General features: G+C 44.9%; 1 protein-coding gene across 2 annotated transcripts; it reads right to left on the reverse strand.

Annotated features, from left to right (window-relative positions):
* Positions 1 to 22695: 22695 nt before the first annotated feature.
* Positions 22696 to 84855, reverse strand: ST3GAL5 (ST3 beta-galactoside alpha-2,3-sialyltransferase 5). 2 transcript variants are annotated; one of them, XM_068977103.1, is made up of 7 exons: positions 84732 to 84855; positions 56364 to 56487; positions 53421 to 53535; positions 33901 to 34244; positions 30023 to 30209; positions 28668 to 28826; positions 22696 to 23969 (listed from the first exon to the last, which is right to left on the reverse strand). In XM_068977103.1, exons 1-7 carry the CDS (start codon positions 84814 to 84816, stop codon positions 23721 to 23723), a joined length of 1263 nt encoding a protein of 420 aa, XP_068833204.1. In that variant the 5' UTR covers positions 84817 to 84855; the 3' UTR covers positions 22696 to 23720. The 2 variants fall into 2 exon arrangements, with proteins under 2 accessions (XP_068833204.1, XP_068833212.1); XM_068977111.1 differs by lacking the exon at positions 28668 to 28826.
* Between the last annotated feature and the right edge of the window lie 59324 nt (positions 84856 to 144179).

Below are 144179 nucleotides of genomic sequence, written 5' to 3' on the forward strand. Positions count from 1 at the left end.
GTGAGTGAGTTGTATAGACACACACAGCCAGTGAGGGAAAGAGACTGAATGATTTCAGACTAAGGTGGAGGTGCTTGGGGGCAGGTTTAAAAGCAGGGATTGGACAAGGCTCCCCGCCCAGGTACAGCCTGGACCAGCCCCTCAGTAACGGGGAGCCCTCCCCACCCCCATGAAATGAGAGAGGTTTCCAGCTCATAATTTCTTCCTCCAGGCAACGTGGGAGGGGTGGGGGGCGGTGAAGCAGTGGATCACGCAGGCAGTCCGGCCCTCACCTCCCGCCATCAGAGCCCCACACCAGGGCGGGGGCGGGGGCGGGGGCTGGGGGCGAGGGGCGGGGGAGGGGGCTGGGGGCGAGGGGCGGGGGAGGGGGCTGGGGGCGAGGGGCGGGGGAGGGGGCTGGGGGCGAGGGGCGGGGGAAGGGGCTGGGGGGAGGCTCGGCGGCCCCACATGGGCGCCCTCTGCCCCCCAGGGACCCCCGCGGGCGCCCCAGCCCTGTGTGGGCTGCTTTGACTCTGCGCCGGGAGCCGAGCTTAGGCAAACCACGCCGCGCTGGACGCCATTCAAGCTTTTACAGGCCCTCAAATTGGGGCTGGAGCCGGAGAGGAAATACTAAAATCCTGTGTACACAACTTCTGTCTGTGCGCGCCGGGCCCAGGCGCGGGACACATTTGCACTGTTTTAAGGGTTCCACGCCTTTCCCCCTGCTTTGAACAGGGAGCGGCTGGTGTGTAGCCGAAAACCGAGACTGCTAGGCGTGGACCTGGGGAGGGGTCTGCAGGGTGGAGGTGGGGGCGGGGCGGGGGCGGAGAGGGGCGGAAGGGAATGGGGAACCGAGCTTTTTCTCCTACTCTTGCATTCAGGCCCACAAAGCTGGGCTCAGAGTCCCGGGATCTATGAGCCACAGAGACCATGGTCCAGGACCCTTCTCTGGCAGCGGAAAGAGACGGTGGCTTAGAAGGTCCTTGGAATCAGGCGGGTGGGGGAGGGAGGAGGAGATAGGGGCCGAGTGTTCTGGGCAGGAGTGTGGAGCCACGCTCATTACTTTGCTGCTCTGTGACTGTGACCACCTTTCCCCATCTGTAAAATGGGTGCAGTCATGGTACGGTGATAGTACCTCTGAGATTTCCCGTGAAGGTTAAAGCGACGATGTAGAAGATAGGGAAACAGCTCAGAGTCTGGAGCATCGTATGTGCGGCCCAAATAGCTGTTGCTATTATTTATATGCTGTAACAGTCAGGCACTTGCTAAGTGCTGCACACAGTTGAATTTATTTCATGCTCACAGTAGCTGTCATACTTGAACAGCATTTTAGGTGAGAAACTAGAACACCAAGGAACCCGATGACTCACCCAAGGTCACACAGCTAGTGATTGGCTGGGTTGGGACTTGAACCCAGGCAGTCTGGTTCAGAGTCTTAGGTGCTATGCTGCCCTCCTGATGTGCTGGTCAGCTGTATGTGCCCATGGCATCCTCAGCCTGACACGTAGCTCCCCACGCTTGCCCCCTGCCCGCCTTCCCTGTTTCATCCCTGACAAACGCCTTCGAACATTCCCCACCACCACACATTCTCCTGATTCTGAACCCGGCCCCCTCCTCCCACCTGTCCGCCTGGGCTCAGCCCCTCTCCTAGCCCAAGGCTCTGTCTGCTGACCATCAGTCAGTGTGTTAGGTCCTCCCGGGCCCTCCCCACCAGACAGAGTACCCCAACACTCTCCTCACCTTCAGGTCTCCCATCGCCTTGGCCTTGGGTCACCTTGAGCTGTGGATGTGTTCATCTCCCCCATTCTGGTCCCTCATCAAAACCCCTGCAGGTCTGACCCAGTCTCTTGTGCAGACAGGGTTCCCCATTTGGGGGAATTGAATTTTCACTGATGGTAAATCTGGGCTGCTGGGAGATGTCACATTGGTGACCTCCGAGAGGGAAACAGAAAAGGGCCCCGAGCCAGCTTGCTTGGAGGAGATGGAGGACAAGGTGGGCGCCAACTCCCTGTAGCTGCCATCGGTCGCCAACCCAGGAAACAGGACAGTGAGAGTGTGGCCTGGGCTCCCCTGCCCATCCCTGCCTTTAATTTCCCTAATTGTCCTGTCATCAGGGCCTCCCAGGAGCCCTGCTCAGCCTCAGTGAAGGACAGACACCTCACAGGGTCTGAGCTTCTTCTGACGGGGCTGCCCCAAACAAGCCGCATACAGTGGGCATCTGATCTCCAGGCCCATCCGTGCTCCACGTGATGCCAACCTCAGCTTGAGCTATGCCAGCCTGTACCTGCACAGTGCACCTTCTAGACCTCTGCTAGGCGACTAGAACCCCCGCCATCCTGCTTCCCCCAAGCAGCCCAAACCCCCAGGCCCACGTTCAAGAGACTCAACTCTGTTGTGGAAATCACGTGGCCTTTGGAATCCGAAGCGGTCTGGGTTTCAGTGCAGTTCCGTGAGGTCTTGGCAAGTCACTTTGTCTCTCCTGTGTCAATTTCCCCACAGGGCGATGGTCTCTATCTCATTTCTTTGAGATTAAGTGACATGAGGGGTCTGAGCGGGCCTGGCATACTATGGGAGTGGAATTGATGGTGGGGTTAAGAGGAGTCACACGGTTGTGGTGACCTGGATCCTCCAGAGAGTCTGGAAGCTGGCCTGAGTGGAGACCCAGTGACCCGATCCAGGGGATGAGACAGCTTCTCTGAAAGGGGGATGGATGCTGGATAGCACATCTCCTCCATACAGCTGTGAGGACGGGGGGCCTCCTTGAGGTGAGCTGCCAGTCCTGCAGGCTGAGGCAGGAACAATCTGCACAGCATGGCAGTGCCCTCTGCTGGCCAGGCTGGGCTGGCACCGGCTGCTCCTCTGTACAGAGAGTGACTGTAACACTTGCCACCTGCACGGCCTCCAAACCCTGGACTGGACAGGCGGGCCAGACCCTGGCTTGGAAGGGACCCTGGTAGGTGTGAAACCCATTTCCACTTTACAAATGAGAAAACAGGGTCGGCGAAGTGAGGTAGATTGCTGTTGAATGGCTGAGCCAGACCTGCCCTGCAGTGGTCTTGTTCTGTTGGTGGTTCAGTAATAGAATTCTCATCTCCCACCCTGCAGTGCTCTTCCACCTACTCCAGGAACAATCATTTTATGTAAATATCACAGGACTCAAACGCTGGAAATAGTGCCCTTCCCTATTTCGTTAAAATCAAATTAGACCTTGGGTGGGGGAAGGATGAGATTAACATATACACATTACTGTATATAAAACAGATAGCCAACAAGGACTTGCTGTATAGCGCAAGGAACTATACTCAATATTTTGTAATTACCTATAAGCAAAAAGAGGGACTCCCCAGGTGGCCCAGTGGTAAAGATCCGGCTGCAGTGCAGGAGGCTCAGGTTTGATCCCTGGGTCGGGAAGATCCCTTGGAGAAGGAAATGGCAACCCGCCCCAGTATTCTTGCATGGTGAATTCCAGGCACAGAGGAGCCTGGTGGGCTACAATCTATCTGATCGCAAAGAGTTGGACACGACCTAGTGACTGGACACACATGCGCACATAAGCCAAAGGTCTCGGAGAAAGAATATATACATAAGAATATATATATATATATATTGCGACCCCATGGACTGTAGCCCCTCAGGCTCCTCTGTCCGTGGGATTCTCCAAGCAAGAGTCCTGGAGTCGGTGGCCATTTCCTCCTCCAGGGGATCTTCCCAAACCTAGGGACTGAACTTGGGTCTCCTCCACTGCAGGCAGATTCTTTACCACCAGAGACACCAGACTGTAAATCAGCTATACTTCAATTAAAAAAGAAAATTTAAGTTAGACCTGACTTCACCTTGCCAGGGCTGAAGAAGCATTCACTGTTACTTGGCTTTGGAGGTGGGGTTCCTCCTCCCTAGGCCCTTGCAAGCACCCAGGAGCCTAACGGGATGCAAAAAAAAAGGGGAGGGGGAGGCAAGGGAAATATTGTGTCGGGGCGACTGTGAGAGCTTCACATCTAAGCCTTCAGGAGTTTCTGCTGCTTCCTCACCAAGTTCAGCAGCCCCAGGGCTTGGACCCACACCCACGTGTGCCCCGGACGTCCCACACAGCTTAGCCTTGCCACCTGAGGCTTTGTCCCTTCTGGTGGGCACTGCTACTCTGGACCACCACTCTCCCCAAACCACCTCTTTCTCCTCTCCCCAAACCCCTAGACCACTTCCCTTAAATTGTTCAAGATCCTGAAAATAAAAGCAGGAAAGGTAGGCTGAATACGGGGAGGAAAACAGATTAAGAACAAAGGGTAAATGATTATCTCGGGAAAAGCTCCTGCCCCTCTAAACTCTGCCGAGCAGCAACTTGTGCCTGTGGGAAAATGCTATGTACTTGGAGCGACCTTTTTGCTGCAGCTGAAGCCAACAAGATGTGGCTCCATGGACTGTAGCCCACCAGGGGCCTAGGTCCATGGGATTCTCCAGGCAAGAATACTGGAGTGGGTTGCCATTTCCTTCTCCAGGGGATCTTTCTGACCCAGGGTTGAACCCGGGTCTTCTGGACGGCAGAAGAAGATTTTTGAGAGTCCCTTAGACTGCAAGGAAATCAAACCAGTCAATCCTAAAGGAAATCGGTCCTGAATATTCACTGGAAGGACTAATGCTGAAGCTGAAGCTCCAATACCTGGGCCACCTGATGCGAAGAACTGACTCATTGGAAAAGACTGATGCTGGTGAAGATTGAAGGCGGGAGGAGAAGGGGACGACAGAGGATGAGATGGTTGGATGGCATCACCAACACTATGGACACGAGTTTGAGCAAGCTCCAGGAGTTGGTGAACTACAGGGAAGACTGGCATGCTGCAGTTCATGGGGTCGCAGAGTCAGACACGATTGAGGGACTGAACTGAACTTCTGCACTGCAAAACTTTTCCATTTGCACCACCAGGGAAGTGGGTGATCAGGTTGATTCAATCCAACTGAAGAAGCCTGGGGGAGGGAAGGACTTCCCTGGTGGACCAGTGGGTAAGACTCCATGCTCCCAATGTAGGGGACCTGGGTTCTATCCCTGGTTAGGGAACCACATGCTGCAACTAAAGAGCCCACATGCTACAACTAAGACCTGGCAGAGCCAAATAAATACTAAAAAAGAAGAAGAAGCAGCTTGATGGAGGGGTCATGAGGAATGGAACATGTTAACTCATGTTCCAACTAAGCCAATAAAAGTGAAAAAAGAGGTTATGGAAAACTGGGTAAAGGGTTAAATGCCTAGGGAGCTGAGGTTGCAAAGCCATTTCTATCTGAAAGGGATGAACTTGAGGGCCTCTACTTGTCATCTCAGGGCTTCCCTTGTGGCTCAGGAGGTAAAGAAGCCACCTGCAATGTCGGTTCGATCCCTAGGTCAGAAAGATCCCCTGGAGAAGGAAGGGGCAACCCACTCCAGTTTTCTTGCCTAGAGAATTCCATAGACAGAGGAGCCTGGCGGGCTACAGTGCCTGGGGTCACAAAGAATTGGACACGACTGAGTGACTAACACTTGTCATCTCAAAATATACAAAGAGCCTGGAGGATCCAAACTGCAGCCGTTTGGACTCTGTAGCTTCTAGATCCACAATTCTGTCTTGAAGTTCTGACCAAAAAACATCCACCACTTGGCCATACACTATCAGCCATGTAACCAGTCCCCTGAGGGTGGTGCCCCTGGCCTGCTGGAAACAGTGCATTCGATTCTTCAAGGGCCCTTTTCCAACCCGGGAAAGTTTAGGTTTAAACATGAAGATGATAAGATAAAGTAAACCCTAAGGATCAAACTATTAAGTTTAGGAGTAACCCTTGTATTTATTGTAGTCCATGAGACTCCACTGTCCATGGGATTTCCTAGGCAAGAATACTGGCGTAGGTTGCTGTTTCCTTCTCCAGGGGATCTTCCCAACATAGGGTTAAAATCCGTGTCTCCTGCATTGCAGATTCCTAACCACTGAGCCACCAGGGAAGCCCAACCCTTGTATCATGGTTTCTTTAGAGTATTATAATAGTTAAGCGATTCTTGCACATTGAAGACTGATAGATTAGCCTGTTGCATTTTAAATATGTAATGGTATCTAGACTTTTGAGTTTCAGTTGGAAAGGGAAAGAAAATTTGATTCCATTTTTGTGAATATTATGAGATTTTAAAGAAAGCTGGTGCTTCACTGTATTAATACATCTTATTTCTTAGGCTTATAAGAATTTGTTACTTGGAGATGTTTTGCTTTGTTAGAGAACCAAAGCAGAACTGATTTCTCAGGCAAGAATAATGGAGCAAGTAGCCCTTCTCTTCTCCATGGGATCTTCCAGACCCAGGGATCGAATCCGGGTCTCCCACACTTCAAGCAGATTCTTTGTCATCTGAGCCACTAGGGAAGCACCATGATAACTTATTACTTGGAGATATTTTGCTTTGTTAGGCCACCAAAGTGTTTACAAAGAAAATACAATATATTAGATTTATGAATGCAGTTCAAAGTGTTTAGGGGAATTTAATTAAGTTTGCAAATGAATTTTCAAAAGAGCTTAGTGTCCTCAAGTTAACAGATCATTAGTCAAATAGAATTGAAAGACACTAGACTCATGTTGCCATATTTATAAACAGAGTAACAAGATTTGTAAACTGAACATAACAGCTTGAGGATAACTAGGTGATTTCTATGTTATGAAGGGAATATTAATTTAAAATCTAAGTAGTCCTTTGTGGTCTACTGTCAGACTTAAAAAAATAATTCACAGAGATGGCTATTAATGCTAATAGCTAATATTTATGGAGCACTTTACGCAGATGATCTCATTCCATCTTCTCTTCCAGATGCTGCTGTTAAGTCACTCAGTCCTGTCCAACTCTTCACGATCCTAAGGACTGCAGCACTCCAGGCTTCCCTGTCCTTCACCGTCTCCCAGAGTTTACTCAAACTCATGTCTATTGAGTTGGTGACACTATTTGTCATCCCCTTCTCCTCCTGCCCTCAATCTTTCCTAGCATCAGGGTCTTTTCTGTTGAGTTGGCTCTTCACATTGGGTGGCCTAAGTATTGGAGCTTCAGTTATAGCATCAGTCCTTCCAATGAATATTCAGGATTGATTTCCTTTAGGATAGACTGGTTTGATCTCCTTGCTGTCCAAGGGACTCTCTAGAGTCTTTTCCAGCATCACAGTTCAAAAGCACGAGACCGTGGGAGGTCAGGAACTTGCTCAAAGCCACACATCTAGGAGGTTGTACAGGTTGGACCTGAGTTGCTTCTTCCAGAGGCTACACTGTTAAGCACAGTGCTGGATGATCTCTGGGGCCTGGGTTTCCAGGGTCTGCACTGGGGTTCCTGGGGAATGGCTCACATTTCACTAACTTTTATACCAGTGAATGAGCGCTTGTCTGCACCCCCACCTGCCCCACTGCCTTGGTGCTCAGCACAAATAGGGAAGGGGTTTCTTTTTTTTTTTAACATCTATTAATTTTTTTATACGTTTACTTCAAGTCCAATTTTCCCTTCAAATGTATGTCTTCAGGATTCTTTTTTAAAGATATTGAGATATAGTTGATGAACAGCATTCTTGCCTTGAGAACCCAGTAACAGTATGAAAAGGCAAAAGATATGACATGGAAAGATGAATCCCCAGGTCAGTAGGTGTCCAGTATGCTACTGGAGAAGAGCAGAGAAATAGCTCCAGAAGGAATGAAGAGGCTGAACCAAAGCCTAAATGATACCCAGTTGTAGATGTGTCTGGTGGTGAAAGTAAAGTCCAGTGTTGTAAAGAACAATATTGCATAGGAACCTGGAATATTAGGTCCATGAATCAAGGCAAACTGAACAGGAGATGGCAAGAGTAAACATCAACATTTTCCAAATTAGTGAGCTAAAATGGATAGGAATGGGTGAATTTAATTCAGGTGATCATTGTGTCTACTACTGTGGGCAAGAATCCCTTAGAAGAAATGGAGTAGCCACCGTAGTCAACATAAGAGTACAAAATGCAGTACTTGGGTGCAGCCTTACATGTGACAGAATGATCTCAGTTCATTCCCAAGGCAAAACATTCAATATCAGAGTAATCCAAGTCTATGCCCCAACCACTGATGCTGAAGAAACTGAAGTTGAATGGTTCTACGAAGACCTACAAGACCTTCTAGAACTAACACCAAAAAAAAAAAAAAAGATATCATTTTCATCATAGGAAACTGGAATGCAAAAGTAGCAAGTCAAGAGATACCTGGAGTAATAGGAAAATTTGGCCTTCAAGTACAAAATAAGCAGGGCAAAGTCTAATAGGGTTTTGGGAAGAGAATACACGGGTCACAGCAAACACCCTCCTCCAACAACACAAGAGAAGATTCTACACATGGACATCACCAGATGGTCAATACTGAAATCAGATTGATTATATTCTTTGCAGCCAAAGATGTAGAAGCTCTATACAGTCAGCAAAAACAAGACAGGAAGCTGACTGTGGCTCAGATCTTGAATTTCTTATTGCAAAATTCAGACTTAAATTGAAGAAAGTAGGGAAAACTTCTTGGCAATTCAGGTATGACCTAAATCAAATTCCTTATGATTATACAGTGGAAGTGACAAATAAATTCAAGGGATGAGACCTGATAGAGTGCCAGAAGAACTAGGGATGGAAGTTTGTAACTTTGTATAGGAGGCTGTGATCAAAACCATCCCAAAGAAAAAGAAAGGCAAAATGGTTGTCTGAGGAGCCCTTTCAAATAGCTGAGAAAAAAAGAGAAGTGAAAGGCAAAGGAAAAAAGGAAAGATAGACCCATCTGAACACAGAGTTCCAAAGAATAGCAAAGAGAGGTAAGAAAGCCTTAAGTGATCAATGCAAAGAAATAGAGGAAAACAATAGAATGGGAAAGACTAGAGATCACTTCAAGAAAATTAGAGATACCAAGGGAATATTTTATGCAAAGAGGGGCACAATAAAGGACAGAAATGGTATGGACCTAACAGAAGCAGAAGATATTAAGAAGTGGCAAGAATACACAGAAGAACTATATAAAAAAGGTCCTAATGACCCAGATAACCATGGTGGTGTGATCACTCACCTAAAGACAGACATCCTAGAGTGTCAAGTCAAGTGGGCCTTAGGAAGCATTACTACGAACAAAGCTAGTGGAGGTGATGGAATTCCAGTTATTTCAAATCCTAAAAGATGATGCTGTGAAATTGCTGCACTCAATATGCCAACAAATTTGGAAAACTCACTAGCGGCCACAGGACTGGAAAATGCCAGTTTTCATTCCAATCCAAAAGATGAGTAATGCCAAAGAATGTTCAGATTACTGTACAATTGCACTCATTTCACATGCTAGAAGGTTAATGCTCAAAATCCTTCAAGCTAGGCTTCAACAGTATGTGAACTGAGAACTTTCAGATGTTCAAGCGGGTTTTAGAAAAGGCAGAGGAACCAGAGATCAAACTGCCAACATCCATTGGGTCACAGAAAAAGCAAGAGAACTCCAGAAAAACATCTACTTCTGCTTCATTGACTATGTTAAAGACTTCGACTGTGTAGATCACAAGACACTATGGAAAATTCTTAAGTAGACAGGAATACCAGACCACTTTATCTGTCTCCTGAGAAACCAGGACAAGAAGCAACAGTTAGAACCAGACATGGAACAATGGACTGGTTCAAAATTGGGAAAGGAGTATGTCAAGGCTGTATATTGTCACCCTGCTTATTTAAATTATATGCAGAGTACATCATGGGAAATGCCAGGCTGGATGAAACTCAGCTGGAATCAAGATTGCTGGGAGAAATATCAACAATCTCAGATATGCAGATGACACCATCCATATGGCAGAAAGTGAAGAGGAACTGAAGAGCCTCTTGATGAAGGCGAAAGAGGAGAGTGAAAAAGCTGGCTTAAAACTCAACATTCAGAAAACTAAGATCATGGCATCCAGTCCCATCGCTTCACCGCAAATAGATGGGAAAACGATGGAAATAGTGACAGACTTTATTTTCTTGGGTTCCAAATTCACTGTGGATGGTGACTGCAGCCATGAAATTAAAAGATACTTGCTCCTTGGAAAAAAGCGATGACAAAACTTGACAGCGTATTAAAAAACAGAGACATCACTTGGCTGACAAAGGTCTGTATAGTCAAAGCTATGGTTTTTCCAGTAGTCATGTACAGATGTGAGAATTGGACCATAAAGAGGGCTGAGCGCCGAAGAACTGATGCTTTTGAACTGTGGTGCTGGAGAAGACTCTGGAGAGTCCCTTGGACTGCAAGGAGATTAAACCAGTCAATCCTAAAGGAAATCAACCCTGAATATCAATTTGAAAGATTGATGCTGAAGCTGAAGTTTAAATACTTTGGCCACCTGATGCAAAGAGGGACTCGTTGGAAAAGACCCTGATGCTGGGAAAGATTGAAGGCAGGAGGAGAAAAGGAAGACAGAGGATGAGATGGTTGGATGGCATCACTGATTCGGTGGACCAGAGTTTGCGCAAACTCCAGGAGATGGTGAAGGACAGGGAAACCTGGTGTGCTGCAGTCCATAGGATCGCAGAGTCGGACAGGACTGACTGAACAACAACCACAGCATTGAACCCACGCGCCCATGCTGTGCTCTGCAGCAGGAAGCCTGTACAGCACAACTGGAGAGGAGCCCACACACAGCAACGAAGACCCAGGGCAACCAAACACAAAATTTTTTTAACAAACACATTAATTAATTTAAAAATTTTGCCTAAAATAAGAAATGCTGATATTAACATAACAGTATTGTTTCTTTTTTTCTTTTAATACGAGCATCCATGTACTTTAAATTTTTTTAAATTAATTAATGTATTTGACTGTGCTAGGTCTTAGCTGGGGCATGCCAGATATTCTATCTTCCTTGTGGCATGCTAGATCTTTAGTTGCAGCCTGCAAACTCAGTTGTGACATGCGGGATCTAGTTTCCCAACCAGGGATTGAACCCAGGCCCCCTGCATGGGGAGTTAGCTGCTAGACCACCAGGGAAGTCCCTCCAGGATTGTTTCTAGGTAACAGAAAATTCAGGTGGGATTGGTGATTGAATTAGAAGAGAAATTAACGTTGCCCGGAGATGGAGGCAGTGACTAGTGGAACCTGGTTTCTAATATTTTTTGGACAGAGTGAGTGTGTCCATGAAAGTATGGTGATGGTTGCCTCCTGCTGTCAGGGTGTCATGATCACTGTCACTCAGAAGTTTAAATATGGGTTGTATTGGGCTTCCCTCATAGCTCAGTTGGTAAAGAATCTGCCTGCAATGCAGGAGATCCAGGTTTGATTTCTGGGTCGGGAAGATCCCCTGGAGAAGGAAATGGCAACCAACTCCAGTATTCTTGCCTGGGAAATCCCATGGATAGAGGAGCCTGGCAGGCTAAAGTCCATGAAGTCACAAGAGTCGGACATGACTTAGCAACTAAATCAATCAATCACGGATGCTGAGGTGCAAAGAGGTGGGCTATGCTGGGTCACGTGCATTGGCTCCTGATTGCTTGTCTAGACCGTCATCTCCACTGCAGGGTCTGGAAATCCAAAAACCGTAGCCCCTGACTCTCCTGCCTTTCTGCCTGTGAGGTTCTGGTGATGATGGGAGGCAATGGAGGGAAACTGGAGGGGGAAGATGGGAAAAGCCTTTTGTGGGGTGGGGGAGGGGGCTACTGGGAGCAGCTCTGCAGGGAGCAGTGGTGGTGGTTCTTGTAACACTGTTGCTCTTTGCTTCCTGCAGGCATGAATCTGTAAGTAGCTTTAACCTCCACTTTGTTCCTATAGCAATCCAACCCCTTTATCACTAACGCTTTGTGTTCAAGCCTCTCTGTTTAAAATATTTCCAGTGCTTTCCATTTTGCCCATTGGACTGACAAGGTCTCATTCTGTTTTTTGCTTTTTGTGCTCATCTCTTTGATTTGAAGTTAGATCCATCTTGTCGCATCTACAGCAGGTCCGGTTGCCTCTAACTGCTATGTGGTACTTCGTGGGGTGTACATGGGCCACGCTGGACCCATCTGCTCCTCCAGGGTGGACACCTAGATTGCATCCACCAACATGCTATGATACATATTTTTATACGTTTCCTTTTTAGACCTGTGTGAGAATTTATCAGCAATTAAATTATGTACCCAGGATTGAAATTGCTTTGTCATAGGTCAAAGGTCTCTGCTACTTTTGACAAAGCATTATAAGGTCATGATCTTGAGTAGCACACTTCCCTATTAGACAATATTAGATAATGCTACAAATGTTGCTGTTTAGTTGCTAAGTCGTGTCTGACTCTTTTGTGACCCCATGGACTATAGCCCACAAGGCTCCTCTGTCCATGGAATTTCCCAGGCAAGAATACTGGAATGGGTTGCTGTTCCCTTCTCCAGGGGATCGTCCCGATCCAGGGATTGAACCCAGGTTTCTTGCATTGGAGGCAGATTCTTTACCATCGGAGCCACCAGGAATTTGTTACCTGCGAGATGTTGCCTATCAGTTGCCCGAACTGAGTCGTTTAGTGGAAGAGCCCTAGAATTTTCTGCATCTGGAGTCTGAGATCCAGGCTAGCTGGGGAGAAGGCAATGTCCTGCAGGAGACGGACAGGCGAGGCTGTGGCTCTGAAGACTTGAGGGGGAGGCCCCACTGCAGACCTGGGTGTGGGAGAAAAGAGAGCCAGGGTGGCCTGTGAGAGTGGATGATTTCTCAGGAAGAGATTACAATCGAAGGGGACAAGAAGAGAAGATCAAGAGCAGAGACTTGGAGGGGGGAAGGTGAACCCAAGGAGACGTGGTCAGAGATAGAGCAGGAAGGAGGGAAGTAACTTCAGCTGAAGAGGAGGCCTGACCTGCACAGGAAAGGGGCCAACCAGGAAGGAGACAAGTAACCCCAGCTGAAGAAGAGGCCTGACTTGCACAGGGAAGGGGCCAACCAGAAAGGAGGGAAGTAACCTCAGCTGAAGAGGAGGCCTGACCTGCACAGGAAAGGGGCGGACTCCGTGCTCTGGAAGCCCTGTGCTCTGAGAGCTGCCATACACCATATAGACACAAGGTGGCGAGGTGGCGCTGTGGTCCATTCTAACAGCCACTCCTTTTAGTGTCGGGATTTTCTCCCTATTGGGCTTCCAAGGTGGTACAGTGGTAAAGAATCCGCCTGCCAAGGCAGGAGACACAGGTTCAAGCCCTGGATTGAGAAGATCCCCTGGAGAAGGAAAATGGAAACCCATTCCAGTATTCTTACCTGAAAAATTCCATGGACAGAGGAGCCTGGGAGGCTACCATCCATGGTGTCACAAAGAGTCAGACGCAACTGAGCAAGCACCCACAATTTTTTCCAGGCTACAGTCCGTGGAGTCACAAAGCATTGGACGTGACTGAGCGACTAACACTTTCAAAGGGAAATTGATTTGTGTTGCCCTCCCCACAACCCTCCCTCCCCATGCCCTCTTTTTTGTTGTTCAGTTGCTCAGTTATGTCCAACTGCAGTACGCCAGGCTTCCCTGTCCATCACCAGTTCCTGGAGCTTGCTCAAACTCGTGTCCATCAAGTCAGTGATGCCATCCAAACATCTCATCCTCTGTTGTCCCCTTCTCCTGCCTTCAGTCATTCCCAGCATCAGGGTCTTTTCCAGTGAGTCAGTTCTTCGCATCAGGTGGCCAAAGTATTGGAGCTTCAGATTCAGCATCAGTCCTTCCAGTGAATATTCAGGACTGATTTCCTTTAGGATTGACTGGTTGGATCTCCTTGCAGGACAAGGAACTCTCAAGAGTCTTCTCCAACACCACCGTTCAAAAGCATCCATTCTTCGGTGCTCAGCCTTCTTTATGGTCCAATTCTCACATCCATACATGATGACTGGAAAAACCATAGCTTTGACTAGACAGACCTTTGCCATCAATGTTTCTGCTTTTTAATATGTTGTCTAGGTTGGTCATAGCTTTTCTTCTAAGGAGCATGTGTCTTTTAATTTCATGACTGCAGTCACCATCTGCAGGGATTTTGGAGCCCAAGAAAATAAAGTCTGTCAGTGTTTCCGTTGTTTCCCCATCTATTTGCCATGAAATGATGGGACCAGTTTCCATGATTTTAGTTTTTTGAGTGTTGAGTTTTAAGCCAGATTTTTTACTCTCCTCTTTCACTCTTATCAAGAGACTCTTCAGTTTCTCTTCACATTCTGCCATTGGGGTGGTGTCATCTGCATATCTGAAGTTATTGATATTTCTCCCAGCAATCTTGATTCCAGCTTATGCTTCATCCAGACTGACATTTCGCATGATGTACTCTGCATAGAAGTTAAATAAGCAGGGTGACAATATGCAGCCTTGACATACTCCTTTTCCAATTTGGAACCAGTCCATTGTTCCACGTCCGGTTCTAATTGTTGGTTCTTGACCTGCACACAGGTTTCTCAGGAGGCAGGTAAAGTGGTCTGGTATTCCCATCTATTTAAGAATTTTCCACAGTGTGTTGTGATCCACACAGTCTAAAGTCTTTAGCATAATCAATGAAGCAGAGCTAGATGTTTTTCTGAAGTTCTCTTGCTTTTTCTATGATCCAATGGATGTTGGCAATTTGATCTCTGGCTCCTCTGCCTTTTCTAAATCCAGGCTGAACATCTTTAACAGATGAGAAACCCAGAAAAGGATGTAGTTTGTCCCAAAGCATACAGGGGTGTCATGTATGTCATGTACAAGGGGTACAGCAGGGCCGAGTTACTCACCAGGCCCAGCTCTCCAGCACCACCTACTTTTCAGTCTTATCAGCAGTGAAATCACCTTTCTTGGTTTTTCTCATCCTTTTTGTTTCAGGGTTCCCCACCCAACCCACCTCCATTATCCTTCCACCTGCAGCCAGCCTCTAAGATAATGTTTCAGTATAAACTGAAGGAGGTTGAACACACCACGAATACCCTCTGGTGGTTCCATCTTATCCTGATATTCATCTTACCCTGGCCTACAGGGCTTCCTGCCTCTGCAAGCTTGACCCTGAGTCCATCTATGCTTGCCTTTTGGGTTTGCCCTGATAAAGCTGGTCGTGCGGTGCCACCTCCATCAGTCCGTTTGCTCTATTTCCCGGCTCTTCCCCTCTCCCCCACCAAGCCTTTGGTCTCAGGCTGACTCCCTGAGCATCCCCTACATTCTCCACAATGCCCTCTCCTCTGCTCTATGCCTGTGTTGTCATGCTCAGGTCTTTAACATTTTCTTCCCCTCTAACAGTGGGGTGGGAGGCCAGGGTCCATTCTGTCCGCAGCCTGTCCATCAGGGTCCAGTCATGGTTCTAGGAAGGCTGTTGCACTAACAGTGACTGTGCTGGCAAGGCAGAGATAACTGGCACCAGGTTTCACAGGACAGGATCGTCGGAGGCTAGCCAAGTACTAAGTACTAAGTAGTGAGTACTAAGATACAGCCAAGAGCATCTGTTTGGAACGGATGAGCAGAGCATCAGCTGTTTTCAGCATTTGACCAAATGGTGTTCAGTACAGAACAGTCTGCCAGAATGGTTAGCCAGAGCCACAGAATCAAGTCGGCAGCAGGACCCCTCACTGTTGGTCTCACTTTTGTATTCTAGGAGCTGATATAGTTCAGTGTGTGTGTAAAAAAAGAAAAACAAAAACCTGAAACTTTGTTTCAATTCCAAGTTTCGGAGAATTTGGGGCTGCATCTGGAGCAGGTAGGAGTCAACATGGCCTTTGTTCTGACTTGGTCAGACCCTCTCCCAGAGATGGAGACAACAGACCCTTGACCCAGATGATGACAATAATGTGAAAGCATGCCATTGCTTGTGGACATACCGACTTTGGTCTGTTGGCCCATAGGATCAACACTTCAAAATATTTCCCTCTCCTTTCTCTCATACAGCAAGGCTGGGAACTTTCCTGGTGGTCCAGTGGTTAAGAATCTGGCTTCCAATGCAGGGGACGCAGGTTTGATCCCTGGTCAGGGAACTAAGATCCCACGTGCCTCCGCACAATTAAGCCACAATGCCACAACTAGAGAAATCCCACACACTGCAACCAAGACCCAGTGCAGCATCACCCCTCCCTCTGCCACCAAAAAAAAAAAAAAAAAGCTGTATCAATGGGTGTTAATAGAGGTTTTAGATTTCCTCAGTGCATAAGCCAGACAGATGCAGGGTTACTGCAACACAAGTTTGTTATGCAAAGGTCATACACAGAGACTTCAAAAAGGCTAAGGAAATAAAAAATGATCTAAATTAGCTTTCCTTCTATTTCATATCTTAATGCTATATGATATTTAACATTTTCTATTTTTCCAGAAGTATCTAAAATTGGACAACAGAAATCAGATAGTCCTTTGTTTCTACAGGAAGTTTTGACATTTGAAAAACAGAAACAAGTCTGTGGTTTTTAAATCTGGCTCCCTGCTCCAGGCCAGAAACTCCTCAGTTGTCAGCTCAATTCTGCCAACATCCTGAAGAGAAAGGATTCTTTCTAGTTGGAGAGATGCTAAATCAATGTTCAGTATAGGATGTGAACAGGGGGTGGGGTGGGCAGAGGAAAGGGAAGACAGGAAGAAAATCAGGACTAGCTCTTTATAGAGAGAGGTTTGGGGAAAATTCTGGAAAGACTTTAAAGCAGCTGCAGGCTGAGGTGCAAGGGTCAGGAGAACCCTTTCTGAAAGTTACTCCGAATGTCTTGGCATCAATACTTTGTTTGTGTGTGTGTATGCTTAGTCACTCAGTTGTATCCAACTCTTTGCAAGCCCATGGACTCTTGCCCGCCAGGCTCCTCTGTCCATGGAATTTTCCAGGTAAGCTACTGGAGCCAGTTGCCATTTCCTATTCCAGGGGATCTTCCCAACCCAGGGATCGAACCCAAATCTCTTGCATCTTCTACACTGGCAGGCAGACTCTTAATCACTGCACCACCTGGGAAGCCCCATAAATACTTTTTAAAAAACAGAAAATAGGTCACTAGGAATAAGTATATAAAACAATGAGTATGGTGATTATACTGTTTAAAGTCAAAATCAGGATATTTGACCTGCTAATTGGACAGTGTAATTTGAACTGAGACTGACCACCCCTTCCAGATGCGGGGCTCCAGGCTGGCATGCATGCATGAACTGGAAATGCTTGGCTGTAGAGCAAAAGGTCGACCAGATGGTTTCCTGTTCCTGATTAGGCTTCCAGATCATGCATGGTGGTGGTGTTGAGAGAGCAGGAGACGTTAGTAAGAGGACAGAGGTCTGTCCTTCTGACTTCTCCTCAGCTCACCCCTCAGGACCACAGTGCACACTGTGTCCCTAAATTTAGGTCAAATTTGCTAAGAAAAGTGACATAAATGAGCCATAGGCAAGACAGGGAGGAAAAGACTACTGCTGGGACATTCCTCTCAATCTTTTGTTTTGGGACAAGACTTTTGGTTTACACTGGAATCTACAGTTTTGCTTGTTTGGAGTATGTGTATGTGTGTATGATCTGAATCTCACTCACTCTTTATCCTGGAGGAGGAAGCAGCTCCAGAACAAGACCTGAATCAGAAGGCAGGTGTTTTTTTTTTTTTTTTTTGGCCACCCCTCATGACTTGTGGGATTTTAGTTCCCTGATCAGGGATTGAGCCTGGGCCCCAGCAGTAAAAGCGCTGAGTCCTAACCACTGGACAAACAGGGAATTCCTGTGTCCACCGTTATTTTAAAGACTGCCCAGTTCAAAATGCGTCGCATCTTTTGCAATTTTCTTTTTTGTATGTATTTATTCATCTGCCTCCAGTCTTACTTGGGACATGCCGGATCATCACGATGTCATGAAGGACCTTTCACTGCAGTGCAGGGACTCTCTAGTTGTGGTGTGCGGACTCAGTAATTGTTGCTTGCTGGTTTAGTTGCCCCGTGGCATGTGGGATCTTAGTTCCCCAACCAGGAATCAAACCCAAGTCCCCTGCCTTCCAAGGCAGATTCTTAACCACTGGACCACTGGAAGTCCTTATCATCTTTTAAAAATTATCTTTATCGAGTAAACCATGTATAGTTTTTTTTTAAGAGAAATGTGTAGGTAAAATAGAGATGTATTATCTTGGTTTCCAATTTCCATACAATAAACTCACTAAGACTGCCTTGACTGCAAATCATAGAATCTTTGATTCAGGAATTCCTGTTAAGAGTCAGAAACCCCAACCCACATTGCAATACATACCTCTCGGCGGTTCTTTGAAAAGGTACACAGATTAAACTTCTATTTTAGAAACTTCTGCAATAAATTGGTTTTCAAAAACATATGGACATGATACAGCCATTAAACAGACTTAATAAGCTTTTACACATTCTTCAAAATATCATTTAAATTGTTAGGATAATTATATAAAGAAAAAGTGATATTATAGAACTCATGTCCAGCTGTTTGATGCTCAAAAATCAACATATGAGGACTTCCCTGGTGGTCCAGTGGAAAAGAATCTGCTTACCAATGCAGGGGACACGGGTTCAATTCCTGATCTGGGAAGATTCCACATGCCACAGGACAGCTGACCTTGGCTCCACAACTACCGAGCGCGTGCTCCAAAACAAGAGCAGCCACCACAGTGAGAAGTCTGAGCATCACAACAAAGAGCAGCCCTTGCTCACCGCAGCTAGAGAAAGTTTGAGAACAGCAACAAAGACCCAGCATAGCCAAAAATAGATATTTTAAAAAATCAATAGGCAAGACAGAGACAACTGTTGGTAGAAAGGAAAGCTACTTTTAGTTAGAGTGTCAGCCGTCTGGGGTGAGGTTGGATTCAATGCCACCCTCCAAACCATCTCCAAAGGTTATGCTCAGCCCTGAAAGTTTTTAAAGGGAAAAAGGGAAAGTAATCTCAGTTAATCACTGAGACGGGGGTCAGAGACCTCGCCATCCCCCACGGTGTGACTTCTGATTTTTCTTTAGGTGCTCTCTTGTTCACACAGTCTGTTCTCAAGATTTCTGCTTCTTTGATCAACAGAAAGAACCAACATGTTATGCAAGGTATCATGTGATCAAAAGATCTGAAAGATGTGTGAGGGCTTGAGGTGAGAAGAGCATGGGTGGAGCCTGGTTTAAAGTTAGTGCCAAGGAATCTCCTGCAGAGAGCTCTTTCCTGCCCAAAGTGCTTACTGTGACTGCATTTATTGCATTAATCACCTGGATTTCCCTTCTTCTTAGCATAAAAGACTTCCTTAACCCAGCTTATAGACCCAAGAGTTCACCGATAACAATCTTAAACCATCTGCTGACTGTCTTCAAATTCCATCAAAGCTATCAAATAAAATCAAACATATTTGGACTTCTCTGTGGCCACCTGACAGAGCAGGGGACATCGGTTCAATTCCTGGTCTGGGAAGATTCCACGTGCCTCAGAACAACTAAGCCCGTGCCCAGCAATTACTGAGCCTGTGCTCTAGAGCCCTCATGTTGCAACTGCTGAAGCCCATGTGCCTAGAACTCCACAAGACAAGCCACCGTAATGAAAAGCCTCAGCATCACAACAAGGAGTAGCCCTCGCTAGCTGTAGCTAGAGAAAGCCCATGTGCAGCCATGAAGATCCAGTGCAGCCATAAGAAAGAAAGAAAAATCTTAAAACATCAAACATGTTTATTTAATGCCTACAATAGGCAAGGTCTTCTTGTGGGTGCTATGGTTTAGTTGCTGTCATGTCCGACTCTTGCAACCCCATGGACTGTAACTTGCCAGGCTCTTCCGTCCACGGGATTCTCCAGGCAAGAATACTGGAGTGGGTTGCCATTTCCTTCTCCAGGGAATCTTCCCAACCCAGGAATCGAACCTGGGTCTCTTGTATTGCAGGCAGATTCTTTACTGACTGAGCTATGAGGGAAGCCCATTGAGCTTATGTGGGTGCTATAGACGGAATAAAGTATAAAATTCTGTCACTAAAGAGTTTATAACTTAGTTCCAGATGTACTCTCAAATTCTCATTGCTTTAGGACTGATAGTCAATTTCTTCCCACCCCAAATGAGTCATCCTGAGAGGATATCTGGATATGTTATAGGTAACAAAATGAAACTACTTTTGACTTTAGTCATTAATTGCTCTTATCTGCACATTCTATCTCTGCTAATTTGTTACCATCTGGTAGTTTAGAGAGGTATTTCATATCAAGGACCTAACCAACATTTTACAGGCTTCCCAGATGGCTCAGTGGTAAAAATAATCTGCCTTCAAATGCAGGAGACTTGGGTTCCATCCCTGGGTTGGGAAGATCCCCTGGAGAAGGAAATGACAAGCCACTCCAGTATTCTTGCCTGAGAAATTCCATGGACAGAGGAACCTGGCAGGCTACAGTCCATGGGGTTGCAAAAAGAGTCAGACAGGACTTAGCAGACTAAACAACAACAAACCAATATTTTAAATGAACTCATTGTCTTTACTGTTTGTTTTGGCCATGCCTCAAGGCTTCCAGGATCTTAGTTTCCGACCAAGGATTGAACTACCACCCTTGGCAGTGAAAGTTCCGAGTCCTAATCACTGGACTGCCGGGGAATTCCCTCTTTGTCTTTAAAACCGATTTTCTTGAAACTGATTTTCTTTGCTAAATATATATATTTATAAATTATATAATATATATATGTGTATGTGTGTTGGTTGTAGGCAAATACAAATAAATTCCCTGTTCTGTGAACACAAAAACAGGCTAGAATGGCCTTGGGATGTAGGAAAGAAGAGAAACAGACTGAGAAATTTGTTTTGGGTCAGGGTGTCTGGCCCTCCAGGGACGAGCAAGAAGTGCATTGTGTCCTCAGTCCCTTCCCCTGGTGGTCTGTGCTTTAGTTCAAGAGCTGAGCATGTGGTCCGTCTTGAGGGTCACCACCTGGGAAGCAGGTGTTGGTCCCACAGGCAGCTATCCAGGGACCTTCATTTGTTGTTGTTTGGTCACTAAGTTGTGTCTGACTCTGCGATCCCATATACTGCAGCTTGCCAGGCTTCTCTGTCCTTTACCATCACCCAGAGTTTGCTCAAACTTATGTCCATTGAGTCGGTGATGCCATCCAACAATCTCATTCTCTGTTGCCCCCTTCTCCTCCTGCCTTCAGTCTTTCCCAGCATCAGGGTCTTTTCCAATGAGTTGGCTCTTTTCATCAAGTGGTCAAAGTATTGGAGCTTCAGCTTCAGCATTAGTCCTTCCAATGACTATTCAGGGCTGATTTCCTTTAGGATTGACTGGTTTGATCTCCTAGTAGTCCAAAGGACTCTTAAGAAGTCCATGGCTTGTCAGGAACCGGGCTGCACGCAGGAGGTGAGCGGAGGGCAACTGGGCGAAGCTTCGCCTGTATTTATGGCTGCTTCCCATCTCTTGCATGCCCCAGATCCGTAGAAAACTTGCCTTCCACAGAATCAGCCCCTGGTGCCTAAAGGGTTGGGGACCACTGATTTAGAGCACGTACTGCCTGCTAGAAATAAAAAGTTGAGAGGCATAGGCCCAGGGCTGACATTCGCTGAAATGAAAGCTGGAAAGTGCTGGACAGACTGCTTCCCAACACTTGTGCGAGGCAGGGGCACAGGAGACCACACACACCCATGAGGTGGTGCACACAACCCTGAGAAAGCTGTCCAAGTGTTAGGCCCTGGCTGCTTTTTGTCTTCTTAAATAAACATCTGGGCTGCTTTAGTTTCCCAGGTGGCTCAGTGGTAAAGAATCCACTCGCCATTGAAGGAGACACAGGAGATGCAGGTTCAATCCCTGGGTTGGGAAGATTCCCTGGAGAAATGGCAACCCACTCTAGTATTCTTGCCTGGAGAATTCCATGGATAGAGGAGCCTGGTGGCTACAGTCCATGGGGTCTTCTCTAAGTAGCCCCTGACGATGAGAGGGTGGAGATGTGTGGTGCAGGCCTGGACTGATCTGAATCACAGGACAGATGCTGACCATCTTCCTGAGTCTCAATATTCAAAGCTAAGTCTCACCATTAAATATATACATACATATATTTTGTGTGCGTTTGTGGCTGTTGCTGGGTCTTTGCAGTATCGCAGGCTTTTCTCTGGCTGAGGTGAGTTGGGGCTACCCCACAGTTGCAGTGCTCAGGCTTCTCATTGCAGTAGCTTTGCTTATGGGCTCTAGGCGTGTGGGTTTCAGTAGTTGCAGTGCCCTGGGCTCTAGAGTGCAGACTCAATAGTTGTGGCACACGGGCTTAGTTGCTCCAAGGCATGTGGCATCTTCCCGGACCCAGGATCAAGCCTATGTCTCTTTCATTGGCAGGTGCATTCTTAACCATGGAGCCACCAGGGAAGCCCTTGAGTCTCACCATTTAACAGGTGAGATGTGTCTTAAAGAGTAGAAAGCAAAATCCATAGAAAAGTTTTAAGACAAGACATAAAATCAGAGAAATGCTATTTTGCTACTTGGGCCCTTCTGAGCTTGGCCGCAGGACCCTGGAGATCTCAGGGACTTGTTCAGGGCTATGATCCAGCTCTTTGCCCTGCCCAGGCTGAGGAGCTGGCAAATGTGGGAGCCACTGGACTTGGCTGGGGGTCAGAGCTGCACCACGGCTATGGGTGACATAAGAATTGCAGGGGGAGGGGGCAGCAGTACCTAGGGAGCTGGAGAAGAGAGAGACACAGGGGTAGCAGGAGGTCCCTTCATTCCCTCTCTACTGTCCCTACAGTGAGGTCCTGAGGGGCAGCAGCATCCAAGAAGGACATTTTACTACACTTATAAACTTCTTTCCTTAAAAAAAAAAAACACTCAAATTAACTAGCTCATAAGAGTTCCTCAAAAGCTTTTATTCTTTTTTTTTGACCGGCACACTGCCTGGTACATTCAAAACAAAAAAAAAATTTTTTTTAAATAGGCAATTTATAACACTGGGAAGACTTCATTTCAGTGTTTCTGAAAACATTCCTAGAAAGAGTTTACTCCTCTATGACTCCAGAGAACAGAGGTTTTGTCCTAATTTTTATAAGCCACCTCAGAAAAGACAGTGGAAAGTGTTTGGAAGGACAAGTTAGAAACTCCTGGAAATCTAAGAGTTGTCCTAATTGCAGGGAAGATTGTTGCTTCTGCCACCCAGGGCAGCTTTGCAGTACTCAGAGGACACAGAGAGTGTCTCAGTGTCCCTCCCTAACCAGCGACCTCCAGGATATTTCTCCTGCTTGCTTTCTCTAAGACCTCTGGCGGAAGGCAGATCAAGAGAAAGGGACCATGAATTCTCCAAGTGGCCCAGGCCTCACGCAATAGCTTGGCCCAACCAGTGGTTTAACTACCGAGCATGTCACCCTGAAAGTGCGTCCAACATTCGTCCCACCAAACAGACTAACAGAGAACCAGAATCAGGCATTCGAGACTGTCATCAAAGGAGTCACCTCCCTTCTTTCACTTAATGACCTGGGATTCTGTGTGCAGTAGACAGGAACAGAGCTTTTACAAATTAAATAACTTCCTTACTATACAATAAAATATCATGACATACAATTCTCTTTGGAAAGTCTTTCCCATTCTCAAAATTAACTTACAAAATTTTGTGCAAAAACACTGGCCTCAAATAAATAGGGGGAGAAAGTGGGAAAAGCAGAAGTTTTGTGGTTGCTTTTGTTTTTTAAATTAAAAATTAAAAAACACTGGCTGCACTTCAAAGTACTTGCAGGATGAGATTCATCAAGAAGGCTGTGAAAAACAGCCCTCTGGGTCACAGCTGCATTTTTTTCTTTTTTGGCTGTGCCTCACAGTATGCGGGATCTTAGTTCCCAGAATGGGGACTGAACCTGGGCCCCCAGCATTGGAAGCACGGAGTCTTAACCACTGGATGGCCAGGGAAGTCCCCCGGAGCTGCATTTTCAAGTGAGGTTTTTTGGGTTCAAAATTCACTATGGATGCCTCCGCTGAGATCTCTCACCACGCCCTCTCGGACCAGCTTCAGAAGGAAACTGGTCTCTGTGGTCACATTGTGCATGGTCTGAAAGTTCATGGCAGCCATGCAGAGATTGTCGAAGTAGTGCAAAGGGGTTCTGGGTTGGTTGAGGGCGTAGCTAAAGCCCGCCAAGCTGACTTCATCGCACAGATGTGTGGCTAAGACGACGGCAATGACACCAATCGTGGGGACATTCTGCAAAGGAGAAGAGACAAAGGAAAAAGGTCTTAGCATAGGTCACTGCTTTCCAGGTTCGCTACATGCTATGCAAAGTAATGCAAATATGTACTCGGGACTGCGACTTTATATATCACACCATTTTACATATCACCCAATTCTAAAGTCTGACCTGCCCTCAAAGTCAGGAATCTGGACTCTAAAACATGGTCTGTGATGTGAATTCTTTTTTCTTTTCTAAAGTATTTGTTTATTTATTTGGCTGCACTAGGTCCTAGTTGCAGCATGTAGGATCTAGTTCCCTGACCAGGGATTGAACCTGGGTCCCCTGCATTAGGAGCATGGAGTCTTAAACACTGGACCCCCAAGGAAGTCCCGATGTAAATTCTTTGAACATATCTGTGAAAGGCAGTCTGGCGGGTCCTTTAAGCACCAAGCTAAAAGGTATTCTTTCTAAAACCTTCACCCACCAGCCGTACACAGGATGACCATAATGGCGAATCAAACTCATGTCCTCTCTCACATGCAAAAGTCCACACGGGCCGCTCTGAGATAAGCAGCCACAGCCCTTCTTGGGACATGGATTTTGGAGCCCACCCTGTCCTGACTGGCTCCTGGCTCCATACAGCCTCTGCCTGGGAACACAGGGGACTCAGAACCTGCCCTGTGAAGACTGTGTTCACCCCTTACCTGCAGGTTAAGGCCCCCACCTGTTTTCCTGGCAAATAATGTCCCTAAGTCATTTTCACATGTCCTGTTGTGCAGTCAATTTCTGCTTACTCTCTGATCAAGCAAGTACATTTTTAACCTCAAATTATGGGCTTTCACATTTGAGTTTTTTTCCCCCTCAAATGTACCCTTACTGGCTTTGGGCTAGAATGCCAAATGTCCAGTTCTGAATTCTGACTGTATCGCAGTTCCCTCTTCACGTCCGACATCTTGCCGCTAGTACACCTGGAAGCGTCCTCTCTGAATTTCCAATGCAGTTTGTAGATAAAGACAACACACAGGGTGGCAGACAGGAATACAGAGAGCCCTCCTGGAGGCTACTGCCCATCTACCACTTGATATTCTTTTGCATCTACTAACATATTCATCTGAGCTGAGTCTGTGGCTTCTACAAGCAACTGTCCTTTTCTGTCAACTAGGACAACAGGGAACCCTTCAGAGTTCATAGATGAAGGTGGGATCAGGAAACATCCAGGGAGCCCACCATTCGGTAACAACTGCTTCCTGATCCCCAGTGTGCCGTGTCTACCTCTCAAGTCAGCCTCCCTTACTATGAAGGAATTCAACAGTCATTTTGCAGGGTTGCAAACAGAAACCAAGGGAAATTGATCCATAGAAAGCCTGCCTCTTGGGTTTAGGACTCTCAGGTGGTGTCCTGTCTTCTCCAACTCCAGCCAGCTCGCACCCAGCAGGTCAAGAATTTGTTGCTGTTCAGTCACAGTCGCTAAGTTGTGTCCAACTGTTTTCAACTCCATGGACTGCAGCACACCAGGCTCCTCTGTTCTCCACTCTCTCTTGGAGTTTGCCAAATTCATGTCCATTGAGTCAGTGATGCTATCTTAACTACCTCATTCTCTGCTGTCCCCTTCTCCTCCTGCCTTCAATCTTTCCCAGCATCAGTATCTTTTCCAATGAGTCAGCTCTTTGCCATCAGGTGGCAAAAGTATTGGAACTTCAGCATTAGTCCTTCCAATGAATATTCAGTGTTGATTTCCTTTAGGATTGACTAGTTAGATCTCCTTGCAGTCCAAGGGACTCTCGAGAGTCCTCTCTAGCACTACAATTTGAAAGCATCAATTTCAATAGGCTATTTTAATCCTTGGCTATTTGACCTTGCCTACGATGAACCTAGAATAGCCTGGCAGATTATCTCTAATTTCCTTATAATAAAAATTTTAGAGTCCTTCCCAATTTCCCTATTCATATTTTAAATTGATACATACATTGCCAAACTACCCTCCAGAAAAAGTGCCAACTTAAATTCTACATCATTCCTGCCAAACAAGGACATTATCAAGCTTTTAAATCTCTGCCAAGAAAACATGCAAAAAATGTCATTGTAGGTTTAATTCCCTTTTATTTGATTACTGGTGGAACTGAACATTTTATCATCTATTCCTTGGCTAAATTAATTTCTTTTGTGAATGTCTGTTCAAATTATTTTCCCATTTCTTTTTTGGCTCATTGTTTTCTTTTTGATTTAATAAGATCTTCCCTGGTGGCTCAGACAGTAAAGCGTCTGTCTGTAATGTGGGAGACCCAGGTTTGATTGCTGGGTGGGTAAGATCCCCTGGAGAAGGAAATGGCAACCCACTCCAGTACTCTTGCCTGGAAAATTCCACGGCCGGAGGAGCCTGGTAGGCTACAGCCAATGGGGTCGCAAAGAGTCAGACATGACTGAGCAACTTCACTTCCACTTAATGTTTTGAGAGTATTTACTCCGTTGTTTCTATGATAAATTTCCCCCCACTAACTTTGCTTCTGATACCCTTTTCTATTTAGCAATTTCATATTTTATGTAACTAAATTTTTAAAGGTTATTTTAAAAATAAAATTGACCTGCAAACCAACAAATGAGCATTTGCCTATGCTTAAAACATACTATGGAGTAAAATAAAGTAAAAATACTCTATTAATACTATCTAATAAAGAAACCAGGCCATTTAAAAGATATAGAAATCTAGGTATATTTATAGTGAAATCTCTTATAACTTAGTTTAAGAGTCTTGCTGTAGTATGTTATCTTTTTTTTAGAAAAATTGTTTTGTTAAAAGTGATGCCGACAGGTTAAAAATTGTAAGCCCACATTCTGGGGCACTGCACGTGCTCTGAGTAGGGGAGGCCAGCTAGAGCCAGGCAAAGACCTGACCGTCACTGGTAGGGGATAGGGCCGCTTTCCTCCGAGAGGGAAAAGGCACCACGGATCCCGACCATGTTCTAGCAATGGCAGGAATCACATGGCCCTCCTGGGCTCCCCATGGATGGAGGGCAGAGCCCCTGAGAAAAATGGCGGCCTGTGAAGGGAACCACTTCCACCATGTGAACTGTTTCACCTGAGCTGGGTATCCAAGCCCGAGGCTGGAGCCAGAGTTAGATTCAGCTCTTACTGAAGATCCCCCAGAGAAGGAAATGGCTACCCACTCCAGTATTCTCTCCTGGGAAATCCCATGGACAGAGGGAGGCTGTCAGGCTACAGTCCATGAGATGACAAAGAGTCAAACACAACTTAGCAACTAAACAACAACATTCAGATACTTACTTTCCGTAACAACCACAGAATTCTTAATTTAAAAGTTACACAGTTGTGTTAAATCATCTTTTTATTTAGAATTTGCTTCAAAGGGCCAACAGAAGAAGCTGCTCATCTGTCTATTGGATGAGGACAGCCCCCCCCCCCCCCCCCGAGTCCAGTTCAGTGTTGCAAATTCCCTCCTAGATCAGTCCCACCTCCTAGTATCTCAGGCCTCTGGTGTGGGTAGCAGAACCTCACATTTAAAAATCCCTTGCTCTCCCTTATATATAAATGCTTTGCTTAAAATCCTGTTTAAAAATGATTTCCACTGCTTTTACAAAAGTTTCACGTAGAGACACAGGAGGTGGCCCTAGTGGTAAGGAACCCACCCGCCAGTACAGGAAACCTAAGAGATGCAGGTTTGATCCCTGGGTCGGGAAGATCCCTTAGACAAGGAAATGGCAACCCATGCCAGTATTCTTGCCTGGAGAATCCCATGGACAGAGGGTCCTTGTGGGCTACAGTCCCTGGGGTCGCAAAGAGTGGGACACGACTGAGGCGACTTAGGACAGACAGTTCTTTAGATTATGAAGAAACAGTTGATACAGGCATCTCCGACCAGAGCCACACAAGCTGCCTGCAGGTAAAGAATCCATTGCAGTGAACCATCTACAGCACAAAGGTTCTCAGAGTAGGCTGCAAAACAAAACTACCCAGGCAACTTTGAAAATCCCAGTGTACAGACCACAGCACAGACAGATGAAATCGGAATGTTTGGGGTGTGGGACTCAGGCATCAACGGAAAAGCACTGCTCGAGAGCAGGGCTCCCCAAGCTTTTTGGCATCAGGGACCGGTTTTGTGGAAGACAATTTTTCTACGAACCTGGGGGCTGGGGATGATTTCGGATGATTCAAGCATGTTACATTTACTGAGCATTTTATTTCTATTATTATTATATTGGCTCTACCTCAGATCATCAGGCATTAGATTCTGGAGGTTGTGGACCCCTGATCTACAGAAATTGCCTATTTGCCATCACCTATGTATGCGTGCACGTGCGTGCTCAGTCGTGTCCAACTCTTTGTGACCCTACAGACTGCAGCCCATGAGGGTTCTCGGGAGTGATGATAAATGTCAATTTTCTCTTAAGTGTCCTGTAGTGCTAAAATGTAGACAACTTTTCCGGAGTCTTGGAGTAACTTCCTATGGATTCCGGAGTAAGAATACCTTAAATAATACCTCAGTGATCGAAGTGCTAACTATACTAAAGAGATGAACCACTGGGGGTGAAAGGATTAAACAATGAGGAGCCTCTAAGGTCAAGATGTTGAGGGGTAAACACACATGGAACATGATGAGGTGTCATCTCTGGAAGATGCTCCTGGGTCTACAGCTGAGCCTAACTGAAAGGCATAGAGACGGCTCCTTTCCAACACAGAGAGGAACAGTTACATAGCAGCAGTGACAAAAATACCTTATCTCGGCCCCAGAACCTTGATTGTGGCTCAGAGTATTGAAGGATATCAAAGGCAGTCTCTTTGATAATAACTGGATTCAAAATCCTGAACTGTTTCGGCTGTAGTGGGATTTTTTCCGCCACCTGCTTCCAAAAGAAGAGCCGCACCCAAAATGGCTAAGGAAAGAGAGCAAGCAATCGTTAGGGAGAGTTAATAAAGATATCAGAGGAGGGGAAGAATGTGGCCCCTGCTAATGAGGGCAAAGCTGTGGGTGTGGCCCCACATGGGTTTGTGTTCTGCATTCTGTGGCAAAGTCACAGAGCCATGCAACGGTAAGGATCTGATCAGGAAGCTGGCACTGGGCAAGGAAAGGAACTGCAGAAGCAACTTTCATCAGTTTGGGGAGAGACGTTCTTAAGGTAATGGCCTCAGATGGTAGGTCTTTTCAGGATCCAAAGCCATCATTTTGTCCAGGGAAGATCAAGCAAATAGATTCAGTTTGAGGCCCACCCGTGCTCAGGCCCCACCACGCCCCGGCCCCCAGCCACTTACTCCACTTCCTGTCTGGTGATATCTCTTGTCTGACTGTAAATCATTTCATATGTGCTTCATCTTTCAACTAGAAAAACTACCCAGAGGAAATCCAGAGGACCCCAATAAATTTTGGAGACACAAATTCTCCATCATGTGAAGCTTCTCTAAAGAGTTTGATATGTCCTATTAATTTTACAGTCAGCCAGTTTGTGCAAGTGCATATAAACGCACACACACTTCCTTAAAAGTTGACCTCTAAAATTTATTTCAGCATAATGGAGGGGGCCTCATAAAGTAGGGTGATAAATTACTGTAAAGGAAAACAAAAGGAATCCCGAGTCAGGGCCGTCTCATCCACATCTGCCCTTCTGGAACGCTGTGGACTGACTCCAACAAGAGCACCACCAATCAAAGCATTTTTGGAGACTCTCTTTGAAAGGACCCCTCAGAGAATTTACGGATATTCTTCTGAGCAGCCTTGATAATAATTTATACTCATGCAGATAAGTCTAATTTCTGACAGCAGCCAGAAGCCATGTAAATTCAAGTCTGGTAAATCAGCTGGGTGGTCAACCTCAATCATAGCAATTTTGGCCCCATGCTTTTTATATCCACTAAGTAATGATACCGGTTTCCATGTGTGACTTGGGTTCTGAAAGCAATTTCCCAAGGGGAGTTCTGAGGGGCTTCGACAAAACGAGTGGCTATTTGAAAGACAACACAAAAGCATGAATGTTAACTTAAAAATGAAAAAAAAAAAAAAAACCCTATAATTCCAGTTAGAAAGTCCTTCACTTTTTACAAAGGCACATCCAATGGGTGAATTTCTACTGCTTACCAGGGTTTCATTTTTGACCATTGCCTGAAGCCAGTTGAAGTCAACACTCTTAAATAAAACAGCAACAAACAAGTCACTGGAATAATATTCAAGGTCAGACAGAGGTGCACCTTCTGGATAAGTCATCCTTATAGTAGTCTTATTGCCAACATGCTCCGAATATCCTTCAACTGGTGCGTTGTTTAACCTATTTAAATAAAAAGGACAAAGATAAACTGACATTAACCACTTAATCACGTGCAAAATTCCTGCAGCGTGTTTTCCACATTTTTTAAGGACTGGGAATGAGGGTATGGCTGGGGGTAGGGTGCCTCCCCTCCAGCAGCTCCATCATCCCTCAGCTCTGCCCTTTCCAGGTGCTGATGAGCGAAGTCTTCAGTCTGCGAACTAGCAACATCCGCCCAGATCCAATCTATGAATGACAAGCAATTCCATCTAGTCCTGCCATGTTAAGCCAAACTAAACACATTATACTGTGTGTGTTCTCTGGGCACTAGTAATGTTTCCTTGAAAGCTTTCCATTGTGCTTGGATATTAGTGGTCCTTGCCAGAATTTCAAAAAGATAATCAGAAAAGAAAACCTAGAAACCGCGGCAAAGCAGACACAAACCATAGTTTCACAGACAGAGTTGGGCCCGAGGAGGGCACTGGGCCCAAGTGCAAAGTGAAGTGAAAGTCGTTCAGTTTTGTCCAACTCTTTGCAACCCCATGGATTGTAGCCTATCAGGCTCCTCTGTCCAGGGTATTCTCCAAGCAAGAATACCGGAGTGGGTCGCCATTCCCTTCTCCAGGGGATCTTCCTGACCGAGGGATTGAACTAGGGTCTCCTGCATGACAGGCAGATTCTTTACCGACTGTTACCAGGGTGCAACCTGGTCTTAAATTAAAGCAGGAATTTGGGGTACTGACCATTGTTAGATTGATGGAGGCTTTGCCAGTGTGGATGGTCTGGGGGAAACATTAAGAATTCTTCTTAAAGCAGTATCACTCACCCAGGTACATAGTTTTGAAATCTCAAGAAAAGTCTGTTTGGTCTTTTCCCTGTATTATCACATCTGTATAAACCTTTCTTTTCCATTCTACTTTCACTTCCTCGTCTAGATCTCAGATACCTAAGTCCTGGGTTATTAAAAGATATTATTAGACATGACAACTAAATGCAGAGTATGATCCTGGACCAGTTATATTCTTTTTCTTTTCCTTTATTTATTTAAAAAAATTTTTTGGCCATAATGTGAGGCATGTGGGATCCCAGTCCCCCAACCTGGGATTGAACCCGTGTCCCCTGCAGTGCAGTGTAGAGTCTTAACCACTGGACTGCCAGGGAAGCCCCTTCTTTCTTTTTAAATAATGGACACTACTGGAATAACTGGTGAAATTTGAATAAGGATTGTAAATAAGTCTCTACTGCATCAGTGTTAATCTCCTTATTCTGAATATCATCCTGTAGTTCTATAACAGAATATCCTTGTTCTTAGGAAATGCACACTGAAGTATTTAGGTGAAAAGAAGGAGCTTGAAATTTGCAACTAACTCTCAAAGGATTCAGAAAAGAATAATAAAATATAAAGAGAAAATTATAAAGCCAGTGTGATCAAGTGTTATCAGCTGGGGAATCTGGGAAAAGAGGAGCTCTTTGTACGACTCTGGCAACTTTTCTGTTAATTGTAGAACTGCTTTAAACCTAAAAGTTACCCACCAAACATTTTTCAGCTGATTTCTATTACCATCTGGCTAAGTCTCCCTCCTTAGTCCCCAGCGCTCCCTGGTGCCCAGTGCCTATGCATGACGTGCATGCCTCCCAGGCTGGCCCCACCATCAGTGGTCATCGAGCCAGCCCCTGTCCCCTCTTTCACTCTCCTCCAGCCAGACAGGGCTCCTCACCCAGATTTCCCTGCCCGCTTTCTTCAAGGTCAAATCCTACCTTTCTTTTAGGGACTGTGAACAATATTGGGATGAGGGACGATGAAACCGCTGTTTCTGGGTGCTTCCTGTGGGCCAGACACTGTCGCATGCTCTGAATATTCTCATTTTTTGTTTTTTAAAATTTTAAATTAATTAATTTTTACTTATTTATTGGGCTGTGCCACGTCTTAGCTGTGGCATGCAGGATCTAGTTCCCTGACCAGGGACCGCCTGATAGGAAGTGCAGAGTCTCAGCCGCTGGACCACCAGGGAGGTCCCTGAAGAGTCTCATTCTTTGCTGAAGCCGTCTCATTAGCCAAATCCCACCTTTCCTCAAGGTCAGCTCAAGGCCGCCCTTCTCTTCCACAGTCTCTCTCCTCTGGCCAGTGTGCACCCCAGTTTCTCACCTTGTCTCCTCCCGTATCCCACTTGTGTGCCGTTAGGATGGGCACAGGGTCCCGTCTGCCTCTTCAAGTCCTGCCTGTGGATATCGCTCAGTGCTCACACAGAGCTGGGGCTGAGGTTCTGGAAGCCTCAGCACTCTGCGTTTGGAGTGTCAGGGTCTGGTCGGAACTCCACGCCCTGTGGTACCTCTGTGTCCTCATCTCTGACACTGGCTAAGAGGATGGCTTCACCAAGGCATGAGACCCACCAGAGCCAGGACAGCGTCTGGCACACAGGAAGCCCCCACAGGAAGGAAGCAGTTATACCCTCCCTCACCTCAACAACTTCCACACCCCTGAAGCCCTGACCCTATTCCCATACTTCAGACCTTTTGCCTCAAAACTTGGTCCCTGTTTCTTCTCTCTCGGCCCTTAAGAAAAAGTCTGGTTCTTTCCTAGAAACCTCTTACACCCCCTCCCCTTTCTTCCATAGCTCCTCCTCCTTCCTATACATTTTCCAAACATAGCTCCTAACAGCACTCTAGTGTTCTTGTTTGGAGAATTCCATGGACAGAACAGCCTGGCGGGCTACCATCCATGCGGTCACAACGAGTCGGACGTGACTGTGTAACTAACACTTTCATTTTTCACTGAGCATCTACCATAAGTCTGACACTGTTCCACACGCTTTACACCTATTAACTCATTTTGTCTTCACAGTAACCCTATGAGCTCTGTGTCATCATGGCCTCCATTTACAGATGAGGAAATCAAGGCACAGGACAGCAAGGAAACTTGCCCAAAATCACAGCGACTGGTGACAAAGGCATTATGTGCACATACTGCCACTTTCAGGCTCAAGATGTCTGAGATGGATCTTGTCATCCTTCGTCACTAGCCAGAGATTTTCCTCAACTATCCCAGTGGTTCCACTAATACCTCAGACCTCAGACTGGAAATCCTGGTGTTTCCTAACATGACTGTCAAACTATCAGCAAATCCTGTAATTCAGGATAACTGCCTACTGCCTGTAGTGAGTGTGATTAGTCCCTTCAGCCATGGTTGACTCTTTGCAACCCTGTGGATTGTTGTCCACCAGGCTCCTCTGTCCATAGGATTCTCCAGGCAAGAATACTGGAGTGGGCTGCCAGGCCCTCCTCCAGGGGATCTGGTGTTTAAATGCTTCTGTGTGTTTTCTGGTCCCAGCCAGGGCCACCTTCCAGGTTCACCCACCCCAAGCCCCACTCCTAGAAGCCAGGTGTCCCACTGACTCAAGTATGTCCCCCTTCCCCACATCCTCCTCCGGGCCCTGCCTAGCACAGCCTTCCTCCTTCGCTGGCTTATCTGAATCTACCCATCCTTCCAACCCTCAACTCCACTGAAAAGGTTTTTACCAAAATGAGGGTCAGTACTGCACAGTTTGGAGCATCCAATCATTTCATGTCTTTGTTTCAACTTCTCAAAACGTGAGTCCCCAGAAGGCAGGGACATGTGGGGTTGTTCTGGGTGCTTCCTGTTTGTGGTGCTGCCCTGACCCACGGCAGTGAGCTACAGCCTAGAGGACAGAGGCTGCTCTTCAAGCCACCGTACCGTATCACGACATCAAACTGGTTCAGGGCATGGCCCAGCTCCAGTCCGTGGAGGATCCCGCCGCTTCCGATGACTACACAACGCTTGCAGCTCTTGGCTCTCAAGTGTTCAGGAAAGTCATGCTCTGGCAAGAGTTCCAAGAGAGTCTGGACTTTCCCAGAGAACTTGCGGAATCCAAAAGGAGGGTCGTACTTGTACTCAGCCTCACTCTCCGCAGGGACCTTCGTCACAAATGGTGGCAGGTCCAAGCTGTACCTGCTCCTGAAGAGCTGTGCCATCGACCTCTTGGCAAACTGGGGCCGGCACTCCTTCTGCAGGACTTGCTGGGCATACTGCTGGGCTCTCTGGAAAGAAGCACACAGACCTGCATGTCAAAGGCTTGGAGGCATTGGAAGTACACTCTGACAGGAGACACTTGGCCCTGTGGTGTTTGACATAGCTCCCTTGTGGATGACTGACTTGTAACACAAAACACCTGCATTTAAGAGTTAATTTATGGGTCTTTCCTGGTGGCCCAGTGGTTAAGAATCCTCCTGCCAGTGCAGGGGATGAGGGTTCAATCCCTGGTCCAGAGATTTCACTTGTCATGGGGCAATGCGGCATGTGAGCCACGACTAGCCCACGCTCTAGAGCCCATGAGCTACAGCTACTGAGCCTACGCCATGTAACTACTGAAGCCTGGGTGCCTAGAGTCTGTGCTCTGTAATGAGAGAAACCAGCATGATGAGAAGCTCTCGCACGGCAACTAGAGAGAAGTCCCCACTCTCTGTGGCTAGAGAAAGCCCATGTGCAGCAACAAAGATCCAGCACAGCCAAAAATAAATAAGCTTTAAAAGATAGTTTAAAAGGAGTCAATTTATGCTTGACGTTTGAGAGGAAAATCTAGGAGAAGCACATGAAGAGGAGATAAAACTCGATTAAGATGTCTCATTGCATGAGTGAAACAGGAAGGCCCCCACCTCCCACCCTTCCGGCCTAGCTCGTTCAAATAAATCCGGGGTTCAAAAGGTGTTTAAGATTTCATTTTTTAAAAATCTTCTCAGAAGATTTCATGGTTCATAAAATCCTGATACATGTTATAACACAGATGAACCGCAAAGATAGATTCATATTGTTAGGACCAAACTGAAGCCAGGACAGGCTCTAAGGGGCAGGCTAGGCCTGAGGTTTAGTCTCTAGGAAAGCTGAGGCACTGAGAACTCCCGCAGGCAGTGTAGCTCGACCAATCAGAAAAAAATCCCTGTAGCCCCCCGCCCGCGCCAGACCTGAGCCAATCCGGATAGGGATGCGAGGTTTAAAAGTGCCACGCGTGCATACGGTTTAACCAATCAGCTATGCTGTTACAGGAACAAAAAACCATCTGTATAAAAGTAGATGTGATTCAGAGCTCGGGGCTCTCGTCAAGACTCCACTGCTCTGGATGAGACTTGAGCCCTAGCTCGAGTTAGCAATAAACCCCTTCATGCTTTTGCATTGCTGTGGATGTCTTATTCTCTCAGTTTTGGGGACTCGGACACTGTGCATAACATTTGGGGGCTCACCCGGGATCCCTTCAACTGGGAAGAACAACACTCTCCCGGCAGAAGGGGTTTCCTCACTAGGAGGAGAGATCTCTGAACACCGGTGTTAATTCTGGTAAAGTCCAGCGTAAGGCCGAGGCTCAGCATCGTGCTGGGGAGGCGGCTGGCTCTGTTTTCTGGTAAAGTCCAGCGTAAAGCCAAGGCCTGGCATCGTGCCGGGGAGGCGGCTTGCTCTGTGGACGTTCTGCCTGTAAGATACTCTCAAGGGGGAAAAGTGTTGAAAAGGGGGGCCCAGGAAGACCTAGTGCTGTGTTCTCGGCCGATGTGTATCTGTTATCTGTTTGTCGTGTCTGTGTGAGTGCCAGCATTGTCTCTGCTCTTTGTGTGTTCATTTTGTCTCCTGTGTTCTTCTCTGTAATCATGGAGCAAGCGACTTCTACTCCTTTGTCCCTTATGACTGACCATTTTTCTGACTTCAAATCTAGGGCGCAAATTCTATCGTTATTGGTGAAAAAGCCGAGACTGACATCCTGACCACTCGGGGTACTCAGGGGCCAGCTTGCCTGCCAATGGACCAGACCCGGCGGCTGCAACCGGGACCCTTTTGTCCCTGGTCGCCTCCTGACGAGGACAACTGGCCAGAGTGCCCCGACTGGTAAGGAACAAGAGACTTTATTGACCTCTCTCCCCTCCCCTCTCTCTTTCCTCTCCTTAACCCCTCCTATCCTTCCCTGTTTTTCTAGTCCCTCCCCCGGTCCTGGACACAAAAATCTGGTCGAAGGGCCCTCAGCCTGAGCTGAGAATTGGAGACTGATCACCTCCTCTTGGCAGAGAACTCGAATTCTGGTTCTGATTTCTGGTAGGGCCGAGTTCCAGTCCTCCCTTCTCTGGAGGCCAAGGGAAAAGTCCCGTAACGCCTGGGTGTCTGTAGGTGGCAGGAGACGTCTGTAAGGCCACCGCTTTTGCCTTCCTCTCCTGCCTCCTCCTTCTTCTTTCAACCTGGCTTCCTTTCCTCCCTTGAAATCTTTGATGTTAGTACTTAGATCTGAAGTTCTGTGTCTCTATAGGAGGTTTCCTGAGAGACTATATTTTTGCATTTAAGGGCTTACGTGGTGGAGCCAAGGTTAAAGCGTCTGCCTGCAATATGGGAGACCTGCGTTCGATCCCTGGGTCGAGAAGATCCTCTGGAGAAAGAAATTTTGCTTTGTCCGGCCACCATGTGGTTTAGACCTGCCGCCATTTTATTAAAACTTGATTTTCTTTCCCTGTGCCTTGAGACCAGGGCTCTCAGGAACACTTATCTAGACCATCTCTAACTCCTGACACTGAAAAAAAAAAAAAAAAAAAAAAGGCTTAAAGCTAGATCGTGCACTGTGTCTGTCTAAATATGTCTTGGTAATATTTTTGTGGTTAATATGTATATGAGTTCTATTTATTTGGCTTAAAAAAAAGGGGGGGGGTAAGCACTTACAAATCAAGTAATTCTAAATTAAACAATAAATTCCAGGTTCATGTAAACTGGAAAATATTCAATGTTAAATACCTGATATTAATGTTTGTTTGTTGACCTATCTAATATAGACATGTCTTAAAATAATTAATGTTAAGTAAAATATTTTCATTGTACCTAGGATTAATATAAGTTAAATATTATATCTGTTACAAGTTTGTCAACAAGGAAATTACCTCAAGTGAAAAATCTTCTAAAAATGTAAATGAGATATGAGCTTTTATATCTCTAGCTAACTTTGGGGTGCTTCAGAAGGCCCCTGGAGCATCCCAAGGAGAGATATTAAACTGTGTTTATTTGGTTGGTTAAATTACATGGAAAAGATTATCAAATGAATAATAAATCCACTCATGTTATAATGTATGGTAAATTAACTAATACAGATATCCTAAAAATTATATGGAGTTTTTAACATTCTGATATGTCCTGGTATTTTAATGGAAAACCTGATGACTTCACAAAAGTTAACAAAAGGACTAAATGAACCAGTAAATATGCTTATAACTTTTATGGTTTCTATCTAAAAAATTATGGGTTTAAATCTTATGTTTTCAGGGAGTAGGGAAAATCTTTCTCTCAAACTAATTATGACAATACTTTGATAAAATTAAACATTATAAACAAAACAATTATATTTTCTGACTCCTCTAAAAATTGGGAGTTCTTAGGTTTCCAATAAGTTTATCAAATGAGTTAGGAAGATTATCTCATGGGTATAAAAAAATCTCAAGAAATTTTTGAGACCTTAAAAGGAAAAGATTCACCTAGATTTGTTAGGCAGAATCTGTGATAAGCCTTTGGTGTGAGTTTCCCAGCCCTGTTTTACTTTAAAAGTTCAGTCTGAGACTCTATAAATATTTCAGCAAAATAAAAAGCCTATAGTCAATTATGGTTATAAAAATCATCAGACCAAAATCAGTAAAAACAGACCTATTTTTCAAATAAACTAGCCTTAATTTGGTTATATTTAATAAAAATAAGGGTAACTATAAAAAAAATATTTCAAAATGCTAAATCCCAGTTTGTTAATGGAGGTCTGCATCTAGTAAGACTCATCTCTTAGATGGTTCTTTGCCGTTATGTGATATTGATGTAAAATTTAATTAAATTCTTAAAAAACACCCTAAGTTTGTTTCTGAAGCTTATCTCAGTAATCTAGCTTTGGATGAAGATCAGATGCCTCATGACCTGCAACCAGGACTGGAAAAAGACATAATTTAAGGGACTGTCTCCAACATGGATGGAAGGACTTTTTTATCAGGAGAAACTACACTACACCAGGATGAGAAGACGACGACATCAGAGGGAGACAGCTTCCCCGAGATGCTGGACCTGATTCGTATGATCATTTATGTTTTCTTGACTCCTTAGACCTTTGCATATAAGTCAAATGCTTTTCTATCACAGGCCTGATCCTATGCTAGTTTTAAAAATCAATCCAATTGTTGGGTTTGTGGCCAATTACCTGTGTCTAGTTCTGGGTTACCTTGGTAAATTTCTCTACTACCAGACTCTAACTGGTTGGCCCTGAGAAAATTTACTTAAAAATTATAGTCATATTCAGGTCACTATGGTATTATTAGATAGGATCCCCTCACTGGGCCAATTAATAATGCCTGCTCTGACTCTGGCTATAAATTTGAGCTTTTTTCTACTACCCAAGCTCAATCAGAACAAAAAAAGTTTCCACAAAGAAGGGAAAAATCTCCCACAATTATGAGATGGATTTATATAAATAATACCAGGCTACAATAATTTAGGTTTAAAGTCTCCTCTGTTAAAAAAAATAAATAAATAAGTAAATCATACTAAAGATAATCAGTCTAGTAACACTAAAAAACTGGGCTATGTGCCTTATAGATGGTGCCAATATATAATTTCCCTGGAAGATAAAGATTCTACAGAACAGACTAAGTCAGATGACCTGAAGATATACTGGGCTACATCTAATGAAAGTTCTTAACATAAGTCTTACTTGTGACTTTACTAATACTGCTGGCTATGTTATTTGTATTTCCCCTGTCTTACAAAATTGCTGTTTCTTACACTGTCAAATGTGTGTATGAGGCCTCTAATAAAATAATATATAGTCCCATATAAAATCGATGATGGTAACAGTGTAACTCTAGATATGGCAAAAAGCAACAAGAGGGAATATTTTCCTGAACCAAGAAGCTAATAAGACAGGTGGTCCAGAAAATTTTAGATACTGTTTTATGGCCTAATCCAGTAACAGCACATTGAGTGGCCTGTCAACAGAATTTTTGCCAAACCTGAGAATAGACATTCTCAGCACCATGAGATAAAATGGTCATGAAGTGCCCGCCCCTCATAATCATGGTCAAGTTTATGAGCAAAAAGGGGCTCTGCCAACTGAAGACTGACACTCGCCATCTGTATCTACAAAGATTAAATCATGGCCGCTGCAACTGCTGACTTTCAACGCCCCTGAAAAGAGTTCAGGGTAAAAATCAAGAATGAGGCACTCTGTGCTCTGGGAAAAACTGGCAGAACAGGCCTTCAGATAGTTAAATCTTTTCAGGAGAAGATTTTATGAGTCCCAATTCTTGCATCTTCTCATATCTAGAGAAACACTGACGTCATTAACGGTAAAATCTGCTTTGGCTATTAAAAAATAGTTTACAATTTAAAGTCAAAATAGAATATCTACGGTTCAGATATCCTAGAAAATAACTAGGTGATGCTATGGGTGTACTTTCAGATTAGAGCTTGTATTGCTCCAAGCTGGGGCGGTCCTATGCCCCATTTTGACAGGAAGTTATCATAGTCATTGTTGCCTAGTTCCCTAAAATTAAAACTGAGCGAGACTCTGCGGGGCTCTGGAGTATAGATCTGCTCTGTGTTCTCCATTTCTTATCTGTAGGATATAGACTTTGTTCAGCCTCCTTGGCCTTCCCTGAATTCCAAAGTGTAGATTCAAACAATTGCTAATCAGGGAAGGAAGGAGATACAAAAACAAAACAATCAAAGGTCGGTACAGCCTCCAGACAGAGTCCTGGTTCCTGCTCAAAAAAATATGCATAACAATGTCTTTGAGCCCCCACCCAGGTGGAAGATGGTAACTTCAGACTGAACACAAGATTCTTGGAGCACTGCTCTGTTGCCTCACCACCAACCAATCAGAAGGGGTCACAAACCCTGTAACCCTCACCCCAAATGTTGCCTTCTGTTTCCAGGGACCGGAGATGACCATCCTGTTAAGTCTCTTGTTTGGCCCTTGTCTATTTCATCTCTGAGAGGGGCCAACTAAATTGCTGCAACTACAAGGGTAGAAGCTGGTTTCAGATGTAGAAAACTCCAACTTAGATCAGGTAGAGAGACTTCTGCTCTGCTAGGCAGGCCTACGCCCATGCACAGCAGGAAGAAGTTACAGAAAAAAGAGACCTCCGCCCCAATTCCCAAAAAGTATCGAGTATGAAGTCTCTCAGGGGGCCTATGTGCTGTGTTAGGGGAAAAACGTTGTTTTTATGTAAATCACTCAGGGGTAATCAGGGAGTCCCTGGCCAAGATAAGAGAAGGGCTAAAAAAAAAAAAAAAAAGTCTCAAAATTGATTTGAGTCCTGGTTCCAACAGTCCCTGTGGTTAACAACACTAATTTCCACCCTGGTGGGCCCTCTAATAGTGCTACTATTAATACTTACTTTTGGTCCATGCATAATAACTAAGCTTGTTGCCTTTGTAAAAGACCGCGGCCCCAAAATAAAGAGGAAGATTCCTCTATGTAGCTGAAGACAGGGGGGAATGTTAGGATCAAACTGAAGCCAGGACAGGCTCTAAGGGGCAGGCTAGGCCTGAGGTTTAGTCTCTAGGAAAGCTGAGGCACTGGGAACTCCCGCAGGCAGTGTAGCTCGACCAATCAGAAAAAATCCCCGTAGCCCCCCGCCCACGCCAGACCTGAGCCAATCCGGATAGGGATGCGAGGTTTAAAAGTCCTGCGTGCGTACAGTTTAACCAATCAGCTATGCTGTTATAGGAACAAAAAACCGTCTGTATAAAAGTAGATGTGATTCAGAGCTCGGGGCTCTTGTCAAAACTCCACTGTGCTGGGTGAGACTTGAGCCCTAGCTCGAGCTAGCAATAAACCCCTTTATGCTTTTGCATTGCTGTGGATGTCTTATTCTCTCAGTTTTGGGGACTCAGACACTGGGCATAACAATATAAATAAGCCAGTCACAAAAAGACAAGTACTGTAGAACTCCACTTATAGAGATTATCTAATGTAGTCAAATTCACAGAAATAGAAAGAATGGTGGTTTCTATTCTATTCTAGAATAGACTGGTGATTAATAGGGGCTGGGGGGAGGGGACAGTTTCAGTTTAGTAAGATGGAAATGTTCCAGTGTGAATATATTTAACAGGACTAAACTACATTTAAAGATAATAAATATGGTAAATTTTAAATTAAATTTAAATTTTATGGTATTTTTTAAAACCATAGTTTAAAAGAAAAAAGATTCCTAGGGACTTCTCTGGAGGTCCAGTGGTTGAGACTCCACGCTCCCAGTGCAGGGGGCCCAGGTTTAGTCCCTGGTTGGGGAACTAAGATCCCACATGCTGTATAGCATAGCCAAAAGAGAGAGAGAGAGGAAAAAAAAACAGGTTTCCTGTTTCAGGTTCCTATCTAGTGGGATGAAAAACAGGATTATTTATCAGTTAGGGTAATGAGCTTCACAGCCTGGAATGGAAACTAGATGTAACCTGCAACTTTGTCCTGTCAACAAAAAATTCCCTTGGTTTTGTATACAATTTTCCCTGCAACATTAATGTTTTGCATCAACAAGAAATGCCTGCTGAAGGCCAAGTACACTAGCCTGGCTGAAGGACAAACATGGAATAAACGGCCACTCACCCCGCCATCTGCCCTTTGGCTCAGTCTGGCCAAATGCTGCCTTGGGACCGTCTGTCAGGAAGTTCTCCTTCATCGCTGTGCTCTACGTCCTCATCACTACATGCTGCAGCCTTGGCCTTGCCTTATCCCTCCTTCCATCAAACTGCATGTGTGAGCACGTGTGTGTGTGAGCACGTGTGTGTGTGTGTGTGTGGGTGGGTGGGTGTGTGGCCCTCTATTTGCTGGGATATTTATTTTTAGTATTAAACATGTCTTTTGAACCGTGTCAGTACTATTATGAGGATTATTATTGCTGTATACAGTTCTAAATGTTTGCCTCAACTATGTTTTTTTCTCAAAGTCCTGTCTGATTTTTGCATGATAAAATTTTTGTAGAAACAACAATTCTCTGAATATAGCAGAACCCCCTCCCTATTTTTAAAATCACAGCTTCAGAAAGTTATTAGTACCGGAAAGAGCACATCGTTTATGTCTTTTATGTCTTGAGGATCTGGCCCCACGCCTGGAGAAGGGAAGTGATGTTCCTGGAGCCTTGGACAGTGCTGCAGACATGTCACGGTCTCAGGCCACCAGCATGACGCCTAGGACACCTGGCAAGACGCTCCTATCTTCACTTTGTGGGCTCAGTGTGGCTCACCCAGAAGGACACAGCTGAGCTGGCAGGTCACCTAGTCTGATCGCCTCCTAGGCTCCTATGATCCTAGCCTCTGCCCACAGAGAGCAGCTGACAATCACCACTGAGAACAAGAGTTTGAACTGGCATCTTTGCAAGGAATCAGTGAGAAAGCCAAGCAAGAAGCCAGCTGTGACCCCAGAAGACCCTGAATGGAGGCCTCACCGTGACCATGCCTCCAAGTTCAGCGACGCTCTGCAACCACTGGCACTTAACGCCAGACTGAGTGGGCACGGCAAGCAGAGGTACCACATGTACTATGCACACTTGTCTCTAGACCCCAGGCCTGAGGCTTATTAACAACAGTTTTTAGAGAACGAAAGGTCTAATTCTTCACTATGGAAGCATATCCCAAGCATCTTGTTTTACAAATCTCCTGGGATAAAAAAGAACATCAGAAAAGTACCAGGAGACAGAAGCCTCATGACTGACACAGGACCGGAAAGAGAGGTTAGGTGATGGAGTCGGAGACCGGAGCATGTCTCTTCTGGCCGCCAAGTTTTCTCTCTAATTTGAAAGGAGTGAATGTCCATTCTGGCAGAGAGTCCATCTCAGGCTTCAAAGTGAATTTTCTAGACCATGAGCAGAGCACCTTCTGATGGTGACCCTTCCTGTCCCTCATTCATAGCAGGTGCTATAAATCCATCCCAGTGACAAAGTTCTCAGTGCCCCTGGAAATGGCCAAAACCACAGCAATTCCTTTTCCTCTTTTGTTTCAATTTGTTGAAACATGTAACACGCCCCACAAAAGTCTCAGCCTCCCTCCTTCCTCTTCCCGGCTTCAAAGCTCAGACGAAAAATGCCCGGGGAGGACAGCTCGCCTTGCAGAGCTGCAATCAAGACCGGAAGCATCACAACCTTCCTCTTCTCTGCTGCAGACAGTGCCAAAGCTGGGCGTCGGAGCAGGCTGGTGAGGAAGGACACGGTGAGTCTGGCTGACATCCATCCTGAGTGAGGACCACTGCCAAGCAGAGGATTATAGACTCTCTCAAAGACACAGGAAGCCCCTTTGCTCCTGAATTGACACAGGGACACAGGAGATTCAGTTTCTGAAAGACTTCCAGGCTGAGTTTGCTGACTGCCCATGACTGAGAATAAACAGACATCAGGCAGCTTCAGCTGTCAATGACATAGCCATTTGCCATGGAAAACCACAAAGTGAGAATCCACAGAGGGGTATTAAAAAATGAATTTTCTTCAGTAGCATCTCCATGTTCAGTTCTACCCCATAATTTTTAGGACAGTCCTTCTCAGAAATATAGGTAGGTGGCATATTTCTGAGTAAAAGGCAATGTTTTATTTATCGATTTAAACTCAGGACAGGGAACAGCATTTGGGTTGCAGCGGGGTCTGAGGTCTGGAGCTGACCAGACATGTGTAGGAACCCAACTCAGCCACAGACCACATGAATCAAAGGTATGGGTGATGTAATGAAACTTTCACTTCCATGTTTGTAAACTCTGGCTTAACTCCCATGGGTTAGCTGTCTATAGCTTTTACCTGGTTAAAGGCAGAAAAATCTGAATAACCAAGTCACAGAGAGAATAGCATGATAAAATCTCAACCAGCCAGTGGTTGCCTGGGGCTGGTAGTTGAAGGTAGGGACTGGCCACAGAAGGGGTGAGAGGGAATTAACGTGTAATGAAATGTTCTCAGTGGGATTGTGGTGATGGAGGTATAACTATAAACTTACTAGATGCTCCTTCTAGAACTAACACTAAGAGAAGATGTCCTTTTCATCATAGAGACCAGAATGCAAAAGTAGGAAGTCAAGAGACACCTGAAGAAATAGGCAAATTTGGCCTTGGAGTACAAAATGAAGCAGGGCAAAGGCTAACAGAGTTTTGCCAAGAGAACGCACTGGTCATAGCAAACACCCTCTTCCAACAAAACAAGAGAAGACTCTACACATGGACATCACCAGATAGTCAATACTCAAATCAGATTACATTCTTTGTAGCCAAAGATGGAGAAGCTCTATACAGTCAGCAAAAACAAGACTGGGAGCGGACTGTGGCTCAGATCATGAATTCCTTATTGCAAAATTCAGACTTAAATTGAAGAAAACAGGGAAAACCACTAGTGCTGGGAGCCAGCGTGAGGAATCCCACCCGTGACAAGGTCATGCGGAAGGAAGCCTGACAAAACGCAAGGACGTGATTGGCTTCAGGGATTCCCCCTGGAAATTCCTGAGCATCCATCCCCCAAGACCAGAATCTGCCTGCTTTACTGTGTTATGCTTTCCACCTACTCTTCTGTCATTAACAGGGGACTGTCCCCCCACCACCTTTTTCTGGAAAAATTAGAGCTTTTAGATAATAAATCTCCTGAGCATAATACGAGTGTTTCAATCCAAAAACCCCTCTGATGGCTTTTTAGCCTTCCTGCAGGACTCATACAGCTGCGCATGTGATTGTTTGAGGCCTCCTGACTACGGGAGGCACAGGAAGCTTAAAACGTCCTAGGAATGTAGGGCTTCCAAGGAGTCAAAATCATTAGAATAGGACTGATTAAAGGTTTCATTTGTTGAGCCAATACTTGGTGCCAAATTTTCATGTCCTCTATTTTTAGATATAGTTAGTATATAGAAAAACAGGTAGTAGACCTGGTATTAGCAACATTAGATCTTTGAGTTAAGAACTTTCTTTGTTATAACCCACTGCACCTTTGTTCTACAGGAATGTAACTTTATTTAGTACTTTGAGGGTGATGCAGAGTAAAGAAAAAACACTTCTAGGGAAAAGGAGTTTTCCGGTTGATAGACAATTATCCAGGAAGAGAGCCATAAGAATGTTAACAAGCCTCTTGGCCAGAAGATAATGTAAACCACCTGAGACCTTTCATATATGGGAGGGTATGCAAAAAGAAAGCCTTGTCTCAATGAGGGTCAGGACTGCTGCCCCTGCATAACTCTATTTTTTTATGTACAATTTGGGGTATATAAGCTGATTCTGAAAAATGGTTTTAGGAGTCTTGCACCGATGCTGGGCTTCCCCATGTCGTTCTTTTCTCCCTTTTTCGGTTGAATTCCCATCTGGGACGTGGAGGCTCACCATGTTTACTTACTTGTCCCGGCTTCTAAGATCCATAAGAGAGAGAGCCCAAGGCGGGGTACTCTCTGATATTCAAACGGACGCTGGTGGCCTATCGTAGATGGTGCAAATTCCTTGTCTGGAGTTTTATTGGTTTTCCCCGTAAGCCAAGTTATTCAGCCTCTTTTTCTCTGCCTAAATTTTCCTACTACACTATTGCTTCCTAATCTAATCTTATATCTCTAAATAAATAAGTCTTTCCTCGCCAACGCTGTCCCCGCTTCGAACTCCCTGGATCCACCGGGGCTGGACCCCGGCACACTAGACCATTCAGGTATGACCTCAATCAAATCCCTTACAATGATACAGCGACAGTGACAAATAGATTCAAGGGATTAGGCCTGGCAGACAGAGTGCCTGAGGAACTATGGACAGAGGTTTGTGGCATTGTACAGGAGCATTCTCAAGAAAAAGAAACACAAAAAGGCAAAATGGCTGTCTGAGGAGGCCTTACAAATAGCTGAGAAAAGAAGAGAAGTGAAAGGCAAAGGAGAAAAGGAAAGATATAAGCATCTGAATGCAGAGTTCCAAAGAATAACAAGGAGAGATAAGAAAGCCTTCCTCCGAGATCAATACAAAGAAATAGAGGAAAACAACAGAATGGGAAAGACTAAAGATCTCTTCAAGAAAATTAGAGATACCAAGGGAACATTTCATGCAAAGATGGGCGCAGTAAAGGACAGAAATGGTATGGACCTAACAGAAGCAGAAGATATTAAGAAGAGGTGGCAAGAATACACAGAAGAACTATACAAAAAAGACCTTCAGTTCAGTTCAGTCGCTCAGTCATGTCTGACTCTTTGTGACCCCATGAACCGCAGCAGGCCAGGCCTCCCTGTCCATCACCAACTCCCAGAGTCTACCCAAACTCATGTCTATCGAGTCGGTGATGCCATCCAGCCATCTCATCCTCTGTTGTCCCCTTCTCCTCCTGTCCCCAATCCCTCCCAGCATCAGGGTCTTTTCCAATGAATCAATTTTAATGACCCAGATAACCACGATGGTGTGATCACTTACCTAGAGCCAGACATCCTGGAATGCGAAGTCAAGTGGGCCTTAGGAAGCATCACTATGAAAAAAGCTAGTGGAGGTGATGGAATTCCAGTTGAGCTATTTCAAATCCTAAGAGATGATGCTGTGAAAGTGCTACACTCAATATGCCAGCAAATTTGGAAAACTCAGCAGTGGCCACAGGACTGGAAAAGGTCAGTTTTCATTCCAATGTCAAAGAACATTCAAACTATCACACAAGTGCACTCATCTTACACGTTAGCAAAGTAATGCTCAAAATTCTCCAAGCTAGGCTTAAACAGTACATGAACCGTGAACTTCCAGATGTTCAAGCTGGATTTAGAAAAGGCAGAGGAACCAGAGATCAAATTGCCAACACCCACTGGATCATCGAAAAAGCATAGAATTCCAGAAAAACATTTACTTCTGCTTTATTGACTATGCCAAAGCCTTTGTATGGATCACAACAAACTGTGGAAAATTCTTCAAGAGATGGGAATACCAGACCTGCCTCCTAAGAAATCTGTACACAGGTCAAGAAGCAACAGTTAAAACCAGACATGGAACAACGAACTGGTTCCAAATTGGGAAAGGAGTATGTCAAGGCTGCATATTGTCACCCTGCTTATTTAACTTATATGCAGAGTACATCATGAGAAATGCTGGGCTGAATGAAGCACACGCTGGAATCAAGATTGCTGGGAGAAATATACAATATCAATAACACTCCTCCAACTGGGTGCTTAAAAGGAGAAGCAGTAAGTCTTATGGCATGTATATTTTATCAAAAGACACTGTTACGAAGAAAACAATCAGACAATCTGGATCTAGACCCAGTTCCAGATCTCTTTATCACAGTGTTGTTTTTCTGTCGCTGAGTTGTGTCTGACTCTTTGAAGCATGCCAGGCTTCCCTGTCCTTCGCCATCTCCCTGACTTTGCTCAAACTCATGTAAGTGATGCCATCCAACCATCTCATCCTCTGTCGCCCTCTTCTCTTGATCTCATTCCTCCCCAGCATCAGGGTCTTTTCCAGTGAGTTAGCTCTTCACATCAGGTGGCCAAAGAATTGGAGCTTCAGCTCCAGCATCAGTCCTTCCAATGAATATTCAGGACTGATTTCCTTTAGGACTGACTGGTTGGATCTCCCTGCTATTGTAGTGTAAACTTGGTTAAAGCAGGAGCCCGAGGTCTAGGCTTCAGTTTCCTCACCTCTATGAGACTACTGAAGGATGGCCAGGGGAAAAGTAAGGACACCAGGGAGAGAAGGATCAGTTTGGAAGTGTGAATGCCTGGACTGATTTAAAACTCAGCCCAGGGTTACTCTGCTTACTTCATTTTTTATTTATTTATTTTTGGCTGCACTGTGTGGCATTTAGGATCTTAGTTTCCTGACCAGGGATCAAACCCAGGCCCTCTGCGGTGAAATCATGGAGTCCTAATCACTGGACCACCAGGGAATACTCTGCTTACTTTAGATATGTGAGTGTGGGTCTATGGAGTCAGAGCAAAGACATAAACTTGGCCTTGATGAACAGCCCAGAATGCAGTCCCCAGGGTGATGATGTGTGGTCTTTAGTTCCCAAGAGAAGGCCAAGTTCAAAATGGTGCTACCATGTGGCCCCAACCTAAACTGCTGTGACTATGACCTTGTCTCTCTTCAAACATCTCTTAAGTGCAACTTGGCACCTACACCACACTCAAACTGTCGTAGCAACCCTGCAGAAACCACTGTCAGTCTTTTTGCACAAGCTACATATTAAGAGACATCTTTAAATAGAAAATACAAAACCCACAGCAAACACTTGGCCAGAGCCAGACTTCCGCTGTACTCATACCAGCAGAATGTAACCAGATGTTCAGAGTCCAACAAGGCTGCTGGCCTTGCAAGCTGCTGAATGTCGTCAGCAAAGCTAACAGAGCCCCACCCACATGACTCTGAGATCTCCTGCTGATATACAACCATAATCATCAGATTCATCCAAGCGCTCTTGGGAGGATGGGTCAGTCTCCACCAAAGCCTGGACACAGAGATTTCTCTGTAGGGAGCTCATACTGAACACCACCTCCCAGCCATTCACACCAGCAAGTTTTCCGTTCACTTCCTCTATAACGGGGACTTAGAGGGTTTCTCTTCCTGTTTAGTGATGTGGGATCAGATATTAAATTTAGGAGCTGCTCAGAGTCTAGTCAAAGCTATGGTTTTCCCATAGTCATGTATGGATGTGAGAGTGGGACCATAAAGAAGGCTGAGGGTTGAAGAATGGATGTTTTCAAACTGTGGTGCTGGAGAAGACTCTTGAGAGTCCCTTGGACAGCAAGGAGATCAAACCAGTCAATCCTAAAGGAAATCAACTTAACTATTCATTGGAAAGACTGATGGCGGAAGCTGAAGCTTTAATACTTTGGCCACCTGAGATGAAGAGCCAGCTCACTGGAAAAGACCCTGATGTTGGGAAAGATTGAGGGCAGGAGAAGAAGGGGGCAACAGAGGATGAGATAGTTGGATGGCATCATCAACGCAATGGACATGAGTTTGAGCAGACACGAAAATAGTGAAGGTCGCGGAAGCCTGGCACACTGAAGTCCATGGGGTCGCAAAGAGTCAGACAGGACTGAGCCACTGAATAACAATAGAGTGAAATTCAAGGCTTTTCACGCTCTGGTCCTGTCTCCTTTCAGCATCATATTCTGCTATTCCCCACCCGACAGCCTTAGCAGCATCTCACTCTTGCTGTTTCTCTCCTTGGCCGTGCTCTCTGAGACAGGTGCTTTCTGGCACAGTCATGATTACCGTGAGAAGTAGGGCATTTTGACAGAGTCAACAGCGTTAACATTTTTAAAAGTGTCAAGTAATAGAATAAAAGACGCCCCTCATCTCACCATGATTAGAGCAGGTTTTCACTCTTACTTTATTTCCAAACTGAGACTTGAACAAACCTGTTTGACTTACACAACCACATCCCCCTTCCTTCTCCTTTCCACACAATTTTGGGGCACTTTCTAATTGGAAAAGATAATGATCTTTTAGAAGCCTTTCAGAACTGGGTTGATGTGGCTGGCCCCTTGGGCTGCCTCCTGGGTCTCCATTTCCTGTCTCATCCCTTCTCCAGCAGGCAGTGGGGCTTGGGAGGCTGACCCTGCCCATTAGGTACCCCGGCCCCTCCACCCCTGCTCAAGGACTAGTCAGGAATCCTTACTGAAGCCAACTGGGGCAGGGCACTAGCACCCATGAGAGGCTGTTACTGGTTCAACAGTGAACTTCAGTTTAAAACTGGCCCCACCAGCCTAAAGGGGGAATTCATGTTGCATGGCTTAGGGGGAAGAGGAGGGAGAGCTTTTTTTCTGTCTACTGGGAATTATGAAGAGTCAAAGAGGAGGCATCTGCCTTATTCCTCAAAGGAATATTAAATATAATGTATATTACTGTAGGGGCTTCCCAGGTGGCAGTAGTGGTAAAGGACCCGCCCACCAATGCCTGAGACGTTGAAGATGCGATTCCTGGGTTGGGAAGATCCCCTGGAGGAGAACATGGCAATCCATTCCAGTATCTTGCCTGAATAATCCCATGGACAGAGGAACCTGGCGGGCTACAGTCCACAGGGTTGTAGAGTCGGACGCAACTGAAGAGACGTAGCATACACACACGCATATTACTGTTAAGTCCTCAAAGAATTGCCTGTTAAAACTTAACCATGGATTTTCTGTACAATCTGGAGTTCAAAGAGGAGATGTTGCACTGTGGTTCACGTAACCTCTCTCCTTCCTCTGGAATTTAATACAGCTCAGTAATAAAAAGACAAATAACCCAGTTAAAAATTGGGTGGGGAATTTGAATAGGTTTTTCTTCTTAGAAGATCTACAACTTAATTGTAGATTAAGGGGCTTTTTTTGTGTGTGCCTGATACAGGCAGGGCTAGGATGGTGGGGTGACACAGGGGCTGAAGAGACTGGCAGGAACCAAGTCATGCTGCCGGGATGAACGGAGTCGGCAAACGTCTGAGGACAGAAACAGCAGGAAAGAAAGGCCCCATGATCAGCAAAACTCCTGAGACACAAGGGTTCTACACAAGCCATGTGTGGATTTATTAACTATGCTCTTTTCATGTATGTGTTTATACCTGTTTGTCCCCAAAAAAATCTGAGGCATTTCCAAGCATATACAGATTAGAAACACATGAGTAAAAATCAGAACTAGAAAAGGGGCTCTGTGCCTGTTATCTTACTGAACTCTGATCACTCCATTTCACAGATGATGTTATTGGTGCCCCACAACTGAGAAAATAGGGACTCTGGGGTTCAATCTCTGGGTTGGGAAGATACCCTGGAGGAGGGCATGACAGCCGATTCCCATATTCTTGCCTGGAGAATCCCATGGACAGAGAAGCCTGGCAGGCTGCAACAGTCCAAGGGGTCACAAAGAGTCAGACATGACTGAAGCAACTTAGCAGGCATGCACACCAAACAATTAAGTCACTTGCCCAAGGTCTCACTGTAATTGAGTGGCATTTAGATTTGAAACCAGGTCAAAGTTGAAGCTCTCTGTTCTCTGCATCACACTACCTATAACTTCTGGCTTCTTCTTTGTGGACACTCTACCCAGGCAAGGAGCAGAGTCATCAGGAGCCTGCACTCTGAAACCACACTGCTGGGTCCAAGCCCTGACTCGAGCACTCAGGTAACCTTAGACAGGTTACTTAATCTTGCTGTTCCTACATATCCTCAGCTATCAGATAGGGGTAACAATAATAATAGCTTTATCTCCAGGACTATAATGAGGGTCAAATGAACTTCTATTGCGAAATCATTTTTAGAACAGCTCCACAGTATATGCACTTCCCAGGTGATGCAGTGGTTAAGAATCCACCCGCCAACGCAGGATACGCAAGAGATGTGGGTTCAATCTCTGGGTTAGGAGGATCCCCTGGAAAAGGAAATGGTAACCCACTCCAGCATTCTCGCTTGGAAAATTCCATGGACAGAGGAGCCTGGTAAGCTACAATCCATCAGATCACAAAGAGTCACAGACATGACTGAGTGTGCGCATGCGCGCGCGCGCGCACACACACACACACACACACACACACACTATAGTAGATTAACTAAACTAGCTAACTAAACTAAACATCATGTGAAATGCTAGGCTGGATGAAGCACAAGCGGAAATCAAGATTGCCAGGAGAAATATCAATAATCTCAGATATGCAGATGACAGCACCCTTTTGACAGAAAGCAAAGAGGAACTAAAGGGCCTCTTGATGAAAGTGAAAAGAGGAGAGTGAAAAAGCTGGCTTAAAACTCAACATTCATAAAAATGAAGATCATGGATCCAGTCCCATCATTTCACGGCAAATAGATAGGAAACAATGGAAACAGTGCCAGACTTCATTTTCTTGGGCTCCAAAATCACTGCAGATGGTGACTGCAGCCATGAAATTAAAAGATGCTTGTCCTTGGAAGAGAAGCTATGACCAACCTAGACAGCATATTAAAAACCCAGAGACATTACTTTGCCAACAAAGGTTGGCATAGTCAAAGTTATAGTCTTTCCAGTAGTCATGTATGGATGCAAAAGGTGGGCCATAAAGAAAGCTGAGAGCCAAAGAATTGATGCTTTTGTACTGTGGTGTTGGAGAAGACTCTTGAGAACTCCTTGTACTGCAAGGAGATCCAACCAGTCAATCCTAAAGGAAATCAGTCATGAATATTCATTGAAAGGACTGATGCTGAAGCTGATGCTCCAATACTTTGGCCACCTGATGAGAAGAACTGACTCACTGGGAAAGACCCTCATGCTAGGAAAGATTGAAGGCAAGAGGAGAAGGGGATAACAGAGGATGAGATGGTTGGATGGCATCACTGACTTGATGGACATGAGTTTGAGCAAGCTCTGGGAGTTGGTGATGGACAGGGAAGTCTGGCATGCTGCAGACCTTGGGGTTGCAAAGAGATGGACACAGCTGAACGACTGAACTGAAACCAAGTGTGAACTTGGGCCAGCAGCTTAACCTCTCAGGGCTTCATCTGTAAGATGCAAAGAACACTGCATGACAATTAAATGTAATTTAATTTATAAAGATAATATATGTAAAGCACCCATATGTGTCAGTCATCATTAATACCATGCTACTTTACTTAAAATCATCTCATCTTTTGTCCAGGGCTGAACATTATCAGATAATTTGCAACTCAATCAGCGGAATTAGCATTTAATATGACAACTGATTTTAAAAAATAAATACACATTGAAGGAAAAATCCTGAAATACAATGTGAAATCATTAAAACAAAAAAATTAAACACAGAAATGACAAACAATAGGAAAAGAATTTCTTTCTGATCTGCTTTAAGAACATTTACATTGATAGGATCACAGCATATTAACTTCATGAACCCCCTGGCCATAGGCCAATACCAGTCCATGATCTGTTAGAACATGGCCGGAGGTGAGCAGCTGGCAAGCAAACAAAGCTTCATTTCTATTTACAGACGCTTCCCACTGCTCACCTTACTGCTTGAGCTCCGCCTCTGTCAGATCAGCAGTGATATTACAAATGTAATATGCTTGAATCATCCCCAAACTATCCCCATTCCCACCCCAGGGCATGGAAAAACTGTCTTCCACAAAACCCATCCCTAGTGCTCAAAACCTCACCCCATGACATCAATGAATGAAGGAAGAACAATGAGGGTAAGGTGGGTGCTTTGAAGTACAAAGGTTAAATGATTTCCCTTCTGCTTATAACGTTCATGAACATTTACTTATAACACTTTAGAGATGATATTACTATTTAAGTATACACTTGGAACTATTCTAATTTAAACCACACTGATGGAATAGCTAACCTTTATGCGATCGGGATCCATGTAAGGCATTCTTTTCATGTCACATTCTTCAGTAGTATGATTTAGCTTGAGGATATAAAAAAGGATCCACACTCCAAATACAAGCAGTGTACACCTAGAAAAAAGATTAATGAGGCACAATGATACTGTCATGGAATAATCAAGAGAGAACACGTGAAATAACTGAAAACCTAACCCAAATTGAGTTTGTCTGACGCATGGCAAGAAAGCACAGCCTTTAAGATGACCTAGTAGGGCGGCATTTCTTATTTTCCTAACAAGATAAATGAGTCACTTATGAGTAAAAAATTTTCTTCTGCAAAGGCACCACAGTAAAAGCTGAATCACAATAAAAATTATTGGACTTCAAAAAAATTAATAAAATTTGAGCTACAGAATCTCAGCTTTAATTGTTTGCTACTTTAAAATAGCCATTCAAATTCTTTAAGATTCCACTTACATGAGATGCACCTAGTCAAAATTACAGAAACAGAACCTAAAATGTTGATTGCCAGGGGCTAGAGGAAGCAGAGGAGGGGGTAGTGTTTAATGGGTACAAAGGATCAAGAGTTCTGGAGGTGGATGGTGTGATGTTGTATAACAGTGTGAATGAACTTAATGCCGATGAAACGGTACACTTAGAAATCGTTAGAACAGTAAATCTAAGATATTTTACCATAATAAAAAAGAGGCTTGGAGAATATACTGCGAGCTCGTCCATAAAAACAGAAAACAAAGTAAATAACCTACTTATTATTCTTCTAAAAAATTATACCCAGAAACGAGACAGAATGAACTAAGGCAGTACCACTTGTCACCCTGAAGACCATCTGTGAAAACAATTTTTAAAACTCTGATAAATTTTTTTTAAAAGACTGATAAATTAAAACTATTTTACAGTTTAAAATACACACACACACACACACACACACACACACACACTGGGAGAAAATAACTGAGTTTAGTCCTGGTTCTAGAAATCTCATTCTTTTTGGCCAGGCCATGAGGCTTATGAGATTTTAGTTCCCCAGCCAGGGACTGAACTCGGGGCCAGGCAGTGAAATGACGAGTCCTAACTGCTGGACTGCCAGGGAATTCCTAAGAAATCTCGTTTTACTAAGCTCCCCAAGGGTTACTGACAAAGTAAAGGTTAAAAAAATTTAAATCAAGTTTAAGAAACACTCCTTTAAATGATTTGTGTTATTGAAAAAACAAAGTGAAGGAATAACCTTAAGGGGAAAATAATCTATTTTTTAAAGAAAGAGACAGTTTAAAAAATACAGCATCTAGCATAGTATACTGTACACAATAGTGCGAAATATTTCCTAGTATCTGAGGATTATGATGCAAGAAAGTATCACTAGGAAGTGGGAGGTGATATATGTATAATTATGGCTGATTTGCACTATTGTATGGCAGAAACCAACACGACACTGTAAAGCAATTTTCCTCCAATTTAAAAACAAATTTTTAAAAAAGACTTCTTGATTCTCATTTCAATAGAGTCCACCATGAAACCTGAACAAGTATCTTAATTCTTCTGTGGGATCAAATACAGAAGTGAGTGGGACGCAACCATTTGTGTAAAAATGGGTGAGTGGGATGCAACCATTTGTGTAAAAAACTGAAGGTGTAGGGAGGGAAACACATACACACAGTATTTGTTGCATACATAAGACTGGTAATACTAGTCATCTTTAAGTGGAAAGAGGAAGTGTGGGAGCAGACATGATGAGTACCTTTAATCTGTTTTGTATCTTGTGAAGGCAGTTATTACCTATTCCTTTCTTCAGCCTTCAGTAAAGGTATTATATTCAGTACATTAATAATTCCCTTATTTTGATTAGAAAAGAAAAAAAGGGTTAGTGAGTCCAGTGGTTAGGACTTCAAGCTTCCAATGCAGGGGATCAGGGGAACTAAGATCCCATAAGTCATGCAGCATGGACCAAAAAAAAAAAAATAGGAAGGAAGAAAAGGTTAATAGTAGGTTCAGTGTCTACAGCACTGATTTTGCTGCACTGTAATTCCTGGCTGTGAGTCTGTCCCATCCACACTGTATGGAGTTCTGGTCCTAGGTCTATCTCCCACTTGGCCAGTATCCAGCACAGGGCCAGGCCTTGATAATTATTGGTTGATGATAAAAAGAGATGTTTATTAATATACACTTTCTTTTCTACCCATCTCCTTCCCAAATTTGTAAAATTAAGGTGAGAGACTAGATTTCAGTGTTGGATTTCTACCCAGAGACATGAAAAAAAAGGGTAATTTACCACCTGGTTTCGCTGGTACCAAATAAACCGACAAGATCCCCCCTTTAACAGTTCTTTCTCTTATTAATGACTTCCCAGGTGGCTCAGTGGTAAAGAATCTTCCTGCAGGCAGGAGCCCCGGGTTCTATTCCTGGGTTGGGAAGATCCCCTGGAAAAGGGAATGGCAATCCACTCCAGTACTCTTGCCGGGAAAATCCCAAGGACAGAGGAGCCCGGAGGGCTACAGTCCATGGGTTTGCAAAGAGTCAGACACACGACTGAATGCGCATGCTCACACTCACACCTCTTATTAGGATGGAAGGGTGACCTGGCTGGAATACTTCTCATGCTTTTTAGTGTTTAATGTTAAATGTTATTCAAATGCCTGTAGGGAATTTTAATTAACCGCATTTTTAGACTCACTGGAAATAGCGAGGGGGAAGCCCTCTTTTGTTGGACAGCAGTGGGAAGGGCTGTGACCTGGAAGTTGCAGGGCCTGGAGACCCTCTAGGCCAGCACTGCACCACCACCAAGCACGACTCGATGCAGGCACCTGGGGCACATGTGCTCTGAACCTGACTCAGACATGCCTTTAAACGACTGTGACCAGGTGTGGCCAAGGAGCTCTCACTGGATTTTTCTCCCAGTTCTGCCCAAATCAGAGGCATCTTGTGGCCCGAGGGCCCAGTCTTACTTGAGGATGTCTTTTAGCAACAAGTTGGGTCTTCGCATCTTGTTCTGAGCTCTGGTGTACCATTGCAGGGAGGGCCGTGAGCAATCGCTTCTTAGCTTCACACGGCTGTGGTCACTTGGCATTGCTGTGAAGAGAGGAGAGGGAGGAGGAGGGGAAGAGGCAAATAAGTTTGGTAGATGATGCTTTTAAAGAAACTTTTTTCGCAGGGGTGGGGTTGGGAGGCACATTGTGTGGCTTGCAGAATTTTAGTTCCCTGATCAGGGATTGAACCTGGGGCCTCAGCAGTGAAAGCAGAGAGTCCTAACCACCGGACCACCAGGAATTCCCTAAGGAGCCTTGATGCTGTACAGCCGTACCATGTAATACTACTCAGCCAGAAAGAGGAGTGACAGATTGATAGACACAGTAACTGGACGAATCTCAAGCTGAGCCAATACTGAAAGGTTACGCAGTATAGGATTCGATTTACATAATGTTCCTGAAATGACAAAATTACAGAAATGTAAACAGATTAGTAGTGGTCAGGAGTAAGGGAAGGAATGATGGAAGTGGCTATGGAAAGGCAACATGAGGGGTCCATGTGGGGATGGAAATATTCTGTCTCCTGACTATATGCCTGTCAATATCCCAGCTTCAATAGTCTACAGTTCTGCTACCATTAGGGGGAAGGGCTTCCCAGGTGGCTCTCTGGTAAAGAATACGCCCGCCACTGCAGGGGATACAGGAGACTTGGGTTTGATTCCTGGATTGGGGAGATCTCCAGGAGTAGCAAGTGGCAACACACTCCAATCCATTCTTGCTTGGGAAATCCCATGGGCAGAGGAGCCTGGAGGGCTACTGTCCATAGGGTCAAAAAGAGTTGGACACCACTGAGCACACACAGACACACACCACTGGGGGGAAAAGGAGTAATCTGTGTTATATCTTACAACTGCACGTGACTCTACAACTATCCCAAAATTAGGTCTAATTTATTTTTTGAGCCTTTACCTTTTAGAGACACATACAGAACTATTTACAGACGAAACAGGAGATATGAAAACTGCTTCAAAAAACAGAAAGTGGAGAAGTGTGTGGGGGAATAGCTGAAACAAGATGAACCTTAAATTGCTACTGAATCTAAGCAATGGGTACACAGGGCTCACTATACAATTCTCAATGATATTTGAAATTTTCTACCATAAAAATTTAAAAAGAAAGTGTACATAAAAAAGAAAAGGAATGTACACAGAGGAAGAGGGTTACACTAAGGGAAAAAGAAAACATGGTAATTTTAAAAGAAGTTTTTCTTTAAAAAAATATGTATGTTCTCAGGCACGCTGCTTACTTAATCTTTTGAATTAATTTTATTCTCAGATTCTCAATTTTTAAGAAATATTCTAATGGGTATTGCAGTAGACATCAAAACATCTCCCCCTCATATCAGTTTCCCCCCTCCTCTCAGTTGAACAGAACTCTGGATTTTCAGCTGGGCACATGGCCTCCCAGAATAAAGACTACATTTCCCAGCCTCCCCAGGGGCTAAGTACAGTCTCATGGCTAAGTTCTAGTCAGTGGGAAACAAGCAAAAGTGACTTGTACAACTTGAGGGTGCATCTCTTGGTGTACTCCGCTCTCTCCTTTATCCCTCTTCCTGATGGCTGAAATACTGACACCTTATGAGCCACTCTGGACACAGCACATTGCCCAAGAGATGGAGGAGAGAGAAGAGACCTGGGTCTTTGAGCCACCCCTGTGGACAGGGCCACCAATCCACCTTGGACCACCTGTCTCTGGACTCTTGCATGACAGAAATAAACTTCTGTCTTATTTAAGCAACTGTTACTTAAATCTCAGCTAGTACAGGCACCTACCTATAGCATTATGGTACGTTTATATATTAATTTAGGAAATCATATCTTTACTATACTTAGTCTTGTAGCAGAAGGAAGTAACATCTCATTATTCACTTCATTTCCCCCATTAGTATTGTGACATTTTCTTTGAAAAAAACTTTTCTCAAACTGACATTCAAGTATTTGATGTTTTGCTACCATTAACACTCCCCAATTCTAACCCTGCAGCACTAGAATGTAAGAATTTTCATAGACTTGCGTCACTCCATTTGAATATTAAAAAACAAAACAAAACAAAACCATGCCAGGGGCTTCATGAGCAAACTTCTGCTGAAGAATCTATTGAATTCTTTTTAAAGGAGAAATGAGATCAACTGAGACCCTGAAAGGTTTTCAACCACCATAACTCTGTGGTTACTTGGACACACAGTCAGCCAAGCAGAGGTTCCCAAGGGGCTGCTTATGATCAAGACATTTATAAAGTGGAAGTTTCTATGATGCCTGTGTTTTTATTACCAGAATGACACTTCATGCCTGAGTGGACCTCCCGAGAACAAAGCAGATGGTGCTATTAGAATCTGGATTCTGGCGCCCTGGACAGGGCTGTGGGCTCTGGCCTCTTCTCTCCCCCTTCTCTTTCTCATCCTCTCTGCCACTGAGACTGAAACCTGCAAACTGCATTCCCAGACTCCATTGTGCCACCCGGCTTCCTGCTGAGTTGCGAATGTGGACCATCTGGGTGGAAGCCTGGAAGGCAAGGACGGGGGCGGCAGCCTTCCTTGGTGGCTCAGACGGTAAAGCGTCTGTCTACAATGCGGGAGACCCGGGTTCGATCCCTGGGTCAGGAAGATCCGCTGGAGAAGGAAATGGCAATCCACTCCAGTACTATTGCTTGGAAAATCCGATGGACAGAGGAGCCTGGTAGGCTACAGTCCATGGGGCCGCAAAGAGTCAGACACGACTGAGCGGCGTTCCTGTATGACATAGGAGCAGAGGCGATGGAGTTGCCCGCAGGTAACTCCAGCAGCATCCTAGGTTTCTACCCAACAGAGGGGACGGCACCTCTAGTTCTGTGACAAGTACAGGCTTCGGCACAGGGTGACAGCAGCCCCCTGGTCGCTGGCCCCTGCCCTTGCCTTCCAGGCTTCCACCCCAATGGTTCAGGGCTTAGTTAAGCTGTATCTTTAGGCACTCTGGTTTCTGGCCACAGCTTTCCAGTCCAGCCCCATCGAGGCCCTTCTTGAATCCTGTCCATGTTCCTTCCTGGGGTCTCTGGACAGGCAGCGTCTTCTGGAAGCCCCTCCTGTGCTTGCCCTGTCAGTTTCTGGGCAGGCTCTCTCTCCCGAGCCCCCTTCTAAATGCCCAGCTTCCTTCATGGGTCTCTCCTCCCCACGGTGACGGCCCAGCTGCTCCTTCACTCAGTCTGCAGACCACAGACTGGGTGCCTTGGAATCATACCTCCATCCCTACCTCTGCAATCATCAACTCCCCCGTGCAAGGCGCAGGACTCCAGGGTCCCGGTCCCCATTCTCCGCACCATTTTCCCCTTGCAAAAGTGGAAGTGCTAGTCACTCAGTCTTGTCCGACTCTGCAACCCCATGGACTGCTGCCCATCAGGCACTTCTGTCCATGGGATTCTCCAGGCAAGAATACTGGAGTGGGTTGCCATTCCCTTCTCCAGTGGATCTTCCCGAATCAGGGATCGAACCTGGATCTTCCACACTGCAGGCAGATTCTTTATTGTCTGAGCCACCAGGGAAGCTCCTTCATCCTTAAACCCTCTCCTTCTCTGTGAAACTCATTTTAAACACCATCATCACCCCTGGGCACTCCCCTATCTCTGTTTACCATTATGAACTGAAATTTCCTGTGTACATTTTAGGTCTCCTCTACCCTTTTGCCTGGATGACTGAGCTGCAGGGGTAGGACCTGGCACAGAGCAGGACTTTCAGAAACATCCCAGGAATATCCCTGGAGGTCCAGTGGTCAAGAATCTGCCTTCCATCAGAGGGGATGAGGGTTTGATCCTTGGTTTGGAAAGTGATATCCCACATGACGTGGAGCAGCTAGGCCCATGTGCCACAACTAGAGAACCTGCATGCTGAAATTTGAAAAGCCTGCATGCCACAACAAAGATCCAGCACAGCCAAAAAAGAAAGAAAGAAAGAAACATCCCACATGGAATGAACGTGTGTTATACGCCTATAGTCTGTCATCAAACAAGATAAACTCCCCACCACCAAAATGTACTTTACCAATGATATTTAAGATTCAAAGTGAAACTGAATGTGAACAGCAATTATAAGAGCAAAGAGTAAAATGTAAATTCTACTGAACTATCTAACATGCCTGCATGCGTGCATCCAAGTCACTTCAGTTGTGCCCAACTCTTTGAGACCCCAGGGACTGTAGCTTGCCAGTCTCCTCTGTCCATGGGATTCTCCAAGCAAGAATACTGAAGTGGGTTGCCATTTCCTTCTCCAGGGGACCTTCCCAACCCAGGGATCGAACCTGTGTCTATTAGGTCTCCTGCATTGGCAACCAGGTTCTTTACCACTAGCACCACCTGGGAAGCCCTTCTAGCATGCCTAGCAATAGGTAATTTGTTGCTAACTTGTGGTGTAAATCATATGGAACATTCCCCGTGGCTGTTAAAGCCTTGATATATGAAGCAGAATCTGTGACCACATCCTCTGCTGAGAAGAGGTTAGACACATGAAATCTCAGAACTGCTCACCACCCCCCACTCCTGCTGAATCAAAGGATTCATATAAACATTTAGTTTGAGAAGCTCTTGCTTAAAGTATTCAGTGCCTACATTTATTGACACAGAAAGATACTGTAAGAAAAAAAGCTGGTTTGTAAAATCATAGGTATATATACATGTGATCATGTTCTGTGGTATATCCATTCAAACCAGGAGAATTTGATTTCCCATATGAAGTTTCACTTGGGCTGGAATATCTTCTTTCAACTTAGCAGGAACCATTAGATTCCATGTCCCTCCACACAACAAAAGGAGGGCCAAGCTGAGTTGTCTTCACAGACTTACAGCTGACACACAGCTAAGTGGTGCTAAGGTGCTCCTTCGGAGAACCCAGGGGTTTCTAGTGTTGCTCATCTCTATACCATCTGCATTGTGTCCACTCAATTCCTTTGTCTTTAATGCTCTGTTTGGGACTTCCCCGTGATCCAGTGGGTTAATAATTCCCCATGTCGTGAGACAACTAAGTTGTGTGCACCACAACTACTGAGCCCACGTGCCACAACTGCTGAAGCCTGTGCACCCTGGAGTGTGTGCACCCAGAAAAGCCACTGCACTGAGACGCTCATGAGCTGCAAGTAGAGTAGCCTCTGCTCTCCGCAACTGGAGAAGAGCCTGGGCGTGGCAGCGAAGACAGATAAATGAATTTCTAAAAATGTTCTCTTTGGTGGAGGATGGCATGCAACTGAAGTTTCCATTAGAACACTTATCATGAGACAAGTTACTCATAATTTTTTCTTTTGAATAGACATTTCTCTCTTGTCTTCCCCACTAGAATATAGATTCCAAGAGAGTAGGTGTCTTTGCTCACCACTGAGTTCACAGTGCCTAGAAGGCAATGGCATCCCACTCCAGTACTCTTGCCTGGAAAATCCCATGGACGGAGGAGCCTGGTAGGCTGCAGTCCATGGCGTCACTAAGACTTGGGCACGACTGAGCGACTTCACTTTTGCGTTTCACTTTCATGCATTGGAGAAGGAAATGGCAACCCACTCCAGTATTCTTGCCTGGAGAATCCCAGAGACAGAGGAGCCTAGTGGGTTGCCGTCTATGGGGTCGCACAGCGTCGGACACGACTGAAGTGACTTAGCAGCAGCAGCAGCAGGATGGTTAAGAGGGACATAATAGGCAACTAATACCTATTTACTGAATAAATATTCCGTTTCTTACGAGGTTTCAGAGGTGATGGTGGTTTCAGGCATTCCTCCAAGGACATGTGTTGGCAGGCCATCACCGTCTGCCCTGTGGCACTTTCCTGGTTCCCAACTTGTCCATCTCCTTCACGGGCAGCTTCTCCCACTCCTTCCAAGTGCTAAGATCCCAGGGCTGATGAATATCTCCCTCCTTTCATTCAGACTGCCAGGGTAAGAGCCTCCACTAATCCCTTCTATGCAGAAAAGACCTGGTTTTCAAAATTACATATTTCCACTCACATATGAAAATGTAACAGCTGCTTCTCAAATGTTTATGTATCTGATGAGCAAATCACTCTTATTAAGGCCCCGATGAAGAAACATTAGGGCAAGGTCCAGGCTTTCAGTCCACTTGCAGATCTGGCACCAACAGTTTCAGATTAAGAATTAACCATCCAAGGTGAGAGTATAACATATGCTGCAGAGCAGTATGTGAAAAATTGTTAGATAAACTATACAGGCAATTAGTGGTGCAACAAAGAGTAGGGCACTAATATTTATTGGGGGGAATAATCCTACACAAGATACCACTAAATCCTAAATCACTAAAACACCTACTTCATTGGACTGCTATCTGCATTTAACCTGATACATTTAATCTGCTGAAGGTCACAAGTGGAGAAGTAGGGGGCTGAGAATTTCAGCCATCTTTATCCATGCACTTCCATGTGGGGGTTGCTTAGGGAGGGTAGGTACTGGAATAGGTGGGTAGACCTATATGCAAAGGGTTTTTTGGGTTTTTGTTTATTTTTTTTTTTAACAATAAAGGCAGGCTTTCCAGGTGGCTCAGTGGTAAAGAATCTGCCTGCAAGTAGGACATCCAGGAGACACCAGTTTGACCCATGGGTTGGGAAGATCTCCTAGAGAAGGGCATGGCACCCCACTTCAGTATTCTTGCCTGGAGAATCCCACGGACAGAGGAGCCTGGCAAGCTACAGCCCATGGGGTCACAAGGAGGCAGACATAACTGAAGCGACTGAACACGTACATACATGCAAGATTATTAAAAACAAAAATGAAGCTGATGAAGCAGTAAATAAAAATGACATGGTTGGTCTAGGAAGTTGAGCAGGTACAGCTTAGATATTAACATGGCAGCCAAAACAGCATGCCCTTCTAGGTGGGAAGTGTCTGAGAAGGACTGTACAGCAGGACAGAAGGAAGCCTCACCAGGCTGCCCGTGGACAGTGGGGCAGGATGCTGGGTGCTTGAGGGGAAGGGTAGCCTGAGGCACATCCGGGTGAGAAAGAAGACAGGAAGAGGACAGACACGGATCGAGAAATCATGAAGACCTGCACCGAAAAGATGCAGGCCAAGACCAACTGGGTCCCGGTTACAGAAAGAAACAGCAATGGAAGTCAATTTTAGTAGTTTAGTGATGATGGCCACGGGAATGGAAAGGTCAGTTTTCATTCCAATCCCAAAGAAAGTCAATGTCAAAGAATGCTCAAACTACCGCACAATTGCACTCATCTCACAGGCTAGTAAAGTAATGCTCAAACTTCTTCAAGCCAGGCTTCAGCAGTACGTGAACCGTGAACTTTCAGATGTTCAAGCTGGATTTAGAAAAGGCAGAGGAACCAGAGATCAAATTGCCAACGTCCGCTGGATCATTGATAAAGCAAGAGAGTTCCAGAAAAACATCTGTTTCTGCTTTATTGACTATGTCAAAGCCTTTGAATGTGTGGATCACAACAAACTGTGGAAAATTCTTAAAGAGATGGGAATACCAGACCACCTGACCTGACTCCTGAGAAATCGGTATGCAGGTCAAGAAGCAACAGTTAGAACTAGACATGGAAAAACAGACTGGTTCCAAATAGAGAAAGGAGTACATCAAAGCTGTATATTGTCAGCCTGCTTATTTAACTTATATGCAGAATACATCACGAGAAACGCTGGGCTGGATGAAGCAAAAGCTGGAATCAAGATTGCTGGGAGAAATATAAATAACCTCAGATATGCAGATGACACCACCCTTATGGCAGAAAGCAAAGAACAACTAAAGTGCCTCTTGATGAAAGTGAAAGAGGAGAGTGAAAAAGTTGGCTTAAAACTCAACATTCAGAAAACGAAGATCATGGCATCTGGTCCCATCACTTCATGGCAAATAGATGGAGAAACGGTGGAAACAGTGTCAGACTTTATTTTTGGGGCTCCAAAATCACTGCAGATGGTGACTGCAGCCATTAAATTAAAAAACATTTGCTCCTTGAAAGAAAAGTTATGACCAACCTAGGCAGCATATTAAAAAGCAGAGACATTACTTTGCCAACAAAGGTCCGTCTAGTTAAAGCTATGGCTTTATGTTTTTGAACAGTGGTGTTGAAAAAGACTCTTGAGAGTCCCTTGGACTGCAAGGAGATCCAACCAGTCCATCTTAAAGGAAATCAGTCCTGAATATTCATTGGAAGGACTGATGCTGAAGCTGAAACTCCAATACTTTGGCCAAGTGATTTGAAGAACTGATTCATTTGAAAAGACGCTGATGCTGGGAAAGATTGAAGGCAGGAGGAAGAGACAACAGAGGATAAGATAGTTGGATGGCATCATTGACTCAGTGGTCATGAGTTTTGAGTAAATTCCAGGAGTTTGTGATGGGCAGGGAGGCCTGGCGTGCTGCAGTCCATGGGATTGCAAAGAGTCGGACACAACCGAGTGACTGAACTGAACTGAACTGAGGAACTTGAGATGATAAATAACTAGACCAAGACATCCCAGAGGCAGCTGGAAATGCCTCCCCCCCACCGCCCCCACCCCGGGCTCCACAGAATACCCACCCTTCCAGCCAGCCTTTCTCAGAAGGTCTGAGAGTGACACCCTGAGCCAGTCAACAAGATGAAGTCAATTCACGTCTCTCCTGTGAACCTCAACTGGTACAAGTTACACCCATCCACGGGAAAGCAGAGAAGATAATTACTTGAATTGTGCTTGGGGTTTGTGTTTTAGATACTTGATAAAAGTGGACAGGAGACAAGATAGAAAGCCTGCCCCTGGAGGAGATGGCTGCTCTGAAGTATGAAGAGATTAAACATCCCCTGGTGCCAAGGACAACAAAACCAGCTATAGCAGGAGCAGGGGCAGCTAGGTGAGGAGGAAAGACCCAGCCTGTGGGCAGAAGGAGCAAAGCAGAGGTCTGGGGAGTTTGGGGACCAAGTGAGCTAGGTGCAGCTGAGAAAGTATGCCCTGGGTGGGGGCACAGGCAGGAGTTAAGGGCAATACTGTGGGTTTGCTGGTATCCCAGGGCTGGCGCCACATCTCAGCTGCAAGTATTGACACCGCACACAACTACCTGCTTCTCCACGGATGTGCCCTCTGTCCCCAGGCAATGACTAACGGAGTACAAAATGCCTGGGATCACTCTGAGCAAGCAAGTCAAGCTCCTTGGGGGACAGCAGAGACCATGATTCCTATTTCAGGCTCTGCTTCTAGGGAACCATGACTCATACAGTAAAGCATCTGCCTGCAGTGCAGGCTACCTGCAGAGTACCAGGGTTTGATCCCTGGGTGGAGAAGATCCCCTGGAGGAAGACATGGCAACCCACTCCAGTATTCCTGCCTGGAGAATCCCCATGGACAGAAGAGCCCAGAGGGCTATAGAGTCCATGGGGTTGCAAAGAGTCAGACAGGACTGAGCAACTAACAGTTTCACTTTTTAGAGAACCTGACCATTATGTCTGCAGGGTCAATGTATGGACGATGGCAGGTCATGGACGATCACAAGAAGAAACCTTGAAGATTTTATTCGGGTGTGGTGGTAGGGGGTCATGATATGTGCACGCGCATCACTGGGGAGGCAGCCGGGATGCGATGGAGGTGGCGAGCCTGAGACAGGGCTGGCCTCAGCAGCAGACCTTGGGCCCTGGCCGCCATGCTGGTGGCCAGATGGTCAGGAAGGGCTCCCAGCTGCAGAAGAGATGGGCTTGAGGTAGGTCAGACGTGGTGAGCAGGCAGGATGGAGGAGAACTCAAGTGTCAGGGATGTCACAAGAAGGACATGTGAGTCCCCAGGGCCTGTGGGCCGTCAGGCTGATAGACCCCATGCTTGGAGCCCTGGGGAGGGATCTGCGCTGGAGTTTCAGCCAAGGCTTTCAGCTAAAAGAGTATGTCTTTTTTCTTTTGTTTTTTAGTTGCACCTTGAGGCATATGGGATCTTAGTTCCCTGACTAGGGATCGAACCTGTGCCTCTGCAGCGGAAGCCCAGAATCCTAACCACTGAACCCCCAGGGAAGTCCCTGGTGGTGTCTTCTTCTCACAGCATGGTAAGTCCAGGGACAAACAGAGCGGGGCTGGTGCAGGGGCTCTCAAAGCCGCTGGTGTTCCTGACTCCCACCAGTATCAACTCCAGCCCAGGCTGGAGGGAGAGGAGGGATGAACCGGAGAGGAAGGGGAGGCACCTCCATCAGGGGAGGAAAAACTTCCCTGGAAATCCCTGACAGGCTGGCAGTTCTGTCCCTTTGGCCAGAACTGCATCATGTGACCATCCCCAGCTGCCAGGAAGGTTTCACATGCTGCTCAGGCTGCTTCCTGCATGGAATGAGAATCCTGCCCGTGAGGAGGGTGGAGACAAGGAGTATTTCAAAGTCAGCAGTAGGGCCATTGATGCCTTGATAAGGGCATGGAGTTGTTTGGATAAAGGGACAATTAAGGCTGCTCTAAAGAGATTAGATCCCCAAGAGGAAGAACAAAGGGCAGAGCCTTTCAGGGATTGGAAAGAAGAGGAAAATGCTGCTGGAAATCAGACAAGGACACCTTCAATAAAATCTGTGACTCTGCATGACAATTTCAAGTCCATAACACTCTGGAAATTCAAGCATTTAAGAAAGGAGTACAACAGTTCCTAAACAAAATGCATTTTGAATCACTTTAACCTAAAAAAGTAATACAAGTGTCCCCACTAAGCTGACTTAAAACTCAACATTCAAAAAGCAAAGATCATGGCATCCAGTCCTATCACTTCATCGCAAATAGATGGGGAAAAAATGGAAACAGTGACAGACTTTATTTTCTTGGGCTCCAAAATCATTTCAGATGGTGACTGCAGCCATGAAATTAAAAGACCCTTGCTCCATGGAAGAAAAGCTATGACAAATCTAGACAGTGTATTTAAAAGCAGGGACATCGTGTTGTTGTCAAAGTTCCATATAGTCAAACCTATGGTTTTTCCAGTAGTCATGTATGGACGTGAGAGCTGGACCATAAAGAAGGCTGAGCGCCGAAGAATTGATGCTTTAGAATTGTAGTGTTGGAGAAGACACTGGAGAGTCCCTTGGATAGCAAGGAGATCAAACCAGTCAATCTTCAAAGGAAATCAACCCTGAATATTCATTGTAAGGACTGCTGCTGAAGTTGAAGCTCCAATACTTTGGCCACTTGATGTGAAGAGTCAACTCATTGGAAAAGATCACAATGCTGAGCAAGACTGAAGGCAGGAGGAGAAGGGGATGACGGAGGATGAGATAGTTGGATGGCATCACCAACTCAATGGATATGAGTTTGAGTAAGCTCTGGGAGATGGTGAAGGACAAAGGAAGCCTGGCATGCTGCAGTCCATAGGGTCACAAAGAGTTGGATGTGACTTAGTGACTGAATAATGACAATCACACACAAAAAAGATGACTTCTAATTTCATCAATTCCTCCAATGTGCTCTGCGGGGGGACTGAGATGAAATGAAGGACTGAGGGACTTCCCTGGTGGTCCGGTGGTTAAGACTCTGCTTTCCACTGCAGAGTGCACAGCCTCCATCTCTAACTTGAGAACTAAGAGCCCATATTCTGTGCAGTTTGGCAAAAAAAAAAAAAACGAGAGAGAGCGAAATGAAGGATTGAGACCCCACTTTGTAGAAACCCAAGGTCCAGGGAAATGACGAGAATGTAACTAAATGGTGTGGGGAAAGTGGGAGGGAAGGAGGCTGTTCAGAGGTGTGGTGCCTGACACACAGCTCAGATACAGACATGGTGTGGTCTTACCCAAGCCCACCCACGGGCACTGTCACAAAACCATGGGGCTGGGATCCAGAAGCTGAGAAGCAGTAGGTGAGAACGAAGCTCTAAACTAACCTTTCTTCTACCCTGACCCGACTGGGAGGGGAAGCTGTGGGAGAAGGGGTATGGTTAAGTTGGAAGAGCTAGAGAGCACACCAGCCAGTGTCTTCCCTGGGGCTCATGGAGTCTTGGTGACTTGTGCCCTTTGTCCAACCAAGAAGAATGCCATCTTCATACAAGCTAGGAGGCTAATTGCAAACCAGTTTCAGCTGTGGAACTCTTTTTTTTTTTTTAACAGGAATGCTCATTTTGAACCCTAACATATAACACAGATAAGAGACACAGATAAGAGCTGATCTCTTGCAGAGTCTCTCCACCTCAACACTGCAGACATTTGGGGCTGGGTAATTCTTTGCTGTCGGCTTCCCTGGTGGCTCAGTCAGTAAAGAATCTGCCGGCAATGTAGGAGACACGGATTTGATCCTTGGATTGGGAAGATCCCCTGGAAAAGGAAATGGCAACCCACTCCAGTATTCTTGCCTGGGAAATTATGGACAGAGGACAGAGAAGCCTGGTGCGACAGTCTATGGGGTCGCAAGAATCGGTCACGACTGAACAACTAAACCACCAGTTCTTTGCTGTAGGTGGCAGGAGGTTGTCTTGTGCAATGTGGGCTGTTTCATAGCATCCCTGGCCTCTATCCACTAGAAGCTGCTAGCATCTCTGGTCCTCCCCTCTCTCCCAGCTGGTGAATCAAAAACGTTTCCACTGCCTGTTGACTACCCACTGGGATAAAGTCTCTATATTAAAGCCTCAACACTGCTGTATTTGTTGTTGTGGTTTGTACGTATTTGTTTTTTGGCTGCACTGGGTCTTTCAGGCTTTACTAGTTGTGGTGAGTGGGGGCCACTCTTCATTGCCCTGCTTGAGCTTTTCATTGCTGTGGCTTCTCTCGTGGAGCACAGGCTCTAGGCGCATGGGCTTCAGTAATTTCAACACGAGGACTCGGAAGTTGCAGCCCGCAGACTCTAGAGCACAGGCCCGGTAGCATGGGCTTAGATGCTCCACGGCATGTGGGATCTTCTTGGACCAGGGATTGAAACCGTGTCCCCTGCATTGGCAGGCAGATTCCTATCCACTGTGCCACCAGGGAAGTCCCCACACTGCTCTATTTTTGAAGTATTTCAGGTAATGAAGCAAGGCAAAAACTGAAGATCAGTACCTAATCGTTTTCTAGATTTGGTTTGGATTGCATAACCTCAAGAAATCTTAACTCATCAAGGTATGGGGTGCTGTTCTCAACTGTCTCATGGGACAGGAACCAACTGGCAGGCACAGACAGGCCTGTGTTCAAATACCAGCCTGCAGAAGTGGGGTTCACAGGTGTGCGTGGGTTGGTGGGGAGAAGGACCGCTTTCACTCCTGGATCCATGCAACTTAATCATCTCATTGCACGCCCACCAGCAAGGTGGGAAACCTCTGTTCTATGGGACTTTCCTATTTCTGTTGGGTAGGCAGTGGCTCGGTTCTATTTTAGGAATGTGAAACTTCATTCATGAGGTCAAAACCACAACAAACCTGCTGGTGAGAGCATGGATGCTGCGATCACACTCAATCATCATCCCATATCTTCTAGTCTTCGTTCAATTTGAATGTTCAGTGCCTCCACCCATCTCAGCCTGCGATCCTCCAAACTGACCAGTGCAGAAGAACCACTCACTCCAAAACACACACAGATTCCCAGACCTTACTGCCTGGCAGGACCAGGTGAGGATACCAAATGTGCTTTTCAAGCAAGATCCCTCCAAGGTATGAGAGTGGGTACGGCTGTTTGGGAAACTGCTCACCAGCAAGTTTGCACAGCTGTGAATAACAATAGAGTTTAGCCTAAAGAATTTCCGATCTCCCTGCAAACTGTGTAAAAATTATGAGGACCTGTCTTCTAAATAGAAAATAAAAGTGTTGCCCTGTGAATAAGTAGTCTGTGTGCGTGTGTGCTCATTCGCTTCAGTCATGTCCAACTCTTTGCAACCTTTTGCAACTCTTTGCAATCCACAGGATTCTCCAGGCAAGAATACTGGAGTGGGTAGCCATGCCATCCTCCAGGGGATCTTCCCGACCCAAGGATCAAACCTGAGTCTCTTACGTCTCCTGCATTGGCAGGTGGGTTCTTTATCACTAGCATCATCTGGGAAGCCCGAATATTTGTATAGTCTACACTCTAATTTTGACCACCTACCAAGATGCAAGCACTCGCAAGACTACTGAGGTATGCTTTGTAATCTACTTCTAATTAACTGGTATACTTCAATGTTGAGAATACATGATGACTATCATTCAATTGCCTGCTTTTTATAGGTTTAAAAGCATTAAAGGAAGTTAAGGCTGAGCCCTTGGACTACATAAACATTTTCCAAAATGAGAACATGCCTGGAAACTTCAGATGTTGTTCCTTCAAGGTTTCACTGAAGTGACAAAGATGTTAAGAAGACAGCAACTCTTGCAGGGACAAATCCGTGGCCCTCTTGCACCATCCTTATCCTGGTTTTTATTCAAAAGTTGCCTCCCTCGATCACCCTCTGTAGCATTGCATTCCTACCCTAAGCCCACTGATTCACTTTTCTGCTTCATACACTCATCACAACTCATCCATATTTGCCTACTTTCTGCTTTCCCCACTAAAACATAAGATTCCTAGAGTAGGGACTGTTGATGTTGTTCATTGCTGGAACCTCAGATTCTAAAACAGTGCCTAGCATCACTTTTCACTTTCATGCATTGGAGAAGGAAATGGCAACTCACTCCAGTGTTCTTGCCTGGATAATCCCAGGGACGGGGGAGCCTAGTGGGCTGTCATCTATGGGGTCGCACAGAGTCAGACATGACTGAAGTGACTTAGCAGCAGCATGTAAAAGGCACTTAAATACTTGTTGAATCAATGAATACTTCATACACTTATCAGGATTCTTCCGTGGTTGCCTACTTTCTGCTTTCCCCACTGAAGCATAAGATTCCTAGAGAAGGGACTGTCAATGTTGCTCACTGCAGTCACCTCAAATCCTGAAACAGTACTTAGCGTGTAAAACGCCCTTAAATATTTGTTGAACCAATGAGCCAATGAATACATGAATGCACTGATCAGTGACCTGCAGCCAGATCCACACAGAAAAACTAACCCAAACTCAGCGAGATCCTAACAAGAGGCAGACATGAGGCCTAGATCCTTCCATGAGTCCAGACATCACGTTCATTGGTTGGTCGTGCAGTGTCCAGAGCACATGGAGAACACTGACGGGAATTCTTTTTCCATCAAGAATCTCTGTGTGTGTATGGTGAGGAAGGGGGATAAACATAGTCCAATGACTGTCCCACCCACCAACACAGAAATAAAAGAGCAACTGGAATACCATATACAGGTGAACTCTAAAACAGCAGGAGTTGCAGAAGCAGAGAGTAGACTGGATGTTACCAGGGGCTGGGGAGTGGGAGCAATGTGGAGGTGTCAGCCCCCAGTTGTAAGTACTGGGGATCTATTGCACAGCATGATGGTTATAGTTAATAACAGTGTATTGCACACTTGAAAGTTGCTAAGAGAATAAATGTTAAATGTTCTAACCCCTCCCACACACAAAAGATGATAATTATGTGATGTAATAGAGGTTTAAGCTAACGCTATGGTGGTAATTATTTTGCAGCAAATAAGTGTATCAAGTCAACATGTTGTACATCTTCGATTTACACGTTACATGTCAATTATATCCCAATAAAGCTGAGGGGGAAAAACAACTTAAAAAAAAAAAGCAACTGGTTCTGTTTTTCAAGAAAAAAGAAAATACTTAAACTGTTTGGCTGTTGCCTGTTACATGGTAGCCAAGTCACCTCTCTGAAGACGTTTGCTAGTATGTTCAAAGCAGGTTGGGTGATAATGTGAAGTTACACTCTGCCTAGGAAGTCTCCTTGGCAGGAACAGCTGTAGGTCTAGTCTCAACTGGGCAAATGTGTGGATTGGAGCTGGGTGACCAGACACCCAGGGGAGAACAGCAGGCATGATGCCTTCTGGGACAGCAGTGGTGATCACAGCAGCAGGAAGTTAGGGAAAGAACTTCCTGTCAGGTGAAGCCACACTGAGTGGTCTCCAACCCATTTTCTACAAAACCCGCTCTGAAGAGAGCTCAGTGTTGCCGGAAATGATTTCAGTCGTGATCCTGGAAAGGACAGCCACTGAGAGCCCTGGCCTCTGATGCCACACTAGCTGCAACACCACGACCCGGAGGTTTTTGGGCTTTTAACCTTTATTTTTGGACATAACCTCAAACACATAGAGAGACTGAAAAAAGAGTACAAACAATTTGCCTCGCTCAGACAACCTGCTTGTTACCATTCTACCACATCTGCTTGGTGATTCTGTTTTATGATATCCATACTACTTTTTTTAACCACTTGAAAGTAAGATGAGGACACAATGACATGCAACCCTAAATATTTTAGTATTTCCTAAAAAGGACACTCCCAGACACACCAAAGTATGATGATAAAAATCAGGAAATTATTATTGTTTTAATACTATTCTCTACTCTGAAGACGTCAGACGAATCTCTTTAGCAGTCCCAATAATGGCCTCAGAGCAAAAACAGGAACATACATCCAGAACCACATGTGACATTCAGCTGTCATATCTTTTTAACCTCCTTTAATCAGAAACAGTTCCTTTATCTTTCATGACCTTGGCATTTTTTGAAAAGTACAGCCTTGTTGTTTTGAAGAATGTCCCTCAGTGGAGATCTGCCCATTTCTTCATGATTAGATTCAAGGTACACATTTCAGGCAGAAATTTCCCAGAAGTGATGCTGGTCCATCCTGGTGTGTTTTCTCAGGAAACCCCTGACATTGCTTTGTCCCAATACCGTTGATGTTAAATCAGTTGCTCAAAGTTGTGTAAGGCAAGTTTATCCACTACCTAGTTACTATTTTCCCTTTGTAGTTAGTAAGTAACTTGATGGGAGATACTTAGAGACGTAGTAATTACCCTGTTCCTCATCCGATCTACTGGTTTCAGCACCCACCATATGGATAAAATTCTGTGTGAGGTCAAGTAAGGTCAAACTTCAGAGAGAAAACAAAAAAACAGAGCTGGTTGAAGCAACAGCTGATGAGAAAGAACAAGCACTGAAACTCTTGTCTCAGACTTAATTTGAATAACCCCGGGGTATGTTCAGTCCTAAAGGAAATCAACCCTGAATATTCATTGGAAGGACTGAAGCTGAAGCTCCAATACTTTGGCCGTCTGATTTGAAGAGATGACTCATTGAAAAAGACCCTGATGATGGGAAAGACTGAAGGCAAAAGGAGAAAGGGGTGGTAAAGGATAAGATGGTTAGATAGCATCACCAACTCAATGGACATGAATCTGAACAAACTTCGGGAAGTACTGAAGGACAGAGGAGCCTGGTGTGCTATAGTCCATGAGGTCATGAAGAGTCAGACACAACTTAGCGACTGAACAGCAACTAATGTTCACTCTTGGCTGTTAAGAAAAAACACCTCTAGATTTGCTTTTGAAAGTATTCTGTAAGTACCCATTACTACGCTAGTTTCTCTTATGGTGAGTCATGCCTGCTAGACACGGCCCTTCATTTACAAAGTGCGTAGCGGCAACACCCAAGTTCAGAGGTCTGACAGCTGGTCATCCTCACTCAGAGGCCTGGCTCTCCAGGGACATTGCTGAAGGGTCAGTTCAGTGATCCACTATTGGTGGATTGGTTCACTATAGGTGCGTGTATGCTAAGTCGCTTCAGTTGCGTCTGACTCTGTGCAACGCTATGGACTGTAGTCCACCCAGGCTCCTCTGCCCATGGGGATTCTCCAGGCAAGAATACTGGAGTGGGTTGTGAATAAGCCAAACTGGAGTTCCTAACCCTGACTGTGCCTTACTATAAGCCAATGCAGACTCTGGATTTTGTTTTTAAATATAGTTCTCATAGTGGACCTATATTTAAAAACAAAGCCCTAACTCTCCATTAAGCTGAAGCTCTAATATTTTGACCACCTGATGCGAAGAACTGACTCATTGGAATAGATACTGGCAAAGATTAAAGGCAGGAGAAGGGGACGACAGAGGATGAGGTGGTTGGATGACATCACCGACTCAATGGACATGAGTCTGAGTAAGCTTCAGGAGTTGGTGATGGACAGGGAAGCCTGGTGTGCTGTAGTCCATGGGGTCGCAAAGAGTGGGACATGACTGGGCGACTGAACTGAACTCTCCATTGCCGTATAGTAAGGCACAGCCAGGTTTAGGACCTCCAATTTAGCTTATTCAAAAAACTTTTTTTAAAACTCTGTTATCACAAAGTTGAAATCTTCAGAAAGAACATGTTGAAATCACACACTGGTTGTTACACTACGACACAGTGATGTCCACCCCTAACACTATGCTCTATATCGCACCTGCCTTTCCTCTTGGAATATGTATGTTTTATCAGGATTGGGATCATATTACTTATACTAGACATCTTCAGGCTGGGTTCCACTAGAGGTAAGCCCTACAGAAAAGTATTTATGTGTCTATTTCCTCTTTTTATTTAACTTTTAATTTTAGATTGGAGTACAGCTGATTAACAATGTTTCGATAGTTTCAGGTGAATAGCAAAAGGACTCGGTCACACATACACATGTATTCATTCTCCCTTAAACTCCTCTCCCATTCAGCCTGCCACACAACATTGAGCAGAGCTCTCCATGCTACATAATAGGACTGGGTGTCTATTTTAATTTTCGCAAGGATGGTCTATAACTCAAATCACTCCAGAAGCATGGGAGAGAAGTTAATTCATAATATACTGGGGTTGGCCAGAAAGTTCGTTTGGGCTTTTCTGTAAGATATTATGGGAAATCCCAAAAGAACTTTTTGGTCAACCCACTATCATGGTGGCCTTAGAGCATTCAGGCTTAATCCTCTTGTAGAGCCCCAGCTGGAGAAGGCAACGGCAACCCACTCCAGTACTCTTGCCTGGAAAATCCCATGGATGGAGGAGCCTGGTAGGCTGCAGTCCATGGGGTCACGAAGAGTCGGACACTTACTGAGCGACTTCACTTTCACTTTTCACTTTCATGCATTGGAAAAGGAAATGGCAACCCACTCCAATGTTCTTGCCTGGAGAATCGCAGGGATGGCGGAGCCTAGTGGGCTGCCGTCTATGGGGTCGCATAGAGTTGGACACGACTGAAGTGACTCAGCAGCAGCAGCAGAGCCCCAGCTGGGGAGGGCTGGTCTGTACTGTTGTATAATTTGCTTTGTTCACCTAATGATCCTTTAAACAGACATGTAATAAGCATATATCAGGCACAGGGAATATAAAGAAAACTAAGACATAGCCTTTCTCTTGAAACGAAAACTCCAACCAGGGAAAACAAAAATACCTAAATACTCAAAATGCCAAAAAGCGAAGGCGGGGCAGTACGCCTGGGGTGCCCCAGGCAACAGAACACTAGTGCCATCAGATGAAATCAGGGAAGCCTCCTTGAGGAGACAAAGTATAAACGGGTCTTTTAAGGATAGACTGGACCTCAGAGACACAAAGGAGAGAGAGGGCAGGTATTCCGGATGGGAGGACTGGCATGCCAAGATGCCCAGGATGGCTGCTCCGGCCAGGTCACAGGGGATCAGGGGGAAAGTGGGAGAAGATGTAGCAAAGAAGGAATCATTAGACTTCCATGGTGGTCCAGGGGCTAAGACTCTGTGCTCCCAATGCAGGAGGCCCAGGTTCAACCCCTGGTCAGGGAACTAGATCCTAAGTGCTGCAAATAAGAGTTCGCATGCCAACTAAGGATCCTTCGTGCTGCAACTGAGACCTGGCACAGTCAAATAAATGAGTGAACATCAAAAATTTGAGAAAAGAAGGAATGAGGGCCTCCAAATTGGCCCCAGAGGAGGAGTGACCTTAAGTAGTCCTTAAGCAGGAGGGCAGAGAGCTCACACAGGGATGTAAGAGGCCACGGGAGGGATGGTCAAGGGGCTCTGATGACCACCGCAGCCAGGGCTGATGGAGCAGGGGAGACAGAGAGGGACAGAGAGATGGGGGCTGACAAGAGTGGTAAAGGAAGAGGCCACAGAACTTGGTGACTGAGCTGGCAGCGGCTGTTCTTTTAGCACCCAGCCTGCTGAGATCCAGCCTGCATAACAAATCCAGGCTGCTAGTAGAAAAAAAAGAAAAGAAAAGCATGCAAGAAGGCCCCACCAGCTGTCACTGTTCCACCATGCACTGAGATGATTTCACGGCTGAGGTAGGGGTAACAAAGGGGGATAAGAGGAGGAGGCCAGAAGGGATAAGACAGGACACTGGAGTAAACTGAGGTAACTGCCCGGAGAACTGCCCAGGTCCCTCCCAAGCTCTAACAAAACATCTTACATATCTCCTGGGTGGTGGGCACCCATGTGCCAGCAAATTAGACATGCAGAAGATGCCACAGCAGAACACATCTGTGGCACCCTCCTGAATGCCACAAACACAGCAAAATCTAAAAGCTACCTTTTCAGTGGAAGATCTCCCTCTTCATCTAAAGGGAATACAAGTAGTCAGGCTGCATAAATAATACTTAATAGGAAAAAGTGAAAGTCAGTAGAATGAACAGTTAACAACAGCAACTCTGGGACTCAAGCTCCAACATGGGGACCTTTCCCTAAACTGGAGTATAATGGGCGAGTGAGTGTGCAAATTCTAAAATAACGAAGATCCCACCTCCCAGAAGAAAGAGTATGCATATAGGTTCTTATGCTTTGAGATTATGAAGAGATGTCACCAAATAGGACCTTAGCAATATTCCTCAGGGAGCAGTTAGCTGCTAAGTGGGGAAGGGAAGGCGGAGGATTCGGGAGGCAGTTTCTGTAGTAATCTGGTATAGTGGTCCCTTGATATCTACAGGAAATTGGTTCCAGGACCACCACCACTTCTTGGATACCAAAATCCATGGATGCTCAAGTCTTTTATATTAAATGATGCAGTATTCGCATATAATCTATGTACATCTTCCCATATATATTTTAAATCAGCTCTAGATTACTTATAATACCTAATACAACATAAATGCTATGTTCATAGCTGCTGGCACGCAGCAAACTCAAGTTTTGTTTTCTGGAACTTTCAGGAAATGTTCCTTTTTGAGTATTTTTGATCTGCAGTTGGTCAACACGGAGGGCTGACTATATTCAATAACACTTTTTGTCCTTAGGAACAGAAGAACCAAAATAGTCATATAAAACGACAAGTCAGAAAGTGACAATGACCCCAGAAAAGGAACTGGAGGAACAGGGACTGGGAACAACCCAAAGGTTGACAGGCCCTGGCCACTGAGAGCCTGAAAGGGAGGGAAAAACCACGGGAGGCAGAGGAAAGCTTTGTCTGAGTCATTTTAAGCTCAGAACAAGTTAAGAGTGTTTGAATTCCTAAAACCGACAACATTTATTCAGGTCTGTGAGAGGCATCACTAAAACATACAATTTCCTTTTATGCCTAAATCACATGTCCCTTTTACTCTCTGCTCCAAAAATGTGGAAAACCAGCTCTTGGGCAGGATCCCAAACAGGCATACTGTCATTCACGTAACCTCATTTTTAATCAGGCAGGGAGTATCTGCCTGGGGGTATAGCAAGAAGCAACACAGATACAGCCTCTTCTTCAAAAAGCTCTCATCTCATTTTTAAAATTAGACAAGTAGACCCATCACCAATGTTAATATTTTCCTCATTTTTCTTGTTAACTTATTCTACATTGGATATGAGGGCAGTGTTAGGAGATATTTTACATTTGGGGGACATGGGTGTATTGTGTGTTTGGTAGGGAGCTGAGAAAAGCCTCCCCCCACTTCTGGAAGGAATGATGGATAGGACTTGGCGGGGGTTGGGGAACCAGGTGCCCCTGAGCAGGGACAGTTGGCACTGAAGTGAGTGTCTGAAGGCCCAGCCTAGAGGGAACAACATACCGAGAGGCTGCAAAAGGAAGCAGAACGTGCCATGGTGGGCTGGGATTCCATCCTGAGATAAAAGAAGCAACTGTGCGAGAGGGATTTAAGCTGGAACTGGAGTTTGGAGAGACCTCTCTCGAGGCAGGACTGGAGACGGGGAAGTCCTATTGTGAGGCAGGACCAGTGAGGAAGTTGCCATGGAGAGTGAGGATACTGTGCCTGGAAAGGCAGGAACTTGGACCAGAGACCACCTCAAATCATCCTCTCAGGAGTTTTGATGGGAGCTCTTCTGATGTGGGCTGTGAATGCACTGAGTGCTACAAAAACAGAGATGCATTTGCCTCATCCACCACCTCCAGGTCAGTTTGCCTGAGTCTGAATCCCTGCTCCATCCCCTACAGTTTCTTGACCTCCCTGAGCCTCAATGTCCTCATTTGTAAAAGGAGGATAATAATGGTACCCAACTCATATGGGTTCTGTGAACATTAAAAGAACATACATACATATATGTCTATATAAACATAATATAACATATATGTGCCTGGGGGCATAGCAAGCAGCAACACGTGACCTAGACATATACATATATAACGTGTATATAACATGGCCTATACATATACACATATCATATGTCTAAAACAGGTAAGGATATAGTGAGTCAGTACAGCACTTACCTTTATTTCTGTCCTATATTTTATAGTATGTGGGTTTGTTGTAGAGAGTAGTATGTAAGATTTTCAAAAAGAGTCACCCTCTGCAAACCACAAAACACTCTTAGATTCTCATGAATTTCGATTCTCTTGGCAGATAATTGAACCCCTCTACTGTTAGCTCTGATTGCCCTCTTTATCACCATAAATACCTTCAGTGTTTACAGGAGACAAAGATACCATAAACCACATGTGGCTGCTGAGTAATTCAAATATGGCCTGTAGATACATACAAGGCTTTGAAGAATTAAGTTTTACCAGAAGAATGTAAAATAGCTCAAAAACAACTTTTATATTAATTTAATAATATTTTATACATATTGGTTTGATGAAAATAAATTATTAAAATTAATTCACCTGTCTTAAAAAAATCCTTCTAATCTCTTGGGTTTAATTGCTAAGTTCCTAACTTCTTAATTTAGCTGACTGGGTTATTAACTTTTGCCTATTTCCTTGCAAATATGAGTCATTAAGACCACATATTTCCCTTACCTTATTTAGTTGCAACCCACAAGCTTCAGGTGTACAATTCATTCTACAAATTTTGACGTATCTTTTTTCATTGCTATTACTTCTTGATCATTCAAATCTAAATACTTTCAAATTTAAATTTTCAAATATGTTTTAAAATTATAGTTTAAAACTGATACATAATTTAGTTTCATTGCATTCAGAGAATTTGGTCAATATGATACTAATTATTTTAAATATGTTAGAACTTACTTTATGACCTGGTGTATGTTCAATTTTTGTAAAAGTATACTCTTCAGTTGCTGGAACTATGTTTTCTATTTAATTGGTTTGATCAAGCTTATTAATTGCTTTGCTTTTTAAATCAATCCCTTACTGGTTTTTTGTTAGCTTGTTCCATCAGCTACTGAAATAGATATGCTAAAATCTCTCATTATGTTGTCACATTTGTCAACTTTTTTTTGTCATTCTTTTTACTTTGTCTAGTTTGGAGCTGTATTATTAGGAGCATACAAGTTAAGTTTAGTTCTGGTTTGTTTTATTTTAGTCTTCCTGGGAAACCAAAACTTTGATATTATATATATATGGCTTGGGTTACATTTCTACTGGACAGAGCCACTCCAAAGGAAGATTAAACAAGAAAACCAGATACCAAATCCTGGATGACTAAGGACTTGATTGCAGAAAATGACAGGCAAAGCACAGAGAGTATTGGCAGCCCTATTAGAAAAAAAAAAAGTACCACAACTCTGTCTTCCTCTTTTGTTGCTGAAGTCTAGATTGGAAATGAAAACAAGATGTTTGTGAAAAGCAGAAATGAGGTGGAGAACAACACAGAAGAGAATATCATAGTAGAAGCTGAGGGGAGAGAAAGGACTAGAGAAGGAGGAACTCCATATGAATAACAGAAAACCTGCTTCTGCTTTGAACTCAACACATGTAAGCCTTTGATTATGAAAATGACACCTTGCCTTAAAGGCAGACTTCATGTTCAAAACACAACGTCCTAGTCCATCAAAACAGACTTTTCAAATGTGTTATTTGTATCAATTTTTTCCTCTTTAATCATATCACATCACATGAAACAGAACCATTAATTCCAGATATTTCAAGCTTGAAAAGAGGAAGAATTCATGGGTATAAAGAGTTGATGAACCACCCAGTATTACTTAATTCTGGATATTGTTCCACACTCTAAAGGGGAGCAAGAATGTCTTGCATGGCCTCAAAAGATCAAACAAGAAATAAACTTTTCCTCTAGAACGTGGGGGAATTCTTCAGTAGAAACCCAGAGGTACAGGGAACACAAGTCACATAACTAAAAACAAAGCAGAGAAAGTGCAGCGTTAGAAAAGGTAAGGGAGACGTTCCCAGGGCTGTCTGTGGCAGTCTGGCCAGAGACAACCACTCCCTGACCACAGAGGCTCATGGAGCTAGAGGGCTTTCCAGGGCTCAGCCTGTCCTGCCGCCTGACCCAGGGTGGCCTGTAGCCTGGAGGTGACTGCACTAGCCGAGAATCTACAGCCCACAGCCATGTGGTAACTCATCGTGGCTCCTGGCACATGCCCTTCCTCCGTCTCTCCAGTTCAAAGCCAATGTTGAGCTAATCAGTTAGTAGTGAGGAACGACCCATGCAGAGCTGAGTATACACATACCCATGACCCAGGAATCACACCCGTACATAGACCTCATCAGAAATGCACATACAGGGGCTTCCCAGGTGGCATCAGTGGTAAAGAATCTGCCTGCCAGCGTAGTCGACACAAGAGACACAAGTTTGATCTCTGGGTCTGGAAGATACCCTGCAGTAGGAAGCGGCAACCCACTCTAGAATTCTTGCCCAGAGAATTCTATGGACAGAGGAGCCTGGTGGGCTACAGTCCATAGGGCCATAAAGAGCTGGACACGACTGAATGACTGAGCACAAGGATGGTCCAGTGGTCAAGACTCCATGCTCCCAATGCAGCGGCCCTGGGTTCAATCCCTGGCCAGGGAACCAGAACCCAAATGTCACAATAAATTAAAAAATTAAATATAATATTTTAAAAAGCTGTTAAAAAGAGAAATATGCACACACACAAGCCAGGTGTGAAAAGAGTCATGGCAGCACTAACTAATAGCCAAACCTGCCAACTGCCCAAGTGTCCATCAACAGTGCACAGACAATTTTCACCCACAGGCCCAATCAGCAATGAGAGTGAGCACCCTACAGCAAGAGGCAGTATCTGGAGTAAGTCTCAGAAACCCACGTCTGAAGGAAAGAAGACAGACACTGCAGAATTCTGGTGATACAAGCTCGAGAGTCAGCAGGGGTTCTCTTCCAGGATGCAGTGACTCGAAGGGGACCCATGGGGTGCTCCTGCTTCTTGATCTCAGAGCATCGTATGCTGAATTTGTAAAATCTGTTGGACAGTAATCCACTTAGGCCTACTTTTCTAGCATGTATGCTATACTTAGAAAAACAAGATAACGCTCTTCTAAGTAAGACAAGCCTGGTAATGTCCTTGTACCTCTCTAACCTCATTTTTCTTCTGCTCGCCACATCTTCCTTGCTCCCCTCTGCACATGTGCTCAAGCTGGGTCTCTCTCCCTAATGGCCTACGTGTCACCATCCATAGTGATGGTTTCCTCCCACACTAAGCCAGTGATTCACCCACTTCTGGATGCCTTTGCTAACTTACACCCCTCATACTGATCCAGCCCCTTGCTGCTGCTTCTCGGCAGTTAGGGAGTGCGTACCATTGTTAATGTGTGTATACTTCCAGTTGCTTTAATTCTGCCAAGCCTTCCCAGATGAACCAAAAACACAGAGCATGCCCTCTGGGAGCACCTCCACAGGCAATTCAGATTAAATTGATTAAACCGCTTCTCAGGAACCAGAAGGGTGTGCAAAGGGAGCCGTGACCCTTCTTCCAAGACTCTCCCTTCTGCCCCAGCACCTGGATGGACTCCCATAAAGGACTTGAAACCTCTCTATTGTCTCTTTCACCTCCCAACAGCCAACCTGCTAGACAAACTCCTGCCAAACAGACCAGCAGGGCAAACAGGGGAGGACTGGAGGAGGCACATCAAAGAACAAAGGGTTTTTCTTATCCTGCCTCGAACATAGTCTTAAAATTCAACACTATTACTCAGCCAGAAAAAAAGAACAAAATAATGCCATTTGCAGCAACATAAATGGACCTAGAGACTGTAATACTGAGTGAAGCAAGTCAGACAAAGACAAATATCATAGGATATCGCTTATATGTGGAATCTAAAAAAACGGCACAAACTTATTTACAAAACAGAAACAGAATCACAGATGTAGAAAATAAACTTATGGTTACCAAGGGGGAAAGAAGAGGGAAGGGTTACTTGGGAGACTGGGATTGACATATACACACTACTGTATATAAACCAGATAAACAAGAACTACTGTATAGCACAGGGAACTCTATTCAGTACTGTAGAGTGAATGGCCTATATGGAAAAAGAATCTAAAATATATATATATATATATATATACATTATATATATATATATATACATTATATATATATATAATATATATATATATATACACGGCTTCCCCAGTGGCTCCACGGTAAAGAATCTGCCTGCAATACAGGAGATGCAAGTTCAATCCCTCGGCTGGGAAGATCCCCTGGAGAAGGAAATGGCAACCCACTCCAGTATTCTTGCCTGGGAAATCCCATGGACAGAGGAGCCTGGCGGGCTACAGTCTAGCATGTATGCAAAAGAGTCGAACACGACTTAGTGACTAAACAACAACAAACACATATTTAGATATAACTGATTCACTTGGCTTTACAGCAGAAACTAACAAGACATTGTAAACCAACTATATTCCAATAAAAACTGGTAAGTTAATTCCAAAAAATTCAATAGTAACCTATCATGGTAATATGAAACAATCTGGCAGTTTAAGCCAAAATTATAAGCATTTTCAAAATAGGCAGTCATTAATGTGCATGTTTATCATTGATGCCTGTCAGCCCTCTCCCTCTCTCTTCCACAAACACCTTCATGCCTTCTCACCTCACCCATTTTCTTTTCTCGCCTAGAGGAAGACCCAACAACTAATCATAACCAAGATTCATTCCATCTCACAGAAATAGCATCCCTCAGACACCAGACAGACCTATGAAGTGGTTCACTATACTCTGGTCACAGGGCTCTGCCCGTTTACATCAGTCTCTCCTCGTCCAAGCCCTGGCTGGAATTCAGGTGATTCCTGGCTCTACAACTAGAAATGTAAGACATTCTCCTAACCTGTCAAGCTTTCAGGATTAGGCAAGTGAAACCACAACTCATCCTGACAGTTTCTGCTTCTGTGCCCCTTCACTCAGCAGACAGGATTCCTCCCCAAGGTTCCTCTCTTCTGTGGAAGCAGATTATCAAGTGGAGGGCTCAGCTTAACACCAGAGGGCAGGAGCCACATCTCCTTCCTCTTTGTAATCCCAAAGTCAGATCCATGCTTGGCCTGATGAGCAGGTAAACCAAAGGGGCAGATGTAGGCTGGCAGGTAAAAACCATTTTCCTTTGTAAACAGACTGATACTTAATGAAGCAAAGGCCACAGACATGAACTAAGACATGAGGACATAAAATGTGTCTTTCCAGTGAGCTAGTGATTCCGCAGGACCCTCTTCATTGGTGAACACATTTGCCATCAGAACCACAGAACCAGGGGCCTGAAAGGGACCTTGGCCATCTGCAGGACAAGCCTCCCACTACAGATCAGGAGATGGAGTCTTACAGGGGGATCATCGTGGCCAAGGTCACCCACCTCTTGTGGGGTTGGGCAGGACCTAGCTTCTTCCTATTCGAAGATGCTCTCAGAAAATCTTGTATTACTTAACACACTAAAGGCGCATATGAATGCACGCCCATGTCAAGCTACTCCTTACAATTCAGGAAACACCAAAGGTCACCACAAAACGTGTCTCTTCCGCAGGGCTGGCCGCACAGAGTGGGCACGAAAGGTCACTGGCGAATTTCTACCTGCAGACACTGCACATCACGCCTTCCCGATGGATGCGAAAGACAGCCGCCGGAGCTGCTAGTCACCGAGGGACCCCCAATCCTGTCCCGGGGAAATGAGCTCGGAAGCTTCGAGCAATGAATTAAACCCCAAGTCGTTGCGGAACACAGAAAGGAAAGGGACACCGCGCCTGGAGCGCACATCCCGGTCGTTCACCCCTCCGTCTACACCGCGTCCACACTTGCGCGGGCCGCGGCGTACCGAGCCGGTCCGCTCCGCGCGAGGCCACGACGCCCAGCCCGCGCCCCCGCCAGGCGCATTTGGGGGAGCCGTGCCCTGGGCGCTGCCCGTAGGAGGCTGGGGCGGAGCCGCCGGGCCCAGCCACGCGGGGGCAGGAACCGATCGCCGCCGCCGCCCCCGGCCAGCGGGCCCCGCTACGCCGAGGAGGGGGCTGCGCCACGTACCTCGGCCGGCAGGTGCCGCCGCCGCCGCCTCGGTTCGCGGCTGCAGGGGACGCCGCTCCGCGCCACCCGCCGCCTTCTTTCGCATATTAGGGAGCGGGCGCCAGCCTGCCTCTAGTCCCGGGCCCCGCGCCCCGGCCCGCCCCCAGCGCCGCGCTAGCGCCCATTCAGTCCCAGACCGAGCGCTCCCCGGCTCGGATGCGGAGGAGGGGCGGGGGCGGGCTTTGGAGTCACGAGGACACGAGAACCAATCAGAGCGCGCGAGGGCTCCCGAGGCTGCCTCCGCTCCCTGGACTCGCAACCCTCCACCCAGCGGGCCTAGGGGAGCAGGGCGCCCCCAGCTGGATGCGCGTTGGACTGTGTGCTGGCGCTGACGGGGTCCCGGGCACCCACCGCCCTCTAGATCTCTGCGCGCGGTTAGATGGTGAAGGAACAAAAGGTGTTTGGACTGAGTATAGCCTTTTACTGCGCAGAGCACTCGTAGACGCGGAGCCGCTGAATGCAGGGGCTTTATGGAGTCACGTGCTTTATTCTCTGGGATGGACCTGCAGACAACGCTGGATTGGAGTTCCTGGGGCCCTGGAGACAACGAGAGCTGCCTGAGTGTATCTGGAGATTTACTGAACAGTTTTATGTTGTTCCAAGTATTGGAGAAAAGTGAGAGAGCACTAATTTCGGGGATGGGTTATTGAGACTCAGCAGAAGTGAGTCACACTAAATCTTTTAGTGGCAGAGTATGAATGCGAACCTGCGTTTGAAGCGCTCATTTCCGTTTCTCTGGAGTCCCCCTTGAATCTGGAGAGGAAATGTCATACAGTTTTTTAAAGCGTGAATATTCGTGAATCCCCAAGTTCAGGAATTAAAAGACTTGAAAGCATACGATATGTTGTTTCTTTAATAGAGCCAGGTGTATATTATGCGCCTTGCGACATTTCTGTGCGGTAGGACTTGTTGAGTTCAGTAAGGTCGGTGAAGTTGTTCTGCTTTCAGACTTTCTTTTGGGGTTGGCGAACACAGGGCATCGCAGTCATGTGCCTGTGATGTAGGTTACGGTTCCAGTTTGAAAAGCAAGATCCTAGACACGGAGCCAAATATATTTGCATAAACGGAGAGTCTTGTCACTTTTTTTTTGTTTTTTGCAACAGTTGGCACATGGTTTGCACAGTTCTAAACAGGACTTGGAGTTGTCTGTCCTCTTCCCCAGCTGGGGGCAGGGGGACTGGGGGGAAAATGTGAGATCTTGGGTAACAAAGATCAAGAGGGAAAACTTGGAAAGGAAAGCATGGAAGGACTGCCTTCACACCTTTCAAAAGGATTTTGTCTTAAAAGTGTTTCTCGATTATTTAAAGGTGAGGACATGTGAGCATTTTTAAAATATTGGAGGAAAAGTTGTCACTAGGAGATCTGAATTCTGAGTGTTGGCCAAGGCTGGCTAGCAGAGCCGAGGCCTAGCTCTCTGGGGTCAGTGACAGCTGCAAGGAGAATGCTAAGCACCTCAGCCCCTCTCTCTTGGAGATAAACAGAGGCCTGCCTTATCAGACACTCTTTACTTTTATCTGCCTCAGCTGCTATTCCGCTTTCCTCCCAGATATTCTTTATTCATAAAGCCAGACCTCATTTAAAAGTATTTTTAAAAACGGGTACAGCTGATCTTCCAGTCAATCCACCACCAGCAGAATCATTGTTGTTTAGTCATTCAGTCACTTAGTTGTATCAGACTGTGACCCCATGGGCTATAGACCTCCAGGCTCCTCTGTCCATGGGATTTCCCAGGCAAGAATACTGGAGTGGGTTGCCATTTCTGTATCCTGCATTGGTTGGCAGATTCTCTATCACTGAGCCACCAGGGAGCCCAGCAGAACCATGGTTAGGCCTTATCACCCCCATTCTCCTCTCCTGTGCAGGGACCTCATCCACCCACCTCCACATTTCAGCTGCCCAGAGGCAGGCAAGAACCAGATACCTTTTATGGCTGGCATGAGGCTCAGCAGTACCCTCGCTTGGAAGATTGTGAGAGAGACTGACTTTCTGTGCAACAAGACAAGCTGTGCTCTTAATACTCCTTCCACTAAGCTGCAGGGCCACCTTTAGTTACTTTTGGCCACAATGCAGAGCATGCAAGATCTTAGTTCCCCAAGGAAATCAACCCCAAGTACTCTAAAGTGGAAGCGTGGAGTCTTAAACACTGAATGACCAGGGAAGTCCCCACCACCCTTAGTTACTATTCAGGGTTACGACAGAGATCCCCAAACAATAGATGAGAATCAGCCACTGTATCTCAAAGCCTCATAGGTTTGTGTGTGCTCAATCATATCTGACTCTTTGCAACCCAATGGACTGTGGCCCACCAGGCTCCTCTGTCCCATGGGATTTCCCCAGGCAAGAATACCAGAGCAGGTTGTCATTTCCTACTGAAGGGGATCTTTCAGGCCTAGGCATCGAACTCATGTCTCTGGAGTCTCCTGCACTGGTAGGTGGACTGTTTACCTTTGCTCCACCTGGGAAGACCTCAAGACAGATACTGGTCTCAGAAAAGCCTTTGGACCTTGGCTAGCAAAATGGTGGGGCTGTTTGTGAACCTGGGACAGCACCCATGATTTTGTAATTTGTTCATTACTTTATGCTCATTACTTTGGTCATTCTCATAGCAGATACTGTGATTACTTCTAACATTCACCTCATCTTCCCCCTTCTGTGATGCAACATACAGTTAAGGTAAGCCTGCCCCACTCTTAGCTCTATGACTGGTCTCTGATTGGTCCAAGTCACTGGTTCTCAAAGTATGGTCCACAGACCCCTGGTCAGGGGTGTCCCTTTCAGACGACCTTTCAGGGGCAACCTTTCAGAGAATCTCTGAAGTCAAAATTATTTCATTATAATCTAAGACATTATTTTCCTTTGTTACTGATGGTGCAAAAGCGAAGGTGTGCAAAAGGTGTTCTGGTGCTTTCCCAAAGGAAGGGCACCCAACTGTAGTAGTGTTTTCATCATCACACACTCATGGTGGGAAAAAAGAAAGGCAGTTTCATTTGAGAATTTTCTGGACTGAGCAACAAAAATGTGATTAACTCATTAAAAGCTCAGTGTCTCTTGAGTACACACCTTGTAAATATTTTACCTGGAAACTGCACATAAAACACTTGCTGCAAACTGACATGTAATAGTTGTGCAAGAAGAAGCACTCATGCAATCATTTGAGTTGCAAGCTGAAATAGCTGGTGCGTTTTTTGTTTTGTTTTTTCATGGGACTCCATTCTTACTTGAGAAAACAACTGACAAATTATGGTTATCTCAGCTTGGGTGTTTGGTAGACTTCTTCTTGCAAATGAACTAAGCAAGCCTGTCTCTTCAAGGAAAATAATTGATTACTTGTTGCCAATCTTGAAAACCTTCTGGATTTCAAAAGAAATTTGGAATTTTGGAAAACTTGTGTTGCCATCAATTTGACGGCTTTTTGGTATTTATATAATTAAAGAAATAACCTCTTGTAGAGTTTTGGTGTACTATCAAAGAAGAATATCCATAATATTCCTGAAAGACTATTAGAGTACTCTTTGCTTTTCCAATTTTGTATCAATGTGAAGCAGGTTTTCTTCACATGATTTAACCAAAACAACTTATAACAGATTGAATGCAAAAGCAGATATGAAAATACAGCTGTATTCTATTAAGCCATACTTAAAGAGACTTGAATATGTTTTTTTTTTAAAAAGCATTCTTCTCACCATCTTTTTGATTTTGAAAACAGCCTTTTTGTCAACATGAAATTTTATTATTTTTATGAATTATTTTATTATTTTTAAATAATTCAGTTTTTTCTTTCAGTTGTATTGAGATATAATTGACATACAGCACTGTATAAATTTAAGATGTACAACATGATTTGACTTACATACATCATGAAATGATTATCATAAGTTTAGTAAACACCCACCATTTCATCTAGATACAAAATTAAAGAAATAGAAAAAAATTATTCCCTCATGTAAGAACTCTTAGGGTTTACTCCCTTAGCGATGTTCATGTGTAATATACAGTAGTGTTGACTATACTTATCATGTTGTACATTACATCCCTTGTATTTGTTTATTTCATAACCAGAAGTTTGCACTTTTTGACTGCCCTCATCTAATTCCCCTCCCACCATTCTCTGCCTTTGGTAACCACAAATCTGATCTCTTTTTCTGTGCATCTGCTTGTTTTTTGTTTGCTTGTTTTTGAAGTATAATTGACCTACAACACTAAGTTAGTTCCTGTTACACAATATAGTGGCTCAATATTTTATACATTTCAAAATGACCACCATGATAAGTCCAGTTACAATCTGTCACCATACAAAGGTATTACATAATTACTGACTTAAAACTCAACATGCAAAAAACTAAGATCATGGCATCTGGTCCCATCACTTCATGGTAAATAAATAGGGAAACAATGGAAACAGTGACAGACTTTATTTTCTCGGGCTCCTAAATCACTGCAGATGGTGACGGTAGCCATGAAATCAAAAGACCCTTACTCCTTGGGAAAAAAGCTATGACCAACCTAGACAGCATATTAAAAAGCAGAGCCATTACTTTGCCAACAAAGGTCCATATAGGCAAAGCTATGGTTTTTCTGGTAGTTATGTATGGATGTGAGAGTTGGACCATAAAGAAGGCTGAGCGCTGAAGAATTAATTGATGCTTTCAAACTGTGGTGCTGGAGAAGACTCTTGAGAGTCCCTTGGACTGCAAGGAGATCCAACCAGTCAATCCTAAATGAAATCAACCCTGAATATTCATTGGAAGGACTGATGCTGATGTTGAAGCTGAAGCACCAGTACCTTGGCCACATGATGCAAACAGCCAACCCACTGGAAAAGACCCTGATTCTGAGAAAGACTGAAGACAGGAGGAAAAGGGGGGCAACAGAGGATGAGATGGTTGGGTGGTATCATTGACTCAATGGACATGAGTATGAGCAAACTCCAGGAGATTGTGAAGGTTAGGGAAGCCTGGCGTGCTACAGTCTGTGGGATCACAAAGAATTGGACAGGACTGAGTGACTGAACAATATTCCCCACACTGTACCTTATATAATCATTGCTCATTTATTTCGCAAATGAAAGTTTGTATCTCTTAATCACCCTCACCTATTTCTTTCCCCCTTCACTTCTCTCCCCTCTGGCAAAAACTTGTTTGTTCCCTGTATCCATAGCTCTGTTTCTGTTTTGTCATGTTTATTTGTTTTGTTTTTTAGATACCACATGTAGGTTAAAGGTTGAATCATACAGTATTTGTCTTTTTCTATCTGACTTATTTCACTTAGCATAGTACCCTCTAAGTCCATATATGCTATTACAAATGGCAAACTTTCATTCTTCTTGACAATTGATCAGCATTCCATTGTATATATATGTATATATAAAACATATGTATATATAAAACATCTTTCCTGATTTATCTATCGATGGACACTAAGGTTGCTTCCATATATTGGCTATTGTAAATAATGCTGCAGTGAGCATAGGGGTGCATATATCTTTTTGAGTTAATATTTTCATTTTCTTTAGAATGGAGTGGAATTGGTAGATCACATGGTAGGTCTATTTTTAACTTTTGGAGGAATCTCTATACTATTTCCATAGTGGCCACCATAGTGAACAAGGGTTCCCTTTTTTTCAACATCCTTACCAACACTTGTTATTTGTTGTCTTTTGATGATAGCCATTCTAGCAGGTTTGAGGTGATATCTCTTTGTGGTTTTGATTTGCATTGGCTCAGATCATGAACTCCTTATTGCCAAATTCACACTTAAATTGAAGAAAGTAGGGAACACCGCTAGACCATTCAGGTATGACCTAAATCAAATCCCTTATGATTACACAGCGAAAGTGAGAAATAGATTTAAGGGCCTAGATCTGATAGAGTGCCTGATGAACTATGGATGGAGGTTCAGTGACATTGTACAGGAGACAGAGATCAAGACCATCCCCATGGAAAAGAAATGCAAAAAAAGCAAAATAGCTGTCTGGGGAGGCCTTACAAATAGCAGTGAAAAGAAGAGAGGCAAAAAGCAAAGGACAAAAGGAAAGATATAAGCATCTGAATGCAGAGTTCCAAAGAATAACGAGCAGAGATAAGAAAGCCTTCAGCGATCAATGCATAGAAATAAAGGAAAACAACAGAATGGGAAAGACTAGAGATCTCTTCAAGAAAATTAGAGATACCAAGGGAACATTTCATGCAAAGATGGGCTCAATAAAGGACAGAAATGGTATGGACCTAAAAGAAGCAGAAGGTATTAGGAAGAGGTGACAAGAATACACAGAAGAACTGTACAAAAAAGATCTTCACGACCCAGATAATCATGATGGTGTGATCACTCACCTAGAGCTAGACATCCTGAAATGTGGAGTCAGGTGGGCCTTAGAAAGCATCACTATGAACAAAGCTCGTGGAGGTGATGGAATTCCAGTTGAGCTATTTCAAATCCTGAAAGATGATGCTGTGAAAGTGCTACACTCAATATGCCAGCAAATTTGGAAAACTCAGCAGTGGCCATAGGAATGGAAAAGGTCAGTTTTCATTCCAGTCCCAAAGAAAAGCAGTGCCAAAAAAGCTCAAACTACCGCACAATTGCACTCATCTCACAGGCTAGTAAAGTAATGCTCAAAATTCTCCAACCCAGACTTCAGCAATACGTGAACTGTGAACTTCCAGATGTTCAAGCTGGTTTTAGAAAAGGCAGAGGAACCAGAAATCAAATTGCCAACATCCGCTGGATCATCAAAAAAGCAAGAGAGTTCCAGAAAAACATCTATTTCTGCTTGATTGACTATGCCAAAGCCTTCGACTGTGTGGATCACAATAAACTGTGGAAAATTCTGAAAGAGATGGGCATAACAGACCACCTGACCTGCCTCTTAAGAAATCTATATGCAGGTCAGGAAGCAACAGTTAGAACTGGACATGGAACAACAGACTGGTTCCAAATAAGAAAAGGAGTATGTCAAGGCTGTATATTGTCACCCTGCTTCTTTAACTTATATGCAGAGTACATCATGAGAAATGCTGGGCTGGAAGAAGCACAAGCTGGAATCAACATTGCCGGGAGAAATATCAATAACCTCAGATATGCAGATGACACCACCCTTACGGCAGAAAGTGAAGAGGAACTAAAAAGGCTCTTGATGAAAGTGGAGAGTGAAAAAGTTGGCTTAAAACTCAACATTCAGAAAACGAAGATCATGGCATCTGGTCCCATCACTTCACAGGAAATAGATGGAGAAACAGTGGAAACAGTGTCAGACTTTATTTTTCTGGGCTCCAAAATCACTGCAGATGGTGATTGCAGCCATGAAATTAAAAGATGCTTACTCCTTGAAAGGAAAGTTATGACCAACCTAGATAGCATATTCAAAAGCAGAGACATTCCTTTGCCAACAAAGGTCCGTCTAGTCAAGGCTATGGTTTTTCCAGTCGTCATGTATGGATGTGAGAGTTGGACTGTGAAGAAAGCTGAGCGCTGAAGAATTGATGCTTTTGAACTGTGGTGTTGGAGAAGACTCTTGAGAGTCCCTTGAACTGCAAGGAGATCCAACCAGTCCATTCTGAAGGAGATCAGCCCTGGGTGTTCTTTGGAAGGAATGATGCTAAGGCTGAAACTCCAATAATTTGGCCACCTCATTCGAAGAGTTGACTCATTGGAAAAGACTCTGATGCTGGGAGGGATTGGAGGCAGGAGGAGAAGGGGACGACAGAGGATGAGATGGCTGGATGGCATCACTGACTCGATGGATGTGAATCTGAGTGAACTCCGGAAGTTGGTGATAGACAGGGAGGCCTGGCGTGTTGCAATTCATGGGGTCTCAAAGAGCGACTGAGCGACTGAACTGAACCGATGATTAGTAATGTGGAACTTCTTTTCGTGTGCCTGTTGGCTACCTGTATGTCTTCTTTGGAAAAATGTCTATTCAGATTCTCTGCCCATTTTTTAATACATTGTTTGCTTTCTTGTTGCTGAGTTGTATGAGTTCTTTGTTTATTTTGGATATTGAACCTTTATTGAATGTATTGTTTACAAATAGGTGAAGAAATATCTTCTCCCATTCAGTAGGTGGCCTCTTCATTTTGTTGGTAGTTTCATTTGCCACTCAAAAGCTTTAGTTTGATGTAGTTCCCTTTGTTAATTTTTGCTTTCAATTTCCTTGCCTAAGGAGACATATCCCCAAAACATTACTTATGAGGTCAAAGAGCATGCTACCTATACTTTCAGGTCTTACATTTAAGTCTTTAATCCATTTCTACTTTATTTTTGTTCATAGTGTGAGAGAATAGTTCAGTATGGCACTTTTGCATGTAGCTGTCCAGTTTTCCCAACATCATTTACTAAAGAACTTCTTTCCCCCATTTTATATTCTTGCCTCCTTTGTCACCAATTTATTTCTCATGTAAATATGAGTTCATTTCTGGGCTCTCTGTTCTGTTTCATTGATGCACGTGTCTGTTTTTGTGCCAGGACAATACTGGTTTGACTACTGAAGGTTTCTAGTTTGGAATCCTCCAGCTTTGTTTTTCTTTTTCAAGATTGTTTTGGATACTTAAGGTCTTTTGTGTTTCCATATACATTTTGTGATTATTTGTTCTAGTTCTGTGAAAAATGCCATGACATTTTGTTAGGGATTGTGTTGAATCGGCAGACTGCTCTGCATAGCATGGTGAGTTTAACAATATTAATTCTAGTCCGTGAGTATATCTTTCCATTTGTTTGTGTCATGTCCAGTTTCAAAAGAATCTTAAGAGTTTTCCAAGTATAGGTCTTTAATCTCTTTTGTTAGATTTATTCCTAGGTATTTTATTCTTTTTAATGTGACTGTAAATAGGATTGTTTTCCTAATTTGCCTTTCTGATAATTCACCATTAGTGTAAAGATATGAAATAGATTTCTGTGCATTAATTTTGTATCTACAATTTTACTGAATTCATTGATGAGTTCTAGTAGCTTTGGGTGGCATCTTTAGGACTTTCTGGGTATAGTATCATGTCATCTGCAGTGACCATTTTACTTCTTCCTTTCCAATTTGGATTCTATTTCTTTCTAAAAAATATATATATATATTATTGACGTATAGTTAACTTGAAATGTTTCAGGTGCACAGAAAGATAATTCAGTTATACAAATACACACATATTATTTTTAAAATTATTTTCCATCATAGGTTATTGACTGTAGTTCTGTATGCTACAGAGTAAACCTTTGTTGCTTGTTGCATATCTATTTTATAAATAGAAATATAGCATTCTATTCATACTAAGTCAAACAAGTAGAATCAAAGTGTCATAAAATTTTAGTTAGGCAAAAATTCATGTTTTCTAAAATATATATATTATACATATTTATATATACAAGTATATAAAAGCTTTTCTATTACACTTGATAAAGGCTTGAGAAAGAACATAAAAATAAGAAGAGATGGAGAAACTGGAGAACATAAACTAGATGAAATGGGAACACTGAATATGAAATAGAAAAAGTGAAACAAACTAAATAAAAGTAAAAGATCATCATATAGTCCAGTTGTTTTTAAACATGACTGCTCATTAGAAACATATCTGGAGCTCTGGAGGAAAAAAGCAATACTTGAGCATTTGTATTTTTCAAAAAATTTCAAGATGATTCTGATATGCATCTGGATTTTAAAAAGAGATTGCAGATTTTTCTATTAGATCCTAGTTTTGGTGATATAGAGTTCTATTATTTTTCTGTTGACTGATTGTGATACAATGGTATTAAGTGAATTACAGTTACATGATCACAGTAGTAAAAGATGTTTATCAATTTCACAATCAATAGCCAGACAAAAAATAAAAGATATTTACAATTATAAGCCATAAGGGGAACATGATTAACTTAACAATATAAAGTAATTACATAGAATTTTGGAGGGGTGTCAAGTAGAGTGATGTTGTAAGTGGAAGTACATATATGCACATATTTTCATCCACCCAGCCAGTCTATGTCTTTGGTTAATGCATTTAATCTATTTACACTTAAGGTAATTATTGATATCCTGGATGTTCTTTGGAAGGAATGATGCTAAAGCTGAAACTCCAGTACTTTGGCCACCTCATGCGAAGAGTTGACTCATTGGAGAAGACTCTGATGCTGAGAGGGAGTGGGGGCAGGAGGAGAAGGGGATGACAGAGAATGAGATGGCTGGATGGCATCACCGACTCGATGGACGTGAGTCTGCGTGAACTCTGGGAGTTGGTGATGGACAGGGAGGCCTGGCGTGCTGTGATTCATGGGGTCGCAAAGAGTCGGATGTGACTGAGCGACTGAACTGAACTGAATTGAACTTGGGCTCCTCATTAATTTTTGTGAGTGTAAAGGAGTCCTGAGACTAGAGTTTAAGACTTACTGGTTTCAGCCACGCATATTTTTCTCATCCTCCTTGCCAGTAGGATTGGTTCATGGATGGCCATAGGAACCAGACTGTTCCAATCACAGGAGACTGTGGGAATTTATTAAATCATATGAGAGAGATGCTGTCATACCCTGCTAGACAAGGGCCAAGCAATGTGTAGTCCTAGAGATTACTGATAAGGCCTCCAAGGAAGAACTTACCTTAGGAAGACAATAATGTTGTGGAGAAAATACACAGAGAGATTAGAAAGAAACCATTCTTTTTTGACGTTTTGAGCCACTTGATCAAACCAGACCTGCAGTCCATCCTACTTCTACATATTGCAGTTTATAAGCCAATGAATTCCACTATGGTTACACTAGCCAACCTCAGGTGCCCCCAGTTAGTGCATTATGTACCTTTGTGTGTGTGTGTGTGTGTGTGTGTGTGTGTGTGTGTGTTTCCTCAACAGCTGCATAAGGCTCAGGATAATATGCTTTCTAGGGTTTACTCATTCAGTTGTAATCACTACAACACAAATTAATTTCTAAGATGAATTTGGAAGGCATAGGAGGTTCTGGGAGGTAAAAATCCTAACACAGATGAGTGGCGTCAAAAGTGCCAACAACATTTTTGAGAGGACAAAGAACCGTGGCATCTGATCTTGACTAGCAAGATTACAACAGATTTTTATTTTCTTTTGTTTTCATATAATCTCAGATTGGATGACATGAGCATGTATCAATTTTACGTTGAGAAAAAGTAGAACGATATTCTTATTTTTTTTTAATAGCTCACTGAATGAGGGCACAGACTCAGAGCAGGTTGGAAATGGAGTGCAGATTGCTCCCTTGATGAGAGAACTCTTGGGCTAAAATTGCTAGCAGGGAAGAAAGAAGATCTGTAAAGCATGCAAATGGGCTTAGAAAACAAACTTCCTTTCATTTCCAGTGTTGCCCAGAGCCAGCTTCCGAGATTCAAGGGAGTGAATAATGTCCTGAAGGGGTAAGAAATCATTAATTATGCTTCAATCAAATTGGCTGGAATAGTTTCAGTTAAAAAACAGAGAGAGAGAGATCAATATGAAGATTATTCCAAAACTGAAAAAGGTTTAAGACATAACATTAAATGAAAACAAACAAACAAACACAAGGATAGATTGTATGCAAATTTTTCCATGTGGCCAAAAACTGGAAGATAACTTGGAAAAAGAAACCAGTTGTGGGATAAGGGTGATGGTGAGTAATCTTTCTTCCTTTTTTAAGAAATGTACTTCCATGTTACTAAATGTTATTTTTTACAATAAATAAAAACAAGGAAGTCATTGGTTCAAATTACCTGGTTTTTCCAGTTGTCATGTATGGATGTGAGAGCTGGACCATAAAGAAGTCTGAGTACCAAAGAACTGATGCTTTTGAACTGTGGTTTGGAAAAGACTCTTGAGAGTTTCTTGGACTGCAAGGAGATCAAACTAGTCAATCCTAAAGGAAACCAGCCCTGAATATTCATGGGAAGGACTGATGCTGAAGCTGAAGCTCTAATACTTTGGCTACCTTACGCAAAAAGCTGACCCACTGGAAAAGACCCTGATGCTGGGGATGATTGAAGGCAGGAGCAGAAGGGGGCAAAAGAGGATAACATGATTAGATAGCATCACTGTCTCAATAGACATGAGTCTGAAAACACTCGTGGAGATAGTGGAAGACAAAGGTGCCTGCTGTGTTATAGTCTGTTAAGCTACAGAGTCAGACACGAGTTAGTGACTGAACAACAATAACAGAGGCCTCTCCAGATGCTCTGTTTTCATCTGCCAAATGACTGTCATCTAACACCAAGACAGGAGCTGCACCTTCCCCAGGGACCGGCATCCTTGAAGCTGCTAGGGATGATGCTGATGTGACTATTTTGTAAGCGGCCAGAAAGGACGGAAAGAAGGAAGGAAGGAAGTTGTAGCAACCAAGACTGAGGATGTGTGAGTTGGGGGCTCAGGAATCCCTCCCCCTCCACCACTGCCTCGTGGGGGTTCTGGCCCAGGGATTGTCTTCATCTTTTACCCCTGGTGGGTTTCACCTTCTGTTAGACTCCCATTCAAGTCCTCTGGGGACTCTGTGCTTCTCTCAGTCCCCAGAGGCTGGAGCACAGCAGCAGCCAACAGAACACAGACTCCGTCTGCTGCCCTGAAGCACAAAGGAAGTCGGTCCCTTGAGGTTTTTCTAGGAATGTTTCCTATGAACAATCAAAGGAGAAGCAGGAGTAAAACAAACAAGGGAGGGAAAGAGACGGTACAAAAGCATCAGGGGAGACTGCTGGCAGAGGGCAGTTTATTGAGGAAAGAGTTCTGCAGAGACTGAATCCTTTTGGAAGCTATGGGACATGTCTTCACACACAGAGATTCAAGCAGGCCCTCATTCCATCCATCTTCCACCTGTATATTCATTGCACAAACATTTGCCAAGTGCCTGTTATGTGCCATAATTATTATTAGCTTATGGTATTATGCTAATCAAGATGCTGAGCTGCATTTTATCTTCAAAACTTCCCTTTGAGGGAAGAGATATCTTGTCTAAGGAGAAACTTAGGGAAAGAAAATAAACTACCCAAGATCATATGGAAAGGAAATAACCCACCAAGATCACATGGCTAAGAAGTAGCAGAATCAGGGTTTGAACCCAGGCCATCAGACTCCAGAGTCCACCTAAGACACTGGTCCTTGCTTCAGGACCTTTAAAACCTTCTGGACCAAATGGTCTAGTGGAAGAGAAAGACACTTGAGAATAAATAAACAAAATCGGTCACACAGTGAGATATAAGAGGAAGACAGTAAACAAAGCACCAAGGGAACCCCAAGGAGACCTGGCTGGATCTGCCTGAGGGCTCAAGGGCACCTCTTAGAGGGGTGAAAGTTGAATGTGGCATTAAAAGTTAAGGTAAATATACTGGTAGCTACATTAATTTGGGGTTATATTAGTTTACTGTTACTGTATGACAAATTACCATAAACTTAGATTAAAACAACACAAATTTACTATCTCACAGATTTTGGGGCAGGGTGGGGAGAATACATTATGCACCATATGGCACGCAGAATCTTTGTGGACCAAATAGGGATCAACCCCATGCCTCCTGCGTTTGCAGCACAGAGACTTAACCACTGGATCACCAGAGAAGTTCGTTCTATCTCACAGTTTAAGTTCAGGTACAGCGTGACTGGATTCTCTGCTTAGGATCTCATGTGATTGAAATTGTGTTGGCCTTGGCTGCAGTCCTCGTGTGGGCTTGGGATCCTCACTCAAGCTCACTGGTTTTGGGGCACAGTTTATTTCCTCATAGTTATGGGCTTGCAGTCTTCATGTTGTTTGCTCACTGTTGGCCGAGGAAGCATCCCCAGCTCCTAGGGGATGCCCATAGTTCCTTGCTTTGTTGCGCTTTAGGAGGTTCGCAACACAGATGTTTGCTTTCTTCCAGGCTAGCCAGAGCAGAGCTCCATGACTTTCTTTTTTGTTACCACTCGAACAAAATTTTCTGCTTTTAAAACCCTCATACAATTAATTTCAGTCTGCCCAGAAGAATCTCCTTATTTTAAGATCAACTGAGTTGCAACATTAATTACATTTGGAAAATTTGTTCACAGTAACCTAGATTAGTGTTTGATTGAAGAACCAGGAGAAAGTATATGTCCACCAGAGGCTTGGGATTTGGGAGCTGTTTTAGAATTTTCTGCCCATCACAATTGTTCTTATTCAGTTGCTCAGTCCTGTCTGACTTTTTGCAGCCTTATGGACTGCAGCACGGCAGGCTTCCCTGTCCTTCACTATCTCCCAGAGATTGCTCAAACTCATGTTCACTGAGTCGATGATGCCATCCAACCATCTCACCCTCTGTGGCCACCTTCTCTTCCTGCCCTCAATCCTTCCCAGCACTGGGGGTCTTTTCCAATGAATTGGCTCTTCGCATCAGTTGGCAAAAATATTGGAGCTTCAGCTTCAGCGTTAGTCCCTTCAATGAATATTAAGGGTTGATTTCCTTTAGGATTGACTGGTTTGGTCTCCTTGCTCTCCAGTAGGACTTAGCAAATGGAGAAAATGAAGATCAATCCAGGAAGAGAAAACAGGATGAGCAAAGGATTCCAAGAGACTGTTGGAAAATGAAGACAAAAAAAAAAGAATGCCATGCTCCAGCAATACAGCAGGCTAGCTGCTGGAGAAATCTGCCAAAAACCCCAAGTTGCTGAGGAAACTATCAAAGGCATATTTTTACAGGAAGGCTGAGTTGCCCCTCTGAGGCAGAAACAATGAAAAAATGTTACTACAGAGAGATGAGCAGGAGTCAGAGTTGCCTTGGATCCATCTGTTAATTCTGGCCAGGTAGATCAGAGATGGAGACAAAACTGTTAGATTAAATGGGAGATCCTTATGGGTACCCAGAACCCTCAAAGAGGGGAAATTTCAACAGATGTAGTCAGATCCCACTCTCCAAGGGAGACAGTGAGATACTCACCATAGATAATTACTAGCCTTAAGATACCTTCTTTTGGGCTTCCCTGTGGCTCAGCAGAAGTCCAGCGATAAAAGAATCTGCCTACGATTCAGGAGCCACAGGAGATCTGGGTCTGATCTCTGAGTCGGGAAGATCCCCTGCAGGAGGGCATGGCAACCTACTCCAGTATTCTTGCCTGGAGAATCCCCATGGACAGAGGAGCCTGGTGAGCTACAGTCCACGGGGTTGCAAAGAGTCAGACATGACTGAAATGACTGAGCATGCACACACCTACTTTTATTTCAGAGTGGAACCAAAATAAAGAGAAAGTTTCCTCAGAGAATTCCAACCAAAAGCCAACACTCATGCAGGTTTGGGGCTGGAAATCATATCACTTTTGGAACAAAAATCCTTTTTTTAAACTTATTTTTAAATATTTATTTATTTAGCTGCGATTGGTGTTAGTTGCAGCATAGATCTTTGATCTTCGTTGTTTTAGTGGCATCATGTGAGATCTAGTTCACTGACCAGGGACGAGGCTGGGGATCCCCTGCGTGGAACCACTGAGTCTTAGCCACTGGACCACAGGGTAGTTCCCCCAAAACCTTTGAAAATGGTTGAAGGTTGATGGTTTTCTCATATGCCTGTAAGAAGTAGATCACCTCTAGGGACATGCTTCATAGACCCAAGCTGAAGACCATTCCCACAAAGTTCCTTTGGTCATCAGAGGCACACCACCCAGAGAGACAATTCATCCTTCGTGGCCATTTCCCTAGGATCAACGAGGAAAACATCACAACTTTTCCATTTTCTATACACATAAATTAAAATTTTTTACTGTAGTATGAGGCCGACCAAGAAGATCAAAAATCACAAATGTACAGCTCAGTGAATTCTGGCTCAGTGACGATACCATGTCAAGAAAGAGTGTCGGAGAAGGAAATGGCAGCCCACTCCAGTTTTCTTGCCTGGGAAATCCCATAGACAGAGGAGCCTGGTGGGTGGCAGTCCACGAGGTCACAAAGATTCAGACATGACTTAGAGCCTAAACAACAACAACAGCGTGTACACAGCCTGGTACACAGTAAATGCTCAATAAACAGTAGCCTTTGTGATGGTGGAACATGGACATGAACATGCTGGCCCTGGCAGATAGTAACTCTGCCTCCACCTCCTCGTTAATGGAACAGAAATCAAATGTCAGCTCTGTAGGCTTGTTGGACGGTTGTAGTGTGTGAGGAGCCTGGTACATAGAAAGTGCTCAATAAACAGTAGTCATTGTGGCGGGTAGAGAGGTAGGCAGGGAGAGGAGTGTTGCCTACATTCCCAAAGCAAGCCCCATGCTCCTTGTGGTCTCCACCTTCACTCACCCTCCTCCCTGTGATGGTAGCCACTCTTCTGATTTCTACCTCAAAGATTTGTCTAGCCTGTTTTTGAACTGTTTACAAAAGAAATCCCACTATATGGACTCTGTGTCTGGTTCCTTTCATTCAGTGCTAGGTTGGTGGGTTTCATCTATGTAGCCACATGCAGCTTAAATGTGTTCATTTTCATTGCTGCCTAGTATGGATATATAACAATTTTTTTTTAATCCCCTTGACTGATATTTGGATTGCTTCCAGTTGGAGACTATAACAAGTAATGATGCTGTAAATGTTCTTGTTATGTGTTTTGGTTTGTGTTTTTTTCTTTATTGTTTCCTCCTGATTCCTTTATAATTATTTCTGAAGCAATCGGGCAATACTCTTAAACTATGCTTGTGGGCACATAAATAGACACAACTTTTTTTTGAAGGCATTGTAATTACAACATTAATAGCAATTTTAAAAATAATAGTAACAATTTAAAAAACAGTGATGGGAAATGTTATGATTCTTATGACAACCCTAGTCAGTGAGTACTATTATTATCCCCATTTTTTTAAATTGATTTCTACTGGTGTATATTTGCTTTACAATGTTGTATTAGCTTCTGCTGTGCAGCAAAGTGAATCAGCTATATGTTTACATGTGCCTGCCCTTTTCTGGATTTCTTTCCCAGAGCACCAAATAGAGTTCCCTGTACTATACAGTAGGTTCTCTATCTATCTATTTTATGCATAGTATCAATCGTGCATATATGTCAGTCCCAATCTCCCAGTTCATCCCACCCCTTACCTTTCCTCCTTGGTATTCATAGTTTGTTCTCTACCTCTGTGTCTTATGCTTTTATAACCTTCAAGAAGAGGAAGAATGGACTTCCCTGGTGGCCTGGTGGTTAAGAGTCTGTCTTCCAATGCAGGGGACGCAGGTTTAACCCCTAGTCTGGAAAGGTTCCATGGGCAACTAAGCCCATGGGCAACCACTCAGTCCACCCTCTGGATCCTGGGAGACTCAACTACTGAAGCCCTTACCTCATAGAGCCCATGCTCTGCAATAAGAGAAGCCACAGTAATGAGAAGCCCTTGCAGTGAGAAGCCTGTGTACCACAAGGAGAAGTAGCCCCGCTTGCCACAGCTAGAGAAAGCCCGTGAGCAACAAAAACCAGTGCAGCCAAAAACAAATAAATAAAAATTTAAAAAAACCTTCCATGACAAAGGAGGCAAGAATATACAATGGAGAAAAGACAATCTCTTTAACAAGTGGTGCTGGGAAAACTGGTCAAAGAATGAAAAAGAATGTAAAAGAATTGTAAAAGAATGAAACTAGAACATATTCTAACACCATACACAAAAATAAACTCAACATGGATTAAAGATCTAAATGTAAGACCAGAAACTAGAAAACTCCTAGAGGAGAACATAGGCAAAACACTCTCCGACATAAATCACAGCAGGATCCTCTATGACCCACCTCCTAGAGTAATGGAAATAAAAGCAAAAATAAACAAATGGGACCTAATTAAAATTAAAAGCTTCTGCACAACAAAGGAAACTCTAACCAAGGTGAAAAGCAGCCTTCCGAATGGGAGAAAATAATAGCAAATTAAGCAACTGACAAAGAACTAATCTCGAAAATATACAAGCAAATCCTGCAGCTCAATTCCAGAAAAATAAACGACCCAATCAGAAAATGGGCCAAAGAACTAAACAGACATTTCTCCAGAGAAGACATAGAGATGGCTAACAAACACATGAAAAGATGCTCAACATCATTCATTATCAGAGAAATGCAAATCAAAACCACAATGAGGTACCATTTCACACCAGTCAGAATGGCTGCTATCCAAAAGTCTACAGGCAATAAATGCTGGAGAGGGTGTGGAGAAAAGGGAACCCTCTTACACTGTTGGTGGGAATGCAAACTAGTACAGCCACTATGGAGAACAGTGTGGAGATTCCTTTAAAAACTGGAAATAGAACTGCCTTATGACCCAGCAATCCCACTGCTGGGCATACACACCAAGGAAACCAGAATTGAAAGAGACACGTGTACCCCAATGTTCATTGCAGCACTGTTTATAATAGCCAGGACATGGAAGCAACCTAGATGTCCATCAGCAGAAGAATGGATAAGAAAGCTGTTGTACATATACACAATGGAGTATTACTCAGCCATTAAAAAGAATACATTCGAATCAGTTCTAATGAGGTGGATGAAACTGGAGCCAATTATACAGAGTGAAGTAAGCCAGAAAGAAAAATACCAATACAGTATACTAATGCATATATATGGAATTTGGAAAGATGGTAATGATAACCCTGTATGTGAGACAGCAAAAGAGACATAGATGTATAGAACAGTCTTTTGGACTCTGTGGGAGAGGGAGAGGGTGGGATGATTTGGGAGAATGGCATTGAAACATGTATAATATCATATATGAAATGAATCGCCAGTCCAGGTTTGATGCATGATACAGGATACTTGGGGCTGGTGCACTGGGATGACCCAGAGGGATGGGATGGGGAGGGAGGTGGGAGGGGGGTTCAGGATGGGGAACACGTGTACACCCATGGTGGATTCATGTTGATGTATGGCAAAACCAATACAATATTGTAAAGTAATTAGCCTCCAATTAAAATAAATAAATTTATATTTAAAAAAATAAAGAAAAAAAAATCTTCCAACTTAAAAAAAGAGAAGAAGAGCAAGAACAGTCTTAAAAGAGTATTGAAGTCCCTGGAAGTCCAATGTCATCCCACCCTGTTAAATGACTGTAACATATAACTGAACCTAGACTACCTGAGACAGTTCTTGCACTCAGTTATGGCTACATGGAGACCCTTAGAAACCTAGAGTCAGAGAGAGAAGAAATCTTATATATCATCCAGCCCAGAATTTCCCAAACTTCAGTTGTAGAAATGCTGTCCCTGACTTTTGCCGTATTTTTGTACTACCTTACCATCACTTAATATTTTTCTCTCAACCGTCTAATGTTTTATCCCTGAAAGATCTGCTCCAGCCTTTCCCTGCTCAGTGACAGCTGTGAATGGATGGATGGTTTTGATGTGCTGGCTATAGCCTCTCTATTACACATGAAAACAAACACATAGCTATTTAATTTGTCAGCCTGCTACCTGTGTGAGACATTCTCCACGCCTCCTCCAGGCCCACCTCCACCTTGCTCTGTCTGAGAAGCTGAGCCCTGCAGACCACCTCCAGCTGCTCCCTCGCTCTCTGGTTTTTGTGTGTATTCAGCTAGAGGCACAGAGGGTAGCTGCAGGTCAGGGTGCTCACGCCTCTGGCCTCTGACCTATTTTTCCCCAGTTGTCACTGGCCATATTCTCTATCGAAGGCTACAGGTTTGGTCCTGCAGACCCTCTCTCACAGCTAATAGCTTCATGTTGTCACCCCTTGTGATCAGAAAAGCAATTTTTGTTTTCTTCTGAGTTGCTGGCTAGGTAATTTACAATATGATAATCCTGCTCACACTCAGAGTCTGGACATTTTAGTTCAGCCACTCAGTTGTGTCTGACTCTTTGCCACCCCATGGACTGCAACATGCCAGGCTTTCCTGTCCTTCACTATCTCCCAGAGTTTGCTCAAATTCATGTCCATTGAGTCAATGATGTCATCCAACCATCTCATCCTCTGTTGTGCCCTTCTCCTCCTGCCCTCAATCTTTCCCAGCATCAGGGTCTTTTCCAATGAATTGGCTCTTGGCCTCAGGTGGCCAAAGTATTGGAGCTTCAGCTTCAGCAGCAGTCCTTCCAATGAATATTCAGGGTTGATTTCCTTCAGGATTGACTGGTTGGATCTCCTTGCAGTCCAAGGGACTCTCAAGAGTCTTCTCCAGCATCCTAGTTCGAAAGGATCAATTCTTCAGCACTCAGCCATCTTTATGGTCCAACTCTCACATGGACTTGAGTTTAGGATTCCTGCCCTCAGGATTCCTGCTTTAAGAGGTAGCTTTATTTATTTATTTACTTGTGTGCTTACTGATTTTGTCTGCATGGCATGCAGGATCAAACTCAGACCCACAGCAGTGAAAGTGCGGAGTCCTAACCACTGTACTGCCAGGGAATTCCCAGGGGCAGCTTTAAAATGACCATTTAGGACTTCCCTGGTGGTCCAGTGGTTCAGAACTCACTTGCAATGTAGGAGACACAGGTTTGATCCTTGGTACGGAAAGTTCCCACTTGCCACAGAGCAACTAAGCCCCTACCCCACAACTTCTGAAGCCATCACACCCTAAAGCCAGTTCTCTGCCAACAAGAGAATCACCACAATGAGAATCTTGGTGCATAGAAACTAGAGAGTAGCCCCTGCTTGCTGCAACTAGAGAAAAGCCTGCACGCAGCACAGCCAAAAATAAATAAATATTAAAAAAAAATAACCATTGAGAGTTAAGTGCTAGAAAACTTAGTAACCTCCACATGCACTGTCTTATAAGTATTAGGTGCTTGCTGCCCTGCTCTGTCTGTCCTGCTCACTCATGACCTTTCATTGGATGGCTGGCCTTCCTCCAGCTCACTGTGCCCCACCCCCTTCTCCCAGCTCTTAGAATCCTGACAGTAATAAATTTTATGACTCTACCTCCTTTGTGTAGGTGTATTGAAACTGTGCCTTCAGTCAACATGACCCCACAGGTTTCATTTCCTCAAAGTGGAAGTTCACATGCTGAGGGAGCTCTGTGCTGTGCACCACCCCCTACCCACCCCCACAAGAGTGGCCCTGCCCCTGCACTCTGCGGGTCATAATCAGCACATTATTAATTAAGAACTCCAGCTTCTGGTTTCTCAACGTATCCCTTCAGGTCAAGGAGTGATAATGGCTTCCAGATGTTGCAAGTCTCTGGCATTTTACCATCTCCTCTTGGCTCCCTTAACCGGGCTTCTGAGGTGGCACTAGTGGTAAAGAACCTGCCTGCCAACGCACAAGACTTAAGAGACGTGGGTTTGATCCCTGGGTCAGGAAGATCCCTTGGAGGAAGGCATGGCAACCCACTCCAGTATTCTTGCCCAGAGAATGTCATGGACTGAAGAGCCTGGTGGACTTCAGTGCATAGCGTCCTACCGAGTGCAACATGACTGAAATGACTTAGCATGCATGCGCTTGGTCAACAGTTCCTTCACTGAGCTGTCCTTAGCTTCCCCCTTTCGTGGGCTATCTGCTTTCTGCTAGGAGGATGTGATGTCAAGCATCACCAATGGAAAGCATTCATTTCTTCCACCTATACAGGAGCTAGCTAATACCCAGGAGGGAACCCACTCATCCAAGGTCCCTTGGCTATGAGTGCCAGAGTTAGGAATGATCTTCTTGGTTCAATGCACCTCTTCTTCTTTTTAAGTATTTCTTTCTTTTGCTGCGCTAGGTCTTACTCATTCGGAATCCTTGGTCTTCATTATGGTTTTTAGTTGTAGCATTGCAGCATGTGGGATTTAGCTCCCCAACCAGGGATCGAACCCAGGCCCCCAGCATTGGGAGCCCAGAGTCTTAGCCGCTGGACCACCACGGAAGTCCCTGATTCAATGCCCTTCTCACCATAGATGTTATTTCTCAGGGGAGAAGCCAGTCTGTTCTGATAACAGTGCCCAGGTGTTCCTTGTTGCTTACTAATCTCTCTTACACTCCCTTCCATGTCTGGGCCTTGGATCTACCTAGACCAAAGTAGATGGCTCATTCCTTCTCTCCCCTAACTCAACACTCACATCTGTCCTGTATGGCCCTTCTAGAGCACTCACCTTTTCTCAAACACATGTGTACTTCACCTCTGCTTTGATCACAAGCCCTTCCCAGCAGAGGCCCAAAGGTCTAACCAAATACCTGTTCCTCTCTCAGCCCGCTGCCCAACTTTTCTCCTCTATCCAGAAAGAATGGTTGCCTCCCCTGTTCTTCAAAAACTTTAACTTAACACTGGCCTGAATGGCCACTAGCATGTATGTGTTTTCCTGACGATCCTGCGATTGCTGCTTTGAATGCTCATGCTGTATTGCTCTTTCTGACTCAAACAGTCCCTTCACTGTGCTATGCTGAATTAAATTGCATTCATTGGGCCATCAAGAGCATTCAGATGTGAAAGATATACTGATGAGTCACAGATGAATGCCTATCATGGTCATCTTAAACAATTCTTTAATCATTCATCTATATTGGCTCTGCTGGGTCTTCATTGCTGTGCGTGCGCTCTCTCTAGTTTGTAGCAAGCAGGGGCTACTCTTGCGGTGCACAGGCTTCTCATTGTGGTGGCTTTTGTGGTTGCACATGGACCTAGGGATTCAGGAACTGTGGCTCCCGGGCTCTAGGGCACAGGCTCAACAGCTATGACACGTGGGCTTAGTTTGACCTCAGCATGTGGGATCTTCCCAGATCAGGGATTGAACCGGTATCTCTGGGATTGGCAGGTGGACTCTTTAGCACTGAGCCACCAGAGAAACCCTATTCTGGGCATTTTTAATGATTATTTATTTTCAAATGATATACTGATGACATGGTCTGAGTCAAGAGTGGGGTCCAGGTGGGGGATGGGGCTCTTGCCAGTCTCTCATTCTTCCCCTGAGGTCTGAGGTAAAGAGGCAAGGAAGCAATCATCCAGTTTTATTATGGGCCCTGGGTCCTCTAGCCAAGGTCCTTAGATGGGCAACATTGGCCCTATAAACCCCAGTGATCCCTTGCAAACTGTAGAGTGAGGATGTACCTTGTGGGAGTGGGGATGAGGGGAGGGACAGGGAGGAGCCTCAGAGCTCTCCTTGAATTCCCAGAGGGACTCAGCTCCAAAGAACACTTTGGCCTCCTTCATTCCTTCCTTCCTGTGGCCTTGACAATGAAGGCGGCCTTGCTGAGCTCCACATTGGGTTGGGTCAAAGCTTCTGCACGTTATCAACTGTTCTTGCTGGGGTTTTCCTCTCTGCAAGGATCTGCCATGGGGATCCTGAGGAAGGGTAGCACTGGCCTCATTGCTGTTGTTCAGTCGTTAAGTCATGTCTGACTCTTTGTGACTCCATGGACTGCAGCACACCAGGCTTCCCTGTCCTTCATTGTCTCCAGAGTTTGCTCAAACTGATGTCCACTGAGTCAATGATGCCATCTAATCATCTCATTCTCTGTCGCCCCCTTCTCCTCCTGCCCTCAGTCTTTCCCAGCACCAGGGTCTTTTCCAATGAACTGGTTCTTTGAATCCAGTAGCCAAAGTATTGGAGCTTCAGCTTCAGCAACAGTCCTTCCAATGAATATTCGGGGTTGATTTCCTTTAGGATTGACTGGTTTGATCTCCTTAAAGTCCAAGGGACTCTCAAAAGTCCTCCAGCACCACCATTCGAAACCATCAAATCTTCGGCACTCAGCCCTCTTTATGGTCCAGTTCTCACATCCACACATGACTGCTGGAAAAACCATAGCTTTGACTAGACAGACCTTTGTTGGCAAAGTGTTGTCTCCGCTTTCACTATGCTGTCTAGGTTTGTCATGTGTGTGGGCTAAGTCCTTTCAATCGTGTCCAACTCTCTGTGACCCTACGGACTATAGCCCACCAGTCTCTTGTCCAGGCAAGAATACTGGATTGGGTTGCCATGCCTTCCTCCAAGAGATCTTCTAGACCCAGGGATCGAACACATGTCTTTTACATCTCCTGCACTGGCAGGCATGCTCTTTACCACTAGCGCCACTTGGGAAGCCTGGGAAGGTTTGTTACAGTGGCAGCTTATTTGGGATTATTTGAATCCAGAGTCATGGCCATGTTTTTGCCTCCTTCAGATGTAGTTCCTATGAATCTCTATCCAGGACCTGAGCCTGGGGGGCAAAGTCCTTTCTGGAGAACATCTGGAGCCACCTCCGTGTTTACCCATCTTGGTGGGTTGACCTACCGGCAGTCAAGTCCCACCTCTGAGCACCTCAGGGACCTTGGACTGTGAACTAAAGTGATCACATGTCAGGAGGACAGAATTCCCAGAAAGGGCCAGGTTTTTAGGCAGAAATCTTGGCTCTTGGAGGGAAATCTGGAGTGGGTAGTGACTGTAGGGCTGGCTCTCCAGAACCTTCTTCCACAGAGGAACAAAGAACTGGAATGGAGATGTGGGTTTCAGGATTGATGGGTGGTCTGGGTTTTACTGCCCATGATTCTCTTCTTCCCTTTTTTCTATCTCACTCAGAAGGAAGAGGCCTTGGCAATGACTGAAATTTGCAGGAGCCTAAGGCTATGGTTTTTCCTGTGGTCATGTATGGATGTGAGAGTTGGACTGTGAAGAAGGCTGAGCGCCGAAGAATTGATGCTTTTGAACTGTGGTGTTGGAGAAGACTCTTGAGAGTCCCTTGGACTGCAAGGAGATCCAACCAGTCCATTCTGAAGGAGATCAACCCTGGGATTTCTTTGGAAGGAATGATGCTAAAGCTGAAACTCCAGTACTTTGGCCACCTCATGCGAAGAGTTGACTCATTGGAAAAGACTCTGATTCTGGGAGGGATTGGGGGCAGGATAAGAAGGGGACGACAGAGGATGAGATGGCTGGATGGCATCACTGACTCGATGGACGCGAGTCTGAGTGAACTCTGGGAGTTGGTGATGGACAAGGAGGCCTGGGGTTCTGCGATTCATGGGGTCGCAAAGAGTCGGACACGACTGAGCAACTGAACTGAACTGAACTGAATGTGTCTTCAGGGCTTCCCTGGTGGCTCAATGGTAAAGAACCCACCTGCTAATGCAGGAGACACAGGTTCAATCCCTGGATCAGGACGATCCCCTGGAGAAGGAGATGGCAATCCATTTCAGTATTCTTGCCTGGGAAATCTCATGGGCAGAGCAGACTGGAAGGCTGCAGTCCATGGAGTCACGAAGAGTCAGACATGAATCAGGGACTAAACAAGCAAACAATGTGGCTTCAACCCTAGAAGGTGGTGTTGTGCCCAAGGTTCTCTGATGTCCTGCCACCTCACAGAGCCCTGGGAGGGTGCCCCAGACTGTCCACCTCCACACCTGTTCTGCCAATGCCAGCTCCTTGTGTGTTCTTGGGCAAGTCACTGAACTTCTCTGAGTCTTGACTCCCTCAGCCGTCAGAGGGAGACGATACTCCTACAAGGCCCTCAGTGTTACTTTGAGGATCAAGATGATGAGCGCGGAAGTCTTTAATTTACTCTCAAATGTGATCAGTATGAATTACTATTTATCCTGGGACGCCTTCCTTCCTTTGGGCCCTGCTACATGAACCAAGGTGTAAATGGTTAGTAATGAACCTTTTGTTTCCCTTTTCGAACCACTATTTGCCCTTGTAACCAAGACCTCCATGCCTTTATTCAGAGAAAAGAGAAGGGGATCAATTTCAAGTTTGCAGGCAGGTGGGGAAATACAACTTCCAAGTTAGAGGGGAGGGTCCTGTTTCCTTCATGGGCTACTTTGCTGGCATTGCCACCTCCCATCACAGAAGGATGGACCTGGTAATTACCTATGCCGTCAGGGAAGTCCCACGCAGAATGCTGAGGGGAAAAGAATTTCCAAGGACAAAACATTTGCTAGAAAAGTCAACTTCCCAAACTTCCTCTATTTGTAAACTGCTTCAAACAAGTTAATGGGTCCATGAGGCTGTTTTCGGTTGGAAAGCTAAAAAGAGACCACATCAGTGGAAAATGGAAATGAGTCTTTCCTGCCATTCCTTGTTAGGCTAGTTAAAGGGGAGACAACTGCCAAAAAAGTTTAGTAACATTTGAAGTCGCCTGTTGAGTTCAAGGTGTTTGTTTTCATCGGATGTGCTGGCAGCTGCTTTCTTTCTCTCTTGCTCAATCCTTTCTCCTGCATTCCATCAGAGTTCTTGTTTCCTGTCCAAGGGGCTCAATTCCTTTTTGAGCAATTTCTGTTTTGTAGTCTCTGATCTCTTCTTCATCCTCTAAATATGGACACTGATTCATCCAAGAGTTTCCCAGTTAACCTTGGTGTAGCCCCACATCGCCTTCCTCAGCATCTGGCTCATAAATTAATTCGTCTTTCAAGTCTAACTCAATTCTGTATGTCACTTTCCTGTTTGCAAACTTTTCATCAGGCTCCTTATTATCTACTGAAATAGCTTTCATCTCCTAAGCTTGGTCTTAAGGGCCTTCTTCCATCTGGTCCCCAGGGCAACAACCAGCACAGACTTGCAGATGAACCCGGTTGCTCCTGCTCATTCATCCCTTTGTCAGACACCTGTTGATCCCAGACACCCTTTCCAACCTCATCTCCCATTTCTCCCTACTCCTGCCCTGCTCCCTGGCCCAGTTCCCATTCACCCCCTTTCTCCAAGGCCTCACCTATCCTGTGTCTGCATATTTGTTATACTATTCCTTCCACCCCAACTCTTTAACTTCCCTCTTGAGTGAGTGGAAGTCGCTCAGTCGTGTCCAAATCTTTGCGACCCCATGGACTGTAGCCTACCAGGCTGCTCCCTCCATGGGATTCTCCAGGCAAGAGTACTGGAGTGGGGGGCCATTTCCTTCTCCAGGGGATCTTCCCAACCCAGGGATCGAACCCGGGTCTCCCGCATTCCAGGCAGATGCTTTAACCTCTGAGCCACCAGGGAACTTCCCTCTTAAAACCTCCCAAGAACCATCTCAGATGGCACTTCCTCATCAGTCCAGCCTGTGTGGATGGAGCCTGACCATATTGTAGGAGATCTGGGTGGGCAGTTTCCCACATAGCCCAGAGCTGCCCAGACTCCTAGAGGAAATCTTCCAGGTTCCTTCCTGAAAGGTGGGTCAGGCTGCCAGGATGTTCTGAACCCTGAGCCGCAAGAAGAGTTGAAAGTCCTTGAATTTATAAATTAATGGCATGAGTCCTCCATCCTTCTGTTCCTCACTCCACATTATTCAGTCTTTTGGCCCTCAATCCAGAGACCCACTCTGTTACCCTCTGCAGAGAGTGAAACTCCAGATTTCTACTGCAGCAAGAGAGGGGTATGTGCCCAGTGGAATCAAAAGGGTCTTGAGGGACCTAGGAAAGACAGTAACAGTAGATACTCATAGATGGCTTACCAAGCGCAGACATTGTTTTTGGTGAGCTCAGGGTAATTTACATATCCTAGCTTGGTTTGCATCTATAAACATATATTTACATTTATTGTTGTTGTTTGTTCTTGTTGTTCTAGTCAGGAGGTTATGACCTACTTACTGTTCCGACCCCATGGACTGTAGCTGGCCAGGCTCCTCTGTGGGATTTCCCAGGCAAGAATACTGGAGTGGGTTGCCATTTCCTTCTCCAGAGGATCTTCCCGATCCAGAGATGGAAACTGTGTCTCCTGCATTGGCAGGCGGGTTCCTTACCACTGAGCCACCTGGGAAGCCCTCTTACATATTCTGACTGCTCCTCAGACAGTGCTTCTCCTAGCCCTCACCCAATTAACCACACAGCTCCTGCCTGCTGGACCCAGAAGTTCCTGGGTCTTGTTTCCTCCCTCTGAGGAGTCTGTGGTGCGAAACCTTTGCTCTATCTGTTTCCAAGTCATACTTGGGATTGGGTTCAAAAGGCTGCTCAGCCAGTTATTCTACCTTGGTTTGCTTTCCTGCTTCCAAAATGCTGTTGCTATTATTTCTTCCTCAGATTCTTCCACAGAAAGCATCTCTGTAATTACGCTAGTGGGCCGAGAGATGTTTATCTTTATGGAGAGAGTTGCGCACACATCTGACTTGCCACTGCCAACTTCCCACATCTGTGTCCTGCCCGAGGCCACACCATGAATCAAGTGCAAGGGACAGGCCTGTGTGCATTCAGGGCACCTACTTGGCCGTGCTCTTGAAAGAGCAAATAAGGCATGCAAAAGGTGATGACAAGTGGATGGACTCACCTCCCCCTCGTACCTCACATGGGCAGACACAAAACTCAGTGGTCTCAGCCACCTGAGTGGAGGAGCCGAGAGCATCAGGCGCTCTGCCTTGGACACCCCCAGCCATGTCAGCAGCCTGAAGCCATTTACACTCTTATATATGACCGTAGCTCTGGCATTCAGGAAGCGACACTGCTCAGCTCCACGTGTGCGTTCTGAGCCCTGTCCTTGTGGCTGAACTGGGCCATCTCTCCTCCTTTGCAACTGGGTGACCCGGCTTTAGAGTTTCTATGTATGTCCGTTTCTGGGCTTCCCATACACAGGTCTCCCCACAACCTGCCACTCCTTAGGACTCCGAAGAAAGGTAAACGCGGAAAGGGTTTTTTTTGCTTGCTGTAGTTGTTTTCAATTTCCAGTTATTTATTTTTGGTGGTGCTGGGTTTTCCGTGGTGCGTGCAGACTTCCTCTAGGGTCGGCCAGAGGGGGCTACGCTCCAGTTGTGTTGTGCTGGCGTCTCATCACTGTGGCTTCTCTCACTGTGGAGCACGGGCTTTAGAGCACAGACTCAGTAGTTGTGGCACACAGGCCCAGTTGCCTGGGGCATGTGGAATCTTCTCAGACCAGGGATCAAAACCACATCCCCTGCACTGGCAGGCAAATGCTTAACCGCTGTACTACCAGGGAAGTCCAGGGTTCATTCTTTGCGCTATATAGTCTGTGGGCTTTGACAAATGTATAATAATACGGATTCACCATTAGAGTGTCATATAGAATATTTTCACTGCCCTAAAAAAAAATCCTCTGGCTATGTTTAGTTTTGGTGGGGGGCTTCCCAGGTAGCACTAGTGGCAAAGAGCCAATGCTTGCCAAGGCAGGAGATTTAAGTGACACAGGTTTGATCCCTGGGTTGGGAAGATCCCCTGGAGGAGGAAATGGCAGTATTTCCAGTATTCTTGACTGGAGAATCCCATGGACAGAGGAGTCTGGCAAGTACAGTCCATAAAGTCACAAAGAGCTGAACACGACTGAAACAGCTTAACATGACGTTTAATATTTAAATCTTGAACACTCTACTTAAAAGTTGATGTACCCACCATATCCACCTCTGTGCTCTTCTTCACTGGGATGGAGTGGGGAGGGGGTGAAGGGGCTGGGAGCTTCCAGAGGAGGCTGCATTTCTCGCGCTTTGTTCTTTTCTTCTGCTCACACAACACCTCTCTGGGAAGGAGGTAATTGCCACAAATCAGTAAAAGTTGAACCTTTGTATTTTCCTTCCCTTCCTCTTTCTTGAGCTGCATCACCCCAGATGCAGCAGTGAGAGGCAGTTGGCACTCACTTAAGAAAGCCATCCAATGAAAACATAAGTCCTTTTATTTTGTGGTGACCTATTATGATGCGTTTATAAATGTACATTTTACTCTTTTGTCAGAACGTTGGTCGAAAGCACCTGCCTTGGTTTTCTGGAAAATTCACATGCTAAAAATACCATTGGGTAATATAGTTGTGCCCTGTGTAATTTGGAGTTTCTGATAATAGAGTCAAGTCATGTTCCTTCAAGGAAAACAGCCAGGCTTGTCCTGTCTGGGCATCAAGGAGACACCCACATGGGCAGGATGACTGCCAAAATATGTAAGACTTTATAGAATATCGATACATATTGGTCTTCCCAGGTGGCTCAGTGGTACAGAATCTGCCTGCCAATGTAGGAAACACATGAAACTCAGGTTTGATCCCTGAGCTGGGAATTTCACAGAGGAGCCTGGTGAGCCCCAGTCCATACGGTTGCAAAGAGCTGGACATGATTAGACTGAACACCCAGCATTGGTATGTATTTGTCAGGATGCACCAGGTTGTGGGCTTCCCCGATGGTTAAGAATTCATCTTGCAATGCATGGGACACCGTTTCGATCCCTGGTCCAGGAAGATCCCACATGCCTTGGGGCAACTGAGCCCCTGTTCCACAACTACTGAGCCTTTGCTCTAGAGAACAGTAACTGCTGAGCCCGTGTCGGCAGCTACTGAAGCCCACACACCCTGGGGCCCAGGCTCCACAAGAGAAGATGCCATAATGAGAAACCCACGCACTGCAGCTAGAGAGTAGCCCCCATCTCCACAACTAGGAAAAGCCTGTGTAGCAATGAAGACCCGGCACAGCCAGAATTAGAAAAAAAAAAGGATGCACCATTTTATGCTGTAGTAACAATCAACCTTCCATCAGTATCTTAAAACAGATTTATTTATTGCTCACATTCCCTGCTTCTCCTGCACTGGTGGCAAGGCGAGAGGCAGGAGACGTATTCTGCCAACTACAGAAGGATGTTCATCAGAAGGATGCTGGCTGTGGAGCTGGACAAGATCCTGGAGGTGCCGGATGTGCCAGGATCAGTTCTTTCCTGAGATTGTGAGGCAGTGTGGAGGGGTCCCAGACAGGGCTGGTTTTGTGGTCATGTGACTTGTGCAGCCTCATAGACCGGCATGTGCTCAGAAGAGTCCTGTGCTTGCTTTAATGCTCAGCTGACTCTGTCTTGAAACCTTCGATAATTTTTAAGCAAGGAGCCTTGCATTTTTATTCTGCACAGGGCTCTGGAAATTATTGTAGGTAGCCTTCCTCGTCCAGTGGAGGGGAGATGAAAGAATAGTAGAAGCGCATTCTAGAAATAGGAAGCCGCAATTTTTTAACCAACCTGTAAGAAATGTTTGGGGCTTTTCCCAGGTGGTGCTAATGGTAAAGAACCCACTTGTCAGTGCAGTAGATGGATGTAAGAGACACAGGTTTGATCCCAGGGTCGGGAAGATCCCCTAGAGGAGGAAATGGCAACCCAATCCGGTATTCTTGACTGAAGAATCCCAAGGACATAGGAGCCTAGAGGGTTATGGTCCATAGAGTCACAAAGAGTCACACATGACTGAAGTGATTTAGTACTAGTTCTATGAAGTGCCTGATTCACTTAACAATTTGTATGGCAACTAGTGCATATCAGCCCAGAGTAGGTTGACGTGATATTCCTTAAGAGGACCCACATCCACTAGGACAGTTGTTTGGGTGTAGAAGCGATTCCTTAGCTTGGAAACCAGAAGGCGGTGGGCAGGAGAGGCACTCCTATCTCTCTGAGTCTCTGTCTCACAAGGCTAGATTTTAAGGAGGAGAAATTGAAAGATATGACTTCCTGGGTGGTACAAGTTAAACATGGTACCCACTACTTGGCCTTAGGATGGGAGCCAAAGTGGGATTGGATTTGTGTGTTCTAACAAGCAGTCTTTGCAAACAGTATTATCATTTTTATTACTCTGAGGTTATTCCCTTTTGGGGCATTTGGGTCGCAAAGAGTTGGACATGACTGAGCAACTTCACTTTCACTATTCCCTTTTAAAAATGTTATCCGTTTATCCCTAGCAAGTACCTGTATGATCTCGCCTTCCCTTTCAATCCTTTTCTATGCCAAAGTTGGCATGCATGCATGCGTGCTCAGTCGCTAAGTTAACTCTTTGTGACCCCGTGGACCATAGCCTGCCAGACTCTTCTGTCCATGGGATTTCCCAGGCAAGAATATTAGAGTGGGTTGCCATTTCCTCCTCCAGAGGATCTTCCATGATTCAGGGATTAAACCGGGTCTCCTGCATCTCCTGCACTGGCAGGGGGATCTTTACCACTGAGCCACCTGGGAATGCCACAAGGCTTGTATGGCTGTTAATCATATCACTCCTTCCAGTTGATCCTGGATGTGGCCTCAGAATATCCTCCCCAAACCATGCATAGCACTCTATGTCGTCACTGAAATCATGGTAGGTAGGGACCCAAGGAAAATCCTAACCATCCCACTGCTCGCCTTTGCTGCTGCTGCTGCTGCTAAGTCGCTCCAGTCGTGTCCGACTCTGTGCGACTCCATAGACGGCAGCCCACCAGGCTCCGCTGTCCCTGGGATTCTCCAGGCAAGAACACTGGAGTGGGTTGCCATTTCCTTCTCCAATGCACAAAAGAGAAAAGTGAAAGTGAAGTCGCTCAGCCATGTCCTACTCTTAGCGACCCCATGGACTGCAGGCCTACCAGGCTCCTCCGTCCATGGGATTTTCCAGGCAAGAGTACTGGAGTGGGGTGCCATTGCCTTCTCCAGCTCGCCTTTAGTCAGGCCCAAAGTAAATGTTTCAGCCTGTGACAACCATGTTATGGGATATCATTGTATAATAATGTATCCAGTCTTTGTCCTGGAGTCCTGGCATGCTGCTTCTAAACTCTTGGCACTTCCTGACTATTAGGAGTATCTTTGTTATTTGCAAGAGGCACTGGGGCCACACCTGAGTTCATGCTGATGAGGTCACTTCTGATTGGCCCTAGAGAGCTTCAGGCTGGCCAAGAGCTTCAGCTTCTGGCCAAGCCAGAAAGACCAACTGTGTGATTACAGAGTTGGGGCTTGAGTCAGGTGATATTGGTTCAGAGGGGTCGGGGGGCTGAAGATGGAGTTCAATTACGTGGCTTGTGATTCCATTAATCAAGCCTGTGTAATGAAACCCCAAGAAAAACTCAGGACACTGAGGCTTGGGTGAAGTCCTGGCTGGTGAACTTACATGAACATACATGTGCTGGGTGGGCAATGTACTCTGGAAAGGAAACAGGAGCTCTGAGTGTGGGACCCTCCTGGACGTTTCCCTATGTGCCTCTTCGGTTGGCTGGTCCTGTTTTTTGTGTGCGTGTGTGCTAAGTCACTTCTGCTGCTGCTGCGGCTAAGTCACTTCAGTCCTGTCTAACTCTTTGCAACCCCATGGACTGTAGCCGGTCAGGCTCCTCTGTCCATGGGATTCTCCAGGCAAGAATACTGGAGTGGGTTGCCATGCCCTCCTCCAGGGAATCTTCCAAACCCAGGAATTGAACATGCATCTCTTATGTCTCCTACATTGGCAGGCAGGTTCTTTACCACTAATGCCACCTGATTTGTATCCTTTATAATAAAATTGAAATCGTAAGTCTAGTACTTGCCTGAGTTCTGAGTCACTCTAGTGAATTATCAACCTGAGGGGGTAATGGGAGCCCCCAAATATCTAGCTGGTTATTCAGAAATCTGGGTGGCTTGAGGACTGCCGCCCCCCCACCCCCAACGCAAATCTGTGGTTTGCTTGTGGTACAAAGGCAGTCTCATCGGAGACTGTGCCCTTAGCCTGTGGAGTCTGAGCTAACCTGGATCCCATATTCTGGGATGGGAGTTACATTGCAGGAATGCAGATGTGAAAAGCAAAGAGGAAGCCACACTCCCCTGAGGCTGCCATGGTAGCAAGTGCTGGAGATGAGGAAAGGCAAAATGCACCTTTATAGACCTCACCTAATCTTGCAAGCAGGGCATGTTCCTCCACGGCCAACATGAGAGGAGCTGGGCTTCAGTAATGAAGTATGCGAATTTCCTCAGGCCCTGTAGGTACAAATGAGGTCACATTCATGACCTTGTTTCTCAGGTTCTTGCCAGTATCCTCCCCTGCAAAGTGCCTGTGCCCCATGAGAATTTCTGGGAGCGCCTGGGGGGTGTGCTCATGAGCATGCAAAGGTTTACTGGATGCTGTGTTTCCACCGGACCACACTGCAGTAGCTGTCTTCCACTCGCCCCTCCAGACCACCTCCCCACCCTCTAGCCATGCCCAGTGTCCTGCAATGCTGACCGTTGTGAATGGGCTCATCCAAGGCTACTTTGCCCTGGCTTCTCTGGTCAGGTTCAGCCAACGGAAGGCACTGGGGGCAGGAAGTTATTGCTTACTCGAACTTGCAGTGAGTTGTCTAATTCTCCTAACAAAGGCTGCAGCTCTGACCGGGTGGCCGTATTCTAACCACTTCAGCACTTGTGCCTTCAGGCCTGGGAGAGATGAAGCCTGCTCACCCTGGGATTCCTCACCCCTTGGAAGTTTCCGTTCATACTGCCTATGCTCGCTTAGTCGCTCAGTTGCGTCTGACTTTTTGTGACCCCATGGACTGTGACCTGCCAGACTCCTCTGTCCAGGGAATTTCCCAGGCAAGAATACTGAAGTGGGCTGCCATTTCCTCCTCCAGGGGATCTTCCCTACCCAGGGATCAAACCCATGTCTCCTGCATTGGCAGGCAGATTCTTTACTGCTGAGTCGCTTGGGAAGCCCCTCACACTGCCCACATCTTTGTACATGGCCCTTCTTCAGACTCTCCTCAGTTTGAGATGCCATTTGCTTCCTGTTAGAACCCTGACCACTGCTGTTTCCACAGGACATACATCCTCAGAATCACCCCACCTCCCTTTGGGCATCACCAACAATTCTATCCAGTCCTGCCCAGTCTAGTGCCTACTGCAGTGTGGGAGAGAGGCTGTGCCCCACTCTGTCCCTCTTTTAGAGGGAGTCTGAGCAATGTACTGCTTGTGCTCCAATGTCTTCTAGAATTTTAAGTTGAAAAGGCTCTTTTTTGACCTGTATGAGGCTGGAGGAGGAGTCCTGAGAGATCTGGGTCTGGGAGCCGGCTCTGCTACTAAATGGCTCTGTGTCCTTACAAATGTCACTCTCATATTTAGGTTTCAGTTTCCTCATCTGTAATACAAGAGTTGGATTTAGTGTTCTTTTGTTTTGCATTGCTCATTTTCTCTCTTTTAAACAAATTTTATTAATTTTAAAATTTATTTTTGGCTGTGTTGGGTCTTTGTTGCTGTGTAGAGGCTTTCTCTAGTTGCAGAGCATGGGCTGTAGAGCACAAGGGCTTCAGTAGTTGCAGAACGCAGGCTCTGTAGTTGTGGCACATGGTCTCAGTTGCTCTGAGGCATGTGAGATCTTAATTTGATCCCACATGATCTTGAGCAGGGATCAAACCTGTGCCCCTTGCATTGGTAGGCAGATTCCTAACTACAGGACCACCAGGGAAGCCCCTGGTCAGGGTCATTTTCATTTACTGTTTTTTTGGTTTTTAATTGAAATGAAGCTGTGTTCGTTTCTGATGTATGGCAAAGTAATTCATATATGAATATGAACATACATATTTTTTCATTTTAGGTTATTGTAAGATATTGAATATAGTTCCCAGTGCTATACAGTAGGAACTTGTTGCTTATCTGTTTTATATTTAATAGTTTATATCTGATGAAATTAAAAGATGCTTGCTCCTTGGAAGAAAAGCTATGACCAACCTAGACAATGTATTAAAAAGCAGAAACATTACTTTGCCAACAAAGGTCCACCTAGTCAAAGCTCTGGGTTTTCCAGTAGCCATGTATGGATGTGAGAGTTAGACCATGAAGAAAGCTGAGCTCTGAAGAACTGATGCTTTTGAACTGTGGTGTTGGAGAAGACTCTTAAGAGTCCCTTGGACTGCAAGGAGATCAAACCAGTCAATCTTAATGGAAATCAATCCTGAATGTTCAACGGAAGGACTGATGCTGAAGCTGAAGCTCCAATACTTTGGCCACCTGATGGGAAGAACTGACTCACTGGAAAAGACCCTGGTGCTGGGAAAGACTGAAGGCAGGAAGAAAGGGGATGACAAAGGGTGAGACAGGTGGATGGCATCACTGACTCAACAGAAATGAGTTTGAGCAGGTTCCAGGAGTTGGTGATGGACAGGGAAGCCTGGTGTGCTGCAGTCCATGGGGTCGCAAAGAGTTGGACATGACTGAGCGACTGAAATGACTGATATCTGATGATCCTAAACTGTTGATTTATTCCCTACCCTAACTGTTTTCCTCTTTGGTAGTCACATATTTGTTTTCTGTGTCTGTGTGGACTCAGTGATTCTTTAGCTGCCCTGGGCCTTCAATATCACTTTAGCCAGAGTGTTTCCTGTTTAATCTATTTTTAGAATTTGGGCTTTCATGAAGATTTCCTTTAAAGCGGGAGTCCCCAACCTCCAGGCCTCGAACTGCTACCTCCAGTCATATCAGCGGCAGCTTTAGATTAGAAATAAAGTACACAATAAATGTAACATGGTTGAGTCATCCCAAAACCATCCCCCCCCCCCCACCTCTGGTCCATGGAAAAATTGTCTTTCATGAAATCTGTCCCTGGCGCCAAAAAGGGTGGGGACCACTGCTTTAAAGCATGAATTCCAAGGCTTTAAAAATGCTTGACAAAAAAAGTGGGCTAGATAACTTTAAGGTCCCTTCCAGTCCCAACATATTTTTTTCAGACATGTCATGCAGCTTGTGGGATCTTAGTTTTCCAACCAGGGATTGAACCCTTCCCTCAGTAGTGAAAGCAGAGTTCTAACCACTGGACTGCCAGGGAATTCCCAGTCCCAACATTTTTGAGCATAAAAATCAACCTTGCCTTCCTCACCACTGTACCACAGAGGAGGGTCTGGTTCCAAGAATTAATGGAAAATTGATGGCTAAAGGCACATCTCCTGCCAGGCTGTCTCATGGCAAATCGACCATGACCCTGTAAATGGTTTGCTCCCATCCCATCCATCTTTGGCATCTTCTCACTTACTTCTTGTTTACTTCTGCCAATATTCCTAGGCAAAGGGGGAAAAAATTAATTTAAAACCAATTGCATAAAATGCAAACCAGCCCAGCAAATGCAAATGTGGAAAAGATGGCAGCTTTAGATGAACTGGCTGCCGAGGTTTGCAAAGGCATGGTCCACAGCAGTGGAAGCTGGCAGTCCCTCGGTGGTTTGTTCCAGACATGTGGTGCTGGACAGGATTATAGAGTGGTGATTAATAGTTTGTGTAGCATCTGAGCCTGCTTCCTGATTGTGGGGAATCTGCCCTTGCATGAATGTCTGGCTCTGGAGCCCAAAGGGGTGAAAAGGCTCCCCTTGAACTCTGGTAGGGGGAGCAAAGACACATGAACTAAGTACAACCCATCAGAACCTCACTTGATATTTTCAATCCAGGGTGAACAATGTAATGGAAATTCCTTCTGATGGGACTGATGGCTAAGGCATTCAGTGTCTGGTGGCATTGGTAGTACCCGGGCTAGCAGCGGCCACAGTGCAAGCAGAGGGTCTAGCATCCAGTTACCTACAATCTGTTTTGAAAGAGGCCAGATGTTACAGATGATGTGAAGGGATGTTAGTTTTTCCAGAGTTTCTGCATCTTGCCAGCCTGTGCCTTTTCCAACATTCTCCTTCCTTCTGTGGTTTCTGAGTTTCCTTGACATTCAATCTCCTTCAAACTCTCCCAAGGGATTCCTCTCTCAGGCTCTTCTCTCCATCTTCTCAGCAGATGTTTAGGCAGCTCTTGTTGCCTCTCAGAAGAGCAAGCAACACCTCTTGTGCCTTTCTCCCCACCTGCATCTTTCTCCTGCCCATTTTATGCCCCCAACTGTGCCCATACAGGCCAGTGGGTACTCTTCTCTTGCAAATGAATCTCCCAGAGTGAGCCTTCTTGTCACACATGTGTGTGCTGGTGGTGAAGACTGATGCATCTCACATGAAGAAAAAAGGCGTGGGACCTCCCTGGTGGTCCAGTGGTTAAAAATCTGCCTGGCAATGTAGGGAACATGGGTTCGATCCCTGGTCCAGAAAGAGTCCACATGCTGCAGGACAACAAAGCCTTTGTGCCACAACTACTGAGCCTGTGCTCTAGAGCCTGGGAGCCACAAGTACTGAGGCTCGCACGCTTTTGAGCCTGTGCTCCACAACAAGAGAAGCCACTGCAATGAGAAGCCCGAGCTCTACACTGGAGAGTAGCCCCCATTCACCACAACTAGAGAAAACTCTGATGCAGCTATGACGAGCCCTGTGTGCCGCAACAAAGACCCAGCACAACCAAAAGTAAATTAAATAAATGATGAAGTGGAAACAAACGTTTAAAGAAAAAAAGACCTTTGAGCAACCTGGCAAAGATAAGCTTCATTCACTTCCTTTTCACCCCTTTTCTGAACATCTCCACTGCTCCAGGTCTGTGGTAGACCCCATGGGGATACTGAGAAATAAATGGATGTGCAAAATAAGAAAAAGGATGTGGGACTCTGAATTGGGAGACCTGGGCTGGGACCCTGGTCCCAGGGTCACTCACACTCTGTAAGAATTGGGTAGGTTCCCTAACTTCCCTGAGCTTCAGTTTCCTTATCTATAAAGTGGGCTCATCAATGCACATATTCTATGGATTGTAGGGAAATTTGTTAGGTGCATCTAAGCATTCATCAAATTTACCAGTTTGTAGGAAAACACCCATAAATGTGTGTCGCTGTCAACTGAAAGCCCCGCAAATGATGGAGGGGATTTCCGCCTCTAATCACCCTAAGTGGTGGGGGAGGCACACTTGGGAGTTGGCTACCTGGCAATGTGGGGAAAACTATTTGCAATTATGTCATATGTTAATTTATATCAGTCAAATATCTTCTTATATTTCTTGACAAGAATGCTTGTAAAACAGAGTGGGCAGGAATGCTGAACAAGTAGGGCAGTTAACAGAAGAGAGGGCGGCCAGAGGGAAGAGAGTACCAGAGGAGAAAGGATATGGCCTTCTTCCTCAAGATCCAAAATATCAGTTGGAGCTCCAGCCATTATATCCTTGTTCCAGATAGCAGGATGCAGAAAGGGATAAACATTGCATGTCGTTGGCCTTCAAAGAAAAGTCTCAGAAGCTACCACACAACACTTCTACTAACATCTCATTGACCATAACTCAATTACATGACCATATCTAGTTGCAAGGAAGGCTGGGGTATTTAGCTTTACTCCAAAAAGCCAGTGAAAACTTTGTGACCCCACAGATGGTAGCCTGTCAGGCTCCTCTGTCCATGGGATTCTCCAGACAAGAATACTGGAGTGGATAGCCATTTCCTTCTCCTGGGAATCTTCTCAACTCAGGGATCAAACCTAGGTCTCCTACCTCACAGGCATTTTCTTTACAGTCTGAGCCATCAGGGAAGCCCAAATGAAAACTGGGATTTGCATTACTGTGAAAGAAGAGGAGAGCAATATTAGTGTTATGTATCCGTCGGCAAATGCTATAATAATTCTGCATAACAAATCACACAAAACTCAATGGCATACAACAACAAGCATTGATTTTTCTCCCTCAGATCTGTAGTTTGGCTGGGAAAGCTCTGCTTGAAGCCACAAACCTCCCGGGCGCGGATTAAGCCTTCAAATTGGCTTACATCCACCTTCCTCTTTATTTCCCTTGGACTAGCCCTGCCAGGGCATGTTCCTTTCATGGCAAGTGGCAGGAGCCCAGGAAGTTGAGCAGAGACCCTTGATGCCTCCTGAGGCCTCGTGAGTACCTCTTTGCCCACACTTCATTGATTAAAACTGGTCATGTGGCCATGCCAACATCAAAGACAGAAGTATATTTCCTTCATGCTAATGTGTGCCACTGCAGAGTCACAAGTTAGGATGCAAGTATAAAACTCTAATATGTGAAGGGTCTGAAAAACAGTAAACAATGATTCATCCCATGACAGAGAACAACGAACATTGCCAGGAAAGGCAGTATCCATGGTTTTGGTCCCCTGAGACCTCCCAGGAGCCTACTGATGCTGCTGTTTCTCTAACTGTGGTTTCACGCTCTACTTTCCTACTTCTGACGGCCCCACTTTGCAGGTAGGAGAACAAGTCCAGCCTCTCATATAAGCTTTCCTGGCCACACTTCCTGGCTCCCCACCTCACCAGCTACCCTGTATTTGTCTCCTTGGAGGTCTTGCCAAGAGAAGCAGGGTCTCCATGGGGTTCAGGACTCCCCCATGTGGGTCCAGCCATCATTTCCCCTTACTCCAGATCCCAAGGGGCCAGCCAACATCAGATCCATTTCTCCTGCTTAGTCTCCCAAATGCAAAAGCTTCCTAGAGCTGCCCTCTCATAGAATAAGGGTTGACAGTACGTCTGGCAGACAGTGAAGGCCCAGTTAGCCGAACCCTCAAATCACAGAAAGGCTTGTTTATCTTTCCTGGGGTAAGACGGAGTCTACAGAAGTGAAGATTTAGAACTCAGACGAGCTTTTCAAAGTGTGACCTTTCCAGAGTTTACATTCTCAATAAATCAACCTGCTAAATTGTAATTGGTTGAGCTTAAAGCAGAATTCCGAAAGGTTTGGTCAACATTTTGGCACAAATAACCTTCTGTGTGTCTCAGTATTACCACTTTACTTAGTCCATTTCTATTAGTAACGTGAACAGCATTTTCTTGAGTACAGCCCAAAGTTAGCGCATACTCAGGAGTTGGTTAAAACAGCCATTTTCCATAAAGGCTGTGACCTCTCTGCTACCACCTTCTCCCTGTAAAAACCTTTTCGATGTGGTTTTTGTAAGCTGATTTCTAAACGTCCGTTCACAAAAGTTATCTAAAAAACAAGCCATGCTTTTCTTGTAAAGTTAAATATCCACCTGCTTTATGGCCCAGTAGTCCTACTCTTGACACTTTTACCTTAGACAAACAAAACTTATACCCAGCCACACAAAGAAATCTGTGTAAATGTTTATAGCAACTTTATTCTTGGTAGCCAAATGCTGGAAAAACCCAACAGTTCATCAATGGATGAATGGATAAACAAATTGTGGACTATACACACAATGGGAAACTCTTCTGCAATAAAAAGGAAAGGATTACCAACACATTAAACATAGATGAACCTCATAGACGTGATGCTGCGTGAAGGAAACAAGACACAGAAGACCGTGTACTGTTTGATTTCATTTATATGACGATCTTAGTTCGTCTGGGCTGCTATAACAGAATACCACAGACTGGGGGACTTGAAGGCAGCAGAACTTTACCTCTTACCCTTTGGAGGCTGGGGAGTCCAAGGTCAAAACACCAGCAGTTTTGGTGTCTGGTGAGGGCTTTCTTCCTGGTTCATAGAGTTCCCATGCTCTCACTCTGTCTTACATGGTGGAATGGGTGAGGGAATCTCTCCGGGATCCCTTCTATACGGGCACTACCATTCATGAGGGCTCTACCCTCATGACCTGATCATTTCCCAAGGACCTCATCTCCTAATACCATCAACATATGAATTTTGGAGGGATATAAACATTCAGTCTGTAATAGACACTAGAAAAAAAAAAACAAACAACAACAACAAAAAAACAGTGTATGGTGATAGAAGTTAGAAGAATTGGATTGACTGGAAAAGAACAAGAAGGAACTTTCTAGGAAATAGAAATGTTTTATGTCTTGATTGGTGTAGTGGTTCCCCTCTGTAAATATATGTCAAAACTCATCAAACACTATAGGTTAGAACGGAGCATTTCACTGTGTGTAAATTATACCTCAATCAAAAAGATTTAAAAAAAAAAATCAGGCTATTCCTCAAATGGTCTAAGAGTGAACTTGGGAGAACTGTGTTCTGAACATTTATGGAGACATCAAAGACCTTTGAGCTGGAGAGATGGTTGAGGATGTGGTCGGCAACCAGCTGGAAACATTTTCATTTTGTATCATCAGTTGATCATTTAGGAAAGGGTTTTCCAAAAATGGAGAATGAGGCCCATTCAATTAGTTTCTTAAAATAATTTTACAAGGGAAAGTGTTAGTTGCTCAGTTGTGTCCAACTCTTTGCAACCCCATGGACTGCAGCCTGCCAGCCTCCTCCGTCCATGGAATTCTCCAGGCAAGAACAATGGAGTGGGTAGCCATTCCCTTCTCCATGGGGTCTTCCCAACCCAGGGATTGCACCCAGGTCTCTCGAATTGTGGGCAGATCCTTTACCATCCGAGCCACCAGGGAATCCCCTAATTTTACAAATGGACCTCAGTAAGCGCAAATGTCATTACTTGTGACTTTTATGTCAAGGCCCCATGGTACTCCCTTGCTGAGGACCAAGACAGTCCAAGCCCTCAGACCTGGGGCTTGGAGAGACTGTGACAATTGGGTCACAGCCCCACATGATCCATGAGACTCTGAAGGTGCCAGAGAATTAGAGGATCCTGTTAGCTGGGGGTCAGGGAGCCCAGAGTGAGACTCCACTCTTCCAACAATCTACATTGGATTCTCCCGGCAAGAATACTGGAGTAGGTTGCCATTTCTTCCACTAGGGGATCTTCCCCACCCTGGGATCAAACTGGTGTCTCTTACATCTCCTGATTTCGCAGGTGGGTTCTTTACCACCAGGGCCACCTGGGAAGCCCCCAGTCATCTACGCTGACCAGTAACTCCACCCCAGCCCTGCCAACACTCAATCAGAGAGAAGCTGTGCAGTGACCTTGGACAAGGTGTTTGTTGCCTCTCCTCGGATCTATCCGAGTCCTCAGGCTCCTAGAACAGGTTGTTCATTATGATACTCCCATGACCAAAATCCTTTTTAATCCCTGTGTGACCGTCACTGCCGGGAAAGGAGAAAATCTCCTCTGCGCTGAAGGCTTTGCTTTGTCTGATGTGGTCTGACTGACTGACTAAGGCCTGAAGTTTTCCTCCTAAGCTCTCTAGGGCAAGTTCTTTTGGCAAAAAGCTATACTGAAAAAAAAAAACAAAAACACAGCATACTAACAAGAAACAGTAGAGAAGCTACAAAGGAAACTGGGATGTCCTTTCTCTCCTTTTTTGTCAAAACGTCCTTGCAGAGGTAGGGAGCCCACCCAAGCAGGGGGACCATCACTGAGTTCTGTCAGTTGCTAGGTGGTCCCAGCCAGTCTCCTGTTCAGTCGGCCTCCTGGGATGATGGTGTACAACTCACTCTAAGGGCTTAGCTAAGAGATGGCTCCCTTCATTCTTTTATTCCCCCAGACTCCATTTTTGCAGGCCCATCCAGAACGCAGGACCTTGTACACACAACCACACGTCCATACCACAACCATGGCACACAGTTTAGAAACTTTTATATTACTCCCCACATCACACACACAGAGACCACACATCACACGCGTACAAGCACATGCCCTCTAGACACATAGCTCGACACATATCTAGACGAACGCACACACTCAGCTCTCGTCAACGCTTGTTCTGGGCAGGAACTGAGTCGGTATTAGCTTTTGTATTCCCACAGTGTGTTCCTCAATCCCCAAGTCACAAGGAAACATCACCAGAGCGGATTGTTCATTTCCCCATCTGAACCACGAATCATTTGCTGATGCCCACTATTTTAGGCAATAGTAGACAAGCTGTCCTTTCAATCATTCAACCCAATCACTCCAGTTCCGTGTCATCCTGCTGACGACCACGGTCACTGGTAGAAGAAACAACACATTCGGCTAGAGCACACCAAGAAGCGATTATGGGTTGTTAAGGTATTGAAATTATTCTATACGGGTTGCCATACATCTGCTGTCTTGTTCCACCTGAAGACCACACTCCCTCAGCTCTGGCCCCTCTCCTGGGCTCCCCACATTCAGCAACTAAAGGGTTATAGCTTTGCCTAACAAGAGAGCCCCGAACTCTGGTCCTGGGTTGTGTTCAGCTGGGAGTCCGCGATGTATTCGTATTTCCATTATTCGTCATTCCCGTTCTCAAGGAATGGGTGAAAAGTAGCTTTGCCCTCTTTTCGGTCTCTTGTGATTGTCAAACATAGATTGTTTATGTATGGATTAAGCCCATCTCTGTGAATGGCGCCATAGGTGGATACTCAGACGGATACCGCCCAGAGTCCCAGGAGGGTCTTTTACCTGCCAGACCTACTCTCCAGGTGGGGCAGATGCGGGGCACAGAAAGCACATCCAGTCCAGCAGACAAACGATGGGTCTGGGGGCGGGGGTGGCTGGACAGCTGCAGGCAGGCTCTGGGTCAGCAGTCAGTACCAAACAACAGTGGGCCCCATTGGCATGTTGAGCGCGCAGGAACCCAGAGAGCCTGCAGGTGGTCGAGGATGGAGAGCGGGCGGGGACTGACCGTGAGGGAGGTGGGGCCAAGCCGTCATCGGTTATTTCCTTCTCCAGCAAGTACCTATGGGACACCTATGTGCCAGGCACTATACTAACCATTCAGGATACTTAGGGAACAAAATTAACCCCTGGGGGAAGTGTAGGCAGCACTCATGCAGTAGACAGAAATGTAACAAGGCAATTCCAGGGACATCCCTGGCTGTCCAGTGGTTAACATTCCGTGCTTCCAATGCAGGGGGTCTGGTTCCACCCCTGGCTGGCAAACTAAGATGCCTCATGCTGCCCGGTATGGCCTAAGGAAAAAAAAGGCAATTCCACTCCAAAGCGATGAGACCCACAATAAGGGAAGTGCTGTCAGAGCCCAGAGTAGGTACACTAAGTCAGACCCAGAGGGTTCAGGAAGTGCTTCTCCAGAGGGCATATGGTCTAAGCTGAGACCCTGACAATTGGAAAAGTTGTTCAAACAAATTCTTTTCTTACATATAATTTTATTTGTTTGTTTATGGCTGTGCTGAGTCTGTTGCTATGAGAGCTCTTCTCTAGTTTCAGAGAGCGGGGGCTACTCTCTGTTTGCTGCGCATGGGCTTCTCGTGGTGGTGGCTTCCCACTGCAGAGCACACAGCACACAGGCTTCAGTAGCTGCGGCTCCCAGGCTCGAGCACAGGCTCGATAGTTGTGGCCCACGCATGTGCTCAGCTGCTCCATGGTATGTGAGATCCTCCAGATCAGTGATCAGACCTGTGTCTCCTGCACTGGCAGGCAGATTTTTTACCACTGAGCCACCAGGGAAGCCCCTCAAGCAAAGTCTTAATGAAGAGGAAGGAACAGTATGTGCAAAGACCTGGAGGCAAGAGACAAATGGGTTTATTCAGAGAGTGGAAAGGAATTTCTCAAATCTGAATGCTTGGAGCACATGACAGCCGGGGTAGCCCACGAGGCTGGCGTGGATCAGGAGGGAAGCACGCGGGCAGGCAGGTTTCCAAGGGCAATAGAGGGAGTGAGTCAAGTGCAAGGGCTGAGGGATAAGCCTCCTAGCTGTGTGACATTTGGAGGGTCATTTGACCTCCTCTACCTCAGTAGAATGGTTGTAATGCTTGCTTCTGCAGGATGGAGACAGATAATGCCTGTAGCACATCTAGAATTTCATGGCATGTGATGTGTCCATTCATATCAGCCATTACTGGGCCCCTAAATCCCAGGTCAGGAGTGGTTCCAGAAACAGGGAACAGGCTGGGCCTGCAGGCCTGGACTTGCAGCTAGTCAACAGGCTGCTACCTTCAAAGAAGCACACAGTGTCAAATAAAATACTGGCAGTCCAGCGGTTAGGATTTCTGGGGGCCTGGGTTCGATCCCTGGCTCAGGAATTAAGATCCCACAAGCTGTGCAGCCATTCCAAACATAGATGAGTAAATTAAGAATACATTCAACACAATCAACAGGATAGGTGCAATGCTCTTTCAAGTAGCATTTTGAGAGCAGCAATGTAATTTCCACAGTTTAGCTTGCCAAAGTCTTAAAACTTTTCCTGTGAAGGAAGCACAATGTCCTCCTTTATAGAGAAAAAAGACTTTTCACCTGGAGAGTTTATGGCCTGGAGTGGGTCAGTTTGTCAGTTTCTCTGTTTCCTCCATCCTACCTGGGCCCGTAATCTCGATGCCCCCTGCCACTCCCCTGTCACTGTGCCAAGCCAAGTAACAGAATAATAACTCCTCCCTTTCAAAGGACAGTTTTTTGAGCAGCCTGACTGTAGGCACACCTACTGGCCCTGAGGGCTGCTCCCCAGAGGGCTCATCAACCTCCTGGGAGGCCCCAAGTCACCAGGACACGGCTGGGTGTTGGGTGGATGTACGAAGGATGGTCGCTCCAGCTACAACCTGACGTCTCCTTGTTAGGGCTGCCCGGACCCAACAGCTTCCCACGTGCCTTCCAGTTGGGTCTGGCACATGTCAATCTGACCTCAGCAGTCTTTTCAAGGAAACAGCATTCTTGGCCCAGCCCTTATGAGAGATTGGGGTATAATTCTTTCATATGTTAGTTTTCTCTCGCACTTTAACTCCGTGGAGTGAGGACCTATGTCCTCTACTTTTCTGCTCTGTACCTGATCCCCAGCATAGTGCTAGACACTTGAGCTTACTCAGTAACCTCTTGGTAGTCATACACCTATGATGAGCAAATATACCTAGGTAGGTGTGTATTCCTATGTCATGATGTCAAGGGCAGTTCTCAAAAGGTTGTGTGAGTACTGTGAAAAATGAGCAAAAAACGCTGGACTTGGGCAGTTGTTTCATAGTCTTGGTCAGGATGGGTCCATACAAAGAGGATTTATTGTAAGGCTTCCTTGGTGGCTCAGTGGTAAAGAATTTGCCTTCATTGTAGGGGACCTGGGTTCAATCCCTGGATTAGGAAGATCTCCTGGAGAAGGGAATAGCTACCTACTCCAGTATTCTTGGCTGGAGAATCCCTTGGACAAAGGAGCCTGGTGGGCTACAGAGAGTCCACAGGACTGACTAACACTTTTACTTTCACAATAACCTCAGGGAGCACACCTGCTGGAGCCAGAATTCGAATCTGGTGACTATTTCCCCCACCAGCCCCCCACCCCTCCACAACCCATCTCTCCCTGAGTTCTTTCATCTCTGCTTCAAAGTTAAGAATTTTTCCTGCAGGCTTTGGATATCTCCTGCTTTGCAATAACTCATTATTTTGGGGTTATCATGCTACCCCGAACAGCTTCAACCCTGCATGATCTTACAACTCCTGTGGCCCACAATATAACACAATAGATTGGTTTCTGTGTCTGTTACTGTGGATGCCTGAGAATCTAATTGGCTCAGCTTGGATCAGCTCTTCCTTGTGGTCTAATTGGTTATGACCAAAGGTGAGTTTCCTGGGAAAACACGGTCATTCAGGCTGCCCCCACCTTCCTGGAAGGGTGCAGAGTACCTCCCAATTAAAAGGTCTTTGGGAGTTACACATCCCAAATCTGCTGAACACACCCAATTCCCAATCGTGCAAGAGCCAACAGTAAACTCTTCCTCCACATGTAAATTGGCCCAAGGTTGTTCATTTTAAGGATTTTGGGGGCTGCCCACATAGGGCTTCCCTGATAGCTCAATTGGTAAAGAATCTGCCTGCATTGCAGAAGACCCTGGTTCAGTTCCTGGGTCAGGAAGATCCGCTGGAGAAGGGAAAGGCTACCTACTCCAGTATTCTTGGGCTTCCCTTGTGGCTCAGCTGGCAAGAAATCCACCTGCAATGCAGGAGACCTGGGTTTGATCCCTGGGTTGGGAAGCTCCCCTGGAGAAGGGAATGGGCTACCCACTCCAGTATTCTGGCCTGGAGAATTCCACGGACTGTATAGTCCATGGAGTCGCCAAGAGTCAGACATGACTGAACAACTCTCACTTTCACTTTCTTCTACCCCCCACAGAATATTTAAGGCCCTGGAAGAAGAGAGGAAATTTTGAAATAGAAGAGTCCTGATCTCTGAGATCTGTTTCTAGTGATAGAGACTCAATCACTTAGTCACACAGTGATTGAGTCAAACGTTTACCTTTGACTAGGTAAAAGTTAGACTATGGAGTAATTTTAGGGGCAGGACCATGGGAACACAAGCTTGAAAAGTGAGCCAACAAGACTGGATCAAAATCAGCAGCTATCTTCAATCATCAGATTGACAGATATTAAGAAGAATGGCCACACCCAAGTTTGGCAGGTTGTGAGTGAACAAGCACAGTCATCTACTGCTGATGGGAGTAAAAATAAAACGGAGTGATACTTCTGTAGAATATCTGGCAGTCGGTACCAAGATCATAAATATGAATCCCACCAATTCTAGGTCCAGGAAAGATGAAAGCCGCAAAGTGTTATAAGACAATGAGGACGTGTGGATGACTTTGATGACATGAGCCGACACTCAGCAGCATTTATATCCTTTCTACTGTGTAATGACTCCTCTCCTAACCCCGTATCAATAGCATAACTGAGACCATCAATAACTTTTCCTGATTAATTGTGCCTTTCTCAAATGAAAGCAGGACATGATAGCAGACAAAGCAAATAAGACATAAATCAACTCTCCTGAGTTAATAACTGTACTCTTTCCCATTGGATTTGGACACTACCTCAGAATCATTCTCAGTATAACCTACACAGTCCTTCCTAATCAAGGTACAACTTTTATTCCATTTTTTATTCACACCTGCTTGCTCCATCCCTGTCCCCTGCCCTGCTCTCTGGACAACCCTGTGGGATTCCTCAAGTCAAATGGCACTATATTTGTGAGGATATTTATTCTCTTTTTTTTTCTTTCTTTTTTAAAAAAATTATTTATTTTTGGCTGCACTGGGTCTTCTTTGCGCTGGGTTTTCTCTAGTTGTGGCGAACAGGGGCTGCTTTCTATTGTAGTGTCAGGCTTCTCGTTGTGGTGGCTTTGCTTGTAGAGCACAGGCTTCAGTAGTTAGGGCTCTTGAGCTCCGCAATCAGGGCACATGGTCTTCGTTGCCGCTGGACATGTGGGATCTTTCTGGACCAGGAATCAAACCCATGTCCCTGCATTGGCAGGCTGACTCTTTACCACTGAGCCACTAGGGAGGCCCTCTCTTATTTCCTTCCTTCTTTTAAAATTTTTATTTATTTATTTTAAAATTGAAGCATAGTTGATTTACAACATTGTGTTAATTTCAGGTGTACAGCAAAGTGATTCAGTTATATATATGTATATACTTTTTCAAATCCTTTTCCATTATGGTTTATTACAGGATGTTGAATATAGTTCCCTGTGCTATACAGTAGGGGCTTGTTGTTTATTTTGTATACAGTAGTGTGTATTTATTTTCTTTCTAACCAGTCAAGTGGGCTTAATGCTGCCGATCAGATTTTCAAGTCATTATTCAATTTTCCCTTCCCTGAAAGCGAAACCCTGCAAGGACGACCTTACAGGCTGACACAGGTAGAGTCTAAGATGGAGGCCTGGGAGTGATCCTAGGAGCATTTCTTACCCGCAGCTTGACCCACAATCCTGCAAAGTCAGGCTTGTGTTTGCCATCTCTAGCCTTTCCGAAAGTCAGAAGAAAGTTATTTGGTTACATCGGTCACACTATGATATGCTGACCTTGTCAAGTTAAACTTTAAAATGCCACAAGTAGGATTTCTCTGGTGATCGATCCAGTGGTTAAGAATCCACCTGCCAATGCAGAGGACATGGGTTTGATCCCTGGTTCAGGAAGATTCCACATGCTGAGGGGCAACTAAGCCCATGTGCCACAACTACTGAAGCCTGAGCACCCTAGAGCCTGTGCCTGGGGACAAGAGAAGCCACTGCAATGAGAAGCCTGAGCACCACAACGAAGAATAGCCCCCACTCATCACAACTAGAGAAAGTCCACAAGCAGCAATGAAGACCCAGCACAGCCAAAAATAAATAAAAATTTTTACAAAGAAATGCCACATGTTTTCAAACCTAGAAATTTAACTAAAGTTGATACTGTTTTGAGTTGCATAATTTACTTGAAAACTGCAGTCTACTTATGGTTTTATCTGAAAGTTTTATGTCAACTTTTGACCCAGAGTACTGGAGAAAATGATGAAATGAATGGTACTATCTTCATTTAACACATTTAACACCATGCCTGAAGCAGAAAAGATGGTCTGTCAATGGTAGCAATGTTCATTTTCCTTCATCCTTTTTAGACAAATAAACATTTTCAAAGTTTATATCTAAGCCAGAGGAGTTAGAAGAAACAGCAGTCATATCCTATACTTGAGACAGGAAGATTTTTAAGAGACATTATAGTTATTTTCCAAAATTTCTTTTGACATTTAAGCCCAGATCATCTTTGTTGCCTGGGAGCCGTGTATCATAGGTTGTTTAGCAACAACCTTGGCCTTTACCCACTGGATGCCAACAGCATCCCCTTCTCAACTGTGACAACCAAAAATGTCTTCAGACGCTGCCAAATGTCTCCTGTAGGGAAAGAAGGTACAAAATTGCCCCCCTCTGAGAGCAACTCATCATTGTCAAATCGTTTGTATGAACTGTAACAGCAGGGAAAAATATTCTGTGATAAACCACAACTGCCTTATAAAGAAAAAAACCTGTTATGCAATAGGCCTTTTGGTTCAGCTCTGATCACCTGATAGATTTGGACATGCTCAGTTCAACTTGGAGCTGCATTTGTCATCAGGCAGCCATCCAAAAGTGATCATTCCCAGCAGAAGTGCTAGAGAAATCCCGACAATTAGACCACCCAGAAATGCTGGATACACTATTTTTACAAACATCTTTTAAAATATAGAGTTAAAATAGAGAGAAAGGAAGAGAAATCTACAGAGATTCAAGATGAGAAAACCAAAATACAGGGCTAAGCAAATGCTAAAGTTAGAACTCATCCAGAAGACACCTGCCAATCCTTGAGAGCCTGGAGCACGTGTATTGTCCTAGGTCTTGTGTGCTGGCAGTAGGAGCAAGTTCTGGAATCTGTGTGGTCTGGACAGTAGGATTAGAGACTCTTTCATCAAACCAGTACCTCTGAAAGGTAAAACTCTTGGTAGGTGAACTAGAAAAATGCACAGGTTTGATTCCTGGTTGGGGAACTAAGAAGCTGTGAGGCCATTAAAAAAAAAAAAAAGTATCAAATCACAAATAAAGAGAACAAAAGAAGAAGAAAAGAACCAAAAAAGAATTCTGAAAACACCACCAAAGCAATTAGCAAAATGGCACTAAGTAAATAGTTATCAATAATTGCCATAAATGTAAATTTCAATAATTGCTTAAATGTAAATGTTCTAATCACACAGAGAGGCTGGATGGATACAAAAACAAGACCCAGACCCACATATGTGCTGTCTACAAGAGACTCATTTCAGATATAAAGATATATAGAGACTCAAAGTTATGGTTTAGAAAAGGGTATTTCATATAAACAGAAATGAAAAGAAACCTGGAAGGGAGTTCCCTGGTGATAGTGGTTAGGATTCTGGGCTTTCACTGCCATGGCCCAGGTTCAGTCTCTGGTCAGGGAACTAAGATCCTGCAAGCTGCACGGCAAAAAAAGAGAAGAAAGAAAGAAAACTGAAAGAACAATACTTACATCAGAAAAAAATAGAATTTAAAACAAGAGACAAAGAAAAACATAATATAATGATAAATGGATTAATACAAAAAGAAGATAGCGCTGGAAAATATGTATGCACCCTAAATAGGAACACTTAAATACATTAAAGCAAATGTAACAATATAAAAAAGAGAAACTGAAAACCACTAAAGAAAATCAAAGAGAAAATTTTAAAAATACACAGAGACAAATGAAAATGAAAATAGAACAACACGAAATCTTTGGGGTGCAGCAAAATCATTTCTACGAGAGGATTTTATAGTCACACACCCCTACCTCAAGGAACAAGGAAAACCTCAATTAAATCATCTGCTCTTACAGCTTCAGTTCAGTTCAGTTCAGTTCAGTCACTCAGTCGTATCTGACTCTTTGCGACCCCATGAATCACAGCACGCCAGGCCTCCCTGTCCACCACCAACTCCTGGAGCTTAAAGAATTAGAAAAAGAAGAACAAACAACACCCAAAATGAATAGAAGAAAATAAATAATAATAAATATCAGAGCATAAATGTTAATAAATGAAATAGAGACTGAAAAACAATAGAAAACATCAATGAAACTAAGAGCTGCTTCTTTGAAAAAAATGCAAAACCTTTAGCCAGACTCATCAAGAATAAAACAAAAAAGTGTAAGTCACTCAGTCATGTCTGACTCTTTGCAATCCTATGGACTATCTATAACCCACCAGGCTCCTCTGTCCATGGGATTCTCCAAGGAAGAATACCGGAGTGGGTTGTCTGTCATTCCCTTCTCCAAGTTATCTTCCCAACCCAGGGATCAAACCTTGATCTCCCACACTGCAGGCAGATTCTTTACCACCTAAGCCACCAACGGTAGCTATCAAGGGAAAAAAAAAAGATAGCTATCAAGAAAAAAGAGAGGGCCCAAATAAATAAAACCTGGCATGAGAAGAAAGACTGCTACCTGTCTGTTGCACACGGGAGGGTGTCACTCCAGAGCCTTGTTTCAGATGTGTAAGTTCCCCCATCCATTAAACCATTTATGTCTCTGGAGAATAAAAAAAATAAGAAGCAAAAGAGGAGAAGTTAAAACTGACACTATAGAAATACAAAATATAGTGAGATGACTATAAGCAATTATATGCCAATAAAATGAACAAACTATAAGAAATGGATAAATTCTTAGAAATATGCAGTCTCCCAAGACTGAGTCTGGAAGAAATAGAAACTATAAACAGACAGGTTACCAGTAATTAAATTGAGTCAGCAATTTAAAAATTTCTAAGGAAACAAAGTCCAAGACCAGATGACCTCACAGGTGAATTCTACAAAATATTGTGATTCTTCTTAAAGAAGAATTAATCTCTATCCTTTTATACTATTTCAGAAAACTTTAGGGGAAGGAATTCATCCAAACTCATTTCATGAGGACAGCATCACCCTGATACCAAAACCAGAAAAGACACACAAAAAGAAAATTACTAGCCAATATACTGGTGAATATAGATGCAAAAATCCTCAGTAAAATAATAGACAACTGAATTCAACAAAACATTAAAGGTTTCGTACACCATGATCACCCTGGAGGAGGAAACGGCAACCCACTGCAGTATTCTTGCCTCGAGAATCCCATGGACAGAGGAGCCTGGCTGGCTACAGTCAACAGGTCACAAAGAGTCAGACATGACTAAAGCAACTTAGCGTGGCACAGCACACCATGATCAACTGGAATTTATCCCAGGGATGCAAGGATGCTTTCAAGATTTCATTAGTAACATTATGTTGGCTGCGGATTTGTCAAATATGGCCTTTATGTGTAGGTAGGTTCCCTCTATACCCACTTTGTTGAGTTTTTATCATAAATGAATGTTGAATTCTGTCAAAAGCCGCAGGGCATGGCCACAAAAATAGAATAAAATAAATCAGACTGTCATGCAGCAATAGATAACTGAAACAACACCCAACTGAAACATGTACATAAATTCATTCAAAGGTAAATATGAGAATAGAAGCACTTTTTGTACTAGCTCCAAGCTGGTGACCCTCAAAATGCCCATCAACAGCGGAATAAATAATTTGCAGTATATTCACACAGTGGAATGCTATGCAACAATAAGAATAAACAAATCATGGCCACACACAACAACATACATGATATCCACAAACATTTAGGGCTTTGAACAACAGAACACAGACACAAAAATAATGTACATGGATTATTCTATTTATACATAATCTTATATAATTTTAAAATAGGCAAAACAAAGAAATCCATGATGTTAGAAGTCAGGATAGTGGTTGCCCTTGAGGGACGTACTGACTGTAAGATTTATACTATGGATAATGCTCTGTTTCTTAAATTGAGTATCAGTTACACAGGTGTGATCAGTTTGTGAAAATTTGTCAAAATGTTTACTCTAACTTGTATGTTTTTATATACATATGTTACCTTTCAGTGAAAAGTTCAAGAAAGTTGTTCCTGGAAGGCAATGAAACAGACTATTTCAAGGGGAGAAGTATGGGGAGAACAGAAACAGTAACTGAAAGATGATGGTCTTGAGGTTTAAAGGAAACAATCTTGGTTCCAAGAGAAAGCAAAAAAAGCCTGGAAGCCTACTAAGTTTTCAAGGGAACTTTATTGAAAAAAAAAAAAAAATCCCAAGACTGGCCTGGTACAACCTCCGAGAGTTAATCCACTCCCTTCCAAAGCACACTAAACCCCAAGTCTGTACCAGCAGAAGCAGACCTTGAAGGCAGTGAAGCTCCAAGAAGCAGCCCTTCCAGAGCCCACCCAGATGTGGCCATGAAGGATGAGAGACAGGGAAGAACCTGAGAAGGCAGAGCTGTGAACACAAAAGATCTTTATGTCGTATAGAGCCTCTCCCTCCCTAACACCATCCAACTGCCTGAAAGAGAGGTGTGAGGGCTGGAGCTCCAGAAGCCAACTTGGACCTTGAGTAAGGGAGCCATGGGCTATAAAGCAGTGGAATGCTGAGCTAAAAGGAGGATTTTCAGGACAGTGAAACAATCCTGTATGAGACTCTAATGGTGGATACATACCATAGATTAGTCCAAACTCATAGAATATACACCAAGCTGCACTAATGTAAGCTACGGACTTTGCATGATGACGCATCAGTGTAAATTTATCAGTTGTATCAAATGTACCACGCTGGAGGGATATATTGATGGTGGGAAGACTATGCATGCATGCAGACAGTGGCCATATGGGAAATCTCTATGCCTTCTGCTCAATTTAGCTGTGAACTTAAAACTGCTCTTAAAAAGTAGTTGTTTGTAAAAAATGGAAAGCAAGGGACTTCCTGGATGATCCAGGTGACTAAAACTTTGTGCTGTCAATGCAGGGGGTGCAAATTCAATCCATGGTTGGAGAACTAAGATCCCACATGCCTTGAAGAGTGGCCAAAAAAAAAGGGGGTTAAAAAAATGAAAAGAAAAATTAGAATAATAGAAGAAATTGACTTATCTGTCATCATAATAGGAGATTTTAATACATTTCTCTGTAATTTACAGGCCAAATAGATAAAAATTAAAAATCAGTAGGAAATTTGCACAATGCAAAAATGCTTGACTTGCATAGTATTCCACACTAATTGATATAGTGTTCAGTCCATTAGGTGAAAAGAAGGGAAAACTATGCAGAGCAGCTCCTAGAATGCTCCATGCTCTAAAGGGCAGAAAACAGGGATGGCCCAGGCAAAGCAGTCAGTATCTAGGCCAGCCAACCCAACTGCCCCCCCTTCCTACTAACTGCAAGGACACCCCTCATCTAGCGATTTTTCCAAGGCCACTGCTGAGTACAGTGTAGGGGAGGACTCCCCATCAGAGGCTGCTTTAGTGGCCCCTTCTTCTCAGCATCCTTGCAGGGCCTGGACTGCCCTGGGGTTTGAGCAATCACAGACCACTGTTTGCCAAACTCGGGGATTTTCTGGAAATACATCCCTGCAGTCCTAGTGGGCATGTATTCTATTTGAGTTCACAAACTCTGTTAACTAATAACTAACTTCAGAGGTCTATCCAGGCCATAGATCTGGAACTGGACTTGCCCTTATGGTTTCTGACTCAGAGATAAGCATTGCCCCTTTGGTCTCAAGCTCTAACTGAGGGCTGTCTCGGGAACTTGAAAGAAGAAACAGAGCTACTCTGACCTTTACCTCCAGTCTATATCCCAGTGCATGTTGAGGAAAGAGACAATTTATTAACTCCGATTACAGGTAGATTCAGGGACAGACCTGGTTGTGTGTGAGTGTGTGCTAAGTTGTTTCAGTCATGTCCGACTCTTTGCAACCCTATGGACTGTAGACAGCCAGGCTCCTCTGTCCATGGGATTCTCCAGGCAAGAATACTGGAGTGTGTTTCCATGCCCTCCTCCAACAGATCTTTCCAACCAGGGATCAAACCCATGTCTCTTATTTCTCCTGCATTGGTGGTGGTGGTGGTGGTGGTGGGGGTGGTCTTTACCACTAGCACCACCTGGGAAGCCCCAGACCTGATTATAAGCAGAGCTAGATCCTGAAGCTCAAATGAGGTCCAGACTCTTATCTTCCGTCTCTCAGTTCTGCTTGCTTCTACTTGGCCTCACGCTAAATCAGTCTTTGTCCAGATGGTGGGAAAAATAGTTCCTGGAAGCCTGAGATTCCTACCCTTTCAAACTAGCCAATAGCTAAGAGAACATCTGCCTCCCTATATCCATTTCAGGTAATTCTCTGATTGGTTTATCTTGAGTCACATGACCATCCTAGTGACCATGTGGGTGGGGGACTTGGGTCAGCATAGAATACGGGTAAGGGAGGGGCCCCAAAACTATGATTGACAGCTCTGTAGGGACTATATAAAGGTGAGTGAATTGTTCTTGCGGAGAAGGCAAGGGCACCCCACTCCAGTACTCTCGCCTGGAAAATGCCATGGATGGAGGGGCCTGGTAGGCTGTAGTCCATGGGGTCGCACAGAGTCAGACATGACTGAAGCGACTTAGCAGCAGCAGCAGCAAAGTGTTCTTGCCTGGAGAATCCCAGGGCCGGGGGAGCCTGGTGGGCTGCCGTCTATGGGGTTGCACAGAGTCGGACATGACTGAAGCGACTTAGCAGCAGCAGCAGCAAAGTGCTTTCAAGGACGGGATGCTGAATAGACAAAGACAAGAAAAGTTCACAATCGAAGGGCAAGAGAAAACCAAGGCCAAAGAGTAGGATGAGGCTTGGGGAGTAATTCCGCATAAGTTCCTGAACATTTCTTATAAGGGACCTCCAATATGACTGAGTTTCCTGACAATGAAAACCAAGAAGGAAAGATGATCAGTGATACAAACAGATACTAGTCCGGGTCTCCAGGCCCTAGGAAGTCCACAGCATGTTCCAAGTTTCCTTCTGTTTCCCTGGAGCCTCCTTTCTCATGGCTTGTTGATCCCACAAGCTCTGCCTCCCCTCCGCATGGCTCCCAGACGCAAGGCTTGCCTTTTATTTGACTTCTACAAAAGATTCCACTCACACAGAGTAGCTAGTGAAGATTTTCACAGGAAGCCAAGGTTGGGAGGATGCAGGGTGGTCTTCAAATTTCCTTTGGCTCTGATTATGGATTGAACTGTGCTAAACCCGCCTGCCCATATTCATATGTCGAAGTCCTAAGCCCAGTCCCTCAGAATGTGACTGTGTTGAGACAGTGTCTTAAAGATGAAGTAAGGGGTGGTGGTGGTGGGATGAATTGGGAGACTGGGATGGACATCTATACACTATTGATGGATGGTGGTTTAGGTTTAGTCACTAAGTTATGTCCAACTCTTGAGACCCCATGGATTGTAGCTGGCCAGGCTCCCCTGTCCATGGAATTATCCAGGCAAGAATACTGGAGTGGGTTGCCATTTCCTTCTCCAGGGGATCTTCCCAACCCAGGGGTAGAACCCTGGTCTCCTGTATTGCAGGTGGATTCTCATTCTAACTAACTAAGCTACCAGGGATGCCCTGTACACTATTGACATCAAGCTTCCCTGGTGGCTCAGGGAGTAAAGAATCTGCTTGCAATGCAGGAGACCCCGGGTTTATCCCTAGGTTAACCCTGGAGAAGGAAATGGCAGCCCACTCCAGTATCCTTGCCTGGGAAATCCCATGGATAGAGGAGCCTGGGGGGCTACAGTCCATGGGGTGGCAAAGAGTCGACTAAACAACTAACATTTTCACCTTCATAGGTTATTGATACTATGTATAAAATAGATAACTAATGAGAACCTACCGTATAACTTCGGGAACTCTACTCAGTGCTCTGTGGTGACCTGAGTGGAAAGGAAATCCAATGAAGAGGGGATATGGGTGTGTATATATATATATAGCTGATTCACTTTGCTGTATAGCAGAATCTAATAAAATATTGTAAAGCAACTATACGCCAATAAAAAGTAATTTAAAATAAAATAATTTTTATAAACAATAAAAAATAAATACACAGTGATGAAGTTTAAAATGAGGTCGCTAGAAGGGGCCCTGCCCCAGGATGACTGGTGTCCTTAGGAGATCAGGACACAGGCAGGTACCAAGAGAAGGCCACGTGAGGGCGCAGGGAGAGGGCAACCCCCTGCAAGCCAAGGAAAGAGGACCTGGAAGAAATCAACCCTGTGGCCACCTTGATCTCAGTCAGTCTCCAGAACTGTGAGAAAATTAAATTTCTTTTAAGCCACCCGGCCCACAGTACTTTGTTGTGACAGCCCTAGCAAATTAATATAGGCCTCCAGCCATTGGCCTTCACCTCACCCACCACCTTACAGACCTCCCTCCCCCTTCCTCCTCTGGCTTTGCTGAATTTCCTCTTCTCTTTCTCAGAGGTCAAAGTCCCCTCTTTATCTCAGGCAAAGCAGCCTGTGCCACATCTTAAGCTGCTTGGCCATATATTTGGTAACTCACCGATCTTGGGCTCCTACCCCACGCCTCACAGTTTATCAAAATATTTTCCCAAACAAGGACTATTTTCAGCCTAAGCAATACCAGCAACTGAAGCTGAAAACAGTTCCCCTCCTTTTAGCATTGTGCCTTCGATGAAGACAACACTTGTGTTAGAGAAGCGTCCCTGTGACCCTCACATAAAGGACACTGAGTCATGTTCAGGGCGTCCACCACCAATGCCTACAAGAAACCCAGTCATCTCAAGTTCACAGTGTGGACCCTGAACCCAAGGGCAATGGTCATGGAAGCAAGTGGGAGACTTGTAGGGAAAGTCAGTATTCAAAGAAAAGATTTCAAGTGCACAGCCTTGAACTCAAGTGCACAGGCTGGCTCCATCAAATCTGAAGCATGCATACCCTGAGTGTTCTCAAGAAAATTCTCTGTGAGGGCTGAGATTAGAGCTGGCAGCAATAGTTCAAATCTAAAAGCCTCACAAGGCCACCACACTCTGGCACTGCAGTTGTAGAGTAGAGCAGATTTGCAGTTTTAAAATCACCCTGGTGGCTCAAACAGTAAAGAATCTGCCTGCAAAGCAGGAGACCCAGTTCTATCCCTGGGCTGGGAAGATCTCCTGGAGAAGGGAATGGCTACCTTGCCAATGGTATTCTCGCCCAAAAGATTCCATGAACAGAGGAGCCTGGCAGACTATAGTCCATGGGGTCATGAAGAGTCAGATGCAACTGAGCAACTAAAACTTTAAAACTTTTTTAAAAACTTGAGTAAACACTATTACTGTGCTCATTTTAAAAAGATTTTTAAAAACTCTTTATGTTGTTTTATTGGCTGTGCTGGGTCTTCTTTGCTGCCTGAGGGCTTTCTCTAGTTGCGCCAAGCGGGAGCTATTCTTAGTTGCGGTGGGAGGGCTTTTCATTGTGGTGGCTTCTCTTGTGCAGCACGGGCTTTAGGCACGTGGGCTTCATGCCTAGAATTGTGTTGCGTGGGCTTAGTTCCTTCGAGGCAAGTGGGATCTTTCCGGACCAAGGATTAAACCTGTGTCCCCTGCATTGGCAGACAGATTCTTAGCCACTGGAACACCAGGGAAGTCCCTAACGATTTTTTTAAAATATTTTTTTATCTAACCTATTTATTTATTTGGCTGTGCCAGGTCTTAGTTGTGGCATGCACAATCTTTAGTTGTAGCATATGGGATCTAGTTCCCTGACCAGGGATTGAATCCAGGTCCCCTTCACTGGAAGCTTGCAGTCTAAGCCACTGGACCACCAGAGAAGTCCCTGTGCTCATTTTACATTTGAGGAAATTGAGGCTTAGTCTGGTTGAGTAAGGTCAAGATCAGAACCAAAATTTTTACTCTGGTCCATTTGCTGCGGAGAGCTCTAAACTTCTAAAATTGAGTTCTTGACCATTCTTAGTGCGAAAAGCCTTACATGTTAGTGGTTAAGAGTAGAAACTGTGGGTTTAAATCCTGGCTTTATTATTTAGTAGCTGAGAGATTTAGTGTGCTACTTACCCAGTCCTTGCTTCTTTAACTGTAAAGTAAGGAGTGGAATGGTATTTGTTTCATGGGGTTGTTCTGAGCATTAACTAAGCTTAGAATAATGGCTGGCATATAGTAGGTACTTACTGCACTTAAAAAATATATATTTACTTATTTGTTTATTTTTGGTTGTGCTGGGCCTTCACTGCTGTGTGTGGGCTTTCTCTAGTTGTGACAACCTGGGGCGACTCTTCCTTGCAGGGCGCAGGCTTCTCACTGCGCTGGCTTCTTATTG

This window comes from Capricornis sumatraensis, chromosome 1, assembly GCF_032405125.1.
Source record: "Capricornis sumatraensis isolate serow.1 chromosome 1, serow.2, whole genome shotgun sequence".
In the NCBI taxonomy this organism is placed as follows: domain Eukaryota; kingdom Metazoa; phylum Chordata; class Mammalia; order Artiodactyla; family Bovidae; genus Capricornis; species Capricornis sumatraensis.

What these genes read in the sequence shown, in the direction of transcription:
- ST3GAL5 (XM_068977103.1), bottom strand. Translation starts at nt 84,816, where the DNA reads ATGCGAAAGAAGGCGGCGGGTGGCGCGGAGCGGCGTCCCCTGCAGCCG. An exon ending in GGCGGCACCTGCCGGCCGAG is followed by an intron (nt 56,488 to 84,731) that starts GTACGTGGCGCA and finishes CTCTCTTCACAG; the next exon opens with CAATGCCAAGTGACCACAGC. An exon ending in GGTTCTGGGGCCGAGATAAG is followed by an intron (nt 23,970 to 28,667) that starts GTATTTTTGTCA and finishes TCTCCTTTGCAG; the next exon opens with AATGTCCCCACGATTGGTGT.